Raw genomic sequence first — 112,428 nt, 5'->3', positions numbered from 1 at the left:
AAGTGCCCTGTGCTCCTCTTCGTTTCATGGCCTGCTACAAGGGCAGTGAGTGGGTTTGTATCTGTGAGCTCTCTGCCAGCTTCATTACGGGGCACTGTGACTTGAGCTAGGAAGGCTGTAACAGGCCCCAGACGCTGCGTGCACCTCTGTGGGATGCCATTCCAGTCCCTGGCACAGGGACAACTCCCAGCGCTGCAGTCACTCACTGCACTTTCATTAAGTTTTATATTTAACTTTCCCCCAGCACCTGGGACCAGGAGGACTGTGTTAGTGTCTCAGAGCTGGAACGCTACATTGAATTACCTTGTTGGTTTATCTGGTCATAATAGCAGGGAAGATCCCACTGCTATAGTTAAGAGTCTGTCAGCATTTCCATTATAAACCTCCTATTCTCAAGAGGTTTCAACTTAGCTGTAAAAATCTGTTTCTGTTGCACAAACTCAGTTTATAACATGGCATAGAACTGCGTTTTATCTTTTAATATTGAAAATACACACACAGTTCATACTGAAGTATGTATGTGAGTATCCGAAGAGGTGCTGGTCTCTAGCACAGGGAATGACCTGCTCAGCATTGTCTCTTCTTTTCAGCTTAGCTGACAAAACCTCACTCTGGCCGTTTCCACAGATAAGGAAGGGCAGCTTGACAATCTCTTCTATTACCGGCACATGAACTCATTGTATATATAATATACATTAATGTGAACATTTTACAAGTGCAGCACAGTCAGTGTAAAGGAAAGGGACGGGGTTTGGCACAAAGGCTGCGTGCCCTTCTTTTCCCTTTGCTCTAGATGCTGATTCAAGGACAATCCCTGCATGCTCTGAAAAAGCAAAGCCAAACCTCTGACCAGCTGCCTGGCAGGGATGGCTTGGCAGATGTGTCATCATGGGCTTCTGTGCTGTGTGTGCTCTGTGGGGCCAGAAGTCAGAGGTGTGGCCCTGCAGGTCCCTGTGAAGCACAGTTCTGAGCTTTTTCTTTTCTCCAAACACAGGCTGGCACAGAAGAAGGCCCTTCTCCCAGAGCCTCTGTCCTCCTGAAGGGGTATGACGACTGCAAGACACAGAGCTGCGCAATGAGCCTCTGTGCTGAGTGTCACAGTAACATCGTCCAGCTGTAGCTCACCTTTATTCCTGCTCATTTGGTGATGCTGCTGAATTTGATATGGTTTGCTCAGGTAGGGATTTACCTTCAGGTTCCACCACATTCGCTCAAGGTGGCTTCCAAGTGGAGTCAGGGTTTTCTTGCTTACAGCTTTCCTTTCTCTTCTTCAAATTTATGTCTTCTTCTAGCAGTTCTGTTTGGATTCCCTCCCTTTACACACTTCTACCCCTTTGACAAGGCTCATTTTTCAGGACAGAGGTTATATTTCTCATCAAAATGCTGGCAAAGATAAGGGCCACATAGGCCCATGGACCAGCTGATGGAAATTCATCTAAATCCCACGCTGGCGGTTCCCCACCAATAGCCAAGGCTATGCAGGCATGGCTGCGAGCCCATGATTCAGCAACTTCCACTGATTAATCAAGTCACTTCATTTTTTATGCATGCGAGTTTGCCCAAGGCAGCTGTGTTCAGTCGCTTTCTCGTCAGAACGTTAGCAGTGCTGCGGATGTCACAGGGTTTGTGATATTGATATAAATACATATAGATATGCGTAGGTTTCTGATTAGGTTGAGATTTTGAATACTCTTTAGTGGCGTTTGTTCAGTTGATAGAATCCCTTCTGCACATTTACATGCACGGTGTACCTCTGATGCTGCATTTCTTAATTACCGATACTCTTTATCTGAGCAAAACATGTAACGGGCCCCTTAGCATAAATTATACTTGTGTGTGCTGAGAGCTCTTCCCAGGTGTGAGGGGATAAACACGTTACAAAGCACACACAGCTCGGAATGAGGTTAGGGAATCTTCTCACTTCCTGAAAGATTCTGCTGCGTCCCTTAGGAGCGTCAGTGCGGAGCAGAGGGAAGCTGTGCCCTGTGTTTCCTGCATCACCTCGTGGGTTGCTGGCGATGTGGTGTAGATTTCTAGATGGTTTTGGTAGCATCGTATGCGTGTGCCTTGAGGCAGCTCTTGTACTGAGCAGCGAGGCAGGTTTTACTGGCAGCCTCGACCCACTGAAATCATCACCCTTCTTGGCTATTGAATAATGGCTCAGCTCAGTTCCATACCCCAAACTCTGCCCCTTGCCTCAGTACAGGACAGGTAGGAGCTCAGGACAAGAGATTCGATACTGTGTGGCTCTGCCAGGTGTAAAATTAAGGGCACACCTTAAATTAGTGTGTTAAAAAATGAGGAGGGAATATTGGAATTTGAACACCAGGAGTCAAAGGGATACAGCAGATATTTGTATTCGTTGGATTTTTTTTTAATGGCAGCAGCATTTGTTGATGTTTATTTTTCTTCTCCTCAGTAGAACTGTGTTTGTTAATAATTCTAATAATAAAACATCCACAACAATGGGGAGATATGCCAAATTTGCAAAAATTGTGGCTAAATTGGAGAGAGAAAAAAAAAAAAAAAAGGATTTTGATCATATTTTTTCTGCTTTGTTTTTCTTTTCTTTTCTTTTGAGCTCTCCCTACACCCCCAGCACCAGGTGCCAAATGGCAGCACCTCCACAGTGACTGCAGCCACCGGGAGTTCAAACGCACCCACTGGCTTTGCATTGTCAGCTGCAACAACTATTGCAAATGAACAGACATCACAAGGCAAACAGAAACCCAACCCTGCTAGAACCTACTCACAGATGGACAAATTTGTTATTGTTTTCATGATCTTTGGCAATGTGTTTGCAGGTTTCTACAGCCTTGTTTAAATTCAGGCAAGGACCTTTTTGCACCAACTTTGCAGGATTTCATTTGTGAGTTGTACATTTAATTCTCCACAGCAGATGGTGATGTGTGGGTGTGCTGCTGTATATTTGCAACAGATCCCGTATCCTACAAAATTAATTAAGTGTCTCATGTGCTGATTTAAAATCAGAATTGCATTGTTTGTAAAAAGCAAATTCTTGCATATCGTTTTGCTGGGACCTGTGCAACTCAAGCACAGAGTAAGGAAGAGATGGCTCAGTGCTGCTCTGTAGCACATGGCAGCACTGCTAGTCCTGCGTGCAGCCTGAGAGCTTGAGATCTCCGTATTTATGTTACTGAAATAAATGTCCTTACTTGATAGTCTTGTGGGGTCTGAAAGGGCACCGTGCTCTGTGCAGCTGCTGCTGGGAGGAATCCTTGGTGGCCCCTGGTGTGACACCGATGGCTTCTGGGGTGGAATCCTGCACCCAGCACACGGTGTGGGTTAGGTCTGAGGGACAGAGAAGGAAGCGGCCTTGTGCTGTGTGCACCTGGGAGCAGGAGCTGGGGTAAGGCAGGTGATCCCACTGCTGTGATGTACAGAGGGCACTTTGCTGGGGAGCGGCTCACGTAACAGACTTGGGATTTCGATCTTTTGCTACTTCAGTGGGAAATAATTTGTAGCCTCTTAATGTTTAAAATAATTGAAATTTAATACAAAATAGTATAAGCCCTTTAAAATGGGCTGGCTCTGTTTACAAATGTGATACAAGCTCGTAGATGGCAAAATGTCAAGCTCTGTTTGAAATGCAACTGCTTACGTGTGTGTTTGCATCCTCTTCCCAGTCATTTCTGCTGAAAGGCTATTTCAGAAAATTGCTAATATGATGATAGATGAACCTGTCTGACATCAGCTGTGGTTGGCTTAAGTTAATTGGACTTTGTGTCTGTACCTCTGGTTGCCTTCCTTCCTACAGCCCTTCCCGGCACATTTACAGGGAACAAGCTTTCTGCAATGCGGGGTTCGTGCACAGGAGCTCCTGCAGCTCGGTGACACCGCGGTGGGGTCAGTGTCTGTGTTCCCTGCACACTGTTTCAGCCACATCTGGTCACACCAGCACTCGTGATTCTCACGTGGGATCACAGCGATTGCTCAGCATCGGGCTGGGGCTGCAGGGTTTGCGCACCCTGTGAGGTGTGTGCGGGTTTTGCTTTTTGGTTCCTTCCAGCAGCTCTTGTTTTGCCCACTTCAGAACCTACTGAAGCTCGGCTGCATTGTCTCCATCACTTCTGGGTTTCAGAAGTCAGTTATTTTTAGACTAGAAATACTGGATTAGCCTGAGACGGCAAAGCTTTTGTAATGTTCTGGATCTGATCTTTCATTCCACTCCCAATGAACAATGAATTACCGCTGTGCAGTGAGCCTGGGCTTTGAGCTCCTCAGGGCAGGGAACGAACCTGCCCAGCCCTCGCTCGCTGACCCGGCTGTACCTCACCTCATCGCGGACACTGACGGGGATGTGCAAGGTGACGGCTCTGCCTGCTCCAGGTGAGGGCAAAAGGGGCCACCTCTCACCGCCACAGCTGAGCCAAGTGCTCAGTAACACCTGGATGATGCAGGGTGCATCCAGCCCACACCTAGTGCCAATAGAAGCCATTAACAGTACAGGGAACGAGTCTGCTTGCAACCAACCTGCTGCCATAGTACTGGAAGCCAGGATCCCATGGCAGACAACCAGCAGCTCAGCTCCCTCCCACCACCAGCCCCTGCCCACCCTCACCCCATTCAGCCCAAGCACAGCACTGAGGCAGCACACTCCAACCCCCCAGGTGATTTTCCATTTACGCGGCATGTTGCCTAATTGCACAGTGATTACCCTTCCATGAAAGGAATATAAAACTTGATTACTTTGAGTGAGGGTTAGGGATAAGAGCCTGTGTTTCAGTAGGAATTTCTGGATCTGCTTATGCAGGATGTATGCAGGCAAAGGCACCACCTGCACCCCCTTCTATCCAGCACACAAGTGTGCTGCTCTCCTAAAGCAGGTCAGGTCTCTACACTCCACAGCCAGAACACCAACAGAGGCTTTCTGCTTCTGTTAAACAGGCATGAGAGCCTTTGTACAGCTCATGTTTGTTAGTGCAGTATGTAACAGGGACACAGGTTCCTTACTTCAACAAGATGCTGTAGAACAGGAGCTGAGCCTAAAGCCAACTTAAGGACATTAGGCCCTTTCATACTCAACAGCAAAACCCCCAGAGCACAGACAGGCTCCTGCCTTAACCAGCCCACCCCGCACTGCCTGCTCACTGCTGGTCTGGCCACGTGAGCTACACAGCAGAAATGAGGAAAAAATAAATCAGGTGAAGGGAACAGATGGTGTGGCGTACCTGGTGGCATTCTATTACAAGCACTACTGCCTGGGCAGGTTCTGGTGTGTGCTTTCTTAAACTAAGTTCAGATAAAAAGAAGCAGAATGGTGCATGTTGAAACCCTGAAGTGTGTGTCTGCATAGATCTAGAGGTGGGTAAGATCAATGGAAGGCATGCTTCAGGGCCAAGTCTTTAAACAGAGCCATTGCTTCCTGTATTTTACACCACAGAAGGGGCAGATTGATTTAAGGATGAATAAAGCAAGCTGTAAATTTAAGAACCAACCCATGCTGGGGCCTGAAATTAATTATTATAATCAACAGGGTAACTTAATCTCACAAAAACACGAGTTTATTAATAGGTGAAGGAGCTGAAAAATTGCACAGTCCATCCAGCCCACTGATATTGTTCCTAATCTGTTACGAGATTCAATGCTGCAGTTTTACAAGGTACACGTTCTCCATTAGTGAATGTTACAGAACATAAACATGAAGTGAATATTTGCATTAATGGGATTCAAACAAGTCAACTGAAATATCAACTGTTATAACATGGTGAAAAGAATTAAATTGGGAATGTGGTCACACACCGTCGTACAGCAGGTATGTACACTGTTCCGTATCGCGTGACATTCACAGCATGGTCATCAGAAAAGTCAAACTAAATGACTTAGAAAATACTAACGCTGAAACTCTCATCACTTTTGTTTAAAGTTGATACTGACCGAGTTAATATTTTCCTTGTGTAAAAACATCGTATATGGTAGAAACCCTTCAGCATCTCCCACAATCAAATAAAGGTACTGAATCACAGTTACAATTTGGTCTTTGGTGTCAAACATCGGAAATGGCAGACTCCTTCTTGCCTTCAGAAGGAGCAAAAAAACAATTAATGAATATTCTTAGTCTGGCTCAACCAAGACATTTGTCTGTGAGGACCTCGCTTCTGAGATCCGCCTAACATCTCCCTCATTGCAGGCGTGGCTGGGATCACTACGACAATCTGAACACGGTTAAAAATGTGGAAAGTCCATAGCCATTCTACACACTTTCATTTATTGTCTGGACAATTAAAGTACAAATAATTCAAACACAACAAGGTTATGAAAAAAACATTTACAATACTTTCCCTCAGAAATGATCTAAACTAGCAAGGTTAACATGAAGTCATTCATTATAACTAAAGTATACAACTGCCTGGTCCTAAGAAAGATTTTTTTTTTAAATTATTATTATTCAGATAGTAAAACACATCGTAGAGAAAAGATTCTGACATGCCTTCCCCACTAATGCTTAGCAAATGCATCAAAACTTTCCCAGCAAACTGCGCTCATTCATAGCAGATGATGTATAAAGGTTTCCCTGAACATTGAATGAGTGTTCCTTTAAACTAAAATCTAACATTGTTAAAGTAAAAAACTGATAGAATTATGATGCAGCCTTTGCTTTAGTTATTTGTCTACTACAAAAGTTTGCCTCTTCAGTGTGAAAAAACAATACTTAGTCTACATGCAGTTAGTGGGTATAGCATGGAAAAAATGCACAAAATAAGCACAAGTTATAAATAACCATAACGTTTTATTACCATTAAGACTAAACTTGTATTGAAAAGATTTTATATAACAAGACAAGAAAAGCAATAGCAAATTTAACTATCAACTAGATTATGCATAGCGAGTAACTGTTTCTAGTACTCAGGGAAGAGCATGACCCTTTTTTGTTTTAAATATATAACCGTACAAAGCACAAACATACTAAAATGATCAGTGCACTGGACATGGGAGAGCACCCCCTCAGTCATTTTGTTCCCTTAGCTCTGTTTTCCCCAATCTGAATTACATTAAAATAAAGACCCAGTTGTTTTCTTTTCTACTGTGCAGTAAGAAAAAATATTCACAACAAACATGACAATATATCAAACAATATTTCTACACAAGTTACCTTGATACCTCTGTCACTTAAGTATCATAAGAAAACATTTTAAGACATATACAAACAAAACTAGCAAAGTGTTACAACTTATAATAAATTAACCAAAAGAAAAAATAACTTTATATATATATATATTTATATTATATATACACATACACACACAACAAAATGACACAATAATATGCTTCTTCCCATAGTTTAAGTAAACAAATAAGTAGACTAGCCAAACTAGCTATATTTGATTTTGGCCATATGCATCACATCGGCAATTAAATAAATAAGTGTTTCAAGCAACATAAACAGTGTTCCAAATGTGCCAACACAGCCCAATTATATTAGCATGGGCCATAAAGTGAATTGGAAAATTCTTAACAAATTTAAAGCAAATGTATTCTTTCTAAACACATTACATTTAACTATGATACTAAGATATGTAAATAATTTCGTAGCACCTACTGCTCAAACCAAGGAAGTTTTTGATCAAAATTAAGTTTTTTTTTCTTTTTTTTTTTCTTTTTTTTTTTTTTAAACTTTTGTTCTGCTGATATCCCATACTGATGACTTAAAGAAAAACCATCTTGCAACTCATCTCCTTGCTTTTGGGTTTTGACTGTGGGTAACTGCGTGCCTGGGAAGAACACTCTCCCGTACTGTATTTAATATTTTTATTACATGCTATGAAAAGATACGAAGATCATCTGTTTGTAGCCCATCCTTCAAAAAACAATCTACTAATCCAGTTTAAAACACACATCTTGATCTCTAAAAAGTTACCAGTGCAGTATGAACATGACAAAGTTGTCAATTTCCCCTAAATTAGCCAGTCAAAATATTTTTTTCTCAAATCCAGATTCTCTTGTAAAAATTCTTTATATTTTATAAAAATAGATTTTTCTTGAAACCCATTTTCAGCAAAGAGACCACCTCTTTGGCAACATTGTTAATGTTATTTAAATTGTTATGTCATCAGGTATCCCCCTCTACCCCCTTCCCTAACAGAAGACTGTTTAGTTCACATGATATAAAAGAAAAAAGAAAAAATAAAAAAGTTGCAAAATTATGTTCCTTTTTTTGCAATTTTTAATCATTCCTCTTTAATTTGCCTGGGGGGTTTACCAATCTGATTAGATTTCAATGCTTTCAAAAGAAGAAAAGAAACAGAAAAAAAAATCTTTTTATTTTTTCTCGCTTTTAATCCCATTCGTTTGTAAAAATTGTTTTTATTTTTGTTTTCTTTTTTTTTTTTCTTTTTTTTTTTTTCAAATGAGTGAATGGTCATCTTAAAAAGACCCACCTTCAAGGAAGGTAGTAAAACTAGCTGGCCGGGTAAAAATCCCTGCACATTGTTATCTATGTATATTATATTCAACAACGACAGCTATGAAAGAACATTCAATGCATCAAAGGTTTTTTTTTTTTTCTCTAAGCATTATAAAATCCTTTCCTGTTCCTCACAGGATATCCAATGTTTTAATACTTAGGCAACACTGGCTTATAAAGTCCATGGTTGAATATAAGCCTCAAAGAGTTTTTTTTTTGTTTTGTTTTGTTCGTATATATATTTATATATATATATTTTAGTAAGTAAGGATATGAAATTCAGGATTTGTGGGTTTTATTGGTTTTAAAGGAAACTTGCAATACTCTGTCTCCTAAACGGTATCCATTAAGGCTGGCAATCGCCATGGCAGCTTCGTCGTAGTTGGTCATGGTGACAAAGCCAAATCCCTTGCACTTGTTGGTGTTGAAATCGCGGATCACCTTGACGTTATTGACTGCTCCGAAGGGACCAAACATCTGCCACAGCACACTCTCATCTGAGTCGGGAGACAAGTTGTAGACGAAGATGCACCATCCAGTTCCAGTGTGACCAGGGATATTCATTCCGACAAGGCTCGTCATACCATCAATTGTGATCGGGGAGAACCTACCAAGTAAAAAGAGGGGTCTATTCTAAATATATCTCTTGGAACAAGCTACATGGAACCGAGACTTCAAAGTAAACAACCAAGTGTTAACTTAGGTTCTCAATCCTACCCCTGGAAAATTACCGTGTAGCAACCTGGGCCTCCTAACTCCTATGCACGCAGGAGGGACCTCTACTAGACAAAGGACTGAACCTGCACCTAAAGGATTTTCCCTTCAAGGATAAAGCTCGCTGAAACATGATAAACATCTAGAAAGAAGTGCTAAGGACAAACTACAAGTCAAACACGGCCTTCACATTCTGCTTAAAAAGGTCTCCACATGTTTGCCTCATATTTCCAACATCATGTTGTTTCAGAATGATGGAAAACTCGTGATTTACTTTTAAGAAGCTTGCTGCGCAAAAACCAGAGCTTTCTGAAGTTTAACTGACAAATTAACATGAAATGGCATTGTCAGGATTCAGCTGTACCAGTAACCTCATGTGGCTGAACGGACTAACTAGCTCTGGAAGTGGCAGGCTGTAATTCTCCCCTCACAGCCCTTTGACATAAACTGGAAAAAATAATCCAGTTAAAAAAGGCCTAAAGTCAGTCAGCCAAATATACAAAGATTTACACAGCAACCATGAAGTAGAACAGTGCATCAATGTAATTAGTGGGCATATGTCAACTAATACCTTCGAACTCTGAGACTCCATGTCTGTAGAAAGATCTTAGACTCTTCAGATAATCAATGGAAGGAGAGAGAGAAGCTCCTGGAGATCTAATACAGAACTCTTAAGCTCCCTGTTGTGTTTATCTAAACACGTGAACTAGAAAAGCTGAAGCCAGGTGGTTTGTTCATGGACAAAGAACCAGCACAGATGAGCACAGGCTGGGCAGGATCTAAGGAGGACATGTGAACAGCCTTCTGCTTGAAGCCAGACTAAGTGGAGTGACACTGAGCCCCACCCACAGAAGCTTTTGAAATCTCCAAGGGTTGCCCTTCTGCAACTGACCTCTAAGAACAGCCTGATTTCATCTTCTTTTTATTGCCCTTGTAGGTATCTAAAGACAGCAATCTGAATTCTGGGGCTGAATTCTGTATTTACCTTTCCTGAATTTCACCAGGTTCCTCCAGCTTGGCAAAGTCACCCCAACAGCAGCCAGCAGCATAAGGACCGCCCCTACTCCTGCACCACACCAGTGCCACCCAGTTACAGGGAGGTGTGCTGCAGCCTGTGACTCAGGTTATTAATGAGGATGTTAAGCAGTATCAGCCTTCAGGATCAACATAATTTTCCTTTCATCAGTTCGAAAAAAAAATATGACATGATTTCTGAAGCTACACTTTGGGATATGTTTTAAAATAACAACTGCACAGATAAAAAGTCTTACTAAAAACCCAGTTTCACACCAATTCAGTGATGAGTTTTAGTATCAGAATTGAGTAATAATTATTCCTCAGGACTTTGAGTGATGACTGAGGGAATGGAGGGGGACACTCACAGCATCACTAAGTGCTTGCTCACACTCCAAGACTTCTCCTCTTATAATTCCAATGTTTCCACACCTGTTTTGCTATCTGTGCATATTATGCAGCATATACCTCATAACTATGAAACAAACCACATCCTTGATGGCTGCTTCTTTTGACTCCTGATGGCACTTTATACATATATTTGAGGAAAGTAGATGCTCGGAATACACATTTGGAGCTGAGGGACATCACTGGGGTATTGCTACACTATAAAAGAGCAGTTTGCAAATGCTCACAAGCCTTGGATCCTCAGACATACACAGACGTTTGTAAAAACAGCTTATTAAGAATAACTGACAGTCTTCCTACTGAACTCCACTTTTGCAAGTGAACATCCTTAGTTTCTCTCCCACATACTGGATCTAGCAGCAATATCACAACAACTCGTTCAGCAAGGCTCTGCTAACTTGCTTCTGGAGCTCAGGAAATGGGGATGGCAGAACAAAGCAAGCTTACCATCACAAATACAATGTGACCTGGGAGCTGAGCTGTGAGTTACACAGGTGACCTGAAGTCACTGTCAATAAAACCTATGGTCAACCCAGCACAGCTCATCTGCTGTCTGTATTCCCCTAAATACAGGATGCAGGAGAACAAACTGAGCCCCCAAATCCAGGATGATGATGCAGTTTAGAGTCAGTTCCAGAAATCAATACAGTATTTTTCTAGTGGCCCTATACCTATAATTACAGTTTGCTAGTAAAACTTTTCAACATCTGAAGGGAGAAAAAAGCCAGTTCAGAACGCCTAAAGAACAACTATTTAAAACAAACAAGCCATTGCTATTTGAAGCGTATGCAGACGTATGACCAACAAGCAGGAAGCTCATTTTTGTTCTCTCTAAAGGTAATGTGAAATAGGAACTGTGAAGTCTCGCTAGTCAGAACCAATCACTGCAATTCTGGGCAAGTAAAAAAACCCAAAGAGAACTCCCTGAACACCACCATCTACTGAGAGTTATTCACATCTGATAGATACTCAAGGCTTCTGCAGTTTCCGGCAACTCATCAAGAGACAAAGGAGAGGGAAGGACAAGGGAGAAGCAGAGCATGGCACATTATGGTGGTCTGAGACCACCACCAAGTACACAGTAATGAAAACAACACACTGACCAACACGAGGAGCATGTAGGGAAAGCATGCAGCCTGTTTTGAGCACTGCTTCTCTTCCACAAGCAGTCTTGCAATCTCTCTGTACAGTAGAGATCTCTGGCAGCAGTCAGCAGTATGCTCCTATCCTCTGCTAGCTACAGATATACTTACCGTACCATTTATGGCATGAGCTTTGTAAAAAGAAAAGAGATCAAGCCATTCTCATGTGTGGTGAGCAGACCATTCAGAAGATTTAGTAGTATTTTCTCATCTGTGGCAATAGCTGGCTGTCTTACATCAGGAGTAAGACTACACCTTTATTTTGCCATAAAGTTTAGGAGAAACACTGACAATATGTCAACTTATTTTAGCTGTCAGACATTGAACACACTGATGAAACAGCATAAATGTTTGCACATCAGCTGGACTTTCACACACAAGAGCACATACACACAAACACATCACTACATGAAACGGAAAAGAAATCAAGCATCACTAAAATTTCAAAGCATTAAACCTGTAACAAAAGAAACACAGGGCAGATTAAGGTGCACACAGCTACAGCCTGAAGTCAGACTTGGGAAGCCTGATGTAGGACGATGAAGGTTGTAACTGAGATTTGGACCACAGCAGCCTAATTCTGTTATCAAATCAGATTATTTACAAACTCAAGCTAATAACTCTGATTCTGAACCAAGCGGACAGGACAGCTTGAGTTTTTGGGTGCTGGTAGCTGTTGCACCTGAACCATTTGAGAAGCCCGCCTGTAAATAAAAAAAAAAGGTTGAAAAACCCACAGAATTTGTGTGGCCTCGAAAAGGAACAAAACCAACTGAAGTCCAAACTTAAAAAGAATTTGACATGCTGGTGGAAGAAAAGAAGGAATTAAAAAAAAAATAAAGTTAGTGAATTAAAAAAAATAAATTGTAGCACCAATCTGTGCCAACACGGACATCTGGCAATCTGTGGAATTCTAATTACCTCTTTACGCCATAGGCCATATTAAGCAAATTGTCCAGCCTGAAAAGAGAAGGAGGGTCTTTGGGTTAATGTCTCACAGATGGCAAGATCGCTCAATGGAACTATTATTAATAGTGTTCCATTTTCAAAGAAGAAACGTTCAACAAGTTTCCCACACATCTAAAGAGCCTAACAACTCGTGGCCTGCTTTGTTAAGTTTGAGATGGTGCTTAAAATGTCCACCACTGCATCTGAAACAGTTTGAATTCACCTCCAGCCTTAACAAAATCCTTACTTCTCCTGGTTTGATTTGTTTTTAACAAGATTCACTTTTGGTTTGTCAATTTTTAAACAGTATTATGAAATCTTTGCTAATAATTCAACTGCTCACCTTCCAAGATAACTCGGAAAACATGACAGTACAAAATGAATGGAACTGAAGAAAATCTTGACTTTAGCTACTTTAACATAGTCTCTCCACAAGGATACACTTGGTAACAATTTCACACTGTGCATCAGCCTGAATGACCACCAGGTTTTGCAGAACACATACAATCGTCTGCTTTCTGTAAACCCTTTACTGATGGAACACTAAGCTGTGATTTCAAGGGACACAGCTGCATTGTAAGATATACGTTTACGTGTGCTTGCTTTTGAATTAGTCAAATTAATTTATGATCTTTGTTCACTAGCACTAGGCCACCGAAAAAACAGAATAACTTTTGAGTACTTTGGTAAAGCTACTCAGTTATGGAAACATTCCCTTTTTTTTCTCCCCCCCAAAACAGACTTCCATTTGAATGGTGAGGTGCTTGAAGGTTATTACAAGAATAACGAGCACATCACGTACTGCAAACACTAGCTTATGTATCAGATGGAATCAATATCTTCAGGTTATATTCAATAAAGGATCTCCAAAGATATCTGTAGAAACACATCAAGCACTAATACAAGGTCTCTTCACAGTGAGAGCAGATATCTTAGGCTAAATTTAATGATACTGCTGCCGACTGGAACAGACTCAGCTTTTTTCCTGCTACCAATCCATTGTCATTAACATCAAAGTCTGGGCTGCATCAAAACTGTAATAATACAGCACAAAATAAAAGCATTACCCCCAAAATTGCTAAGAACAGGGTAGTCGCTGCTCACTTGATTATCTGTGTAACTTTGTTCTGTCCTCCCTTTTTCTATGAGACTTCATGAGATCTGATAGTACAGTACTTCAGCTGTTTTAGTAAATACAACATGACTACTGCTGTCAGCAGATTTTCCTCCTCATTCTCCAGGAAAGAATATTTAATTTTACAAAGAAAATCAGGTCAGCCCACGCAACTAAAGCACATTTCTCCTGCACAGCACCTGCCCCACATCGCCGTCGCTGGTAGAACTTCAGTTCTTTTCCAGGTAATTACCTGAATCTCTGAGCCTGGTGGTGAAGCGGTCCAGGGTAGCGTCTGTTGGGAGATTGATACAGCTGTGAAAGGAGTGCCTGGCTTGTTTTCTGGCTGGGGTTATTGGCAAACTTCACAGTAATTGGTTCCGTAGCACCGCTAGGCTTCTGGCCATTTAGTCCCTTTATGGCTTCTTCCGCCTCTATTCTCTTATCAAAACGGATAAATCCCACACCTCGAGAAACCCCTGGGAAGCAGAAACATGCAAACAAATGAATATATGCAGGAACGGCCTCATCTACGCCACAATGAAACAGAATGTTCATTTTGATTTACCACACTGCGTGCAAATGAAGGTAAGTCTTACAATAAAGAAAAATAACATTCCCCAGTTGTGTTCTTTGTAACCAGACCCTACAATATCTAATATAATTATTTCAAGGAAACAACATTGTGTTTTCCAGCCCCTCATTAAAGCAAATAACCAAGTACAACACTAAGCAATAACAACTATAGAGTACTGGGTTTGTATTTTAAACCAGAAAAAAATAAATCAATCACATCTTAAACCCAACCACTATCAAGCATTTGCAATTTTGCCATCCGGAAAAACATGCACGCATCAAGGAAACTTTGTTTTTGTTTAACCTGTGACTTGATCAACCAGAATCCGTGAGGTGATGATGCGCCCATATTGTGAGAATAACTGCTCTAATTCTTTCTGAGTCATTGATTTGGGAAGTCCACTAACATACAAGTTTGCATCTCTGATTGATGCTGAACTTGGACGGGCATATGACACCTAGGGATTTAAGAGAAAGAAATACCTGTTAGTAAGCAAAGCTGCTCTTGGCAATTTAAAGAAAGATTTTCTTTTCCACAAGAATAAACTCTAAATGCAGTAGGCTGAACAGCCCCGGAGCTGAGGTGCTACCTGCCAAAAAAACCAAACCAGGAAAGGTTACGAGAACAGCAGTGGCTGGAGACTGTGACAACAACACAAGGGCTCTTTAAGCACAGGCACAAAATCGCTATTGTTCAGAGGTAGATTAATGTGTGACCTCCTACGCACTGCTCTGTAAATTTACCCCCATGAGTTGTGGGTGTAAAGGATGATGCGCTGCATCCAACGTGCAATAACCTTAGAACACGCACAGCATCCTCAAGTTGTAGGGTGCTTCTCTTCAAGTGTTTGAAACAGATCAGGTTATTGTCAGAGTGATCTTTTGTGCTCTCTGTATTCTCACCCTGTGCTGGCAAAACCTGCTCCCAATGAACAGCAAAGCACTGCTGAAATTCAACTAAATGAACATCTGCTCAGGGAACTGCACGCTGACACTCATTGTCATATCTGCAGTTTATCACAAGAAGTTCCCTAGCGTTGTGAGCCCAAACCAGACCATAAAATATTATGGCCAAATAAACAAGAAAATCAAGACGAGGCACTGCATGTATGCCATCAAAAAATTATTAAATCAAATCCTTCAACTGCTCTTCTGCCTACAGAAACACATCCAGAGCTAAAAGAAAAATCTGATCTACAAATTGTAATCAGACCTATAAACTGCAGCACGTGCATGAAAAGCTCTCTGCGCTATTAAGACATACGCATTTAGCATAACAAATTGAACAAGAACACTTCCCGGATAAGGCCTAACTGCGAGCATTCAGCACAGAGCAGGAGGAATTACTTTGCAGCACATCGGAAACAGAGTCAGATCTAAAGCTGAATATTTTGTGCTTCATCTTGATTTAAATATAAACAGATCAGTATATTCCTGTATCACATCTTAAATTGCCTTCTGGAAGAAATGAGGGGTCCTGTCACAAACGTAACACTCTCAGTGATTGTCTTTCCCTTCTTCCCCAGCCTCAGCCCCAACACAAATGATGTCAAATGGATGTCTTTGTGTGTTTTATGTGTCAAAGAGTTGTCTTTATGCGCTCCACACCTAAAAATAGATGTTGACTCAACACAGAAAATGATGTGAATGACTAATATTTGCTTCCACTATCTTCTGCACATAATAGCAGACAAACTCAAGGGCTTTCGTTTTAATATTTTTGGCAACTTCTTTATAACTCGCACATTTATACATAACCTTTTCAAACTAACATTTTGAGAGAAGGCTAAAAGGAGGAGATAGAAAAATTTTAGGAAAGAGATGGAAGAAAGGTTAAATAAAACCTTTACATTGACTGAGACAAGCTCAGGGGAAGCACAGAGGCATAACAAGCTGGAAAACACTAGACACAGTGCTTGAGATCAGTTTTGCTGTGTGGTTTGGTGGCTTCACACTCATCCCTCAGGCAAGTATTGCTGCACGGCCACAGTGTGATCTGGCATGGGCTCTGGAAGACAGGCAGGCCCAGCCTTAAAGCCTGCCACAACTGAGAGACCTGCAGCCAGGTGTGAGGGATGGGACCAGGGTCAGCATTTGAGTTTCAGAGCATGGCCACGTAGCAGGCTGGAGGACCAGCTCCACACTGGGTACAGAGCATGGGGCTGAGCCCATCTCCTGAGGGCGGACATGCTCCAGCTGCCCACAGCCAGGCCCACCCACACCACATCAGGCCAAGCAGAGCCTCTACGCACCTCACCTTAAGATCCAGACACCTACAGCTTAACCTGCTTCAAGAACAACCTAAAAAACACTTAAGAGCCTCTCTGGAGCAGGGCTGGGGACCTTTCCTATTCCTCAAAACCAAGTGCTGCAAAATTAATAAAGTCTCTAGGAAAACAGCCAGGGGTTTCCTTTGGGTTTTCTCACTCTGGCACATTCATTAACCAAATGCCACATTACAGGGAAGATGAAAAGTAGTGGGATATGCAAAAACACCACTTCCCAGAGCACCGAGTGCTTGACATTTTATATATAAATACATACACGCACCACTACGTAGGGGGAAAAAAAAAGGCTCAGCTCTTTTCTTGTGGGCTATGCAGAAATGCAGAGCTAAGACACTCAGAAATTCATCTTCTCTCAGTACATGCAAGATGCATCATCACTCAGATCTCATTTTCCCCTGCAATCAAACACTCAGGTTGCAGGGGAGCCTGGGCCAAAGAAGGAAGCTGCCTAAAGTAACTCAGCTCTCTTTAATATCAAGGAGAAAAGGTTGCAAGCTGAATGGACACAAGGCAATCGTGTCAATTATTTATCTCCTTTTGAATCTTTTTCATCTTCCCTCTCAGGTCAGCCAATGACAAATCAATTGGTTACACCACACCAACCTGCTTTCAAGTTATTGCTCACTCAGTGCTGAGGACAGGAAGTCTTCCAATGCATTAACTACCTAAGGAAGAAAACATCCATCCCATCCCTCCATCTGACCAAAAGAAATGTGTACTATGGAAGTTAAAATGGGTGCTGAAATCAGCTCTCATCACTATATAAGCATTCAGGAAGAAGGCTGCATTAATTCTTCATATTTACATCACATCGCTCACAGCAGTGTTAATGCCCCCGTAATGAAACAGCTTGTTGAAAACAGAATATGGAAATCTCAGCCACAAGAAGAAACCAGCATAAGCCAAAGTACGCCAAACTGCTGCCTGAACTGGGCATTTCTCAGCACTCAAGTGTCTGCATGTTTGTATGGACACAACGCTGCATTTCACTACGTAAGATTATCCTGTGTTCCGTTGCAATGAAGATAAAATACCATCTGATTCATTTTATGGCTTATCAACCACCAATGGTAGTTTCTAAAGTACATAGAGAGTAACTGGTGGAAAACAATATCCTAGCTAGGATCTCTCATCTGTGAGCATCAGCCTGTAAGGGCTTCTCTCCAGGATGAGCTGCCTTCAAAAAATTCTAGGCTGCACTGCTCTCTAAACACACTACTGGGGAGATACAGGGTCCAGCCCTTCATGCCTTTCACAGTAATGAGCCATTCTCTTTGCTCATGAGCAAAGAAGAATCTCCAAGTTAAAGCAATTACCTTCCCTATCAATTCCATACTATTTCCCAATGCGGACAACTTTTTGAAAGATGTCTAATCTCCAGACTTCCCAGCATGTAAATTAAGTCTGGTCTTTCATAGTCAGACAGCCCACAAAGGCACCTAGAGGCACAAACACATCCCATTTGTCTCCCAAGGCACGGCTCTGGATGTTAATAGCCACCATTTCAAGAGCAATGCTTCTAACTGCTTTGCTGTTTTTTTTTTTTCTTCAAAGACTCCTTCAGCTCCAGTGCTAACCCTGGACTTGTCAAAGTTCTCATGTAAGGAACCAGAGTGACCTCCTGGCTGCCACCTGCTACAGAGAGCACAGGGCTGTGAAGTGACACCCTGGGCAGCCTTCAGAAACTCCTGTGTAACGTCTTCAGAAGTACTAAGCTTTGCTGTGACCTTAAAGGTGTTTCTGAAAGGCTTCGTTTTGTCTGCGTGACAAGCTCTCAGATGTAGGATCACTGGTGTGGTTTTGGGGGTGAGTCACTCGGTTCTCATGCAAGGTCCAACTATGCAAAATGGGTCAAACCTGTCCTGTGTCCACTGCCTCCAAAGCAATGGTGGGCACTGGAAGCACTTGAACAGAAGCAGTCAGAGCTTCACAGGGATTTTTGGAGAATGACAGTGCACTCCACCACACAGCAGTTCAGTGGTGTTTTGCAGGGACTCTTGATTGCTGGTAAGATGCAATGGTCTACCCCAACACTTCAGGGAAAGCATCCACAAATGACAACCTACGGGCACTCCGGCTGCATCAAGAGCTGAGCTGGGAAATAATTGCTCCAGCTCCAATAGAATGAAAAAAGAGCTCACTGGCAAAACTGAAGCAGTTAAAAAAGACATTTCAATTAAAAGCAGATGCACAAAACTACAGGTAAAGACTCTCTGGTGCCTGCTGAAAGCGGCAGAGCCAAATCTGAGCCTTCCAGTTCACCCCCTGAAAGGTCCTTTGAGTCACATCATTGCTACAGGCAAAGGGATTTGTTAACCAGCACTGAGGTCCAAGTAAGAAGGCAGACAGAAACCCTTAAAGAGCAAACACCTCAAACTCCATCACAGCTTTCCAGATCTGAAAAATCCCTCCACCCAAGGCTTTTTATCTGAGCGCCACAGTTGCAGCACACACCTCTTATGAGCATTCTAATGTGCAGAAACTCAGGATAAGCCATTACCTCAATGAGCAAAGGAGGAACAGAGCAGCCATGTCCCAAACCTGCATCTGCATGTCCTGTAACTTGAATTTCCAGAGAAGGAAGGTGTGCACCACACACTGTGGCTCTGTAGAGCAGCACATACAGACCTTCACAACACACAGCCAGCCTCACCATCCCTATTGCTCAGCTCCTGACATCCCCACAGCCCCGCTCAGACCCACCACCAACAGCTGTTCCTTCCACAGAGGGGACCAGAGGCAGCTGATCCCTGGTTATCCTACAGTAACAGGATGGGCTACAGCTTGGCAGACACCACAAGAGCTGCACAGGCAGGCAGACAGCCTGAATATTGTAGAAATACTGCCTTTAGAGAAATACCAGAGCAACCAAACACCCGAGTAGTAGCGCTGTTACTTCACAGCCAGAAAATATGGGAGTATTTTCTCCCACAGACCTATTTGCTGTATTTTCAACTACCACCACCCTGTCCTCTCCACCAGAACAGACTGGAGTAAAGCAGAAGTAAACATACAAACAGAAAAATAGCAGTAGTTCCATCCCTTGTTATTTCTTAACTGGAAATTAGAATAACCTGAGATACAGAAGAAGACTCTGACCAGAGAGGAATGATGCTATTTCTTTGCTACTAAGTCCACCAAAGCTTTAAGACAGAAGGAATTCAGGGCTCACAGAGCCCAGCACCTTCTCCCTCACACAGGGTTCTTTCCACTCCAGCACTTGGCACAGCATGTTACCTGCTCCTGTGGGAGAAGAACAAAACAAACCTATTTCTCAGACAACAGAGAAAAGGAAGGAGGAAGGGGACATAAGACCAAACGTCAGGTGGTCAGCTGCTACCTTTTTATTTCAGACCCGCTTTCAGAATTCTGTTCTGCCCTTGTTCCAGCATCCCCCAACGTGAACCAGGTCACCTGAATCACCGCTAAATAGTAGAACACCTCCTTCGTGTCCATTCAGATGCTGCCCGCTTCATTTCAGGGCAATGTAGGATTTCATCCCCATGCACCACACATTGTTTTCTCATATTTGATGCAACTGAATTGCGAAGCAATCTTCAACAGCAGCAGTGACCTTTCATATGCTTTTATGGATGGGCAAATTTGATTTCTAAAAATAGATTCAATTTCTGGAATATACATTTACTTCAACACATGCTGCATCTTCCCTCATTCTAGATTATTTCATAGAACTATGCCAACCTTTAGCTATAAAAATGAAGTAAAGCCCTTTTTCCCCCCATCACAAAATGAGGGTGCTATGAAACAGCATAAATAACACATGCCCTGCGATCAGCTAAGGAGGAACATAACGTGTATAACTTATTACCACCGAACTTCCTTCAATGCTTGCTTCCCCCTAACAGATCTCTGCAAACAGTCACCTCTCGACTTTGACTTGAAAGGGCATCACTGACTTAAATAAAATGCACATCAATATTTTAGCTGCCTCAGTGAAAAGGGATTATTTATTGTAACAATGAAATAACCAAACGCGTGCCTTTCGGTTATTTCAGTCTGCACATCTGAGAGCGGGCTGTGCTGGGCTGTTCTGCTGATGCTGCTGGAAGTCAGATCCTCCGGAGCCAGCATGGCCGCTCTGCAACACATCAGGAGGAAGAGAGAACATTCAGCTGCCATGAGATGTTACAGGAGTGAGAAGGACAGGATCTGGGGACACATGCAGAACTGGAAGCTACTGAAATTATTTTTTTTTTTCTTCTCGTCAACAGGAATTAAGGTTTATGGGGTCAAAAAATAAGTGCAAATGTGACCCCCTGGAGCCAGCTATCGCCCAGCCCAGGCACACAGACACAGGACTGCTGAAGCAAGGAGATGGGAACAGCCAGCAGAGCCAAGGTGACCTTGGGGTGCAGAAGCAATCCATGACTCTAAAAGGCCTTGCACAGCTTATTTAGGTGAACAGATAAAACAGCAGAAGAAATACTAGTGCGGGCTGCGGCTACCCAGCATCCGCAGACAGGCAGAGGCCGAGGGCTCAACCCATCCATCAGCACTGCACTACAGATCCATTCCGCAGAACAAAAGCTGAGCTGTGCTCGCAAAGACAACAGCAGAAATTCACGCTCACTGCTTCTCCCATTCAATGCTATTTTAGTGTTTAACTAACTTATTTTCAGCCTACAGGACTATATGCCACCAAGTCCCTCTCTTTATATATAATCTGAGAAACTTTTTAAATGCATTGGGGTGAGCCTTTAATAACTGTGCGTGCATCTTAGCTAGACTAAAGTAACGGGCTGTAGTAATCAGGCAGAAGAATTCCAGGAGACAGCATGCTCCATAACATGGCAGGGAACCCCTCTGTGCTGTGGGGCAGTGCTGCATGGGGAGCAGGGGAACACTGCAATGCTGAGTATGGCTCTGCTGCTCCAGGGACATGACTAGTGGCTGGGCACTGCCAGGACAGGGAAAACGTGGTTCACTGCTCAGTGAGCACCAACATGGGAAAGCCTCCTTCTCTACAGCAGCGCCAGAAAGGCAGCCCTCATCTGGGAAGACTTTCCTAAATGAGCATTGATACAGCTAAGAAACACAAAAAGCTGTGGGTAAGGTGAGGCAGCCACACACAATCCTGCAATTAACAACAGGGTTAGAGGCAGCTGGTTTGGTGTCCTTCTGTAAAGGTTGGCTACTTCAAGAGAAGACTCCTTCAGTTTTGTTGGTGGTGATAGCGTTAATATTTGAAGGCATGTTAAGTCTACACAGTTCCTCCCAGCTCCTATACACGTAGATTAGATTGATCTGTGATTAATAGATTCAATGGCTTTTAGGAGCCCAACAAAATGTCATGTGCTCCAAAGAAGTATTGCAGCTATTAATAAGCATGAAATAAACCCCAATCTAACAAACTATTGGTATTCATAAAATTCGAAAGGAATAAAAAAGTAAAAGGAAAAAACATTTGGCAAAGAAGTTCTGGCATTGTAGGTTTCTGTGCAGCACAAATTTCATTATTAAAGATAAACTATTAAGCCTTTCCTTTTCAATTCTGCAATTTAATTATGTGCAAGCACGAGAAATGTAAAATCATTTGAGGAGTTTTTGGAGGTTATTTTTAAGCTTACATGGTTCTGTAACTGTGGAGTATCAAATAAACAGTATGGCTCACAAAAATAAGAAGCGTACCACACAAAATGAGCACTTAGGACAAGAAATGCAGCACCTCTGATCAAGCTGAAGAGTGGCCAAAAAGTAGATCTGTTTTTAAAGATCTAAAACAAGCGAGGCATTAATCAGTACTGAGTTTGTATTGGAGTATTTACAACGCAGTAAGTGTCCTCCAAATATTTGACTCTTCCTGACAATACAGAAGTAATCTGGAGAGCGACTTCTTACTGCTCAGCTTCTAACTGTAAGCAGAAGAAAGTGCTGAGCCCAAGCACGCATTTCCACCTGCAGTGGTAGATAAGACCAGAGATTCTGCTGCTCTGCCAAATATTTTCCTGTGAATTTTTCCTCTCAATTTAACTGCACAAAAATTGGACTGAGAGCACTCAGATATAAACCTGCATCCATATCTATGAGATGGACCTGTCTGGTCTAAGGAAGGCCTGGATGGAGTAAGGTCCATACAACTGCTCTGCTCCAAGCTCTCAGAACCTCCACTCCTGACCACAGCAGAGAAAGCTTGCTCAAAATGATGCCAATAAACTAAAAATATATATAATTTTGCCTTAAAGTACAACACTAAAGCCCAGCCTTTACAGAGAAAAAGAGTGCTGACCATATGTTACCTTCTAAGATAAGCTGGTTCATGTTCCATGGACGTTTTCAAAACCAAATTATTCTATTTTTATATTCTATAACATTTTTAGCTTTCAGCACAAGCGAAGCACAGAAGAACATTAAGAAAATGCTACAAGTCCAAGTTCAGCATTCTCAAATCCTCTACCTCAGTTTTAATTGCATTTGCTGCTTTGTCCCCTCCAGTTTTTTGATTCATGCCCTAAGCTGTACTGTTTATTGGGATGCAGAAATCTTCCGGTAAGCCTTCCTGAAACAGCTTCATCAACCAGGCAGCAAACAACACGACTGTAGAAATTTGCTTTTCTTGGGAGACCACTAAAAGAGGTCATTGAATAACTAATGGTCTATTACAACAATGAGACGAGAGACTTCAGTGGGATCTCTAATCCCTCCAGCTTTTAAAAGAGTAAATCAGACTAAGGATAGGGAAATGGAGATTTTTTTGGAGAATGAAATATCCTAACTTGACAAATGTACCTTCAATACCTGCTAATGACACAAGCGCCACTGAAGACTAATTCCACGTGAAGCTACTTCCCATTAAGACAAAGGAAAATGTGCAAGTTAATTACAAATACGTGGTCCTGTATTTTACATCTGTTTACGGTAACAGCATCACTGAGGCTGTTCTATTCTACATTTAAATCTCATTGCAACTTTTTAAAGGAGAAGAAATAACAGGAGGCTCCTTAACAACAGCAGCAAGCTTACAGAAGAGATTTCATCTCCTGCACATCTTTTCCCCCCACCAACTCCAAGAAGGAGCTTCTTAGCTGAGCACCCCTTGCAATGACAGATTAAAAGTAGTATTGAAAATGCCACAAACTGTTAAAACAACTTTATCTTCTTCCTCAATTGAAGCAAAAGGCTTTCCATGTAGTCTTACCTTTATGGTTTTGGTCTGGAGTCTGAGTCCATTTAAAGTGTTAATGGCTTTCTCTGCATCCTTTGGATCAATGTAGTTAACAAATCCATATCCTAAACTCTGCCCTGTTGAAACAAGAAACAAGGAAAAAAGGACTCAGTGATTTTCTTTTTGTTGTTGTTTGGAAGCACACACGGCTTTCCATAACACAATCAACATTTCCTTACACTGCTCCTTTCACCACTGCTATCCGCTATGGTCTGTATGCCATTCTGCAGTATTTCATTACCAGCCAAAACTTTTATATTGGCTTCTGCCATTAAAGCTGTTGCTCAGAATATTGCACTTGCAAAACAGAAGGAAGCAAGCCCACCCTTCTCCGAGAGGTCACTGTAAAGATACAAGGCTTGACATCAGCAGAATTAAAAGTTCCCAATAAACCTAACTGGTTGACTTGCCAGAACAGTAAGGAGGCCACCACTTCAAAATTACAAGCACACAAATGCTACAGTTTACAAACAAATCTATAGGTGTCCGAAAATGCAAAAGTTAAGAAATAATGTTTTCGCATCAACCTTTAGGCAGCTGACTGGGAAGCAAACAGCTGCCCTTACATCTCGTTTCATTGCTCTGCGAGCAGCCTGGAAACGGGAGGAGAAAGGACAGCTCTTGGATAAAAGATTGCATTAAAGCTTCCCTCAGCACATATGAGATGACAGCAAAAGCAAAACAGTACAACTACTGCTGCGCACGGGATGGCAGGAGCCCATTTCAGCAGCCAAAATCATTCCTACATCTTCAGTTCCTGCAGTTTGACTAGCCAAACCTTTCTTGTGTTTGCAGCTGGAAGAGGAGACCCAGTTTGTAACTCCAGCACCAGCGAGGCAGTGGCAGCAGCACTAGGAGAGCCTCATTCACACAGCACAGGGACAGAGCCGTGCGTCTGCAGGGGGCCATGGAAGCCTGTACCAAAGACACCTCTTCCCAGTTCCTACGAATTATATTGCAGCATTGATCTGTGAACGCAGTATGAGAACACAGCTTCCCCCTCCTTCCTCTCACACCTCCTCCTGAAGTTATTTTGCACATTCGGAAAACGCAGTAATTGCTACGTGTTTTTCCTTAAGGCACACGTACTTAAGGCCCCACAGGCACAGATAATCTCACCGCAAAGATCACACGAGCCCGAACAAGAAGCGGTGCCTCCTGCACCTTGGCCATGTCTCTGCCCACATCCCTGGGATGTGAGCAAACCCAGCAAAAAGGGGAGTGTGAACACCCCCTTAAGGGGGGACAGCAGTGCCTGTGGACTTGGCTTGCCAGGAGGTTTCTATCCGCACAGCAATGAACCCGGCTCCCTCTCACTGGAAGAAAGCAGTGGCTGAGAAAGCAACCGCACACAGAGCGCCTTGATGTACCCTGCAGGCACGGACTCTGCCTCCTCGGCACAAGGCTTTGTTTCTTTGTCTTCTGGACTACAAAAAAAAAGCATCTGTGTTTTTCTCAGACAGTACCAAAAATACAGTGCTTGCTGCAACACAAATAGGGAGTGCTTCTGTCTTACGAAATCTGATCAAAGCACTAAAAGCTGCTAACCATGCTACAGAATACCTTAAAAATCCATGGAAACACTGCAGCTCATTCCTGAAGTGCCCACACGCAGGCGCATGGGTAAGAAATGGCTGTTTTAAACGACATTATATTCAGGGAGCAATTTCATCCAATCAATTCAACTTCAAAAGTATAAAAACATACCCAGTCCTCTTGGAGAGCTGAATTAATCCCAGCAGAAAATATTCCTACTAGAGTAACATGGCATTAACCAAGAGTGAACTGAGGGCTGCCTGAGCAGAAATACTAAGAAAATGCTCCTTCTGCTATGCCTTCCTCCTACTCCCTGCCCAAGGTTCTCCACATAGCCCTGGCTCCTGTGCATCTAAATGCACCTTAATGCATTTTGCTCAGAACAGTCCTAGGGAGAATGGAGACCTTCTCTAGAAAGCTACCCTTGTTTTGATAGAAGATAAAGGAAAACACAGGGATCAGGGTCTGGGTGCCAAGTCTACCTGCCTACTCTTCCATCTCTCACACACTGATCCTCAGACACACAGCCAAGGAGGCTGCACAAGGTGCTGGGATTTGTGTCAGTCCAAACACAGGCTTGGGTGTCCCACCACTGCTATGCCCATGGCACAGGGGTTGGCCAGCTTCTATGCTACATGCAAGGACTGGAAACAAACAGGCATTTTGTCCAAGGCAAAGGATAAGGTGCACTAACATGAACAAAGCTGTTAGTGTGTATGTCTGTAGAATATGGTTTAAACTCAGCAATCACACTATCAAAACTCTGCTTATAGTAGTAGGTACACAGATAATATTTAATCTTTTTGCCTCTGAACATCAATGAAATGTGTAACTAATGATGGTAACTAATCAACAATGATGGTTGAAAGTTTGTTATCCATGAGCTATCATTGCTATTTCATATGAAGTGTCCTAACTGCTTTAGTGGCCGTTCTGAAGAAGTCAGGACATACCTACTCAGCATTCTGAACACTAAATTCCTGGTAATTAAAGAAAACCCAACAACTGAAGATAAAAAGGCCAAACCTTACACCCTTTGCAGTCTGAAATCTCAGTGCCGTTGTGTCAATTAGCAAATCCCCATTGCTGCGTGAGGCCACATGCTTCACTTTGCACCAAAGAAGCAGAAGGGAAAAATACCTTTCCATGAAGAGCGTGCCTCTTCAAAAAGATCTTTTGCTTGGACTACTTTGTGTTTTCAGCCATTCAGTATAGAGCACATCTCCCCCGAATGCCACTGTTTAATGAAGAAAGACACACCTCTCCCAGAAAGTAAGAAATCGGAAAGAAAAATAAGCCCAGAACCAAAATCATTTTGTGCAGAGCTTTACGACTGCTGGCAGACATCATAAAGTTTTACTGTGCTAAACATTTACAGCTAAGAAGCAACAAAGAAAGATATACCCAGCTAAAAATATTATTTTCAAATTACTCTCAGGAGCAACACACCTTATGTCAGACAGAACAGACTCCAGAAATGAATAACTAAAATCTGTTATTGGGAGAGAAAGAAAAGGATTTTATTTCTTCCTCGTATTCTGGAATAACAAAGTAAGGACTTGCGCTTTTATCCCTCTCCATCACATATTCCTACTGCATGCACTCAAAAAGGGCAACATTTCTTAGGACGCAATCTGGCACCATAAAGCAAGCAGCTGGACCTCTCAGTGGGATACCACACAGACACTGAAGTTCATTCCCATGCCACACTTCCCAGGAACAGCACCGTAAATAGTAAATATTTTCTGTGATTTGGAATCTAATAGGTCACTGCATGCTGTGATTCAGTACGGTATGCAAGAGATATTTCTAGATGATCCTAAAACACCACCTTTTCCGTAGTGTTATTGCCATTTACTCTTTCATTACTAGTGAAACTTGTAGAAAATAAGTAGCAGACCTCCTGCAATGAGGTAACGAACAGGTCCAGTTAGTGCTAGAAGTGATCCAGATTTCACTACCTTAGAATAAACAGTCAAAAAAACCCAAACACAAAGCCAAGTCCAAGCCTGCAGTGTGAATACTGCCTATTTCAGAAGGCTTCACTCCAGAGCTGGAAAGAAATCAGATGAGCAATGTGGAAAAATAAACACTTCCTGTTCAGAACATTCAACCAAATGCCCTTAAACCTGCAACTACTAAAAAAGCCATACCAAGGCTTTCAAGGCCTACACTTGCCTTCCTCTACCACACAGTCTGCTTGAGCCAGTGCCACATTTGAACCTGAAGAGATCAAAGGGAAACAGATGGCAACGGCAACTACAACAGAAATACCAGCTGAAATTGAGGTAAAAGAGCCCAGAGAAACCCCTGGCTAGGAAAGCTCAGAATAACCATCATAAAAATAAAGAAACCACAGTGTGAAAAGAGAGACCTTCAAACTGGTACTGAGCCACCAGCAAATCCTAATAGCAAAATGGCAGACAGTAAATGTATTACCTATGCCTAAAGGATCAGTATAGAGTGCAGCCAGCAACTCAGATGGACACTGAGCAGCTGCTCCTAGCATTGCTCATGTTTAAATGAGACCACTGGGCCACCTGTACAAAACAGCCCTCAAAAATAAGCAGCAAATGACTTATTTCCAGTAATTCCTAAAGCACCAAGCAAATTCCAGGTGTGTGAAGGAAAGAATTCCACACTGAAATTGAGAGAGGTTGGACTGGACAACCCAAGTAATCACAGGTCCATCAGCCTAGTGCTGAGCAAGGCAAAGTTACAGAACATTTGATATTGGACTCTAATAATGAAGGATTAGTGAGGGGTAATATAATCAGTGTCAATCAAATTAGCCCTACAGAAAACACATTCTGTCAAACTAAACTGACATCCTTCTTGATGAGATTACAAGTTGGACTTAGAAATTTTAAGGATGTCAATTTAGTAGCATCCATAGACTCGGTCTTCTATAAAGCACTTGATTTGTTACTGTGTATTAATTGACTAAAAATTAACATGGTACATATTAAATCATTTAAAAAAAATATCAGCTGACATCTCAAACTAGAAGTTGTAAATAGGAAACCAACATTAAGATGTTTTCCTGCCCAACTCCTCTCTGTAAACAAATCTTGGCTCTGAACTGTTAACATTTTTATTGACAAGTGGAAACAAATTCCTGGTTTCAGAAGGTTGCAAACAGCAGAAGGATAAGATGAGAGGAAGTGAACCAAGTGAACAAAGCTCAGGTAAAAAGTAACTGAAGCTCCTCAAAGTGTTCCAAGTAGCTGCATACCTTCGGACAGCACACACCCAACACTGGAGCCCTGCAAACCACAACCCTCAGTGAATTTTCCTAGCACAAATTTGCAAGAGAAGTGAACGGCTGAAATATGGAGACAATCAACTACATGCTGCAATGCCAACAGGGTTACAATGATTCTTTGTGGTATAAAAGCCCCACACTTGAATTGGGAAAAAAAAAAGTCACTGTAATCCAATTTAGTTGTGTGTTTAACTGCTGTTCACTGGACCTGGGCATGGTACTTCATGTTTCACGATGAATACGTGTCTTGGAGATGGTAGAGAAGAGCCATGAGAATGACCAGGATTGAAATGCTCCATCAATTAAAAAGGTAATAGGGACCGATCTGTGCCTGACCAAAAGAGATCAAGGTGAACCTTCACAGCACACATCAGTATCTGAAGCACAGATACTTCAGAAACCCCTCCCCCCCAAACAACATCTGCTCTGGATTACAGAGATATTAAAAACCTACGGTCCCCACTACAAAGAATTTCTCACAAAAGCAGAGAATAGGACAGCAACAATGCTAACTTCCTTAAGCTGTAGATTTTTTGTCTCTTGCCCAAATGTAAAACCTAATTAAAGCTGCCCGCCTGACAGCCATAACACACGCAGCACCGAGTGCCGATGCCTCTCTGTGACATGATATCTTCCTCCAGAACTAGGCCAAGTCTGACAGCTCATCTCGCATTAGCCAGGCAGAAGCCGTCAGACTGTAACAGCCTTCAGTCACTCTGGGTTTAGGACCAAAGGATAAAACAATGCTCACCGCTAATTCTCCAAGGCTCCTGGCTCCAATTTTCGTCCACTTAAACCTCAGCCAACATTTAGGGAAGAAAGTGTTGCCAGGCTGAATGTGCCTATTGAAACAGCTGAACTCAGCAACCGCTGTCCACGTGTGACTGTAATGCAAGCACATTTGCACTTCTGGACCTAACCAACAATCCCCATTCATTAAATATGTTCCCAAAAATACTATCAACAGCAGCAAGAGAACATGCTCGTCTCTTTTGCTTGCTTGATATAAGAATTGCTGTTTTCTCCATCTTCTAAATGACAGCCTCAGAAGAGATCTGAAGCTCAAGGTTCTGCTCCTGGTAGCCTTCTTTCAGAGCACAACCTTGTAAGGCTCCAATCCATCTCAGGAGTGTTTTAAACTCATTCCTGGAAGGACAAAGAATGCCTGCAACTCATACAAAAAGCTGTATGAAGTAGAGGCTTTTGGAGAAGGTTACATAAATGCCACTGAGATGATGCATTCAAAATGTACAAAGAAGGTCAAGTGAACTGCCTATATTTTTTATTTTTGTATAAGGTTTCTGTAACGTTCATCAACAAAATGCTGCTTCCCTAGAAAAGGGAGATGAAATATGTACAGAAAATTCAGACTAAAGGAAAATAAGACCCAAGCATAGGACTGAAGCTTTTCTATAACAGCACCATTAGTTTTACTCATTCCATGCTGCTTCAAGAAGCAAAACCTGCTGTCACCCCAGCAATGCACTCTGCAGCCACAGAAGCCAAATGGGAGGGAAGCAGCTCCAGCACACAGTCCTCTCCCCAGCCCCAACAATTAAACCAAGGCTGTCACGACTTGCTATAACACCACTATAAAGGTAGCTAGCATGCTCTGTGCTTAGCACAGCTCTCACAGCATCTATCTAGCCTACAGTTGTTTACTAATACAGATGCTTTGTTTTTGTACAGACTAGGATACATTCAAGAAATGTTGCCCATTAGGAATGAGAATGTATCTTCCTCCCATCACAGCAAGACTTCTACTTTTGCAAAAATTATGGGAAAAATATGGAGCCTTAAAAAAAAAAAAGAGGAATAGCTTTTATTTATTACTCCCCCACTTCTGCAGGAAGACTACACAAGCTTTGTTTGGGGACTCTATCAAATCAATGCACAAGAGGTACCCTTATTAGCCCTTTTTAAAAGATGCTCCTCAAGAACAAGTTGGCTGTGTTTAAACATAGCCCAGTCTAGAACCTCAGATGGTACAGTACACCTACAGCTCAGGAGCACTGCTAGTTCTTAGTTAAAACCATTACTGGCAAGATCCAAATAGCAGTAGAAGACGCATCTGCTAAGGTCCCACCAGAGAAGAAAAGCAGGATTTAGCCTCACATAGGGAAACCCTTGTAGCAGATGCCCCAAAAAACTATGTCTGGAGCCTTTGGAGTGAATAAACAAAATTAAACCCAAGTCTCAGCAAAAAAAATCCCTCTGCTCCATAGGCAGAAGGCTTGGTCTAGCTAAGACACCTGCACAAGTGTACATGCTGACACGAACCCTGCTCAGGAAGAAGATCCCTCAGCACATTCTTCCCTTAAGGCACCAAAGCCCTGATCCCCAAACAGCAAATGCTGAGCTCTTCCTGTAGGTGGGAGGAAACACCAGGATTGCGGCAGTGGTAGGAATGTCAGAGAGATCTGGATGAGAGCTTGTTTGCACAGGAGACAATGCTTTTCTGGGGGCAATGGCTTACACAATGGACCTCTGTGCACTGAGGACTCAATCCCCTCCAACCCGAGTGGAAGGGGCTTCTCCATCCCAGGCCTGCTCCAAAGCGCTGGATAACTGAGAATCCCCAAAAGGAAGCCCCTGCCAACAGCGTGCTGCATCCCACGTAAAACACTCCCTCAGGGAGAGGATAAAAGGGAAAACGAATCAGACGTACAGACACCACTCACTCGATTTTAATATCTGAATGGAAAGTGCCAGATACCATGACAACAAGCCTCTAAGAATAAAAGGGGAAAAGAAGGAAAAAATAACATTGCCCAAAATGCAAAGCCGAAGCTATAAATGTAGCTAAAACAATCAAACCATTACTGCTAGTGAGTTATCTGTGATCCCTGATCTCGCTGTTGCCATGTGGAAAGCCACTGGGCCCAGAATACAGTTACCTCAAAAACAAGAGACCCAAAAACCAAAAGCCTGCAGCAGAAAACAAGGTCATTCAGCCAAAACCCTGCCTGAAATGAAAACCCTATTTCACCAGCCAAGGCCAGAGGAGATTAAAAAGAGGATCAGTTCTGTCCTTCTTTGCAATTTTGACAAATCCCTTAATGAAAGACAATGTTATTTAATGTCTTGGTCTTTGGAGATGCTGAAGCAGTAACAGTTCTTACAGAGTGAAATACCAACAGACATCAGCTGCTTTCCCTCAAAACTGAACGCTGAAATGCTTCTCATTCTGAGGTAGCTCTACATATCCATCCACGGAACAACCCAAAATCAAGGGCACTAAGCAGAGCCCACCACCATCACAGGCACCACCAGATCCTCCCCAGAACCAGGCACGCTCAGGAATTTCAGGAAGATGTTCAAAACCATGCAATCACTCCCTTTGAAACTCAACCACAACAGTAATATAAAACATGCTTACTTTTGCATACAGCACTTTAGAGTCTTTTAAAGGCTTCTAGCATTTCAGATGTTCTGCATCTCATGCAAAAGATGACTTTGCTCTTACCTGCGTGCTATACAGAGCCCTAACAAAGTCAGCTGTGTAATTACTGTACTTGAGGACATGGACTAATCTGCATGCAAAGCTTAAGTGTCAGTTTGAGACAGATGCTGCTGACTTGGCTGGAGCCTTCTGTGGTTCCCATTACCATAGCACGGAGAGTGCTTTATCTCTGCAATGCACCTTTCCATGCAAACATACTTTCTCAAAGTACTTTGATTCTTATTTTGGAAGAAGAAAAACTGAAAGGCATTGCCATTTCCAGGGTGAACTTGGATGGCATAACATTATCAGAAAGAAAACTAAAGCTGTATTCCCCCTCCCCCTACCAAGACAGTAACCTTATTATTGGTCCACAGCGCTTTTGTGTGCTGTGCTGGGCAGGAGATGCCTTGTAAACAACGCACACATTCCACATGCTCCACACAGTCACTGCTCTTGTCATACACAGGACAACCAGAGTTCCATTGCTGAACAAATATTTGGACTTTTCCCCTACCCTTGTGGCATCTCCTGCTTTGCTTTTCCAATCCTTTCTCCTTCCCTAAAGGAAGCACACAGCCCCTGAATTAGCAGCTGTTCTGGGAAGAGCAAGGCTGCACTCCTCCCCGCTTTGTCCCTGAACAGAACAGGGACTGTACTACAGAAATCCACTGTTCAGGAAACAGGCATGAATGGAAAAGAAGCAGTCATGACTTATCTTAAGCAGCACATTCAATGCTGAAGAAGGGACAAATTGAACACAAGAAAACAGAATACAGAAACACAACAGGCTAAATTATAACAATATTCAATAAGAGGCAGCAGAAACAAACTACAGAGAAGTGAAAAACAAACCAATGCAGAAAGTGGGAAGCAGCCGTGTGGAAAGAAATTTGCAATAGCAATTAAAGGAGTCACTGAATTAGACAGAAACGTGTCATGTGTGGCAGGAAGCCTTCCACAGCCAAAATAGGCTGCTGTCACATCATGCAGAGGGAATACAACACTGCTGGAAGAGCAGTGTTTAAAAAATAAGCAGCTACCTTCAATTGTAACAACGAACGTATGCACTGGAGATGCAAGGAGGAGAGCAACAAACTGAAGACAAATGTCAATGATCAGCATGGTTTTAAATCAAGCATGACTTAGGGCCTGAGATGACTTAAGATACAAGATTAGAAATGTACAATGTTAAAAGGTTAGAACATGCCACCCCCTGGCTCAATGGAATCTAAAAGGAGAACCAAAAGCCTAAGATACTTGAAATGTGTAAAGGCTGACTGAAGGGGAAATATATTCTAAGTGTGCTGCTCAGTGTTACACAAAGGATGAAATTACAAAGGGTAAATTATATGGCCCAAACCCAAAAGAATAGGTATCCCAACAGTGAGACCAAGCTGGTCATCAACAAGGCACATCATGACAGCAGGTGCACCATCCACTCCTGCTTCCTATTCCAGAAACTGCCATCTCCAAATTGAAGATAAGAGCAGAAAGCAACTTGAACATAACACTTAACAAGGGAACAGAAATGGAAGGCAGACTAATTTGATATAGGTCAGGCTTCAAGCAAAGCCACAGTGACTTCTGAATATTGCGAACCCATCACAGTTTGCACAGCTCTGGTGCAAATACACCACAAACCTGGAGCTTTTTGTGAGATGGCAGACATCCACAAACTATGTCTGTGAAACACGCTGTTGTAGAAGGCAAGAGTGGAAGGATGAGGAGAAAAGAGCCACAGCAGAGCCCAGCCGCTCACCGGGCTTCAGCTTCCCCGGTGGTGCAGAACATCATCAGCACAGAGCAAAGCAAATTGCCTTAATGAAATACAGCAGAGCTGAGTTTATAGGAAAGATGTTTTTGTTACAAGACTAAGAGAATACTCTCCTGCAGAGGAATGAGGAAAGAAAAGGCACAGCTGAAGTATGAAAATCTAGTGAATCTCCAAGCCTGGAAGCACTTCGAGTGGAAACTGCAGCAGTAGCACTTGAAAGGAAATGGTAGAGGCACATAAAACCAGAGAAAAGGGAGTATGCCTTGCAAATTATGTAGGATGTACAATGCAGCAGCTGTATGAAACCTGGTTGGCTTCAAATTCACAAAGCCTCAGTAGTTTTGTCATTAAGCAATTTAATTTAGTAGCATTTAGGGTTTTGTACCTAAACAGGCCGTCCAACAACAAAAATCCAAAAGCCACCACAAGACTAAGAAATCTCACAGCAATTCTGAACAATGACTCAGAACCGCTGTTCTATCTCAAGCTGCCTGCTAATTAAACTCTTTGAGCTCCACTAACCAGTCTTTCCAATGCACAGAGGACAGTCATTTATTACAGGCCAGAACACAGAATTTAATATTAGCAACAAAACCTGTGTCTGCAGCATTTTTATCAGTGAAAACAAAAGCTGCAACCTGCCAGCACCAAAGGTTAATCTCCAGTATTAGATTTACGCAGATTACTTTACACAGCATCTGGGAAGATGCTGAGAAAAGTAAAGTCACTTAATCATATACTGAACTGTGCTACCTATAAAATTCTGCTACCTATAAGTATTTAGACTGTATCGAGCCTAGCTAAATTTGCTTCAGCTTTAATGCAGAACTTTCAAGAGCCACACAACAAGGAGTTTTCTAAAAAGGGTATTTCTAAAGTCTGTAATATTTCTCAGATACTTACAGAACTAATGAAAGCTGTTTAAAATCAGTAAGCATTACAATTGCTGTGTGCATTACTAACCAGCCCTATCACTCAAATTTATTGATAATCACACCGAAAAGGAAACCAGTTCTCAGTAAATCCCTCCCCAGCTAAAGCACATGTTTCCACATGCCATTTTCAAGGCTATCAGAACTAATATACTCTTCACTTGATTTTCCTCCAAATTGAAAAAACAAGCCTTTTTAAGGGTGACACAGTCTACCAGTATGTTCTCCAATGCAACATATATGGCTCTAGAAACACCAAGTGCAGAAGTCATAATCACAACCAGTTCTGGCTGGGTGATCACTAGAGAACATGGTACAGACTTTATGATAGCTGAGTTCAGTAAGGAGATATTACTTTTCAACATATGAAATATGGAGGTGGGTAAGCAGTAGAAGGGACAGGAGGGAAGGAGCAGGCAATTTACAAGTATTTTTTCCTTCCTTTTGTTTCCAGTTGGCAAAGTACCTCACCTGGTACAAGATGGTACCACAGCCCTACAGAAGAAAATCGAAGGAACAAAGCAGCTATTCTGATGCAGCACAAAGTAGGTAGGCAAATAACCTACCAGCCAGTCTGGCTCCCAAGCTGTTGTTCATGTGGTCTGGGGTTATTTTGTTTAAGAATGAAGCTTCCAGAACAAGAAAAAAGAGAATGAAATGGGGGGGAGATGCATGGGTAAATAAAAATGACACAGATACAGTATGTAGGAGAACAGAGGAGTCTAAAAAAGGAATCACTGGAAAATACTTTTTCCTTGTTACATGTCCTATCTTACCATGCCCTACCTACCAGGGAAACTGAAAACACCCCCTCCATCTAACCAACAGCATCTTAAGGAAGATGGCCTCATTTTTGGGTCCTAGGATGCTATAAGCAAGAAGCCTGTGGATGGTAAAAATCAGGTGCTTTAAAAGCACGTGTGAGAACAGACTACCTGTATAGGGCAGCAAGGACATTATACCTTCTACCACACAAACAGCATCCCCTCTAGTGCAGCAACAATTAATCATACTGAAGATGCTGCCATTTATTTGCTTGCAGGTGAATACGGTGCAGTTTTTCATCCATCTGCTGTTTCAACACCCCTTAAAAACCATCTAATTGAAAAATATTCCAGGCTCTTGTGAATAAAAATAATGAGTTCAGTTTTTTCCTCAAGCAGATATATTCCACTGATTAAACAGATGCTGTGAAAGCCATAAGAACAGCAGTACTGGGTCAGAGCAACGCTCTGCCTAGTCCAATATCCTGTCTTCAGCAGCACCTGCAAGTCAGTAACTTGCATTGATATTCCTCAGGGAAACAAGCAGCAACACCTGCAAAGTCAGTGACAGATCCTGCTCAAGGAGAACACATCCAACAAACCAAAGCAGCGAGTCAGCCAAAATGGAGCTGGTGAGCAGCGTCAGAGAAATAGACCTGGACTTAAAATCGTGGAATAACTTCAGTTGGAAGGGACCTTTATAGGTCACCTAGTCCAACTCCCCTGGAACAAGCAGGGATGCCCACAGATAGGACATGGTTGCTCAGAGACCTGCCTAGAATTCACTGACATTAAGTTTCTTCAACATTTTTAGAGTTAAAAAAAAAAAAATCTCACAGGGAAGAGAGGGACTCTAAGATGAGCTTCACAGATGGGAAATGTGGTATACAAGTAAAACCTGAAACAAAGCTCAGAGCCTAAACAGAGTTACAGACTGAGATACAGACTGACCCAAGCAAGAATTATGCTCTACAATCCATAGTATACTAAGTCAAAGGTTGCAACTCTTATCAATGACTGCTCCAGGAAATGATATGAATCAGCCTAACAAAGCTCAAAAATACATGCCCATCCACTGGCAGAGGCTGAGCATCAGAGCAACTTCCAATAGCTAATGGATTACTGACTATAAGCATGTAACTGCTAGTGAGCTGCATACAAAGGTTAGACATACAATTTCAGCTAGCAAGTAAAACTATTATTTACAAGGGAATACAGAATAGATAAGCAGCATTAATGATAAGCAGGTGTAGAAAGCAGTGGTAAATTTTCCTCCCATCTACTCTTGCATACAATTACTATTTGACTACAAAATGACCCTTTTAAGTCCAGTATCTTAAGTTTAAAACACCACAGTTTGAACCTCTGAAATTTTCTGAAAGCAAACCAGATGGAAAGGATTTAAAGCCCAGCAAAGCCTTCATTTAACAGCTACCCCTGCAGAAATGCTGCCCTCTGCAGAGGGTCACTCACTTGAGAAGCAGATGGGAAACAGGTTGGCTTGATCATATAAATGGGTCCTCACTCAAGTTAGATGCATCAGAATGACTCCAAAAGCAGCAATCTGAGAGATGGGATTTAGAGTGGATGGGGGTCTGAAGAGGCAGTTCATTTCACAATGGGGATAGCAGAAATAGAGAGAAAAAAAGATGGGAGTTCTCAAGGTATATACTCCCATGGGCAGCAAATCCCAATCTGGATTTAAAGGGTCTCAAGGAGGCTACTTCCAGAAGCTGAACTGAAGGAAATCTTGCAGTACTCTTCTGGCTGTGGGTAGAAGCATCTGCATTCTAGAAGGGAAGTGATGATGGATTGGATCTGTGACAGAGAAGGGGCAAGAACTTCCTAGCTCATGGAGTCTGAGAAAGATAGTGCAGGCAGGTCAAATCATCGTGGTCACAATTTGTAAGAAACCAGGCAGGCAATGGACAAGTGCTTGGAAAAAAAAATGTCAACCTTGGAGCCCTGGAAGGTGAGGTATCTCCTGTTGCACTGCCTACTGCTGCCATAACAGACCCCAGCTCAACTGGAAGACAGTGCAGCATTAACAAACACTGCTGCCCATCTCCAGTGCTTCCCTGGGGTTTATTCCTTTTTTCTCCCTCTTATCCTTGTCTTCCTTGTGCTAAAAAGAAAGAAACAAATGTTAAAGACTGGAAAGCTGGATGAGTGCTGAAGCACAGACCTAAGGCTTGTAGATTAAAAGGCACCGCAGTTTAAAAAAAGGAAAGCAGGACACTGAAGCCAAGGACAGTTCATCACCTAACAGAGGATTTCACCAACCAACCCATTTCACCTGGCTGTTTCATGATAAATAGCAAACCTTTGTACATAGGAAGAGGAAAGGAAGCTAAGTGTGTTAGTGCTCTAGAGGAACCAGTACTTGTAACTCATTAGACTAGATGAGAAGGTGTTATTTACTCAAAACAAAGAGCAGAAGAATAAACTAAACTTGCATTGAAGGCATTTGACACTACAGAACAGTCTCGGTAATAGGGGTTTTTCTAAGCTCAAAAGTCAAACCTTCTTGCTCTACCTATTTGCCTCCCCAAATAATCCAGAAATGGAAATTCTATCATTCACCTGTGCACACACCAGACAACTGCAGAAGTGATAAAAAAAAAGCAGATACAAATTTGATCATTTCCCTGTGTTTAGAAGAGACATCAACTCCAACCAAATACATTTTAGAAAGTCGACCAAGATGCTCATTACTAGTTCTGTGTTCCTGCCTACACAGCACCAATGAATTTAGTTCACATACTTAATGAAAATATTCATTTAGCTGATCAATATTTGGGAATCATCTTGAATCTGCAGCCCTTACAACAGGCTAAAACTCAATTTCAGTGTTACTTATCTCCTCTTGAGCAGAGAACATACTTCAGAAAATAAGAAGCTACAAAAATAAAATAACTAGGTCACCAAATTAAGATCAATTTATCAAGTCTTTAAGAACATTCAGAACCACACAGTTAGAAACTAATTCTGGATTTTAGGTTTAAAGGATTCTGACACTTTTGCTTTTTATGTCTTCCAGTATTTTACCTTCCACATGCAACTGAAGTTACCAAAAAACCCAGTTATAGCCAAAAATCAAAGTATGCTCTGTATTCCATCTGATTTGTAGAAAGAATGTTCCTTTTTCAGCTTCAGAACATACTGCAAGAGTTCTACTTTCTTGAGGACCCAAATTTCAGCTACACTACTCTGACCACTCTTTCCACGCTGCATTTTGACCATGGACTCACCTCTCACATAAGTCTCCTCTGCATCTACTAGAACACAGTCAAGCCAATTTCTGAGTCACTTCCTAAACAACTGAAGGTAATTCAGTGAATCCGGCATTATTTTCCAGTTAAAAGAACTCCAGGAGAGTACAAGCTCTGCCGCATATTCATCTATTCTCCCCACTTCATTCCATAAATATTAAGCCCTTTACTTTTGAAGAAGTGAAATGGAGTGAAGTTAAATACTACTGTTTACAAGTCCTTCCCATCCAGCCCACTTGGGGTGGGGTGCATGCTATGAAACATTGCCTCTAAATGCAAGTAAATTCCAGAATGATATTAACTTCATAAACAGTGACCACAAGACAATGTTCTTCTACTCCGAAGGACTACAAATTCTCATCTATCAGTGGAACAAAGCAGCCACCGTCAAACTAATCTGACAAGATCTGTACCAAATAAATAATCAGATCAGTGACTAGTTACTGCTGCTTCACAGAGAATTACCACAATATCCTTACAAGTCAACAAGGGAATAAACTACCTTTACAAGGTATTTTTTCCCCTAAACCCTATTATTAGGTAGGCTTTATGCCATGTGGCATGGGTTTACGTACTTCCTAAATATTTTTATAAATCTTATCTAACTAATCCCTACATTCTGTAATCCTGTCTATTTTATGTATTTTGAATAAGCAAAAACTGCTGGAACCAGTAATATCTCAAAACGGAATGAACTTCCCAGGCACAATCAGCAAACAGGACATCTCATGTAGAAGCAGCTTATGCCCAGATCAGGTTGTTTCACAGCGAGCTATTCTTATCTGCATATGGGCCATACAGCTATTTTCTTCTTCCCAGCAGGAAACGTTTTTGGTATGCCCTTTTACAAAACTGCTAGAGCAAACAGATATAAAGCACTGGCTGTCTTTGTACATGAAGTTCCTACAGCTCCTAAACATAAGCAATTCAACAATTTATTTTAAAACAAAGCAGGTATTTTGCCCCTTGTTAACAAGCAACCAGCACAATTTTAATATCTCTACAACTTCTAAGCTGGGTCTTTCAAATTCAGACTACATCATCTAATCATCATCTACTGCCATGAACTGTATCACAGAAAGGTCTCTTTGCTACAGAAAAATACAACTAGTAATCTTGCTTCTGCTTTGCATCTTTCATCACGACCTTGGTTTTGTTTCCAGAGCTTTCCGAGTTTCCTCTTGATCTGAAGATGGGCACTGTGACTTCCCCCTCTTACCTACTCAGGGAGCAAGATCTCCCACTGCAATAAAGCTTAGCTCCAAGCAATGGACCAATACCAGAAGAGGCTGGCTTACTACATTTAAGTACTGTTTTCTTGCTATTGCATACTTTGTAAGACTCAAAAGCTTCCCTCCTGGAGAGCCTTACTGTTAGGCAACATGATTATGACTGCCTTTCTTTCCCCTTGCCTCCTAGGGTCACCACCACCATGTGCAGAGCCAATTAATGGCTTCTCCTGAGGATACAGACCTTCTCCAAGCAAAGCTCTCACAGAAAGTCACTGATCCTGGATGAGAGAATTAAAACTGCTTAAAAAAAGAAAAGCTCAATTTAAGTCCCAAATTTCACAAAGTGCCAGATAGGAGAACTCAGCTCAAAGCATCCCAAACAGAACCATCGGTTCAGCACCATTCACCATCTAGTCCCCGTTAAATAAAATGCGTGCCTTTCATTTTACTTGTTTGTGAGCCATTTCTTATACAAGGAGCATGAAAGAAAAAAAATTAATCTAGTGCAGACAAATGAAAGATACCAGCTTCACCCTTCATGGGGTTCTGGAGCAGAACAGGTTCACACTGACGTGCTGGGAGTACTGCCAGAGTATCCACCACTGCAGGCTGAATTTACTGGTGTGCATACAAGCAAGCTGACACTGTGAACACTTCTCATATGGATGACCGTGCCTATACTCATAATGCTGTATCATTTCTGATGCTGCCATTGTGTAGCTTTTGGTTGTTGGATGGTCAACTCACTACTAGATAACAGTAGTAGTTCTCTCCCAACACATTCTAATAAATAGATGATACCAATTTGAGTTAACTGTTTCTCTACTCTGCCTTTGAATCATCAATATTTATATGATTATTTCTGAACTGCATTCTTAACCCTGGTCTGTATCAGTCCTATCATAATTACTTGAAATAAAAGACACAAAACTGCATAATCAAGAGGAAATTCAAAAGGAACAAATTAAAGCAGGGATAGGAGCAATGACGCTCCTTGATTACATATGCAAAGAACATCAAACTGCACCACATAGCAGGAATATGCAAACTCTACGCATCACTTATGACATCCTGTATCAATAACTATTCTGCTTTACAGTGTGCCTGAGTCATTGTAAGGTATGAAAAAATTGAGATCCAAAGATTTTAGATCCTGTTCATTTGAAGATCAGGTGATACGAATTACTGTGTAGAATGCAGAGAAAAAAAATCTAACTCAGAAGAGCTCAGATCAGGTAAAAAAAATCAATTAGAATTCTTAACAAGCATCTTCCTTCTCCCACCCACAAACTAAGACAAGAAGGATGTGGCTGGCCAGCAGTGCCCACAGTGCTTCTGACAGACACTGCACTGAATCTTTTGCTTCCAAGCATGGGACAGAAGGTCAGGACATTCTGAGAAAATAAATGCTGATGAACTCAAGCCATTCCCTCCCCCAGCTTAAGTCAGAGATTCACTGCTAGCTTTGCTTTCTTGGAACAAAAGAAGAAATGAAGCACATCTGCAAAAATACGCTGTTTAGCATCCCTTGTAAACACAGAGCCTCGCACCCATCCCCAAAACCACAGTGCTTCTCCATAAAGTCATCTCCTCTCATCCAAAGCTGTACTAAAATGTTTGTGCCATTTGTGTTTTGTTTTCTTTTTAAACTCAAATTCCTTCTCCTTATTTTTGGAAAGCAGCTGATTAAACCTGAACAACTGGGTTGTTGGACGAAATATGCTGTAGCTATGAAATGGTACAGCAGGGACCAGTTTCACTGTTAATTTAAAACGCTAGAATTAATTAGGTAGTGTAAATGAAGAATTTAATAAGCACACTTTACAACCACAAGTTCTGCTTTTATTAAACACCCCAGCCAAACGAAGGCAACTATCTTCAGTCAGTTTTTCTTCCTCTCACTCCCTTAAAATCTCTGCAGTGAAAAAGACATTTTCCTATTGCAGCCCCTCCCCCATAATTAAAATTTATGCCTGACTTCCATCTCCTCTTTCAAGTCATTAGCATCCTTTAAAAATGCTACTGTATATCCTGCCTGTTCTGTGAAGCTACCAAACAAAACCCAAGTTTACAATTTTGGTTTTGAATACCAAATTAAAGGCTGTCTTAGAAGCTGTCATTCCTATTCAACTCTGCACGGTGTACTACCGAATTAGCATATATTTTTTAGTAAGGCAACATGGTTGTTTAAACATGTGTCTTTCCAAAACGAGGGGTAACATCACGAATAATTTCCTTAAAAAACCCTAGCGCTGTTCTAAGAGACCTGCAGAAAGACTCGGAGCAGATGATTATTGCTGACATATACTCTTTAATCCACTTAAAATAAAACAGCTCAGACCATAAATTCTCTCGAAGGGATACTTTAACAGGCTTTGTTTAGCCTGAAAAAAAGCACTGAGTCTAAACATTATTTCACAGTATTTGTGCACCTGCTTTAACAGGATAAGGAGCACAAAATTTAATTGGTTCACGCAAAAAAAATTCAATCTAGCCTCAGAAATATGTTCGAGATGTTTTAATACAGTTTCTCCAGACTAGCTACTTCACATGAATTGGTCTGTGACCTTTTCCGTGCCTCTAAACAACTGTTAAAGAATTTGTTTACCAGCATACATTTAGCTGAGATTTATTAAGATAAAATTGAGCAAACAATGAAAGATTCAGAAGCAGACAAACACAAACTAATTGTTTCAGACCTCCACTAGTTCAGCACAAGACAAGAATCTAATATTTCTACTACAATACAGCTTCGCTGTCAGATAAATCTACAGTGAGTTTTAATACAGAAAAGCAGCAGAAACCCCCTGAGAAGTCAATCACTCCTGTAACAGCCCACTGCTTTAGTAACCCTGAATTAACACGAGGGTTAAAAACGCGGCCTGAAATGCAGTGATGCTGTATCATCACAGGTCTTAAAACTTGATCAGACTGAACTGTTTTCAAAGATTCACATCACAGGCTTTGGAGGACAGTCCTGGTGGGCTTTTTTCCTACCCAAATTTGGTTCAGTTAATTTCTACCTGCATCACCTTCTAAAACATGGAGGCTTTTACATCACACAGGGATTGAGTCCTGAAAGCACACATATATTTTTAAATAAAAAGGAATATTTGCTATGAAGTTACTGACTTTAGCTATTAATAAGCTTTTTAAAGAAAAAAGCATAGGCAAAAAACTACCCAAGAATATGTCAGCGAGATCACGTCGCCAATTTCTCACATCTTCAAATACAAAGACAAAAGCCTGGAGATGAAACAGAACAAGCAGATGAAGTAACAGCTCTCCTTACAAAGGCTGCCAATTCTCCACAAAAACAACACACAGAATATCTAGAATTCTGAGATCCTATTTCAAGGAAATCCCCATCAATGATGAATACAGGAGGCAAAAAAAGTTACTAAAATATAAGACCTGCCACAAAGCAAGATCCAAGCGAGGCACACTTGTAGACAAGAATCAGTTATTCACTTGGGTCTCAAGAAACTTGCAGTTCTCTTTCCCAGACCATTTTCAGACTGAAAAGAAATATCTGGGACCAGACTTGTCTGGTAGTAGGTATCAAGTGTGTCATATGGGGGGGTACTGGGACAGACAGGCATGTAAAAGCAGATAACTTGAGCTCTTGGCATGGAAATATTTGGAAAGGAGAGTATGAGCAAATTGTTTTTCTTTTAAGTTGAAACAGAAGAAGAATAAATAAAAAGTCAAGTTGATTTTTCAATCTGTTTTTTCCATACCCTAAAGCTGTGTCCCGATCAGAAGAAATATTGAAATAGATACATCATAGTCAACGTGCAAACAGAAAGCTCTGCCGGACTACACTTCTGAGGACTTGAGCTGCCCTGGGGCTACTGCCATTTATTATGTGCCTTGCGTTAAATAAGAACATTGCTGTATGTCAGGAAGTAAATAAAAAAAGAAACATTGCATGTTTAGAAGCACTAAGCAGATAATCCTAATGCTGCCAATAAAACAGCTGCCAGGCTGCTACAGATGTAGGTATGAAGACTTGTCTCTTCAATTCTTCATTTTGACAGTGCCTCCTTCCAGATGATGCACACTCAAGCTGCCAAGAGCACATCCTTGGGAAGGGACTGCTCCCATGCTAGAACCCTTTCCTTCCCGAATCTGCTGCACTTTGTGCTAAACATAACACTGGTGACAGGCTTAACAGCAGTGAAATTTCAGCTGTTCACCACCTACAGTGTGAGTACACACAACCCATAAAACTAACCCATAAAGCAAACCACATGAAGTCACTGCTCACCCTGCTGTCATTCCGTCCATCATTGAATTTCTGGCTATGGCAGCAAGGATGCAGAGTAAGCAAGGTGCATCAGCACCTACCTACACCTCCTTTAACAAAAGTGGAGACAATTCTGTCTCCTATGAGGTCAGATCTGTAATTGGAAGCTTTTTTCATTCTGAAGGCACCAATCAACAGGTGCTACCTCATGCAGGAAGAGGTCACTGTAAGTGTGGTTCCCTGGAAATACCAAAGTTCATAAACCAATAATCACAAATGTTCAAATGAGATCTGGAGCAGCAGCTCCTAACTACACACTACCGCTGCTCCAGGAAGCCAAAGATGCTATGAACGCACAGAACCACAATGACTCTGAAATGTTAATATGCAGAAGTTCGATGAAGGTACTATGAAGTCCACAGGAAAAGTCAGAATTATGAACAGTTGGTTGGCTCGAGCAATTCAGATATATTTGTACAACCAAGTCAATGTTAATTAGGAAAAATAAAAGAATGACGAGGAAAGCCATGTCATCTTCTGAGCTCTGCTGCAAGAAGCTGCCTAGGAAGCATTACATGCATGCACACTGATAGTCTGTTCAACCCCTCAGAGCTGTATGTGGGCTGAAGGAAACAACACTTTGCCTGCAGATCTACAGCCAGTATGCATGACTGAAAACTGAAGGTCTACCATCAGAAGCAGCTTGCCATGATACCTGCAGTATTTCTTGTGCAAAGCACTTGCAACATGAGCACAGAGGTCTTGTTGACCTTAAGTGTAAACTGACCCCGATGTACAGGAAGGCAAGCAGTGCTCAAGAGCTTACCTGTGATTTTGTCTCTCACGAGCTTGCAGGATTCTATTTCACCAATGCTCCCAAAGAGACTCCTGAATTCCTCCTGGGTCATGTTCTGGGGTAAATAGTTGACTATGAGGTTGGTTTTGCTGTCATCTGTGGCAGCCCCCGTCTGCATGGGGGAAGGGCAGTTTCTACTGTTGCTGGAGGGTCCATTGGTTGTATTGGAAGTAGGGCCATTCGACACCTGAGGCTCCATGGTGCTAATTATCTAAATTTAAAAAAAAAAAAGAAAAAAGAAAAAACCTTAAGTTTCATAGATAGAGCTGCTGTTTTTTTTACAGATACTCACTAGCGAACGAGTAGGTAGCATTCATGGCCAATTTAGATACTTCAACAAAAGAAACCGGCTTGATTCCTCTGTTATTGTTGCAAAGTAGGTCATGCTAGTCTTTGGCTGTGAGCATATACTAAGATGCAGTTTAAAAAATCCTTTTTTGTTAATGCAAAGCTGATTTCTGCTTTCATCACGCAGCCATTTTCACAAATGTATATTTAAACCACATAAATTTAATTATAATTTAAGGTAATAATCATAATTAAAATTATAGTTCCATTAAATCAGATGAAATAAGTGTACAGCACTATATGAAAAGGTAAAATATTTTACCTATTTAATAACTGTATCACAAAGTGCAATGACAACAACATTAACCAAGCACAGCCAACCTGCAAAGTGTCGTTATTCGGGCTGCCTTTAGTTAATAAAAGCACTGTGTCCCAAGGCACAACACTCACTGGTTCCAGGGATGACCTATATTCTCCAGTTATATTTTCACTAACGAACTGACACCTCTTTAAATAATAAAGCCCTGGATTTGCAATCTACAGAGATACAAAGGTCTTCAGATAAGTTACTGGAAAGGTTTAATCAGATAAAGCTTATTCAGCGCAGAATGGAATTTTAACGAGCGGCTCTAATTGAAATACAAAACTCCATTTTTTCACCAAATGGACTCAGGACTTCTCCAAAACGCCACATATGAAACTATTTTGCTCACACAGACAGGTGACAGCATCCCTGCTGTCAAGAGTGTGCCCAACTATGTGGTCACAGCTGCCTACATGCCCATTGCCCTGCAGGCTACACACCGGAGAACAGTCAGCAGCAGAGCTGTGCAGATGTGGATGAAGGTGAACCTGGGTGCTCCAGGACCCTGCAGGGACCTGCTGTGCCCAGGGATGGGACAGGACAGTGAGCAGGACCCATGGGAAGGTGCGCAGCATGAAGGGCACGGAGGAGAGCTACCAGCACCGAGTCTCGTGCTCATCTCATTCTGTAATTATTATAATTAGTCATGACTTAATTAGCTTTCTTTTTTGAAGCCAGGGAGGTATGTACTGTGACAAATTAGGCTTGTAGTTGGGTTGGGAGGGGGGCACCAGAACAGAGTTGTATGATCTAAAATAAACTGCACCAGGGTGGTTAAGCCTCTAGACAGCTTAAGCACTGGTCAGTTTTTTGTTTTTAAACTGATACATTTTAGTCTTTCTTTAAAGCTACATTTATTAAACAAGCCTTCTTTTTAATCAATGGAAACAAGTTTTAAATTACTATTGTTTTTGATTACTGGGCCCCAGAATACATTATGCCGTTTTACAGTTTCCAAGTAAAAGGAAACCTTGCTACATTATACTTATAAACAAGGCCTTCAGCCACAACGCAGAACAGCTTCAGAACATCAATTCCACACAAGCAGTAACCCAGCAAGTAACCAGTAACCCAGTAAGTAACCCAGTAAGCCTCAGAGCCCCACTGCCCAGTGTGCCCAGACTCCAACACCTCCACGAGGCAGCACCCACCCATACATTCAGCACAGCAGACATTCCACTAACCCAGGATTAGCCATACTCTCTTCCCCAATCCCATTTCCGACATGTATTTACTCGCACACACTAAGTGCTTCAGACACCACTAAATCTGTTTAGCTCAGAGGTCCAGCTGGAAGATAATCTTTTGATCTCTACATCCCTAGCCTTACAGCGGGTGCTCATTCCAATCCTAAGCTTTGCTAATAACCTGCTGCCTGTGCAGGCTCGTCTCACCCTAAGGATAATACTCTAAGCCCAGCAAACTCATTATCAATATATACATATATACACACACCTTATCAGTCTCATTAAAGTAAAATCCTGGGGTTCTTCCACTGCTCCCCCCAGGAGATGAGGAGAACACGGGCCATTGCAGGCAGAACAAGGCCTGGTCCTGCCCCATCAAGCAAAACCTGACAGTCAGCCAGGTTCAGTCAGAAGATGGCAGTGACACAGACACCGCTAACAGCAGCTCAAAGTCATCTGACTGTATCCTTTATAACACAAAGGCCACCAGAGAAACTGCAGTTTTAGGGACCAGTCCTGGCCCTCTGAAGCCAGGAGGAGAACTGCTTGTGGCTCTGGCTGTATCAGAAGCAGGCCTTCAGCACAGCATGCTGACAGAGCTACATCACCTATTATTAGCAGCAGCAACAAAAGCTATGTATAGTTCCCCACGATAAACAGAAACCTCAGTCTCTTAAAAAAAAATATCTATTCAACAAAATTTGAAGCTAGCTGTGTCCTACTTCTGCATTTCGCGAACTCCTTTTAGCTGCATTTTAAACATGCTTACCTTCTACTCCATACAGTAAATACAGTTTAAGGTATTTAACAAATACAGAGCATCAGGAGTAACCTAAGCTGCTCAGTAAAGGCTGTTCTTGAACAAATACTCTCATATAGTGCATCTCCAAATATCTCAGCATAAGCCACTATCACCCCAGGCATCAGGGTTTCCTCCTGGTCGCTCTTGGCTCCAATCAGATCTCCTGGTTTGTCAGTAGAAGGGAAGCATCTATTTTAATTGTGGCCCTTCAAATCACTACAAAACTGTAAATCACTACAGACTGACCTGTAGATAAAATTTAGATAACTGTCAGGTGCTTTATTTACCGCAGAATTTCAAGTCCATACAGAGCCAGCTCTGCATAGAAGGGTCTAAGAGCCAGAGGAAGCATCTGAAGTTCTCATGGGCATAAAGGAACATCACTTATTTTACACATACGTACTGATTCCCATCATTAGAGCCTAGAAAATCAACACTAACAAGAAATGTAAATCCCAGTCCCCCTTCTCAACACTGTCCTCAACCCTATAAATCGATGAGAACATTGATAGCAGCTTATTTAACATTAAGAAGTTGTCAGCATGTTATTTTTCCGAATAAATGTAGTTTTTCCTCATGTAAAATTTCAGTATGCCACTCACTGTTTGTATAACATGAGGATACACTTTGAATTCAATGCTTATATTGCAATATGAACACTTTTCAAGTAGATGCTACAGTTTCCCCAGCAAATAGTTCATTCTGATTATGCTGTAACTACAGCTGATAACATTAATTAATGTTAGTACTTTTTATAAAATCTGAAGCGCTATGAGAGGAGGTTATGAATTTATCTTTAGCTCATAAAGATAAAATAAATGCAGAAATCCATCAGTGACTACATACAAGTAGAGATTTTTTTGGAATATGGAATAAACTGCAAGCCCTTAAAGATCAGCATGAAACCTCCTTACACGCTACCTAAAACTAACACCTCCATCGTTCCGCAGCCCTTCCCTAACCTACTTCAGCTGGAATCTCACTGATACAACCACCCTGTGTGCAAACGTATCCATGCTACTGGTACATAACCACAGCTTTTTGCTCCCCTCTCATTCATTTTCTTTTTTGCCCCGCACTCAGTACTGCAACATTTTCTATATGCAGATAAACAACGACTGAAGAAAAAGTAAACCGCAGTTACTATTTTTTATACATTAACAATTTAAGCACCAGTACTTTGAATGTTCCATGTCTGTAACATTAAAAACCAAAATTCTACAACTGCAATTATGGTTTGTTTGTTGTTGTTTTAAGTTAAAAAGGACAACTCATACATCAAATTCTAGGTATGTTTCAGAAGGCTGATTTTAAGCATTGCTTCTTGGTGTGGCAATGCATCAGCCAGGCATCAGGTATTTCAGTTTGACAGATTTCACAAAGGAAAGCTTTGCTGCTCAGGAATTCAGCACCAGCCTTGCCTGTGTTCTGCAATACACTGCTTACCAAAAGGCTTCGTATAATCCCTCCTACAAAATATCAGCAACACATGCACACCACAACAACCCCTACAATCCAAGCTATGTGTCAGAAATACTTCTGTCATATCTCCATATACATTTTCTCCAATTAATTCAATTAATTTAGTGCTGCTGAATTATTAGCGCTGACAATAATGCAAAGAATACCTGTATGTATAAACAAAGCGATTACAAAGCTTAAACAAACCACAATGACTGACATTTATCTTCAGTTGCTATTCCAGTAAGTGTGTAACATCCATCTACCATTACAAAGCACAGTTAATGAATCATTTAGAAAACTACCCACAGACTGAATTAAGACAGGCTTATCTTCCTATTGCATGCATAAACAATAGCCAATGGCTCCATAAATGTAAATATACATGTTTTATATTTACAAGATTTGCTCTCAGTAGACTGAAAGAGGTCTGTCTGTTGGACTGAAAGACTGTCACAGACATGCACTGTGACGAGTGTGTGCTCAGCAAATAATTTAACACTCATTCTTGTTATCCAAGTTACATAAGCTCTGCTGCCCGTTTTCCACAATAAAGAGAAATTAATTTTAGATGTGGAATAAAAAATAGGGTAGCAATTAACAAGCTTAAAAATAAGCATATGCACAGGCACCGGAGTGTTTTAAACACACCACAATCTCTTCCTTAAGAACTGTAAAGGATTCATGTGGACAGCTCCATTTTGAGGACTTGGAAGTCAAAAACATTATCTATGAATAATAAACTGTTCACAGCACCTAAATGCCAAGAAAAATGATGGTCAATTACATCTCATGAAGAATTCATGAGGTCTAATTTTATTTTATTTCTAACTGTTCATTAATGAACAAACTCGGAACATTCTCTCATAAAAAAGAACTTAAATAATGCAAAGCTCTTCATCTAAAAAAGCTCTTTAATTAGCATTGCAAGTTGTTTGCTTTTATATGGGAAAACAAATGGTGCCATGGCAGAGGTCCCACAGCCATCTCCCGAATAAGATGACAAAAGGAAAAACAAACAGAACCTCTCAAACAAAACAGAGTCACAATGCTTTCCTTTCTATAGAAAGAAACAGGTTTTTTAAACTCCCAGCATCTCTCTTCCTCTAAAAGCAAGTAAGTCAGTGTGGCACACCAGCCTTGGTCCCATAAGAACTTCCCCACAGGTTGAAAGCCCAATTTGCAAGAGCTGCCTGTGCAGCCCAGCCACAGGCCCTTCCATTGCCCCTGCATATCAACAGAACCTCCACGCCAAAGCCAGAAGGGCCCCTCACAGGCACTGAGTGAAACAAAGAGCTTTTAAGACCTGGCCCCTCCACCCTTAACCAGCATTGTACACCCCTAACCCCATTCCATGCTGCTCCTCCTACTTGCTTCAGTGGCATTAAGCACAGCCCTACACTTGGGCTGAATTTTGCTGGATCATAAAAATCAGGACAAATCTTGTCTCCCAGCAGCACAGGCAACAGGCACACACCTCTCCTCACGGGCACATTGTGTGCGCTTCCGTCAGCACTGACCTTTAGAAAGGCACCAAGTCTGCACTAGAGCTGCACAGAGCTTCTTCTCTATAGCACAACTGTCAGATTTCACTGTCAATTATGTTTTTATTAAAGTTTATGTACCACACAACTAGATTTTGCTATTATTTACTTAATAAACACATCACGAACATGAAATAAAGGAGGAAAACTAAGCTTTTGAGCAAATCTGCCTGGAGGTAAATCCAATATCCCAGAAGTTATTTCCTAAACCCTCCATATTTTGACTTCCATGCTCTTCCAGGTGCTCTTTCCCTCCCTTCTTCTAGAAGAAGGAATACTTGAGCCATACCTGTTTTTAAGACATCAAAGTCTCAGTTAAAGATGAGCAGTTAATGAACGGTCACTACTGACTGTGGCAAAGCTACAATCTTCTTACTGATCTGTTTCAGTGCAAAGTCAAGTCAAAATGATGTCCAAACACTTTCACCAAGCTCACAATTACCAGGTGCCACAACAATTGCACAGAGAAAACAGACAACCCCAGTGGAGAAAACAAATGCATTCACTTCAGGAGACTACTTCTGCTCAAACAAGAAAGTTGTTTTCATAGCTCAACTTGCCTTGATCTAATTCACCATAGGCCTTTGTGTGATGATGCCAAAACAAAACAGCCTGCCCCCAATTTGCAGCACAGTGAATGTAAAGTTTATTGGCAGCATGACTTATCTGAAGGACAGAAGTGATCCCAGCATCAAGTAACGCTGGATACTGTCAGGGTAGGGACTGTTGCTGCTCCAACACAATTAAAAAACATTTTTATTTCAAATTTTGCAGAAAGGGCAAAGAAAAATAAACCAAAGGGAAGAATCCAAGCAAAATGCTGTAGACACATAAGTTATGACTGCTCTAGAGGGGTAACTCCATATCCTCAAACGCAGCCTAGTCATAGCCTTACTTTTCCTTAAAAAGGCAAACCAGCATTATGACATAACCAACCTCAAAGCGACAAATCCAATAACCACAAAACAGGCAATAACAAATGCAAATACGTGAGATCACAAAGTTGATGCGGTTTCTTATTCTCACTGCAGGTATTCTGAGGTTGAGAAACAGGACTGCAAGGCACTACAGTTCGGGTCCTGTAGCTCAGAACTCCTCGAACCAACTGGAAACACACCAAACTGGAGAGCAAGCATGAGCAATCAACCCCACACACAGGGACTTCTGGGAAGCACAATAAAGCACATCCTTCACTTTCTGGAAATACCTATGGAGAAGTTATGAGTCTTGGAAATCTCAGCACAGCTTGGTTCTATTAATCAGCACTCTCCAAGCACCAAGCAAAGGCCTACACCCATAAGCCAAACAGCCCTGGAGTACCCAAGAAAGTAGACATCACTCTAAATCCCTTTGGCATGAAACATTCTATCAGCACTAGGGACAGGGAGAACTAAGGTAAGAGGCAGCATCAGGGATGTTACCTACTACCCCTGCATGAGGCTGACTCTCTAAAGAAAACAGACTTCTAGGAAACCAACCAAGTATACTTCAGAGCTGTTTCACTAGAATTTGTTCATAATCATTTCTGACACTGAACTTCATTTACATATGAAGATAGAAGAGAATCCAGCCTTGATTTCACAGTATTCAATCACAGCTCTGGAATGTAGCATCAGAGGAAGCAATCAGAAAATGCCAGGAGAGAAAAATGGATGCGTCTTGGGTCAGCCTGGTAAGTTCCCAACTCAGATTGGAATACCTTAAAAGAGGCCATGGCAAGCAGCAGGCCTACCTGTGGGCCAGAGCTGGGCCACCAGTGCTCCTGCCCACTGTGCCTCTGAAGCAGCCTCTACCAAAAGGCTCAGACACTTCTGAAACCCCAAGCATAGGAAGCACAGTCAGACACTGCCTTTCAAAAGAACAGTTTCAATCACCCTGCTGCCTCCGCCAAACTCACATTGGACAGCTCCGTTCCGAAAACCTCACAAGGGTTTACTTTATTTATTTAATCAATCTGTACTGCTCCTTATTCCCTCCTGGCTTTTTCAGAAATCAGGATCTACTACTTGTTCTTTCAAGATGCATATGAAGGCTGCAAGAGTCTGAAAAACAAACAATTTCAGCAGAAAGATGACATCTTGCTCTGATTGATGCTCCAAGCCAAAATCTGATGAAAGCATCTTTTTCGCAACGGATAGCATTTTATTAGACTGATGCCACAAAGGCAGGCAAGAAGTCTCCCACTAACTGCCTCATCACTCTTGAAAAGGAGACGGAGACCAGGAAAACTGTATTTAAAGATCTGCCTCTGCAGGGTGATAAAACCAAAAAACAGTGAGTGCAAGACAGACCCTGGCAAGGTTCTCAAAAGCCTGGATACGACACAGTACTAATAATACAAGAGAATGCTTGGATCAAGCAGCTGAAGCAGCTCATAAACGTAAAGGAAACATAACCTAAAAATACAAATATCAAACATTTAGTTTTTGGATTAAGAATATCTTTCCATGGTTTTAGTAACTTTCTGAACTCTACTCTTAGCTCAGTTTTGTTTCCTAATCACTGCCTGCTTTACTGACTACATTACTTCATTATATATTACTACTTTATGTTAGAGTTCCATTACTGATGTGAGAATACCTGAGTCCCACCGTGTAGTTATACAGATCTCCACAGGTATATACACTAAGGCAATAAGCAGACAGCTGCAAGTCTTCATCTGCTGTAGACCTGCCACAATTCCTCCCTTCTCTTTAAGGAATACCTAGAATTATTTGAAACCCACGAATTTAGGTAGTGAGAGCTACACTACAAGCCATACTGTAAAACTGCTACAGGATTGAGACAGACAAAACCTGAAGTCCACTTACCAGCAGTTAAAGCAAAGGCAGATCAGAGCAGCCACTACCTGAAGCCCCAGGACATCCAACCCCCCACCTCTGTTATTACTACCTTAGTTCTAGAAGCAAAAACTATGACTTTCAAAAGCCTTTTAAGTGATTTAAGGTTCATTAGTGTCCACTGCAGTAAGATTTCAGCTCCTAAGCCATTTGTTCTTTCTTTAGAAAATGCTGCCTGTGTGTTTTTCAGGCAAACAAAGATTATGTAGGAATTCATAGCTTAAACACTCACTACAACCAACCTATTTCAGGCTCTGTCCTCAAATGGACCTTAATGAAGACACACTGGCAACTGCAACTTGGAAGCACTAATCAACCTGCATACATCTTGACTGCTGGCAGTAACATCTCTACTGATACTACTGCCCACAAGGTTGAGACACGTACCCTATGACTGGATGTGGGGAACAGTGGAATTTCCATTTCCCTCATTGCACATGTTAGCTTACTGCTAACCACTACTTACAGAGTAACAGCACTTCTCCCTGTCTGGTCTTGAACTGAATTAGACTAGTAACAAACAAAAATCTACAGCTTTTCTGTAATTAACCTCTAATTCCACTGCCCTGTAACACACCATTATTACTTACAAGAATAATACTTTGACACACACAAAGGAAAAGGATTCTTGCTTCTGCAAGGTGCTATGGTAGAAAAAGTTAAAGTGAATTACCCAGGAGTGATATGCATAAGATAGCAATGGGCACAAAGAGAACATTTAGGCTGAGGATTTGAAAAACTCCTGGTGGTAAGTGATAAGAATTGACCTTCCAGGATACTGACAGAGCTGCCTACTCTGATGCTAACACAAGTAAAGCATCTACAAAACAGCTGAAACAAAGTAAAACACTGTATGGGACAAGTATCCCAATAATATATAAAGATCTCATGCAGGAAAAAAATCTACACTGAGATCAAAGACCATTATTCACAGATTAATAGCATGATATTCAGTCTACAAAGGACAAAATACCAAGATGTGTGTCTGTAACAGGTCTGGCTGAAAGATCCTACCAGCTTATCCCTAGCAAACTCTAATGGCGTCTATAGTAAGAAAGGGAAACAAACCCCAGGCCAAACCAAACATCTTCCTTATGATAATTACTAGGATGCTTCCTGAAGTTCCTAAATAAACTCATTAACTAAATTCTTATTCAAATAAAAGAACATACCCCGAACATTCAAATATCTTTTGAAACTCCTCCTAAGATAAAGGAATGAGACTGTGGATGAAGTAGCCCTGGTTAAAATACAACTAACGCTCCTGCCAGGTGCAGATGCATAAAGACAACAGGTCCCAGCCCACCTGCAGAGCCCCACCTCGAACCCCATACAGTGTTTTGCTTAGATGTCAATAGGCAGCCATTAAGAAAGGAGAAGCATTAGCAGTTATTAGGCAGAACTGTCCTAAAAACACAAACACAGACAAACAGCTTACACACGTACTTAAGAAAAGAAACAATGCTAATACCTTTTCTGTTGAATAGTCTTGCCGTACAATGCTCAGCAGTCTAGACTCAAAGTTTCTTTAGAGCTGGATCCAGTGCATCAGTGTTTCACCTCAAACAAGAACTCTTAGCATTGTCTCGAGGTGACCCTGGGTCATTACTAAAGCTAAAAAAGTCCTCTAAGCATCTCTGGTTGCTGGGGCATTCAGCCTAGTCACTCTGGGGTGGGAACATCTTCCTGCAGCAGCCACCAGGACCACATGCAGCTGTAAAGCTCCTTGATAGCCAAAGATCATCACACAAATGCTTGGGTTTTTTTTTGTAAGTAGCAAGGACTAATCATGGAAATTAAACTCAGTTTCTATCCCAGCGAGCATCTACATTTATGAACACTTCTTTCAGTAGCTGAGTAATGACAAGCAGAGACAATAAAAAAAGAGTCTAAAAATACACTACTCTTTTTCCTGGATTAGTGTGTCTACAGTTAAATATAAACTGTGCTCTATAAATTATCAAACACAATGTCAAATTCTGAAGTGTACTCCGGAATCTCTCACAGAGCACACGAAACAGAAAATGATAATTTTGTCCCAGCCCACTTAGCCTAGAGAACAATATACCACCGTGCTGGATCACCGAGGCCCTTCCATCCCTGGTCACATGGAAAATGGCCACAATCACCACAGCAGTTGCATACTCCATTTTTTATTTTTGCATATTTCTGCATCAAGCAAAGAGATTAATTCCCTGAACAGCTGCTCTTACAGGAAGGAAATCAAACTGCAATATTGCCACAGAATAGCTGGCACATGCATATTAGGAAGAATTTCCAGCGTTCACGCTTTCTGCTAAAAATCAACTTCCCCCTACTCATCTACTGCCAGTAACTTCATTTGGAACAAAGATATGCAGCGAACACTATTAGAACTATTTTTATTTAAGGAATACTTGTTTACATGCATTATTACTTCTACAGCGTTGTGACGGTGCCTTCTGCTCTGCAGAAACAAAAAGGACAAGTGCGCCCACAAGCCTCAGCCTCCTTTAGAAGCACAGGGTAGAAGGAGGCTGCTGGCCACAATCGGAATAGCAAGGTCTACCAGCAGAAGGTGAATTCAAGGACAGCAATCAGAGCTGCACTTCTTGTTGAGTACGCCCAAATCTCTGATTCCAAATGAAGAACATATTAACACCTCACCACAAAGTACTGGCTTAAACATGGGTTAATATGTACTATCTAGCATTGGACAAGGGGAGGCCACATACCAGCTCCACAGAGCTGAGGAAGGGCCTGACCTCCTCCCCATGTACCAGCATCTGACCCACACTCCAAAAGGCTTCTAATATTTTGCCCAATTCACCATAAACTCTCACAACCAAACTACCATAAACAGGTCAAATCCCACACATCATAACGAGCCTTTAGAATTGAACCGATCTACACTGAACAAAAGCCCCCTAAGCCAAGTCCTCCAATAACGCTTACCCTAATGATAACAGCTCTCAAGTCACAAAAACCAATTTTCCCCTCTAACAGCAGTAGAACGAAGCAGACTTACGGCAACTGTACTCATCTGCCCCACAAGAGATAACGTGACAGTCAGCTCCTGGAATTCCACATTCTCAGTGGGCCACTGCACACAACATTACGGGATGAGTCAGATCCATCTTAAATTATAAATTGTGAGTATTGTTGTCTTCGCCAGTTTTCAAGTACGCGATAATGAAAAATTCATAAGGGGAGGAAAGAAAAAAAGGACAAGCTTCCTTCATCCCTCATGTACCTACAAAAGCTTTTAAGCAGCACTCAACCAGGGAGTGAATACAGGGAAGCCATCAGCTCCTCCAACCAGGTTCGCACGCAATCATAAGCAATGCACAGGCCCAAGAGCAACGCGGTGACCTTGATCTTTTCTTCAGCTACGTGTGGAGAGTCAGATGGGACCACATCCTCACCAACCATCTATGGGGAAGCAATAACTAAAAGGGAGACAGCTCAATGGCCACCTGACAGCTCTGCAAACACCCCAGTCTGAAGCAACTCCAAAGAGCTTCTCTACTGCAAGGGCTCCAGACGTACCAGTGCCCTCTGCCAGCACTAGAAGTCACCAACACGGACAGAAATGCATTAACGCAGGGAACATTCCTGAACCATCAAATTAGAGAGCAATTTTCATTTGCATCTGTTCTGAAACAGATTATCGCACTGCACCTCCATGGCTTCTGGAAGCTCCAAAGTCAAATACTCTACAGCCCCAATCCTGAAAAACACTGGTGCACGATCTCACACTGGGGGAAACACACCAGCTGTAAGATATGAGATACTTCATAGCAATAAAATTGAATTCAGTATTAAAAAAAATAATAAATGAATATAGGGAAAATTACTTGAGATTTCAAGGATGCATAAATCCCCATCACAACAGCATCGCTGACGCAACTGCATGAGCCCTAGCAACAAAAGCTTACTACAGAATCTTATATACATCACAACTCTAAGTACCAAAGCCAGGCTTGTCTTTCATCATGTAACTAACCCATTTCCAGAAAGGACACAAGATCTAGTTTTTAGTTTGTTTTTAAATACTTTCTAACTTGAAATACGCCTTTATTTCTTGACTTTTACAGATTTTCTTCCTTGACGAGAGAATCATCAAATACGATGCAATCAAAGGTAGAACAATAAGTAGAACACTAAGTAAAAGATGCTCAGCCCCCTCCTCTACATTACAGGGCCCTAAAGAGGCAATAATTCATTAGGCGACCCAGTATGATTAGGGAAAACATCATCATTGCCAAATATAAGGGTATCACTGGTGTTATTGAGCCCACTCTTCATTTACGCAAGCAGTGTAACTGCTACAAATAAACAATATTAGGTAGTAGAAAAAATTAAACGCATTCTTACTGTATCTCATCTGAAAGCACCTGATTTCTAACAAACGTTCCACCACATTGCGTACTGTCAGAATACTCGAATAAATAAACAAACAATAAGTCTCATCTTCACTGCCCCAAGCTATCACCCCAAACTGGTTATAATTAAAGGCATGAACAAAATAAGTAACAAACCTGCAAAGTCAAGGCTCTGAGAAATTAATGGGCACCACAGCACTGCACCAGCTCAGATCTATCATTCATCACCTCCCCAGCTAGAACAGCGCAGCTTCACGTATTTGTGCCTCCTTCTTCTCTTTTTCAGTTAATTTTAGACAATTACTGCCTCTGACACACTGAAACCTTCTCTCTCCTTCCTTCTTATTGTCTATCTTGTGACCTACAAAAGCCCCCATACCTGAAATATTCTGGTATTTTAGAAAGATGGATCATTTGAAGAAGGAAAAAAGAGCAAGCAAGGAAATTCATTTCAACACCCACTTCTCCAACATCTTCATTTGACAGTATCTCAAACATTTCAACGCGCTCAAATGTTACGTCCTAATCAATGTTAAACACCGATTGTCCTACAACTAAACCTATTTTACTTATTAAACTGTGAACATTACCTTCCTCTTTCCTTTTTTAAAGACTTCCTCAAAAACATGTCCTGCTTGCGGAGCTACTTGGAAGTCCTACGCTTTTAATAACCAGATGTCTGTGCATACAACTCAGAGAGCATTATCTTACAGAGACACCCTTTCCATTTCCATCCCAATCCCAGCAATTCCTTTAGCATCTGTTCAAACTGCAAAGACACACATGCATGAACACACGTAAAACACATGCACGCTCATCTCTTCTTCCATCCTGCCCAGAACGAAGAGAAAGGAGGAGAGAATTGCAATGGGGGAAGGGTGCCTTTCCAGATATAAGCATATCTTGCAAAATCTGGCCTATCATTAACATGGGCACCATGGTTTTGATCATCGCCTCACTTGCAAAGAAAACTTTGTGCCCACTTCTCCCCCAAAAAGCCAATGACATTGAAAAAAATACTGCATTGCAGTATTTGCCAGTGCATCCAAGTGTATCCAGTCAGCTGTCCCACCGACAAACAAATGGACGTTTTAATGTGTCCAGGCATGTAAATTAGTTGTCTAGCAGACACAGATTGCCAAAACAGACGAGTAGATTTATCAAGTTATCTGTATCTCTCCCACTATACCATCCTCTGCCACTGCCCATTTCTTGCCTGGAGAGCCTGCTGACATACTGTGAAAGTGCAAGTTCCTAAAGACACCAAATTCCCCCACCAGGATGTGGGATGGAATCAGACTTCATTTCTCCCGAAAAACCTCGGGGAGCAGAGAGGCTGTAGGTTATGCACCACCAATACAACAATTGCATGCAGAAGATAACCCGCTTTTAATTAATACCCTCACAGCATTTCAAGTAGGAAGGTTGGTGAAAAAGTCACCGTAACCTAAAAGATGTTTCCAAAAATTAATATACGTGAGATTAACGCAACCAGATTTTCTTTCAATGGAGTCAAAATATTTATCAGGAGCAAATAAAGATGAGGAAGGCTATTCCAAACCCATTCAAGTGGGATTTTTAAGTACACCCCTTCTAATTCATCGTAACCATCCTTTGTCACAACAGCTCGGGCTCACTTTGAGAGCTCAAAAAAGGAAAAATTAATAAAGAAGAAAGCAGAGGAGGCAAGTAAGCCAGACAACAGCAGAGACATCCCTGTGCCTAACATGGGAACTTGATTAGTGAAGTACACGGAGATGGGATTTTAAACTGATGGGCAGGATTCACACAGCATCAAAACCTACTTCTGAATTTCATCCTTTCTTGGTGTTCACCAAGACAGCTGTGGTTTGCTTTAAAAAATACGTCTAAACACAGCTGCAATTTCTCCACCTTTTTATTTAAACAGGAAGGGGTTTATGTTTTCACCTAATTCCAAGCAATCTAACTATTAATTTCCCTAACCTCACGGCTATTTTCCTATATGAAGATGTACAGCGTGATCCCTTACATGCAGAAAGAACGCCACTATGTGCAGGCTGTACTCATTAATATCATCTTAAAACAAAGAAAAGAGGAAGACTGAGGCAGAACACGTGCGCCATAAGACAAGGGCTACATTTTTAAATCTTTGTAGAAATAACCAAACTGAACAAAAAAAAAAAAAGAAATGAACATGTAAGTGCTAGCTGATGACTCTTAAACAATGCAGCTGTGTATAATAAAGGCACCCTTATTTATTGGCTTGACTAAGTTAACAGATTCAGAACACAGCATCTCTGTTTCAGATGGAAGAAACATCATTTCACTCGCACATACAATGTTAATGCTGGTCAGAACACATCTCTGCTCACAGACAGGCTGTAAAATACACAATTTTACACATGCACACACACACCCTCAAGATTTCTTCCCCTTTACAATGTAAAGCAGCGCAGCTTTCAGAGGGCCATTCAGCCACTTCTTTACAGAAAGGACTGCAGCAGAAGCAGTACTAAAAACAAAGCAAATCAGAAGGGGGATTTAAATTCTTTTTATTCCTACAGAAACCGAGCGCCGATGTCCCTGCTCTGATTTGCATTTGAAGCAATTGTTCACGAGAGAAAGGAAGAAAGTAGAAAATCATCTGAAAAAACGAAGGCAGAAAGAAAGGCGTGTTCTTTATCCGCGCTCCGCTCCTCTTGTGCCTCCTGATGTGTGATAGATGAGCACGTTCTGGGCAACCACATTTCTCTATCTTTTACACTACCGTCTATCGCTCGGCAGCCCGTTTAACGCTCCAGCACCGACAGCCTCGCTTAAAGACGCACTTCGCTACTGCACATTGTTTGCCACCACAATGAGAGCCCATCACCACCAGCACAATATTCAGTTCACAAAGTAAAGTTGCCACGCGCTGCCTGCCATTGGAAGCGGCACCGCTAGAGCAGATGGAGAATAGACGGTGGCTAAAGGTGGGGCTGGAGACGGAGAGGAAAATAATCCCATTATTTGCGTAAATCCTGCTCAGCGCATAAACTGTAGGATCTGGTGAACTCCCCTGAACTGATTATCCTGCCATAGAACCATCTGATTTTGTAAAAATACCAATATCACTTAACACAAAATCACCGCTTAGGGTAAATTCATTCTACCTACTGTTCTCATAGGGACATTTGCTGGAAAATTCTAAGAAATGATTTGCAGAAGCTATCAGCTGTGGGAGTTCACTATTATACCTCTGTCAACTTCATTCAATATAATTTACATTTTTTTTTTTATACTGCCTCGCAGGATTCCTTGCCATTTTCTGCACGTACAATTTCACAGCAGGGAGGGGGAGAAAAAAAAAAAGGGGGGGGGGGGGGGGGGGAAGATAACCCTCTTTTGCAAAGGAAAAAGAACAGATGCTTAAAAACAGATTTCTAGAAATCACTGTAAGCCTGAGCCAGAAATGTAATTAACACCTATTTATAAAGAACAATTAAAGTTGTGACTGCCACAAAGAATAGCGCAGATAATCGAGGTAGCCCCTGCTTTTTTCTTTTTTTTTTTTTTTAGATTTTTTTTTTCCCCTTACACTGTTTGCAGTATTCCCACATGATTGCCACCTGCTCCCCCACTCAGCTTCCCCTCTGCTCGTTTCCCCGGCAACCTTTCATTGGCTTTTCCTCCCAGCTATCGCTTTCAGTTCGGCTGCTCAGTCTAATCTTATTTGTTTTACACCCATCAAAACAAGCAGGCAGACAAAGGCAATCCTGTAAGAAAGGGAAAAGACCGACGCTTTGTTTCCCCGGCCGCTCTCCGTGGCGGCGGCGAGGGGACCGGGCGGGGGGTTCATTGTGCGCGGCCCCCCGCCCCCGGGATGCGATCGTGCCATTTTGCACAAGGCGAGCACAAAAGGGGGAGAGCGCGGCTCGGGTCCCTCGGCTGCCAGTGCGGGCTAAAAATAGAATTACTATCCGCGCACAGAAATATGGCTTTTCCCTTCTCCTCGGTATGGAGGAAGAAGAAGGAGAAAAAAAAAAAATAATATATATATATATATATATATATATATATAAAGATGCACAAAGCGCACAGCCCGCAGCCCCGCACTACCTGACACCCCACGCTCGGCCCCACGCGGGGCCACCCGCACCCCCCGCGTTGCTCCCGGCCCGACGCGGCGCTGCCCATCGCGGTGGCGGCTCCCGAACAAAGAGCCCCGCGCGGTGCGGTGCGGCGGGGCGAGGCGCCGAGCTCACTTACCATCTTCAGGCCATTCCACTCCATCTGGGATCGCCAAGATGGACCCTCAGAGCCCCTCACCGAGTCGGAAGCAAAGAGAGCGTTATGTAAAAGCTGACATTCCTTCTTACAGCGCGGCTGCCCAGCGATGCAACAAAATCGACATAGACTAGGCGCTGCAACACACACAGCCTCCTCCTCTTTTTATGAGGTCATGACAGGAAACTCTTTGAAATACAATATGCAGCATTTACCGAAGCTCATATAAATCACTCGCTTTTAAAATTACCATACCTATTGCGCAGTCCACCAAAAGAAAATTACCAATCTCGAGGCTTTTTTTTTTTGTCCTCCCCTCTCCTCCCCCCCCCCTCCTTTTTCCCCCCACCCCCCCTCGAGGATTTCGCATCTCCGAACGCCGCCGTGCACGCACCCCCCGCTCGCACAAAGCCACGCACCGCCCGGCATCAGCGCTGCTCTCCGCTCCGAGCGCACCGCCGCCACCTCGCAACCAGAGTACATCCTTTATTAAAGGACGCGCAGACATTAAATATGAAAGGGAGGGAGGGAGAGAGAGAGAGAGAGGGAAGAGAGAGGGAGAGATCATGGACAAGCACAGCAAGCCACCCCCGTGTGAGACAGGCGGAGAGCGATGCACGTTTGGGGAAATCTATGTCAGCCTCTACGTCTACCTCTACAGACACCCGCTGCGACCGAGCTTAAATCTACCAATACCTACCATAACCATTCTTAATGGCAAATATTGGGTCTTGAAAGGCTTCAACTCTTCTACAGACTGGCTAAGGTTTTCGGGGACCTGACTTTTATTGGTATTTGTTAAGATCCACCAAGCACAGTGTGGGCAGCGGGCGCTGTGGGCGCGGGGCGGGCGGTGTAGCCGCGCTGCCCGCTCGCTGCTGGCGCTGCCGCTGCTGGCGCTGCTGCCGCCGGCCCCGCGCCGCGCCCATTTATGGCCCCATCTGTCAGCGGCGAACGCGCGCTCATTGGCCGCCGCCGCGCGGGGAGGCGTCGCGACATCAGGTGCTATTGAAATGAGCCGCCGCCAGATTGACGGTGTTAATGAGCCGCTGACCTCCGCCCGCAGCGGCACCGGGCGGGGTTCCGAACCGCGCCGCTCGTTAAGGCCCAGCGCGGCCCCTCACCGCCTCGACTCGGCCCTCCCAGCACCGCCGCCCGGAGGGGAGCCGGGCTCGAGGCCTGCTGCCCCCTGCGCCCCAACGGCCGCACCGCAACGCCCCTCCATGGGGCTGGGGGCGGCCCGGCGCTCGGCCGGCATTGTGCTGAGCGGAGCGTGCCCGAGTTCACCGTGAGCGCAAACACACGCGGCCTCCGCTGACAGAACAGCCGCCCCACGCAGCGCATCTACCGCCCCGAGAGCGGCGGGTTAGTGACAGCTGTCACACAGCAGCGCATTCCTATCCCATATTCTGAGATTCCCATTCCACATTCTGAGATCCCTATCCCATATTCTGAGATTCCCATCCCATATTCCAAGATCCCTATCCCATATTCCTGAGATCCCCATTCCACATCCTGAGATCCCTAGTCCATATTCTGAGATTCCTTGCTCGCAGGTTGGCCGAGCCAGCACGGCATCCTTTCATCACAGCTGACCTGGAGTTGGCTTTCACCCCCACTAAAGCGCAAAGCTCCACACGCACGCAGGGATCGCCTCATTCCACCATTCCTGGCAGTAAAGATGGTCCCTCATAGTTCAGTACTAACGGAGCGCTCCTAAACCTGGGGTGAAAGCGGAGCAGTGGGTGAGCACCACACTAAGAGCACACAGAGCTGCTTCTGAGCAGGAAAGGCAGCTCTGAACGAACCACTACACACACCTCTGAAAACACCCAGCTGGACAGACACTGCTCTACAAGTTACGCTTTATTTCTCAATCTCAATGTGCCCCCTCGGAGCTGCTCAGCTCAGAGCCGACATGCCGTACACCTCACATTGTACACAGTCGTACACACGCTCACCGAACACATGAATACAATGTATTAAATACAGTCAGATACAAAGCCCAGCTCCAAACCGACCCAGCACAGAGAAAAGCGCATGTACGAGACATCACACAGCCTGGCTGTGGAATGAGTACTGAATTCAATTAAAATAGGAACAATGTAAGGATGCTGCGGAGGGTTTCTCTCCCCATACATCTTTTTGAGCACATTTCTAGCTTGGTAAAAACTAGCAGAGATTAAAGTCACACAGAAGATCCGTTTCCCAACTCAAATATAGAGGTGACCCACTCAAACACACCGGCATCACAGTGCTACAGAGCCGCTTTATTACCATACATTCACGTGCAAATATACACCGAATACTGAAGTTAAATTTGTAATGCAAATTTTTTTTACTTATGGTCTCTTCTGGGTTAATAACAATTAGAGAAGAAAACCCAGAAATTATTTTTTCATGTCTTTTCCAAGTTGAGCTCACTTGGTTGCTATAAACTGGTTTCTGCATATCACACGATTCAGCCATTTTTCTGAAGCAATAATTGAACACTGCTCCGCTAACAAAATAAATCAGCTCTTTCGTTTCTCTATAAATCCAGGTGCTCCGCACACCGACCGCGTTCCCCACAAACACCCCCACACACACACAGGCTTTCTGAGGAGCACTAAAACAAACGCTCAACCGTCCTCAGAGGCCTCCCCTCCGTAAAGACAAAGGCAGAATCCTATTGTTGGAAAAGAAAAGTCAACCTTATTCTCTCGTCTTTCCAATAGTACCATTTATCTCTCAGGGTAAGCGCCTGGCCACGGCATCACAGTTGTGGCACATTCGTAAAGCATCAAATTCTCAATACAGCCCCTCCAGAATCCACCAGCAAGCATATTTTTAATGCAGTCTTCCATCCCCACAAAATAGAAACTTGTCTTAAACAGCTTATCCAATATCAAAATGAAATCACAGGGTTGTTTCCCAGCCCCCCCACCCCCCCTCCTCCCTCTCCTTACCATAAATGAGCAGTTTCTTGACTCATTAATGACAGTTTCCCTTAAAAGAAGTGATCTCATATCACTGAGCCCCTCTCCACCACGCATACATCCCAAAGGTTGCGGGTATCTTAGCATCAGTAGCCGCTAGCAAGCTCTCTCATACAGAGCCCAGATGGACTATACCAGAAGCCAATTCAGCGTTAATAACTACCTACTCTGTGCAGTTTAGAAGCCTTACGTGGCATAATGTCCTAGGCAACAGCAGCCGATTGAAACCGCAAATAAAAGACAACCCAATTCTCCAAAAGCATCGAAAGGAAAGGAAAAAAAAAACCATAATAAATCAAAGAACGATTTTTTTAATCTCTTACTTTCAGAAGATTAATCTGAAGCCTTCATAAACATAGGAAAAAAAGGAGAAAAAACAGATGCTGCCCAGAAAAAGTGACAAAATATTACCTCATTATTTAACAAAGCAGCATTAAGCGTCCTGCTGATTTCAAACATCTTGCCACAGATTTTGGTTAAGAGAAACAGAAAGAATCCTTTGCAAGCCCTCTGTCTGCAAAGGGTTCTTCAATTTTCTTGCGCACAACAGAATAGTCAATATGTTATTTCCCTAGAGTTCGCACATTAAAACATCTAGTCAGTGAGCTGAATTTTCCCCCTTATCACACAGTAGACTCCTGTTATATGTACTGCTCTCTTTGCAAGATTAGCCTGCCCCAAACATGGCTGTTGTTTAAACTATTCTTTAAAGTAACAGTTCACTCCATAACCACCAGGTGGGCAGTGTACACAAATTCAAGTAACCATCTTAAACATTTCTTCTTGCAATCGCTTTAGGTTGTGATACAGCAGAACCCACACCCCTACACTTATCAAGCAGGAGGAGGAAAAAAGCATGTATATGATTCAAATACATACGTATGGTTTGCACTGTTCTGTGCACTTCCCTCTCAGGGAGGGCAAATAATTTAAAAAACCCAAAACTTTCACCATTATTTTTTTAAAGGGAACTTAAAATTTACACAGGAGCATTTCATTCAGCAAATAAAAGGACTAAATGGTTACACCCAGTCAGTTCAGAGAACAAAATGTAATTAGAACGGAAAACGCACCCATTGACATGGTCTGTACTGCGGAACAAAATTAGCATCAAGCTCAGCGTGACAGTGCGTAAGGAAAACACAACATCCAGCACGTAAATAATTCACATGTGGGTAGAGTCTGTTAGGAAATACTAACCATACCTCCAAGCAAAATCACAGACAACTTGATAAGATAATGCCATGACGTAGTTTGGCTTAAATTCATTTATGAAATCACTGTTGCACGCATCAAAGCACATGACTGAAAAATGCATGGGAAGAATACACTTTAACAGTGCACGAATCTCCTCATTTATCAAACTCCCCATTCCCATGTCTGCGAGCTTCCACCAACCCCTTCTTCCATAAGGCCAAATACCTCAAGGAATACTTCCATTACTACAGAAAACAAATGTACTCTGTGCTCTACAGCAACACCCAGAGGCCTGAATGAGATCGGGATCCTTCACACTCGGTGCTATGCAAACTACTAAAAGTTGATTCTTAACAAAGGATTTGAAAACATACTAAGGGAGCACAAAACAGATGTGTGAGAAGGAACAACAAATACCAAGTGCCTCTGCAGGCCAGGCCAGACAGCTGTGAGAACTTCCAGCCACTACCTGCACAAAGGCAGAACCCAAAAGGTTATTTTCTGTGATTAAACAAAAAAAAAAGCATGATACGGACCAAGGCTTCTTTGGATTTTTCACCTACAAAGTATTGCTATTTCTTTCATACACAGCAATCCTTGCTGAGTAAGTACACACAGAGTAGCGGTTTTCTTTGTTGGCCTTTAACTAATATTAAAGTGATGCAGTAATGACTTAACCTTCTTGAATATGTATTGAGTTTCAAGTCATCCCTTTTATATGAGGAGAAAGGTTATTTGCATCGATTTCTGTTTGCATGAAATAAGCTTATTTTCTCATTCACCATATGCCTTGAACACTAATTAAAAGTGTCACTTTCTTCTAATGTAAAAGCATAACCATTCAGTAAATAAGTATCCTTGGCTTTCTGGACTTTGTGATAATCTATTTAAGGACTTTTTATTTCCAGGTAACTTCAGTGCTTGGATTACTGTATACTCCTCTGATTTCAAATGAAGTGTTTTATAAATATACGTTTCCCTCCCCCTCACCCCCAACAAAAAGAACGAAAAAAAAGAGCCAGAAGTGCATCTTGAAGGCCCCACACTCCTCTTATCCTGAGGCAAATCCATCCAATCAATATGAAACCATTCACATGCCACCATCTGCCAAGCTGTAGAGCAATGTGGCTGGAACAGACCTCTTATAAAGCAGCAGTAGTCTCATTTTCAGTCTATTAGGAAAGCACCAGAGCTCTCATGTGCAAGGACACAAAACTCCAGCTCAGGCTCTTTCACACCAGTTCCTCTGTGCACTACTGCATAACTCCTATAATTTTGCTGCTCGAGTTTTCATGCTAATCATCAAAGCATGAGGGAGGAGAAAATGATCAGTAACAGTCCTATTTCACTGCAGTACAAAATAAAGAATCCAGTTTAATTCTACCCTAATATGATTACAGCAAACCATTTAAGTGCTGCTGCCTGCGAACTACAGCCTGACATTTTCCATCGCCTCATTTTCCACTCTTCCAGAGGACTGAACACTTACACTTCGAACTACATTCACTCCTTCTGAAGACATTTCTATCAAAAAATAACTTTGATCAGAATTAAATATTATTTTGTTGCTCGACAGATGGGAAGGTGCAGGTGGATAAAGAACAAAGGAGACGCACGTTTGAGATTAAGAGATGGATTTGAACTCTAAAGTGATTTAACAGAAAACAACAGGCTAGGAAAGGACATTACACAAAGCAAGCACTAGGGTTTGCCCTATGCAGTAATTCAAGAACCTCCACAGAAAGTCTCCTCTTCAAGCTATCACATCAACACTATCTTTAACAACACTGAGCTCACACAGCCTTTTCATCAGCAGATCTCACAGTAAATTAAAAACTCATCCACCGCTTACAGCACCGGCAAACTCACTGCATGAGTCTAACTTAAATAAAGCATTACAAGACCAAGGGAACCTATCAGGGCACAGCCGCCTATTAATGTACACAAAGTAGTTCATCTCTTAAAGCCATCCACAAAATGCCAAGAAAATGTGAGAAGCTGCTCGGGAAATTCAGGGATGCTGGAAGTCATGAATCCAAACATAAAAAGTCAGGGTCAAACAGCCCATGGCACCTCACTGCAAATCAGACTTCAGCAAAAACCACCAAAATAACCCATCCAACAGATCACTCCAAACAGGTACAGGAGTTGGGATACAACACAGAGGTTTCTCCCCTTGCTGCAACTTGAGCTGCTTATTATCTGGTGTGTATATAAACAACTTCAGTTTTTAAACTGAGCAATATTTAAAAACCCAGCAAAATAAAACACCTCACCAGCTGCCCTGTGGAAATCAAGGCACTGCAATGCTTTTAGGTGCCTGAAGAATTAAATTCAACATCTCTCCCTATAAAAAAAACCAACACACAGTATTAAAACTAATAGAGATAATCCACAGCTGGAACACGGCACAGTTTTTGAGGAGATCGTAGCTGAAACAAAACTGCTGTGGTTTGGAATTTCTATTCTTCTTCTATTTGATGAGCATCTCGCAAGAATCCATCACTGCCTCCCGCTCTGTCTCTGTTGTGGACCCACCAACACACAAACAAGCTGATGCAACATGCTGCCTATGTGCTGAGGCTGCCCCTGATGTAGGGAGACTAAACATGCCATGGGAATACTGCCACCTTTCTAAGTGGTACCAAGATTGACAAATCCAAGAGGAGTTTGGGATCTAAATCCTCAAAAATGCCAGGAGTAAAAAGACAGGAGATGTAAAAAGCAGGTAAAAAAAAAATGCCCTCCAACATACAAGTCTAAATGCATAATTTGATATATAAACCTCCTGAAGAAATGAGAATTCAGCTGCTTCTGTACAAATACGCTATTTAATGTTGCTTGCCCACTTTTTTCCCCCCACACCTTATGAGATGTGTAATTTGGATGCTGCGTTGCTGCTCTAAGTATCATACACCAATTTTCCACAGACGGGTATATTTGCAAATCCCACTGTGGATACTTATGTGTGAAAGCTGGGAGACTGGAACAAAGCTCCCAAGGGCACGGCAGAGCACAGAGGTAACAAAATGAGTAGATGTAAATAGCTCTGATCACAAGCAAAGTCTCAGCAAAGCACTCAGATCTGGACATGCATGTAGGGCAGTGAATAAGGATGTGTCTAGGAATCTGGTGACAGCTCAGGAAAGTCACCCCACAGCAGCTGCATAGGGCTCCTGAGGGGACAGACATCATGCTAAGGGCCAGCAGGGCTGGGACACATAGGAGTGGTACCTATCCTACACTTCCCACAGCTGATATTGGCATCACAGCTCCACTCCGACTCAGCAGACAGACAACTGGGACAGCCACCACAGCATCCCTTGGTCACACTGCTCCTCTACCCTGGCCAAAACTCAATGCCTTTTAAAGAACCCAGAGGTAGTCACTAAATTAAGAGACCGAATATATTCTAGGAAGACACGTTAAGAGATAAAGCCAATTCTTTTCTCCCTTCCTAGTTGCTTTACTTCTGCTTCAGAAATAAACAATTCAACACCTTCTCCCTGACTTTGTTTCTTTCCTTGTAAATTTACAGATTTTCAAACTCTGATTCAACTGCAGACTGTGAAATGTGCAGCCTGCTTTGCCATCACTGTGAGCAGGATTCAACCCTACCCACAAAGAGAAGGCAAACATTTCTACCTGCTGTCAGTTTTGCATAATAAAACTTTGTGAAGTTTCAACCAAGCACAAATGAAGAAGTTTTCAAAGATTTATGACTGCATTTTTAAAATGTATTTACTTGTAAATAATGAAAGGGCTCAGACACTGAAGAAGCCCAGACTTGCCAGGGAGATTTACAAGAGTTCAGCCATTTTTAATGCCTCTATGCATAAGCACAAAAACCCTCACAGAAGTTGAAGCAGGTCCCCTTCAACAAGCACTGCCTAATTTTAGAGAGGCTGATGGATTTGGTTTAGACTCTTCTGTAATAAAGCATTCCACACACCTTGCACTGAGGCCAAATAATATCAATAAGAACAAAGCTGAAAACCTGAAAGCGGGATTTAGTCAGGTGACGTTTCCAAGCTTTGAGACAGTGATCAGAAGAAGATCTGGGGAAGATGTGAGGTGGTTGATAGGGGAACAGAAGAGAGGTGCAGCAGGAATCAAAGGAGACCAGCAAGCAGAGTGCAGGAGGGTTACATCTCCTCCAACCTGCAATTACACAGGAAGGATACAGAACCAGGAATGAAACAAAAGACAGAAACAACACAAAAACTTATTAGTTGTTCCAATTCCTTATTAGAACAGCTGCCTCTTGGAGTGTTTTAGTGATAGCAGGAGGAACATAAACCAGTCTTAAAAGTTTCACATTTAAAAACTCTCAGTTTCAACTGGGTCTGCCCTACCACACACCTAACAGTAACAGCCATACTGCCCAAACCCAAGGTGTTTAAAAGGCAATAAAAACAAGTGTGAAGGTGGAAGAAAAACAAAGCAGGCCCAGTATTTCAGGATGGACCAGCAATGATTCTGAACTGCCTACACTGAGACACAAACAGGAAGGGGTTAGAGAAAGGCAACTACAAGAACAGCAGAGAAAACCACAGGGGGCTCTTTCCCCCCCAGGATTTATGCTGCTCATGTCTTGGGATCAGGATGACACTCATTGGTCTGAAAGTCTTCAGTTTTTCCTGCCCTACTCTCACAAACCTTCAAATGCTTTTATTACTCTCATTACATTACTTCATGCACTGCCAGACATATCCTTGCAAATACTTCTCAGCTTCCTCTGCATTAAGGCAGATGAAGAACAGTGAAAATTTTAAACACTATTTTAAAAGGAAAGCCTATTCAAAGTGCATTTAAAGTAATAAAACCTTGTCTAAAGGTTTAACTTGCTAATAAGTGGACCTGACTTACAATTCCTAAGCAATACACAGACAGTGCTTGGATTTCCAGGGAAGCCCCAAAAAAGGGTTCCAACCCATCCAATTTATAACTGAAAGAACAGATACAAACTGCATCAAAACAGCCGCTCTGAAAAGCTACCCAGCTACAGGCCACCTCTCTGCAATTTAAGAGTATTTCACTCCACTGCTTGAATGCATTTATTTGCTTCCAAGCAGTTTTCCTGATGTTTTATAAAGATTCCCCAATGCAACAACAAACAGTCTTACTTTTAATAGTATCACCGGATGCATTGTAACCTGCATCTAGGGACACCCTGCTCTGCTCTGATAAAACTTAATTGTTCTTCTAACGTTGAAGAATGGAAGAAGTTTAAACTTGCCCAATGAAGTTCTTATTTTTACCCTTCTCCACAGCCCCAGTGCCCACAGTAGCATGTATCAAGAAAGCAATCTCTTAGAAAATATTTCAAGAGAGCTTGAGTAACCCACACACACGTAGTGAGCAAAGAACACATTTCCTGTGCTAAACCGTGACAAATGAGACTTACTCCTGCCTTTGTCACCTTCCATCTACCACTGGCTATGGCACAAAGGCCTCAACACTACCAGCACAGAATGCTGTGCGACTACTCACACCCAGATTGCTTGAGGTACAAATCTTTTCCCACTGACATCAGTTCACAGCTCCAGTTTTCACTATCAGGACGCTCCACATACACTGCCATAATGCTACAGGCAATGGGAACACCCCTGATTGGGATCACACACTGCTGACAGATGCAAAACTTCCTGAAGCAACAAACTCTGGAATCCCATCACTCGCTTTTCCCTGTGGAAAGCAGGGGCAACTTTCTCATTGTATCCTAAGATCATAACAGTAATTTCTTAAAACAATCTGTCAGAACTAGACACTATTACATGCTTCCTAAGCTCTTAAGTAATGAAGGAAAAACATCTGACAGATATATCACATCAACGACACAAACCAAAATAAAAAGATACTAAAAATGTTGAAGACAACATGTAAAAGTAAACACTAATAACCTGCTCCAAGTGCTTCCACAAGACTGACAGAAACAGTTTTAAGAATACAGCAAGCATAATGAAGGTTCTACTTCACTCCAATCCCAGAAAACCTTCAGTTTCTACACAAGGGATTGCTTGTAAGGTTCAAATGAAGACAGACAGGCCAGATGCTCTGCAGTGCCTAACTGGGCCATCATCACTTCCTTATCCTGCCCACAAACTCGACCACTCTGTGAACAGGTGACCACTGAGCGCCACATCTGACAGGTTAACAGCAAGGAGGAAGCAGCATGTCACTCAATGGCAGCCCGATACCACAAGAGGATCCCCAAAGCATCATTCAATGCTAAATAAGCAACACAACCTGGCAAAACTTCAGCCATGTTTTTAGATGAGCAATCAGTAGAGAGCACCATTAGAAGCAAGCAAGGAAGCTTTAGATCAGGCTGCAGCTCCTGGGCCTTCCCTGCCTCACTCCATGAGGAATCCTCTTTGTCTTCATGAGGGGACAGGAAAAGCTGTGACCTCTGGGAATACCAGGTGTATCTCCTGAAAGGTATTCCTGGTGTCATTTTGAACACCTAAAGGATAAGATGAGAGAGATGCATGCACAGAGCCATGAAGTATATGCCTGTGTTACACCAAAGCATCCCATTATTACAGATTTCTTTAAACTCCTGTTTCATAAAGGGTAGTTAGTTCTGGGTGCTAATAACCCTGATTCAGAACTCTATTCAGCAATGTACTCATTAGCTAGACCATCTGTGTAAAGGGAACAACCTACGCTGTCACAGCACACAGAGCCTGGGGCTGACCTTAATATCTTCCCCCACATACCAGCAGAGGACAAGAGAGAAGCCTGGCATCAGTTTCTTCCTTTCCAATACTGGAGGAAGATGTCTGGGCTAGCAAGCAAGCATCACACCCCTCAGGTCACACTGCCAGCTGTGGCAAATGCACTGTAGCAACTACTTTCTCTACAGTTCTGATGGTAAGCTGGAAAATTTGGCTGCCCTGTTAGTGTTAAGACATCACAGGACTCTGGCTTAATAATAAGAGAGACTTTAAAAGCTGCGTGAAATAGGGCTGCTGACATTATTCACAACCACTGTGAGTTAGCTGATGGACTGGAAAGCAGCCAGTGTGACATGGAACTGCACGAGTCTACAGCAATTGTTGCTTCTCATCTTCTTGCTCATCCTTCAGTATCACACACCTACCCACAAGGACAAGCTACCATGACCTGCACAGCAGACTCTTCCTACTGCATGCAAGTCTCTCTCAGGACTCAAACCAAACCTCTTGGGTGACCATCTCTGCAGGAACAGTCTTAGACACACACTGAGGGACAACAAAACAGTGAGGACAACCCAGCAGCAAGTGAGACTGTGAGCTCAGATTCTGGAGCTCCTGCCCTTCTGCCATTGATTCCAGACAGGCCACAGGGTTAGAAAGACAAACATAGAACACACGACCAATAAACAGGCAGGATTAGAGTACAGACTTATCTTAGAAAACTAGGATTAGGAGAAAAAAACACCAACAAAAACTATTTGAAAAGGCATCCACTTGAATGAGGAATGACTATAAATTACTGGCAAGTAACAGGCCTGGAAACAGGAGTCTCAAGTACATGACCAAATTCACATAAAAACTTCTGTAAAAGCTTGCTAACCTCCAATCTAGAAACAGCAACAACCTCTACCAAAGCCACTTGTACTCAATACTACACTGCAGCATAACCCGATGTGGGACAACAAAGCCCTACACACCCAAAGCAGCCAGAAGCAAGTGCTGAACAGACAACCAGGAGACTGGGAGCACCCAGGTACAGGTCAACTTGCAATATTCCCCAGCAAACTGAAGCAAATCAGCTGGGGGTATTATTGTTTCCCCAAAATGCATGTATAAGGCAAGTAAATCTGTAATCTACAGCTGGACATAAAAGTGCATGCTTTAGTATCCTGCAGCTGGTCAAAGAACATGCCCAGGAGAATGAGGTTGAGGTCTTGGTGAGTAATACACACAAAAGATGGGGCAGCCTTCCTCACCCCAAGGGTGCCAGACCTTCTCTTTGGGACCTGGGAAGCCTCTCCAATAGCAGCGTCCCCACTAAATTATGAGAGTTTTGATATACCCTGGAGGACCAGGGATCTGCATAAGCAGTGAGCAACAGCTCAGCCAAAGGTAACCTCACATGGGCTGCTGCAACTAGCAACGATGGCAAAGTGTGTGAACTGCTGTGTGAAAACACCTAGTACAAATTCTCAATTATACCTTCTTAAGCACAAATTAAAACAGAAAGGATGCACAGTGAACAGGCTTGCAGGGAAGAGTAAAATTTGCTATTTCCATGTTACCCACAAGAAAGCATCAGCAGCCACATTTGTGGCATAGCAGGCCAGCACATCTAGCTGAAAACTAGAAACAAAGGCAAACTCAAATAACGGCAAGATGCAAGGATTCTAGCTATACATTGCAAGGAAATACAGAGGACAAGGGTTCAAATAAAGTCAACCGTGTTGGAAATAGTGCATGAAATCCCAGAAGTGACAAAACTACCAGTCAGTGATGAAGATGAAAGGAACCAAGTGGAAGAAATCAATCAAGAAGAAAGATTTTCCTCCTTTTTTAAAAGGCGAGCAAGGGGCCAGATAACATAGGTGGACACACACAAATAAACCCCCACAACATTAGCTGTGAGTACAACAAATGATAGATTCGATAATCAACTTAGATACAGGGACAGATCTGCTTCAAACTAAGGAATGGCAGCAAGCATTGAGGGGTGCAAACAATTTTTCTTGCGTTGGAAAAGAAAATTGTTCTAATGCAAATGGATGAGCTGATTAACAAAGCTTGCAGAGTCTGTTGTGAAAGACGGGTGAATGGAGAGAACCCGAGGGAGACACTAAGAGCACGTAAACCAAATCAGGGAGCAGCTGACTGCATTTAGAAGGAAGCAGCTATAGGGCACTTAGAAACACGAAAACAAGAATATGACCTAGGCACAGTAAACATGCTGAAGTGGACAGGAATAGACGGCATCTGTTCATTGTATTCTTGAGCTGGAGATGTATCAGTGTAGTTTCACAAACACCGTTTGTTGTTATTACTTCTGACAATCAGAACGAGGTGGGGGATTATCAGAGCTACTATTTTTCACTCAATTCTTACAAAACTTTCATAGAAGCTACGTTTGCCTTTTCCAGCACTAAAACCAACTGTTGAAAAGGGGGAGAAAAACCCTTAATTTATGGAAATCCCAAACTCACCCCCCCCACGCATTAACCTCACATCATTACAAGAACAAAGGCTGCATATTTTCCTCTATTGTGAGAATATAGAAGCATTTTTTTCTCCTCAAAAAAACAGTTTACTACGTCATTGAAATCGCAGAAGCATCCGCACACTTTGGGGACTTCTAACGTTGCATCAATTATCTGAATAAATAATGAAAGGACATTGCGAATAAAATGTTTCATCAGGCCCCCGTTCACAAGTCAATTGCTTTTTGACTCTAGCAATATACTGTAATATTTATGCGTTATTCCATTTTGCAGGAGGTTCGGAGTTTTCTGTGCTCCTATGTTATAGTTACTACAGTTTGGGGACATGAACTGCTGGAATACAAAAGGCTACATGAAGGATAACACACACTTAGATACTCCACTGTAAAATCTCTCTCCACACCAAAACCAAACAAAGGAAGCATCAAAACTCCAACTGCAAGCAGAGGGACACAGCAAGTCCCACCAGCAGGTCAGGCCAGTGACCAGCACTTAATGCTTTAAAATTGGGTCCCTGACAAGCAGCGCTCGGTCAGGGCAGAGCACGAATGCCTGTTTGTTGAGCTGTCGTTTCCAAAGAGTCTCTGGCTGGCACCTGGAAACAGCACAAGCATAAGGCTGATTATCATTTCTGTAACCCCAGAGGAAAACGATCAGGCAAGATGTTTGAGTAAGAGCAACGCTGTTCGAAGGCAGCATTCATAAACAGAACAAAGACTAAACAAAAAGCTAAACAAGTACATCATAATTAACAACAACCACCAAACTTTTAATTAAGATATGCAAGAAAAATCAAGGAGAGCTAATTAAAAAACACAAGCGTATATACTCGCTTAGAAAAATCTGAATTGGTACCGCAAACCAAACAGGCTAATTGTGAGTGATCACAATTATTTTGTCACTGTTACACAGTTTAAGCAGGATTTTTCAGCCTGCTGTTTAATCCTGATCTTGTCCGTACTTCCCTGATCTCTGATGTAAGATTCTCCCAGCCAAATTCTCCCAAAACTGAGCAAAGCTGAAGAATACACACACAGAAACCCACCTTTGCACAGCAGGCCTATTTTGTAATTAGTCTGAGGCACTTTCCTGTGTAGGACAGTATTATTCCCACAAGGCCAGAATTCTAATTACGGTGCACTCCCCCTATTCACTCTGAACAAACCCAGAGCTCATAGAAACAGGCCCCGATGCACAGCCACATTAGGGCCATGCACTCCACCTGCTCTCGTATCCAGGCTGCCAGACCAATGTAAAAATACGATGCAATTTCACATGTTTATCTGGTAGGTACGAACTTTCCTTAAGGCTAAAATAAATAAGTTAAAGATAATAATCTAACTGACGTTATTAAGGTTTCACTTCTTTTCTCATATAGTAGCCTTCCATAGAAATACATCCACTTGGATTACTACCCCAACTCTTCACAACAGCACCAGGCCCATCTGAACACCACCAGGTAGTTAACACTGGTAGAAATGAGCCAAGAACGCTAACGGAGTTAAGAACTTACTTGCTACATATCTACTTCTACAAAGTTAAAGTTTAATAAAGCAAATAGTGACAATAACCCCAAGTACACCTAAGGAAAGGAGTAATAGGCAAAAAAGGAATTATGCCACAATGCCAAAGTGATTTACAACTAACATTTACACAACGAAAGTGATTTACAACTAATGGCCTCCACACCAACCCAGAGCAGCATAGAAAGGAACCCATCACCCTACCAAGACCTGGACAACTGAGGAAAAACCATCTTTTAAAGTCATTTCTGTGCTAAAATGCTACTTTTTGAAACGCTTGCAAGACACCTTACATATACAAGTCCCACACAGGGCTCTGCTCGGGCCCATTTTGTTGCATGCCCCGTGCACATGGCTGCAGATGCCAGCTGTGCTTCCAGCCGAGGCTGCACCCCCTGCCACCTCCTACACACACACCTGTGAGCCTCCATTTTCTCATCCCAGCCCAATGCCGACCTGTTGCCTCTCCTCACCCCACTAAGGAAGGTAAAGGCTGAGCACCGCACTCCTCCCAACACCCTTTTAAGGCGTTTGAAGCGAATAAACCAACAGGAACAGCTTTAAAAGCTTACTTTGAGGTTGCTAACCGCTCTGCCGGTCTCTTGCGGCCACACTCAGCCAGGTGCTGCTCACAGCAGCCTCACGGTACGACGGCACGCGGTAATTGGGGGCCATTACAAACGCATTGCTGCACCGAACCTGAAATGCTCCTCAAGTTCACTCTTTCCCACTTTTCACACGCAATATCAAGCAGCGCAGCCGAGCACGAAGCGACCTTAAAGCAGCTCTCCCAATCCCCCCCCTACCCCCAACCTCGACTCCGCAAAGTTGAGAAAACTCCTCAAATCCATTTTCCGGCCGTTCCTTACCATCCCCCCCCGCACTGTGCACCCCCATCCATTGCACCCCCATCCATTACACCCCCCATCCATCGCACCCCCCCATCCCGCAGCTCACCGCGCGGTGCACGCGCATCTTGCGTTGCAGGAGCCGCACAGTCCGTGTCCCGAGCGATGCGCGACGGCGTGAAGCGACGGCACGTGGACGGCTGCGGGGTCTCCCGCGCTGCAAAGCAAAGCGGGGCGGGACGCGGCGCTACGCAGCGGCGTGAAGCGGCGCCGCCATCTTGTCGGCGGCAGCGCCCGGCGGGTTGGGGCTGTGGGGAGCGGGGATGGGCCTTTTATCTCGGCAGGAGCCGCGGGGAGTCGGCTCCGTGCTCGGCTGGCAGCGGCAGCCGGGGGAGCTGTGAGGGCAGCTGGGGTGGGGAGGGGAGCACGCGTGGCTCGGTGAGCCCGGAGGTGGGTGGCTGAGGGGAAAGAACCGAGCCGGGGTAACGTACCCAGCGGGTCCGCGGGTTCTGCTCCCTGCCGGGGCCGCGATGCATCCAGGTACCTCACGGAGTGGAGCTGGAAATAAATAGAAAGCGGCCGGTGGGACGCGGTGCGTGCAGACCCCCTGCCCGGGGGGTGCTTCCTTCCGCCACTGACCTCCTCCGATAAAGATGTACAGAGAAGAAATTTGTGCGGGTTAAAAAACCTCTTTTTTTTTTTTTTTTTTTTTTTTTTTTTTCTTCAATCAATGCTCAAGGAACGGATAAGACGATGTGACACAAATGTATGATCGTGTGCCACAAATAGAACATTGTGGGAAGCTTTCCCTTAAACATAAGCTTTGTCCTATATTTTTTTTTTTTTTCTCTCTCAAACAGTTTATTTCCTTGCTGTGTAGGTCATTCTTAACATTAGGCTAAATTTAGCCAAAGATGCACCAACAGCAGAGACAGAGCGCCTGGGGAAGCTGAGCAGGGCTGCAGGCTGACTGCCTGGCCTGGGCAAGGGGCTGCCTGCTAAATGCTTGCTTTATTAGTGACTTCTTTTCCTCTGGAGCTCGATGAGGGGTAATAAAGCTGCAGCTATTTAAATAAAATACCTCTAGAAAACAGAAAGTTTACAGCGTGGTTTGTTTGTGCTGCAAGACTGAGTGCAACCTGCATTGGTTTCAAGGGTATTTCTGCCACGCAGTGAGGGTGGACTGCAGCCCTGACATCTCCGGGCTTTTGAAGATCTTTACCTGGGACTTCAAGACAGAGGCCTAATCTCTGCTTCCATTAAGGATGGCAGGATTTGTACTTGTTTATGGACTTTGGTTTTCAGTTCTTTGTGTATAAATTTAGCTGTGGGCGGGGTATCCACGGCCAGATTTTTCCCTATATGCTATACATAACAGAATGACAGAAAGACATACACGGCTCTGTGTTAGATTGACAATGAATTGCATTTGCTAGCAAATACTGGATCGGATCCATCTGTTTCAGAAATTAGCATAGCAGCAATTTGTTTGTTTGGATTCATCTGTCTATTAGTTTGGTCAAAATCCTCATTTTTGAGACAAACCAGCACATACAGAAAGGACCTGCGATATTGTCTGTGCAGGCAGCCCGTGAAACAAATCATGCTAAAAAATGAGGTTATGAAATGCAATTATCAGGAAAGTAGACAGAGCTAAATTAAGATTTCTTTCTTTTTCTGGGAACAAGTTTGTTTCATATTATATATATATATAAAGTCCAGTTTCAAACAACGCATTAAAAGATACCAAAGAATGAGACCACAGCTTTTCCAACACCATTTCATTCCAGAGTCCTGTATACCTAAAGTAAATGACATCTCTTAGAAAGGTATGGGTGTTGTTGCTTGTTTTTTATTTGTTTTATTTTTAATTTACGCTATATCCAATCTGCACTTTTCCATATTGCAGTTGTTTCCAATGATTTATTAGATTCCTTAAAAATATATATTTAAAAGCTATACTTAATATTGGTTACAAAGCAAATATATCTCCAAGTAAAGGTCTGCATCGCGCAGTTAATGATCCTCATGTGATATTTGCTTCTTGATACGAGTCTGGATTCATATGACATTCCTAACCATCGTTTAAAACTGTAACACTAAATAGTGCCAGGAAGGTCTTCTGTAATCTTCAGAGTACAGGCTGAAACTGCTATGCTAAAAAAGACAAATCTAAGTAGGTCTGTTCAAATATGAAGAAACGTTGATTGTTATCGGTATGTTTCTTACAAAGGAATAGTGCTAATATATATATATTTAGCTCTGTAATATGCAGAGTAGATTTAGTTGGTTTTCACGTCACTTCATTTCTTAGTTACATATCAAAACCACCAACAAAAACACCTTCTAAAATAAGAACTTACGTTTCTCCTTCAGAAAAATGAGTCCTATGTTGTAGGCAACGAAAATGCTCTGTAGTCTCAACTCAAAGGATGTGAGGGCTCATTCTACACAGGAATTAGGGAAGCACCTGTGTTGCTTTGTCTACGCACATCTGTCTCTACCTGAGCATCTAATTCATATTACTCCTCCCACAGTCCGCCCCATTTCTTTGTCTAACCTGAGCACCCAACAATAGGCTCCAGAAAAGCTTAGGAACCTGGGCTGAATGGAGGGGGCGTGATTTGCTAATGAGAAGTGGCTTACCTGGATCACGGTTCGATTGTATTACTTTACGATGAATAGGAGATACTACTGTCGGTGGCAAAATCTAATAGCTCCACAGGGCTATATGAGCATGATGTTGAAATCTCCTGTTCGGAGTATAGCACTCTAAATCAGTATCTTGTTAATGCTTACCAATTTTTAGAGTAAATACCAAATGTTGTCAGAAGTATTTATGTGTTTTATGCAATAGAGGGAGAGCACGATTTTCAAGGTAAACGTAGAAACCCATTACAAAGCTTATCTTTGCAACTGACTATAAAAGCTTCGGGACCACAGCTCCAGGACAGCATCATTTTGTTTATAATGGGGAGGCTAAGAGGATGTGCTGTTGTCACAAGCAAGATGGCTGGAAATTCTTCCAGCTAAGGAAGGATTCCAGACTTTTATACCAATTTCAGATGTTAGAGGGAAACTTTAAAATTAATCTTCCTGTCCAGCTCTAACCATAATGCATTTAGCCCATCATAGCACTGTAAGATTTGGTTAATATGCCTTCCTGATTTATGAAAGTATGCAGAGATATGGCTCACTATAAATACTGAACATGACATCCAGTCATCATAAGCTGCTGTATTGGGAGGGGATGAAAATGACAGTGGATCCCACTGAAGATTAGCCTTAAGGCTCTTGCTGGTTGTACTTTGGTTTGGAATAGTAGGAGTTGGGAGGAAGAAATAAATAAGACATTTTTTTTTTGAAAGCAGGTGACTTTATCAGAGCACTGATTTAAACCATGAAGACTCGTCTCTAATCAGTCCTTTGGCTGATCAGAAGAATTGTGTTCAAAAGTGAGGTTGGTTAAGAACTCTCCACACTGCCCTCCAAGTGGCATTTATCAGTAAATTCCTGCTTTTCTTTTGACTGTTCTTGCACCTCCTCTGAAGTTCTTCACATAATTTAGGCAGTGAGTCCAACTGATTTATCACAGCCATTCAAACGTGTTTTTACACCACTCATTGAATATTTCAGTACAGGTCTAATCTCATTTGGATTTATTACGATTTATCTTGGATTAAGCATTTATCTGCTAAGGATTTTGACCTATACTACGAGGTACTGATGAAGCATAGGATTTCAGGAACTTCTAAGCACATTAGAATGAATCAGCAACGTTCTTTTTTAACACAGACTTCACACATTATCTTTTTCTTCAATCAACTTTGCAACGTTCATACAGATACGTTGAATAAGCATCTAATTTTCACTTAATGCAGCCAGTAACCTGGAAGACTCTTAGCATGCAGTAGGAGGAAAGATGCATTTAATTAGGAGCGGCTTAAAAGATCACGCCTCAGAGCCATGTGACTTCACATTCACTCTGCCTTCGACAACCAATGTAACATAATTGTTTCTTTATATACCCATTTAAATGTCTTTCCTTCTTTTTGAACTGTATTCTGGCAAGTCTTCTACCCTCTCTTTCAACTTTTCCTGGTTTGCACAGCCTGAAGTGGAAAAAAAAAAAACTAAACAAAAAACCCCAACCAAACGAGGGCAAAGAACAAAGATGAATTATCTATTTTTTCACCTTTCTGGACTCTTAATGTTATCTTTTTCTTATTTGGATAGGTTCAAACTGCTTCCTCTACTGATTTACATGGTAATCCACCACTGGAAGTTGAGCATGGTATTCTCATGTGATTAAAAGAAGTTGGCCTTTGGCTTTAGTTTATGGCAAAGCCATCAACGTATACCCAAAAAGAACTTCTAGACTTTTCCATGCTTACTAATTTTGTATATTTATCATATTTCAGAACTCGCTTTTGATGCCACTTTAATTGCACAGAAGTTAGAGAATTGGAGTGGCCACTTTAATTTTGTATGTAAGCTTTTCTCATAGCTTGTCTTTTTAATTCATGACAACACAGCACAAAGAGTGCTTAAATACCTTAAGGCAGTCTTTGGTAATACTAGAAATCAGACATTGGATATGAAACTGCACAATTTAACATGTTTACACACTCTTATTAAAGGAATTAGGATGAAAATGTATGTTTCGTTTCCAGTATGCATTTCTACAGTTTGCTAAATACTGACACATTTAGAATGTGCAGTCATGTAACAAATGACTATATTGTAGTAGTATTAGTCATGTTGAGGACTCTCCTTGCTTACCAGGGAGTTTACAGTATGTGTGTAACTAGAGAGATGAAACCTACGATTTTAACAGGACTCTAGTTCCTGTACATCTGAATTAATTAAATGGAATAATGGAATCTGATTGCGTTTTTCATGTGAACGTTTCATGACTCATTTCTTTACAGTGTCGGGGTACAGCACATTTTGTACACCTTGCCATTCCATCATGGAAGGTAGATGCACTTGGTCAAGCATGGCAAACCTTGGTCAATCCATGTTGACTACTGTTCATAATCACTTTCTCTTCCTTCTCCAGAAATTATCCATTAAAATGAGGATGTGTGCGGTTATTTTCCCAGAGCAAAGCAAGTGCTGACAAGCTGATAGGTCTGCACATTGTCCTGCACATTGTCCTTCTTGCCATAGCAGTGTGGGATTTGGGCTGGGTTTGTGTGTGAAATCAAACTTCCACTTCACAGTTACGAGATTTGACATAGTCCATAATAATATGCCCCATATAAACCAGGATTGAAAAGTCTATAAACAGTTATTGATCTCCACATGGTAGTGAGGAAATTTTCCAAGATCAGTGACAGCTTGGAATCACTGGCATTTTAAAATTATAGATCACTGCTTCACTTTTTTGGCATTAACAATCTTGCATTATGGCAATGAACATGTTAGATGTGCATAGGAAAAATAACCAAAATGCTTTTCACATTTTAGTATTTTTTGTTTGAGCAATGTTAAAGATAGAAATTTCCTGATACAATTCAAAATAATGGTTTTGTTTATTAAAGATATGTATGCATTAAAATGAAGTTAGGGTAAGAAAAATGCTTGTTTATGTGAAAAGAATATCTGCTTTCGCTACACAAGCATCTCCTGAGGCTTCTTTGATTCATACCTGATGATGTTAATGACTAAACCAGGTTTTTACTCCTGGTAACACTGCAGAATGCGTACAGTTATAGAAGAGTAAAAATAATTTTCCATCTGCCCCAAGTTCTTGGCAGTACAACTCACAGGCATCTCTTCTTTCTCCTGAAATTATTTACGATGAGGAGGATTGGTTTCGAGTCATTGTCCTTATAGACATTGACAAAACCTCTTTGGTCAGCCACTGAACTTCCCTATAGTTCAGTGTGCACTTACCTCCAAAAGGGCACATTTTACATGACAGGAAAGAGCATGATTATAATGTGCTAACATGTTATGTGTTAGCTGTTAGTACATGCTAAAATCACCTCTTTGCTATTGAGGACAAAATGTTTGGAAATCCTGAGCTTGTCGCATGCTGCCTGAGGTAGGAGGGACCTAATGCTGCTCCCACAAGGATCCCTCCAGCTGATGGAGGATCCATTCTGATGCATTCTGAAGGACACTACATACTCCTTGGATGGAAAGGTGATGACTTTTATGTACTGGCTGGGAGAAATGAGAAAGAAATGGGAGTGCTAGTATCATAATTTACTGTATTAGATTCCTCCACCACAAGAACACGCTTTAGATAAGTTTTAAGAATTTTACTAATAAGATTATTTGGCTAATAATGTTTTAAGGCAAAAAGAATGCAATAGAAAATGTTTAATCTGAATCTGTAAGGAGGAAGCAAGCACTGCAAATGATAGGCTGCTTTGAACTAAGAACTTTGAATACAGACTTAAATTGTCTAAGATGCAACAGGACTTGCTTTATTTCTATGACAGCATCAGTTCATCCACGGTCTCTCATGGCATAATATATGCAGAGGTATCTTTATTATGCTATCTCAGTTTCTTTTAGGGAATGATTTGTGATCATTTATCTAGCATTAGGAGTACAGAGACATTCAAATTTCTCTTAAAATATGTGGTATTGCAAACAACGGATATAAAATGAGATTCACACACATAGCTTTGCTCGTGGCCAAGAACTGTGTTGCAATATGCCGGAAATCCAAACATCCTCCTACTCCCAGAGCCTTGCTGACAGATCTGCAACAACTTCTTTCTCTTGAAAAAGCTACATACAGAATCAGAATAAGAAGTAGAGAAGCAGGCTTATTCTGAGAAACGGATCTAATCCATAAAATGAAGGCTAAAGATTCCTTATCAATATGGAAATTGCATTTATTTTTGAACATTCTACACCATCAGGTAACTAATGGATTATCTAACACCCCCCCCACCCCCTCAAAGAAAACCATGAAGAGTAAACCTTGTCATCCCTGAAACAGCAACAACAGCAACCCTTAGGATTAGTGTCATTGTTTTCTTATATAGGCATTTAGACTGACAAATCGTTTGGTTTCTGCGTAAATACAGGGGTGTGCATTAATGGAGCTTGATACAGAAATAGAACCTTAGTTCAGCAGATCCTCCTTTGTAGAAAAACCAATTAAAAAGCAAACACAAGGGAATAGAAAAACAAGTAACTTTTATAGGAGCGTATTTTTTAAACGGAGCATACTTTGCAAGAAGTGCTCTATTAGATGCTACATATTTTAATTAGCTGTTTAGAAAATCAAGTTGACAGTGTCCTTTAATTAGTAGACATTGACTTATTCCACATGTATTATGGCACAGTGAATCTTATTAAGATAAATGTTTCTCTCTGAAGATACAGGGAAAAAAAAATCCACTATCATTTGTTTGCCTACCAGATTGCTCGCCATCAATACGTCTGCTATTTAAAATGATGAATTTTAGTCACATATTTAATTAGCTAATAGCTGATCTCACTGTAGGGTCTTGATCCTCCTTACATGTATTCTTTCATCCTCAAAAAGTCTCTGGTTATATCTTGTTTTTGAAGTTTTCTTTTGAAATGGTCCTTGCTACTTTCAAACTTAAAATGCAGCAAATTAAATTAAGAAAAGTAAAAATTATTGTGAAAACATTTAAGATTCTGAATACAGTTGTGTATCTACTGTTCATTATAACGCATTGCTAGGGGCTGTGGATTTAAAACAACACTTAAAAACGTTAGTTTTTCCACTTGGATTGCTTCAGATGCTTGGTCTGAGAGAAAATTATGTGTGCTTTTAAAGGCTATTCGCTCATTTAAGGTATGTGTGCATTTGCACACTGCTGCTCTGAATGCAGCCTTCTCGCAGAATTTGATGGCAACAGTTGGACAGCAGAGTGAATGTATTTGATTCTATACTGAGCCAAGGTAACTGCTAAGGGGAAAAGATGCCTTAATAGTGTCCACGGACATCATTGGTTTGGAAGAGGACTCTTTGGGAGATACTTTGTTATTGGTTGCTCATGGCACATAACAAATGGTACATCTCAGTCCCCAATAATAGAGTAACATTCAAGGAAAGGGCTCTCTGAAGAGGGAGCCTATGTCTGGCCTCCAAACATGTGTTTTTCCCTGCAGTGTGCAGTGATGTGTCATGCCACCAGTACCAAAGTGACAAGCAAGAAGAAAGCTTTGCTACAGGGATTGCATTTGAATGGGCTGTGGCGACAGGCGTGGTGCTACCAAGGAGAGCCAGCACCAGAAATGGTGTTACAGTTTGGGGCTTCCCTGTGAATAACCTGGAGGCAGACTGGGGTTTTAGATAATTGTTGGCTGCCATCACTTACTAATGTTCTGAAGAAGCTCTGTGAGATGGATTTGTCAATGAACTTGTAACTGCATGGACTTGTCTGCACCTGCCATTCAACTGGCTTCAGCTGAGCTACCTACATACACAAATATCTGTCTTACTTGTCAATGAATTTTCTTCAAAGGAAACTTTGAACTGCCATACGGTTATTGATACGAGTCCCTCATAAACCAGACGGTCCTGTTAGGCAGATGACTCAAGATCAGGGAGTTTGCTCTGTGAGAACAAAGGGTATGAAATAGCACCTAATGGGTGGACTAATGTGTATGAATTGGGTGTGATATTTATTAGGCTGTTTTTGCTGCTCTCAGCTTCCGCACAAACACTGAACAGTAATCAAGCTTCAATCTCTATAGAAAACTGACTATATTACTTAAAGAAAAGTATTATTTGACCTCTGGAGCATGCTGTTACTAAGACAAGGCCATAATTGACTTTTTGGATAGACGATTATTTGTTCTTGCTCTTGTCCTATAACAGCACGGATTATAAACTTTACATCCTAGTCATGCAGGCAAAACTCTGTTACCTTACCCCACCATTTAATTAGTTTTTACAATTGGGCATTGTTTATATCTCAATAAACGTTGCCTGAGTAAAGACTTCCCCTCACCCAATTATACCAGACGTTTTTTTAATGTGAAGGTCCTAATTGAATAGCATCTATTCTCGTGTTTGTTTTAAATCCTGCCTATTGTGTAAATCTCTGTAGGAGCTCAATGCTGTGCTGGGACATTTTACCAATATTTTTGTCACTTTCTGGTTCACTGAATGGAGCAGCTCTAAGCATTCTTGCTTACTGTAAATCTCAGGTTTACCTTCACAAACATCAGGACTGTACGTACTCACCCAGGCCTGAGACTTGGGAAAGCAGGTCAGTTAATTGCCCTAGAGTGGGCTTTTCAAATGATGGAATAACTGGCAAACATAATTGTTCTTGCTGTTCACTGCATGGTGCGAAAACAAGCGTAAGGCAAGCAAAGACCTTGATGGCTGAGTCTCACTGATCTAAAGCCCACACATCAACCTAACTACCAAAGGCTATCTACATGCACCCTTTGAATTCATTCCTTTGATACACTTAAAATATATATATATTTAAATAAGCTCATGAGTGCTCACTTCTGTCATAGGCTGATTTTACCTCTCTCATCTTTCCAGAGGTACAGTGCCTACATTAAAAGAGTTTTACTCCTGTGGATGCTAAAAATGATTAAAAGGTACAAGAGAACTGAAGAGTATATAGAATCATAAGGTGCAATGCTTAAAGAATGTCTGCGGATAGAAGTATAGGGAACAGTCTGAAAAAAATAATATGCACAGATTCATGAAAAATAATATTTATTAAATATTTTTCAATAAATATATTAAAACATCACACAATCATATATTTCAGATTGAAGCAGCCACCAGGACTGTCAGAATTGTGTTAACTCCCTGGAAACATCAACAGGGTATCAGGGTATAATACATTACGCCTTAGGTTTGAAAGTTCCTCAGCTGTCCTCCTCCACACATTCAGATACCAAGAGATCTGACTCAGCCCTTCACCTTTCCCAGATAAAATACACTTTTCTTGTGTAGTGTGTAAACCTTTCCAATGGGAACTTAAAAATGAAGGTTCTTAATTCCCCCTAAATAATTTTTAAAAATGGATCTTGTAATAATAAGGGTTTGCTCCTGTCCTTGGGTAACATTTCTTTTTCCATTCTGCACCTGGTTGTCCTTTCCCTTGGAGGTCTTTCCTTTCCTCACCAATTGCAAGGCATAAGCTCATACTGGCAACCAACTTCTTTCCAACAAATTATAACATCACGGAATCCTCAGGAGTGAAATGAGATGGTGCTTTGATTGCTTGGGCACAAATTGATCCAACTTTTGTGATCATGATGTCTCGGGTCTCATATCATTTATCTCAGCTTAACTTTTTGATTATTTCTGAAGTCATGCACAAAATGAGGGGAGATACATCCTGACCTTTCCAGACTTGCTGCATTTTAATTTTTCTTATGCTTAGAAATAATACAGAAGAACCCAAGAGGTAATATTATTTTTGTATAGAATGTCTTAAGATATACTAGGCATGTTCAGAATACATTAAAGATACTGTCCTGATCCAAGAAATTTACAATCTGCTTTTATGTATCACATAACTAATGAGAGCAATAAATGCTAGAGGAATGGAAAGAGTGGAATGAGTTTACATTAATAAGGTTAGAACATTTCTCCAATACGTCTGCATGTTTTAAAATTCACTTCAATTTTGCTACCTCAGTATAGACTTTGATGTTTCATTTTGGTTCTCTTTATCAGATTATATTTTCTGTCTGAACCTACCAGACCATAACATCCTGGCTAAAAACTCAAGCCAGACTTTTTGTTTCAAATTTTGTTATATATTTTATTTGAATTGTGCCTCCTCTGCTCTGCCTTCACAGCCAATGTTGATGGCCTGTTTCTAGAAGAAACCTTACGACCTTTCCTCTGACAGAAGTCAAACAAAGCTGAAGTACCTGCATTAGGTGCACTCAAGTGCATGCACTACTTCTTCTACGGTGGAAAAACAAAAAGTTCTGTATGATTTCTATATAACTGCACTTAGATTTTTATATCTCTGTTTTGGAAAACATTATCATACCATACACCATATGTGAGGTGCTTGAAATGCACGCACAACCTGTGCATTAATATTCTTACTTTCCATTCTCATCCAGCCTTAATAGTCATTTAAAAACAATTAGTGAAAAACCAGTACTGTCCCTTTTTGGCTTCCTTTTTTTTGCTATGTATTAAAACATTTTTTTTTTTTTTTAATTTGTCATTTTTTTAAACACTCTGAAATTATCAGGATTATAAAATTCAGTTTGTATTGATTTTTCTGGAAGATGTTTGAGATTTCAACAGGTACGTATTGACCACAGCCACCTCCAGTTGAATCAGAAGCACTGGATGCACAATGCAAATCAATCCATCTTTGACATATTTCAGTTATCTTCATGTTAAGAAAAAAAGAATAAGTGATTAAAAAGAATTTTTCCTTTCTTTGCTCTTGTGGCATTATGTTGTCTCATGTTCTTTAGTAGCCATATAGTATTATGGGCTGTGGTCAAAGAAAATCTAACATTATAAATACAAGAAAGAATACGGAAATAGCATACTCCTCAAGTCCCCATAGACTAAAAATAAACAGAAAGAAAGCACAAATCCATATTTAGAAAAATAATTTCTTCCTCGATATTTAGAACGGGGATGTCAGTCACATTAATTTTTATGTAAATTTGTCTAAGGATGAGTCATAACTGAATAATTGCCTAATCTTCCTGATTTTGGCCACTATTTCCATTTGGACTTCTATTACCGCAGCTTATTTTTATTTGTTGATATAATGTTTCTTAAGCGTCCACTCCGGGAACCCAGATCTAACACAGCAAAAAGACAGGGCCTCCTTCAAGTCGCTTTCAGTCCATATGAGTTGATGCCAGAGACAGACAGAGATCAGAATAAGACAACACTAGTCACAATGACAGACAGTAATCTTGGCACACAGCTGACTATTTATTATCATTTCTTCAGTAGACATCACAGCACAGGAGATTTTTAGGGAGGGATTTGAAGGAGAAAAATTAGGTGAGTGGGAGTGAGAAGCAGCAGTGAGGGAAAGCAAGAAGGTGCTGGTTTGAAAATGTAACAAGTAGAGTTATTACTGAATGAAATGTGTGGGGGGAAGACGTTGATTTCTCTATAGGATATTAAAAGATGATAGGGTGGGAATAAGCTGTGAAGAGCCATAAAAGTGAAGCAGCTTTTGCTTGCTAAGATATTGAAAGAGGGATAAAATAAAGAATATGGCTGAAATAATAAATATGAAGATAACCAAGGAGATAGCATTTTGCAGCGGTATTCTGTTACTCCCTGTTGTTTCACGACATCCAAAATTAGATAATTAGCTTTGGAAGAGAAGGGACCAAAGACATCTTTATACTAAAGAGCACCCTAACATCCTTTCACATGCTCAAAAAATGCATAAATAAAAACGAACAAGTGCTTCCTCTGATTGCTCCTTCCCTCATATTTCAGTCCTTATTCTTTAAGTATACACCATTCAGGTATCTTTCCCTTTCTGAAAAGAACTTTCTATATGAACTTTCCAGTTCTTCTCTCAAGTCAAATTAGCTTACTGTTTTTGGAAAGACTGCATATCATCTATATTTAACATCATTTCAGCTTGGTGAGGTGACTATAACATAGCATTAAACTCAGACTAAAAAAAACCTGAGCGTGGCATTTCTAGGTTTTTCAAGTATGTTAACTCAGAAAAGCTAATTTGACTGAAAAAAAAAGTGCTTTCTCCAGCTATCTGTTCTTTCAATACACATACAAATATCTGAGTTACTAGTTTGGCAGCTGGAGGCAAAAGGCATTTGGATTAGTATTTGTGGTCAGCATAGAAGTGAGTCTCTTTGAGAAGTGTGAATAAAGAGAAGGTCAGACCAAGAACTGATTTGGAAGGTTTCTCCACCGGCATTTAGTTCTTAGAAATTTACAGATGAAAAATGCTATCTGACTATTAATAGATAGGAATGAAATATGGATGAGGGGACACTAAAGCTGGAATAGCAAGTAGAACAAAGGGGATAGGGGACTTGGGGACATAAGAAACCAGACTAGAGCTGCAGACTTGGACAGAACTATGTAAGACCTAGATAAAAAAGGAAAGTTTAGATAAAAGAATGAAGAGCTGGATGTTATAAGGAAGTATTTTAAGAAGGTCTGGGACATGGCTACCAGGGAACCTAAATAAAAGAAGTTATACAGACAGGATAAAAGATGAGCAGAAACAGAAAAGTTGCCCGAGCTACTGATACTGATATGGTCAACTTTGCAGGGAGAAAGCCAGAATTGATAACAAGCTAGAAAAACCAAAAGGAAAAGCAATCAGGTTAGGTCTGTAGTTTATGTGACAGACAGGCAGGAGGTACAGTAATGTGTAGAGAGAGTTTCCAGGGAAGAATGTAACGTGAATTAAAAGCTTGAATACTAGTGCTAATAATATTTCCAAATGAATATGCAGAACATTTGATATAAGCAGTCATCAGTGAGGTCTGGATGGACAGAAGAGTTTACATGCAGCATAACCTGAAGTGAGGTCTCCCAGGATCATTTGCCAAGCAACAAACTAGGCCTGGGAAATTTTCTGGCCCAGGGAAATGGTGAGAATGGAGAACATGGGGTGGGGTACTCACTGGTTCATTGTCAGCAGCGAGACAAACCAGCCTTTGCAGTATCCTAGTTACCACCTGTAGTTTATGAAGGCTGAAGAAATATAGACATTATTTTTTCCAGAGCTTGAATCTAGATGTCCCTCGATGGCTTTTGACTGCTGGCACAAAGCAAGGAACAATATCCATGTTCCAACAGGACTTCTAACCCCATCACAAAGCCCCCTTGGTGCACTATTTTAGACAGATATTTCAGTCACTGGCACAGGAATGTGGCCGAGTTTGAAAACTTGTGACCGTGGATGTGGTATAGAAATATGTCGAGAATGAAGAGAAAAATAACCAGAGCAGTATGAACTGAAGAAAGAATCAACAAGGCTGCAGAAGCCAGGGAAAAACACAATGAAGAGGAGGTAACAGACCCTACAGAAAAATCCAGCTGTGTAGAACCATGTGAGTCTTGTTATGAGGTGTTGCACTGGAGGAGAAAATGCACATAGCAGATAGGAAGACAGAGAGTAAAGTAATATTGAAATAACACCACTTTAGGTGGAGAAAGATGCAGTTTCACTTGCCTTGATTTTCAGGCTTGGAGCATTTCACTAACAGGTCACTGGTCTCTGTGGCAACATTAATTTATTAGCTGTAAGCAAGCAAACACATAAATGTTTATGTAGTCATAAACAGTCTTGCCCATTTCCACTGCTCAGCATTGCACACACACTTCCCATTTCAGTTGGCCGCTCAGTTTGGTGTGTGCTCACCCCTCGTGTCTGTCTGTGTATGTAAATACAAGTGACTCAAGGATCTGTGCTTGCACTTGTGACACCGCCTGTCCCGTGCTTAACCTCGCAGAGGACATCACACAGAATCACAGAATTGTAGGACATGTGATGAAGGTTTTGTCTCAAGCTCGTGTTAGTGAGACACAGTCAGACCCAGCACCCCGTGTCTTGGGGGAAACACACACATAATTAACTTCTCTGCACCGCAGAACTCACTGCTGTATTTGCCACATGGTGGGTGTCACCCAGCGGGCCTGCAGCGCACGTAGGAGCCCTCCCGTCCCCAAGAAGCCTGAGTGTATTTGCCATATGGTCGCACTCACCTGCTAGGGCGAGAGACAGACGGGCAACACACACACTCATAATGAAGCCCCCCACTGGGCTGCCCTAAAAAATGAGGGGGAAAAAGCGGCTCCCTAATAACAGCTCCGTAATGTGTGGGCTTTGCGGTAGGGCGGGACGGTAGCGCACCTGCAACCCAGCGATGGCAGCTCAGCCATTGCCGCTCCAGGGCTGGCTTTTCGAGTGCGGGGGGCAGTGACAGCGCAGCATCCCTCCACCTCTTCTCCCCTCCCTTCCGTTCCCGTCTCTCCACGGCGGCTGCGCTCGGGCTGAGGGGGAGCGCGGGGCTCCCCCGGCGGTGACGTGCGTTGCCATGGCGAAGCTCAGGCAGCGTCTCGCTCCGTGGTGGGGGGGGGGGGGCTGAGGGGATGACAACAAATATGGCGGAGAGGAGCAGGACGGCAGAGACGGGTCAGTGCAGCCGCAGGCGCCTGGGCGGGGGGAGGGGGGAAGAGATCCCCGTCTCCAGGGGATGAAGGAGAGGGGCTTCAAGCAGGGAGGAAGCCTTACTTCCAGCAGCCTTAAAGCTGGAGTGCGGGTAACGCAGCTCATCTCGCCGGGGAAAGGGAGGGAAGCTCTGAGGTGCAGAGGGGGCCCGGAGCAGGGAGAGAGCCCACAGCACGGGGAGCTGAGAGGAGGGGAGAATCCCATTCCAGGGGCGACGTGGCCGTGGGGCAGGGAAAAAGGGCCGCGGGTTGGCTCAGGACCCGGCGGGAACAGCTCTGGCTGCGGGGCTTTGAGGGGCAGCCAGCGCCGCGAGAGGGGACGGAGCGGTGTGGTGAGGAGCAGAGCAAAGACTGTGCCCTCACACGAGAAACCTTCCCCTGCCTTACCTAGAGTGTAAAATAAATAATACGCGAAGGCTGAATGTTGGAACTGAAGCCGCTCCGCCGTGCTGCTGGCTCCGGGCTGACCTGCAGGTGCTGCCTGCCCTGTCTTTGGGTCTGTAAGGAGCGCTGCACTTATGGCATGTGAGCCGAGGGGTGAAGTGGGATTGTCTCATTATGCCCCTGCTGGCAATAGCTCTGGCTGTGTGTGTGAAGATAAGTTTGTGGATGGAACTCAAGTTCTGGGCTTCTTCAGGTGCGGTATGGATTGTCTAGGTAGAGGGGTCTCTCCTATTGTAACAGAACACAATGAAGGCCTTTACCACCTCACAAAAGCTCCCAAACTAACTTAGGAAAATCTATCAACATTGTGAGGATGAAACAAAGGTGATGACGGCTTTTCTGAGTGTTTAATACCCCCACAGCATCATACACGTGAATTTCCTAGATTCCTGGACCAAAAGCTCATTTTCATTGCCTGCTGTGCTGCTGTGCATGTGCTTTTATCCCCCAGAAGTGGCTCCATGTGTATGGAAGATGCACTATCCATAGAACTGACATTGGATTTTTGGACCACTCGAGGTGAAATAAAGTGAAAAATATGTGAAATACTCTTGTCCTCTGAAAAACAATACTACAAAGGCTGTGTCTGAATAGGTTGGCCTAAGGTTCTTGAACTCCCAGTCTGTTTCAAGCCTACTCTTTACGAAGCCCTGAAACAGCATTGAGAAGTTTCTTATACATTAAGCTTTCCATGGAGCAGGTGATTTGTTTCATCTGCTGTACAACACTGTACTAAACACAGCTGATCTGCTTTGACTGCGCCGTGTAATGGAACACATCTCCAGTGGCCGTTTGACTTTGTCAGCTCTTCAGCAAACTTCATCCACCTATGCCTATGTGCTTGCCAGGAATGTTCTATATAACATGGTAGAACTTGCTCACTATTTCTGGATTATTGCATAAAGTTACTTTTACATTGAGTTTCCTGCTATATTCTTTAAATCTGTATCTTTACAATATTTGGTTTCTGTTTTTAACTCTGTCATGCCCATTCCAACTGGGTAATCCATCATTTTCTTGTACATGCACCCGTTCCATGAGCTTGTGGTGAAATCAAGTTTTGTTGCATGTTCTTGATACATGTTCATCTCAGTTTTTCAGTGCCTCTCTGACTGTTTTGAAGCTCTAATTTGCAGCCCCCTCCCTGTCTGGATTACTGGCTGAGTAACTTCAATGCAAAAAGCTACAAAAATAGGAAAAAAGTCCTGACAATTTAATGGGACTTGAGGAAACTGAATGAAAGAAAGTAGTGGTCTTGGCCCATTTATTTAGAGAGGGCATAGAAAGTAGGCTCTGGAAGAAGCGTCTGTCTCCCACTGCACTTAGTTTAGGTTTTCAACACTGATGTCATATATTGTAGGTAGGGAATATTCTTGTTCATGTCACATCCTACTTCCTATGTCATCACGCTCTGTCAGATTTGGGCCATTCTTGAGGAGATGTGAGTCCAGCTCTGAGTCCTGCATTTCACACACGTTTAATTTTTTTCTGTGTGGTTGGACTGGATGATCTTTGAAGTCTTTTCCAACCTTGGTGATTCTATGATTCTATGATTCTATGATTCTTTGATTCTATTGTTTGCAGGGAGAACAAAGCTATGAAAGAACAACCTTGTTCAAACTACTTGAGTTGATTTAGCCACTGTGGCTCTGTTGCACTTGCTGTTACATTTTATTTTTTTTTTGGCAAATGTTTCTGTTCCTGAGTCAGAAGACACAAATAATAGCTCTCCTATCTTTTCTTCTTGAAGTATTGTTATTTCTTATTTTCAAACGAGAAAACAGCACTACAGGAACTCTGAAGGTAACTTACCTATGCTTTACGGCAACACAGATCACTCTGTGTTATGGAGTTCATTATATTCTTGTTTGCTTACATGCACCTGAGGTGTTTTCAACCTAAGTTTAGTTTTGAAAGTACGCTGTGTCAAGAGGTTCTGTATATCAATTATACTTTACGGAAAACATACCTTTTGGTCATGTAAGAGTTTGTATTTCAGTTTTATTAGTATTTCCTTATTTGTTTCTCACAGGAAATTAAAAGTTAATTGTTCATACACTGCTCATTGTAGTTATTGTTTCTTTATAAAATCTTTCAATATTTTAATTCCTTCCTTCCTTCCTTCCTTCCTTCCTTCCTTCCTTCCTTCCTTCCTTCCTTCCTTCCTTCCTTCCTTCCTTCCTTCCTTCCTTCCTTCATTCCTTGCCTTCCTTTCCTTCCTTCCTTCCTTCCTTCCCCTTCCTTCCTTCCTTCTTCCTTCCTTCCTTTCCTTCCTTCCTTCCTTCCTTCCTTCCCTTTCCTTCCTTCCTTCGCTATTCCTTCCTTCCTTCCTCCTTCCTTCCTTCCTCCTTCCTTCCTTCCGTCCTTCCTTCCTTCCTTCCTTCCTTCCTTCCTTCCTTCCTTCCTTCCTTCCTTCCTTCCTTCCTTCCTTCCTTCCTTCCTTCCTTCATATAGAACATTTTTGTTTCAAAGCTGCGTGTTTCAAATGAGACTGAGATTTCCTACAGAAGTTAGATTACTTTGAATTTGTCTACTGCAGTGCTCATGTTCTGCTACTGGGCACTCTGGACTAGGCAGACATTTGGTCTAATCCATTAAAATAGTTCCTGTGTTCTGATGTTTGGTTGTTTGGCCAGTTCCTCTGAACTTCTCAGTTCAGCTGCAATAAGCCGTAAGTTTGTCAGCTTCTGTGTTTAGGTTCACCATACCACAAGTTTGGGATGAAGTCTGCAGGAGAATGAAAAGGATTAAGGCTAGTGAGTTACTTCCAGGTGCTTCTTGGCTTGCCTTCTTAGTGCTTTGCTCAACAGCCCTTGATGTCTCACACCTTTAGGAATATGGGATGCAGCAAGATGGCCAATTCAGTTGAGTTTCTTCAAAAATCAGGTCGACATCATTCTTACTATTCAAATATGATCTTATTAATTGTTTAAGGCAGTTTCAAGAACAGGTCTGAATGAGTACAGACTTGCTTATTTTATAACCTGTAAAACAACTTCTATCAACATTTCCGTAATCATTTTATCTTTCTCATAAATTGGACATGAAGATCCAATGGAAGTATTTATCTGACTTTAATGTGGTATTTATCTGACTTTAATGTGGTAGTGCTGAGCTGCTGTTTTGAAGGAGAGCTTTTTATAATTCAATGAATAATTATTCTTTGAAAAATATTTGATCACCTATGGTATTAATGCATTCGAGCTCAAAGAACTTCCTGCTTTCTTTTAAGTGGCATTAGTTGTTAAATAAAGGGCTGAGTTAAATAAGACAATTAGATCTATAGTCACTTTTTTTGTTGTTCTTTCTTTAAATATAAGCCTTATGGGAAACTGAACACTCATTCTTTAGCTTTGTCACGAGGAAATGTAAAATAGGGTAAATTACCTAACTATTTTAACACTCATACTTGTAGTCTCAGTCTTTAAAATAACACCAAATGTCACTGGTATTTCTGCTCTCCTAGGCAAATTTGATTTCTTAAATTGAATTAGGCTTTCTTAAATTCTTTCTGAATGTTCACAGTGTTCACATGTGTATAAACAATAAAGCTTATTTCCTAATCTACACAAATATGTGGCTTTGCAGTTTACTAGTCTGTACACATGGCTGAATCCCAGTGTTGGGGAAAAGAAGTGCATCTGCCTCCTGTATCCTCCTATCAGCAGGAAAAGATTTCATATCAGTCTGTGATGGTATTGGGCCCAGTCTTGCAGATGTGGCCACATGGTAAAGAACTATTTACAGTTGTTTATAAAATGCTACACTATGTATTTGTAAACAAATTCAAAATGTGTTTTGTTTAACAAATACTTTTGCCAGAAGTTACTGACATAATAGGTACTTTATTTAAGGCATACCAAAGTCATGGAGATACTACAGAAAAGTTTATTAGTACATTTTCAGCACTCTAAGACCATTAACTACTTTGCTTTTTATTTATAGAGATGAATAATTGTTGCTACAGAAAAACAATAGAATAATCATTACAGTATATTACTGCTAGACTCATGCTCACCTTATTTCCTACTTTTAAAGTTATCTACTTGAAACAATCCCCACTGGAAGAATTTGCTGAAGAAGAGCTGCTAATATCTTTTTGGTGCTTGTAGCTTTGATCATGTTCTGTTGCATAATTTGCCATATAAGGAAACTTGAGAATTATTAATGAAGCCTTTATACAGCCAGAAGATATATCAGAAAAAGAAAGAGAAGCAGCAATGTGTTGGGTATTCCAGTTGCCACCTCTTAATGGTTTACCATTTCCTAGCCATATTTCAAACACTTTTTTCTTTGACAGATAATCAAAGCTTTTGAAAGTTACTTACCTCAAGCCTCCCAACGTTTTTCTTTCAGAGAAGTTCAAAGCGCCCTATTAATTATTAGCACTTGTGAGATGAGGTTTTTGAATTTATAAAGAGTCAAATGAGACATATAGTGAATTTAAATAGGTTTTATGCTGAGATTTGTAGAACAAGTTTCTGCAGGTTTCTTTAGTGTTGCTGTCGCTGTATTTGCACAAATCTCATGCCAAAAACAAACAAAAAACAACAACAACAAAAAAAATTCCCTCCAATATACAGAACAACCCAAACCACAACAACCTCAGAATGTATTTACATGGCCTACACAGCATTACTATTTCTTTAAAGTCCAGCTTAAGTTCGTGAAGAAGTTTTTACATTCAGCTTCCTGTGCTATATGTTTCTGTCTCGATCTTCATGTGGGGCAGCAAACAGGACTGGGAAACTGATCTGCAGTACAAGCAGGATTACCAAACAGGACACCTAATAATGATAGCTGTTATCTATCACAGAACTGGGCAACTTATCTAGCCTTTTCCTTCCTCCTGCTCCTCTCTCCTCCAGCAACACCTGCTTGGGGATAAGACCAACAGAGTGAAAGGGCCGTATCATCCTTAAATTTTCTTTTTATACCCCTATACCACTATAACAGAACACACCAAACCTTGGATCAATCAGGTGCTACAAGACATGGGGGAGAATTTGGTACAGATGTTTACTGCTAGCATCATTCAGGACCAGCAATGCTGCCACTGCTCAGCAGTGGCGCTGTAGGGCGCAAACAGGCTCCAGCAGATCCACATGGCTGTTTGCACCATGCTCCATCATTCTAGTTTCTGGAGGGTTAATTGTACTGCCCTTTTCCAGAACTGCGTGATTCTATAGAAACTAGCTCAGGTTTCTCAAATAATCCCCAAATGTAGTTGGCATGCAGAGCTTTGACACAGAATTGCTATGTTTAGTTTGCATTGTACCTGAGATAATAAGTCTTTCCAGCCTCAAGCTGTGTCTGCAATTAATCTACGATAGAGGTAAACCAAATTACAAGTAACAGAATTGGCTATAGGTACACATTTATGTGCCCCATATCCCAGTTTCCCTGTCACACTGTCTCAGTAACTCCTTATTTTCTTGTCAGCGCCACGGAGGGCAAGTTTGTCGGTTAAGAACTTTGGAGTGCCGAACTTTTTAACATTAGAGTTTGAAATACGTTTGGTGTTTCTTTTATTTTAATAGTAATTTTACAATTTGTGCGTCAAAATTGTTAGCACAACTCTTTGATGTGTGAAGATATTCACATGTGCATGTGTATAGCAATGTGCTTTCATGATTGATTCTAGTGTAGGCTAAATAGTACATTAAGGTTAGATATAACATTTATACAGTGTGGTACATATGGTTTCTAGTCTATCTGTCCCTATTCCTGCAGCATGGTTAACTGGCTGACTTCACAGATTTGTAGTGGCAAAAACCAATCATTAAAACGATCGTGTGGGTAGAAAATAGTTATCTTGAAATATTATTATTACATAAATAAGGTGTCTTTATTTCATTTACTTGCTAATTCACAGAGCTATTTACTAAGCAGTGGCTCTCTCAGTCGTGAATGAGAACTGGTAAGATTTTGCTTTTATGTATCGTTTCATAATCACCTTGAAAAATGTGTTGAATTTCAATCTCTTCAAAAGCAAGAGGAACATCAGTTCCTGTGAAACAGTAGAGCAGAACAGCAGGAATCCATTCCAAATAAAGCCCAACCGGATTCATTACAGGTCTGCTGATGTGTTTTCATTTGCAATAAGCAGTAAAGCTACTCTGCGATTGCAGTGAACTTTAGGATAGGATAACACCTATCAAGTGGCTATCATATTTTCATGCACATAATCTACACAGGAGATAACATACACTTGATGAATGAAATATTCCTTAAATAACTTATACAAATCCAAAGTTGGTTTGGTTATTTTAGGGGACCTGTCCAGATAAAATATGATTGTGAGATAAATATACCTTTTTACCTGTGGTCTGTAGTACTGGTGAATCACAGATGTTTTGTAACTGCACAGAATGACATTATCTCCGGCAGTTATTTTATTTCTAGGGAGTACGAATAGTTATTAATTTCATCATAGAGCTTTCTCTATATAAGCTTTAGAGTAGGTAGGATTTTGGTTTGTGTTCTGAATATTTGAAATAATTTGTATGCATTTCACATTCCTATAAATATTGTATCAATGTAGCATTTGCACAGTTCAAAAACTGCTGAATATGGTGTATTAGTAGTGTTCTCAGTAGCATTCCTGTAACTACATTGCTGATGCGAGGGACTTAATGGATCAAATTTGCTTTGCTGACACTTTTATGGTAGAAATCAGGAATTCTTAAACAACACTTAGACCTTTTGCTCCACAGTGGCTACACTTTGTGAGTAAAATGAAACACCATAATGTTCTAATGATTTAATTTGATGTGAAATTCTAGATTATGTTGTAGTGTTTATTACCTAAAGAGTAATATCAGCTATTTGTGTGGGCAGTGCTTGGGTGGAAAAAATCCTCAATGGCTTAAAAACTGTTGCTTTTTGGAGGTGACTATTTCAGAAAGTGGAGAGAGAAACAATATTCTCAACTAAGAATTTAAAGGAATTGTTTCAATGAGTAATTATAATTATGGCAGTAATTAATAGTTGATTAATTTCAACAACCTTGGGGAAAAAAGTTATTCCAAAAGTAGTACTAAAATCCCCAAATTATTTTTGATAGATTCTAATTAAGAAAAATTGAACTATGAAGTGAAGGAATCAAAATCTGTCTTGCTGTGTCCAAGATTACTGTTGACTGACAGAAGACTTCTGCTAAATGAAAAGTAAACAAGAAGCAAGGATAAAATCATATCTTTATATTGTACGCATTTGAGAGTCAAGGAATTGAACTTCAATCTAGAAAAAAAATATGCAAACATTATGTTGCATAATGCACAGGATAGAGTTTGTCACTGAACTTATAGATGGCCCAGTTTTCACTTGTCAATTTAGCTCTGTTGAAGCACTATACAGCTATCTCTTTCCCAATCATTTGTGAAATGCAGGGTGTGCTATGCGTGAGAGAAGGGTGATGCTATGCAAAGCTGCTGATGTGCTCCCCCATAAGATTTTTTACTTGGTGGAGCCGCTATGGAAGGCTGAACTAGCTGAATCAACATCTTTTTGGCTGGTGCTACTGAGGCTACTCAGAAATATCTTTTAGTAAGCATTCTGTAGGTAGTCATTCTGCATTTAATAACTTTATTGAAGAAAGGCTTTTGAAAATATCCAGCATAGATATATGTCTGACTAGTGTACCTGAAAACTTAAGCTAGTTAACCTGCTTTTATTCAGTGCTTCATACCTCAGGCGGATAGTGGAACCATGTATCTGCAGGTTGTCCCCTTCCTTTTCTTTCACTTCTTCCATCTTCCCCATGTTACTACATAAATATGTGCATAAAAAACTCTTGTCTTGTGTGTGTTTTTTCCCCCCCAGAATTATGCAACATGGGAAATGTTCACTGCATTTTAAGAAGCTCATCCTCCAACTTCTTTCTCCAGTTTTGTGGATAGTATAACAGGCTTTTGATCTTACCTGATATTCTCTACTGACTGTATTTCCAAACCCTGACATTGTATGCATATTTTGACTCAGTATTTTTTGCAGGTAGTGGGCAGTCTTTGTCTTTGGGAAACCAGCTCTTTATACATTTCAAAAATGCACAAGATCCTGAGAAAGAAACCTGTAGTACGACACAGGGCATCAGCTTTAGCTCTTTAGTTTCCCCCGTATCATTGAATCCTCATTTCCTCTTCCTTGGTAGGAAATGTCCCCTCCTTCCTCTAATCTTTTGCGGGTCTAGAACTTGAATTCCTATATAGTCTTCAACTGGCATTTCATCATTCCCATTATTCATATGTAGACCTAATTCTCTGAGTCACCTCTTATATTCCAGAAAGGATGAACTTTCTCAAACAACTGCCTTTTATCGGAAGCTGAGTTCTGTGCCTATTATTTACTCCTTTCTCTGCTAGTGGGATATGTTTGTGATGCATCACAATTTTCCTTACAATTTATATGTTTTATGCTTTTATTTGGTCTGGTTTTTTGTTTAATGAAGTATTGCTACTATAGCAACTGTAGCATCATGCGATACTTTGATATTATCAAATGCCAAATACTTGTTAAAGAATAGATCAGGGTATCAGATGAAATTCACTGTTTCTTTCAGTGTTTCTAAATAAACATATTTTTTTCAGTGAACATATTTAGCACTTAATTTTTTCAGCATTTTTTTCCTTAATGGTGATGAGTGTTCTAGTGGGGAGGTTAGAAATTGTAAGTACAGTAAAAAGAGTAATGGATATTATTTTTTTTCCTTGTTTTACTGCATTTGAAACACAACTTGTATCTTTTTTCTTCTTTTATTTAGGAAAACTCTTCATACCTTATTGGATATTCTTGGTTTCACTAAAGGGATACAAAAAATTCAGTTTCCATTTACATCTGACAGGAATATATATCCTTGGATACCGTCCATGTCTAGATAATAAATAAGTATTCTTGAGGTAAATAATGAAGTCACACTTTTAGGTTCAAGAGTGCAAACAAATATTACCTATAAAACAAACAAACAAATAAAAGCCATATTCTCTTCTCCTAGAAACTCATAAGGTATTACAAGTATTACAAGTATCTGGAAATGAGAGATCAATATTGAAGGCCAGATGTTATCTTTAGTTTTCTTCATCTGGTTTCAGAAAGGACGTATAAATGACCCTGGACTGATAATTGGATCTCTATCTGGATCCATTTTTTAATTTTATTTTATTTTATAGTGGGCTAGGTACTATGGATTTCTCATCATCTTTTCATGCTTAATCAGCCAGTAAGTTGACAGCTTTGTCATGGGTAAAGCACCTTTATGTACTTTTCTGTTTCTACTTCCTTTTGGGCCTCCTACTGACTGCTCAAAATGAGCCCTCGAGCAAAATGTTCTTTGCAGTGTTACCAAGCCCTTTGTACAGGCATCATATGAACATCTTCACTGATCATTGTACTTCGATGTATTTGTGTATAAGAACAAGACTTTTTCCACTCTCAGCTTGGATGCCATACCTCTGCTTAAGGATATCAGTTTGGACATACATATCAAAAGAAGCATGAGGTATTTAGGTGTACTTGGCCTTCTGACCCAAAAGAAAAAGTTAATGCTGCATTAGCCAAGGAATTGCATATAGAAGGCTAAGAGGGGTCTGTTGCTTGGTAGCCTCTGTGGAAGTAGCTTATTCAGTTGAAGTAAAAACATACAAAAATGAGAAACGAATAATGGCAATGCTTCCTTCTTATTTACACAATCTACCATACGCTTCTTCTAGTTGTTAACATGAGCTGGCAGTTTATTTTTCCTGAGTAGTTTCAGAACCTTTGCAAAACTTAGAATTTACCTGGTAATCTTTGCAAAGATTGTGTTTGTATGCGTTCATGGTTATGAATATCTTCTTAGTGTTGTGAGACAGTCTCTTGACAAGCAGTCTGTTGGTCAAACTGTGGGAGTAAAGTAGTTGAAGTGACAATTACTGTAAAGATGCTACATTTCAAATTGTGTTTCTAAATAACAATACAAGATGTTACTATTTTTTTTTTTTTAGAACTAGACCAAGCTGTGAGAGAACGTAGTATTATGACATTCTTCTTGTTCTGCTTGACCTGTAAAGCAGGCAGAGGTAACAATATGGGCATGCAGTACCTGAACACAAGACATCAAGTATGTTTGGTACCATGTAGGGTGTTTTTTCTAAAATCTTGGGATTTGTAGTCTTAATGTATTTTTTTCCTTTTCTCTTCTGATTACAGAGACAGTGAGTTATGTAAATTTCAGATTGACAATGCTATGCAGTGTGTTTAGATTCTGATGGTTATGCCCATTCCTTTCTTCAGGATGTGTGGTTGTGAAGACCAAAGCCAGTAGAACTGGAATTCCAAGTTCCTCACTGCTGCTGCCTGTAGAATTTTTAGGATAGCTGTAGAGCATTCAGAACTGGTAGCTGACATAAGTTCTACCCTATTTGGCATTACTTTAGCCATTAAGTTTCAGGAAGTCACTCAAAATAAAACAGTTTTCACAATGCATTTTTTAGACCTAATGATTTTGGTGTATGTATGGGAACTATTGCATCACAGTCTGAACTACCGATTGAGCACCTGGGGAAAGGACACAGTTTGCCCTGGGTGCAAAGGTGAAAGCAGTTCAGTTGTGTGACCACAAGGGATGGAGCCTGGCTGCACCTCTCTTAGACCTCATTTAAGGACTGACTGCCACTAGGGAAGGTTCTTTGGTTGGAGATTTCTTCTTTGGGGAGTCTTTCCTATGAGACTAGGCATTTGGTGGCAAGTGAGCACATTTCCTTTCCTTCTGAAACACCATCCTATTTGTGCTAGTCCCTTTGCTGTTACATTCTTGTATTGCCCTTCTACCACGTTAATCTTTCTGATTGTAACAGTGTGTCATTCAGGATTTAATTCCTCTTCTGAACAGAATTCAAAGTAGAATATTTAGGTTGTTTGAAACTGACTAGAAGAGCCAGCCTATGGTGGGTTCATAATCAAGGGTGAAGCAAGTTTACTTGCTTTGCTCATTTCCTGTGGAGAACGCTGGATTTCTTTTACTTATTTTTTGACTGTACGGAACAGATGAAATTAAAATAAAAATTGCCGTACTTGGAAATCAATTTGTTTGTTCATCCTGTTGTTAAGAGCGGTAACTTAACAGCAGTAGTAGTTCTCCTTTGTGATCAACAGCAAGAATCCTAATTTGGTCCTGACGACAGAATGAGCTGAGGGGTGTCTTGATGACATTCATAACGTTTAAAGAAATGCTTAGACAAAGATCAGTTGCATCTATTGGATCTTTTCATGTTGTCTTACCTTTCCACTCATTTATCCTTGTTAGGCAGTAAGCCTATTTATGAGTATGATGTGCATTTTCCAGGCAAAGTTTTGTGTCTGTTTTCATACAGCTGTGCTCTCCTCTACTTAATGTAGCATGGGGATAGCTGCTTGCTGCCATCTCCATGGGTTCTGAAGTTCATCACAGCTGGAAGTGGGTTCATTGTTTACCCAGTGCAGGGATAACTATTACTTACTTTCTTTAGAAGCTGCAGGGTATTTTTAGAAAATGTACCTAAATTTGCATGATGTTTACTATAGCAAATAATGATTTCAGCTTTGCCTAAATTAAAAAATTGTTTGCTTTACCCTCTGAGCTTGAGAGTAGTAAGAAGCTCTGGAAGTTTCCAGAGTCTTCCTGCTTGGAATCCCAGTTCCTTGTAACTGATTCTGTTTATTCTCACTATTTTGATGTGAAGCTTATCCACTATGACAATAGTGACGAATGCAGACACCCACAGACACTGTCCGGATTGTATTTTAAAAACTTGTAGAGCGACTTACAGAGATTTCATATACCTACAGATTTTATTCTTGATAGAAAATTGCCATTAAAGTTTAATACTGTGGTAAAAGTAAATCCCAGGGATTTGCTGGAGACTCCAGGTGTTTGAGATATGAAGAATTATTATAAATAGCCATGTGTCTTTCAACCTATAAGAAAAATAATTGACAAAATAAGACCTACAGTATGAGAAAATTTCTTTGCTAAGTTACTTTTGCCTTCGTTTGTCTTATCTAGCCTTTTTTTCCAAAGGACAAGTTGATCTTGAGAATAATGCGATATGTTCTTAAGTTAATTCTCTTTTTCCCCTTTCATTTTGTTTGAGATTGAAGTGCTATTGCCCTACTCCACAACGTTTGCTTATGCATCTTTGCCATCATCCAGGAGCAGCTACTTGGTGCTCCCCACTTGTGAAGGGGATGGGTCTTACAGCAGGCACCATGTTCTCACCATCTAAAGACTGTAATGTATTACAAACAACACTTACTGCACACAGACAAGTGCAAAACCATTTCTCATCTTGTAATAAAGCAGTGCAAACTCAGCTTAGGTGTTATCAGTTTAGGGAGACAGGTCAGTTCGGACATAATGTTGTGTAGTACTGTCTTAAAATGGCAGTAGTGTTATATTTCCTCATTTCATGTTCTTCTAAGTGGTATTTCCCAGCAATCTTTTAAGAATTATAAGAAGTTTATAATTTTTAATTGAGACTTGCAAGTGAGTGTTTACATAGAGGAGAAGTTCAGTCACCTTGCTGAGCTGGCTCCCTACCTCCCATCTATCACATTGGTCCTTGGCTACTCCAGCATTCTTGGGGGAGATCTGCAGGTTTTCCCTGAATGTTGCTTTGTGTTTTGGATTTGATGTGTTGGATTGCAAACAATGAATTTGATGAACCAATATGGATACACTTAATCAAAGTGGTACTGAACTGCAACTTAGGAGACAGTTTTTCTGTGGCTACTGTTATTAATTAGAGATTGCATGATTCATAGGGGTGAGTTGTGCACCACGATCATGGCCATACATATGTATGGATGCCCTGTTCAGGTCTAGTTCTGCCTCTGGTGCCACCAACCTTTAAGCAAAAGTATCAGCAATACTGCTAGACTCTGCAGATTAAAAAACATGGCTGGAAATATGGTAAAGCAAATGATTCTACACTTAAAGAAAAAAGTTACTGGTGAATTGATATCTATGGGTAAACATTCATTCTAAAGCTAATGACCTTGAGGTTGCAAATAATAATTTGGCTATAAAATAATAGTACACAGTTTTAATTTCTCAATTTTTGTATCACGAGAAAATAAGAAAAGATCTAAATTCTCTGTTCTGTTACAGGACTTCTCAAACACAGTAAGTTTCAGATTTCCTCCCTGGAAGTCTGCAAATTTATATGCCAAGTGTTGACATAGATATACATATTTTTTAATCTGGGTTTATGTACCTCTGAAAATATGGGTGTATAATGGAAGGGCTGCCAGACCCTTTAGCTGTGTTGTCACTAACACACTGATGTGATTTGTTACCTCAGCTAAGGTGTTTTGCCTCAAGAGGTGGAATACATTTATGTATGGAAAGGTCACTTTTAATTAATAAGCTGTTTTCATCATTCAGGGCAATATGAATTGCTTGTAACATTTGTGTGAAATAGCTTTCAATATAAAAATAAAACAAATTGAGCTTTATGTCACATTCATCATCACCTATAACCCATTTAAATGTCAAAAAATCAGTACAGACCAAAAGTCTATTTCTAGAAGCCTCAGTAGCCGTATTTATCACAGTGAAATAAGGTATTATCATCCCATTACTCCATCATACACCTTCTGCATGTGAAGACATAAAGTTTACTTCGAGTTTTCCCTAACACAGAGTATGGTTGTTCTATTGTTAAACATTTATGTAGTAATTAATGAAGAAAATGATGAACCAGTGTCGGAAGAATGAACAGCTAATTGTATTATTATATATCTCTTTCATTAAAATGTATAATGCAATATACAAATATTAAATTATTTTCTTCTACATCTCTCAAATGAAAAAAAATCACTGTTTTTGCATTCTTATTTGGAAACAAATTTTGCACACACTGTAATTTACTAGACAGTGTAATTTGACTGAGAGGACAAAGCTTTCAATATATACACTAATGGCATATTCTGACAAAAGTCGTGTGGTAGTGCACCAAATTTATGTCCTCATTTTATCTTGAAATAAAATATGTGTCTTTGAAATTTTTCTTTCCTCAAGTTCTTTTTTCTGTGCCTTCTTTGTTGAGAAAGCAAGGTTTGAATGTATCTCTCTTCTAGGACCCTTACATTTTCAAATGAGACTTAACTGTTTTCAGAGATTCTAGATTTACAATAAAGTGCATGAAAACAGGCAGCAGGAAAAAGATCCCATTAATGCCCATAGGAATATGCTGTGATTGGTGTTCAGTTCTAGGGAGTTGGTGCAAAGTCTTTGTATTATAGTTCCAGTCAAAGAAAGCAGATTCTGCTGAGGATTAAACTTCATTGCTTACGAGACTGTTCAACTGTGGAAATGCAAGAAATCAGGCTGTGTGGTTTGCTAGAGAAGCTTTAATGTACAATGTTGTTTTATCCAAATTCTTACTCATTTCTCTTTCATACTCATGGTTTGTTTCTGCTTTTGCTGCAACAGGTAGTGACATAGGAGGTGATGAAATCATAGCAGGGAACGTGAACAAGTACACTGTTCTCCCAGCTGGTTATTCTGGACAGCCTAAGAAAGGACATCTGGTATTTGATGCCTGTTTTGAAAGTGGTAAGCATTTTTCAGTGTTACTTTGTTGCTGAACTGTCAATATAGTAACACATACATCACTCATTTTCATAAAAAGTGTCTTTGTTTTAAAGATTGGTATTGAACTCTGTTTTACTCAGTGATTCGCTTCAGAATTTGACATAGAATTAGACTGCCCAAATGTAAGAAAGGATGTGAAGTTTATTACCTACAATATGTATTTCATTGGTTCTTTCTCTCTTACTAAATGTAGATACCTGAATGGGTTTTCTTCTAGTGTTCTATGTATTATTATACAGGTAGTATTTGTAGACAACTAATTAAAGATTCAGGATATTAGAATTATTTTTCTAATAACATTTATAAAGAGGTTAACCTGACAAAGTACCAAGCCTGTCCTTACATAGTTTAAAGAATCTTATATAAGCAAGTACATATTGTCTTCAAATACATTTCTTATTTGTGTTTCTTGTGGCTGAATTCTGTGTCTCTGAGGTTGTTGCGAGTTCTGCCTCTGATATCAATGGGAGCAGATTTAATTTTAAGGAAGCTATTTCAAATTGAAAGAGAAACTATTTTTACAAGAGTTATAGTTAGAATACTAATTGAAATAATCTTTTAAATGATGTATGTTTGAACGTGTGTGAGGGTATATAGATAATATATATGAACATATAGCTCAGTTTAAATCTTCATGTTACATATATGCTCGTCTCCAGATTTTTAGCTTACATCTATTGTTACTGGCTTACAGACCTGCAGAGTGCTGTTAAACACCATATGTACAAAAGGCATTTGGCAAGATAAACTATAGTTTCCAGCATGGTTTATGTGAGAGATGCTAGGAATGCCAAAACTGCTAGAGTGTCATGTAAAATGAGGTTTTTATGAAGAGTTCCATGCCTCAGGGTAGAATAGAGGCTGCCAGTTCCTGGATAAATATTAAACTGAGTTATTTAAATCCTTTGATTATTTTGTGTAAAAGGTGTAAATGACACAGTTACTAAACGCTACTAAATGATACTACTAAAGAGTATCGTTTCTAGTGTGTATCTCTGTAAGTTCAAACATTAACACATTTCTTAAAACATTTTGAATGCTATTTCATAACAGATATCAATTTATGAATTTTTAAATCTGAATGCAGTTCATGGAATTTGTCCATTAGCCAAGTTAAGAAATTTAGTTTATTGTATGAAGCTGCTGTGCAGTGAAAAGAAGGATCAATTGCAGCCATGACATTACATGTGAAGTAATGTGAAGAATGCCATGGTGGTTAAATTGCAATTCTTGAACAATAGAATTAATTGTAATTTGAGAATAAAGCTCTGATGTAGTTCAAAGGTAAGATTCTTAATATGACAGTTATAGCATGTGGTAGAGGCAGATGCTATATGAAATACTGTGTTTACACTGTAGCATGATGAGTCTCTGATGTTGCTTTGCATATTCAGACACCTCCAAAATAGAAATATGAATAAAATTAATAACTTCATTTATTTTTGCATGATGATGATATATTAGCAAGAATACTAATAATGCTCACTTAATTTGTAAATTCACTTTATTGTTATGTCAGCCAAATAATTGTTTACAGTAAGTTAATGGGTCAAAACAAATTAACTGATTATAGAGGATTTTATCAAATTGTTATTAAGGCAACAGTTTATCTATTCCCTACTATCAACCAAAGAGTAAAATATAGCACTTCATAGAATCATGGAATATTCTGACTTGGAAAGGACCGTCATGGATCATGGACACCAACTCCTGGCTCCACTCAGGACCACGCTGAGAGCACTGAACACCTGCAGGCTGGAGTTTTTCCTCTGGAAGTGGTTGTGGCCTGATGAAATTATGACAGGATGAAGCAAAACTGGCTGGACATTGATACCAAGGGATTAACTTGATATTTCCTTTCAAAATAAAGGCCATATTAAATGCAATTCCACAAGTGTTTTTCCTATCTTTACATTCTGTGTCACCTTGAAACATCTGGTTGATAGAACTGAAGGTTCCCTTCTAGTCTTTTCAATGACTCTTTGATGTTATATTGCAGAAATGGAAGTATGTTCCTTTTTAGAACAGAAAACATTAAACTTGTAGAAAACAGGAAAAATATTAATGCATGTAAAAGAAATCCTATTAATTATGCTTTCATTTTTTTTATAACGGCTGTCATTATTGTATTAAGTAGTGTTAGAAAGTGTGAATTTGAGGCAGGGGTGTTTCATGTAGTTTGAAAAGCAATGCCCATTTTGCTAATTTAGAAGAACCCTGTTTTTATAAAATCATAAAAAATTGAACTGAAATAGATGTGATTTCTTATTAGTCCACTCTTCTATTGAAAAGCAAAATGTACTACTCCTACTATTCCTGGCAGATATTTACCTTCCCTTCCTGTGGAGACTTTTAGTGTGGAACATTTCAATAAGAAAGCAGCAATCCACTCTGATCATGCTGCTTCCTCATTATAAGAAACTTTTCCTTTCCATGAAAGCTGTTCTCACCAAAAATGCATTAGTTTTTTCCAGTACGATAGGTACAAAAAGCAGATTATTCCTTTCTTTGACTTAGTGAAAAGCTGTTATCTTCCCTTAACCTTTCATTCCTCAGGTTAAATAACAGCTATTTTTTCAATGGTTCCTCACTGGCCATATTTTCCAAGTTTCTGATCGTTCTTTATTTCCTCTGGACTGCTTCCAGTTGTTCCTTGCCTTTCTTGACATGCAGTGATAATAGATGAACATGATACTCAGATATGCTGATGCCGATACCTTGTAGACTTTATTGCATGATATGCCTTGCAATCTATTTACTTCTATGTGACTCGGTCCAATCTTTTTCAGAATAGCATGGCACTTTTGACTTTTATTAAATTTGTGATCCTTTATACTCTCCAGATCCTTTTCAGATGAGCTTGCTAACCAGATTGTAGCTTGCACTTAACTTATTCTAGATGAATTTAATAGTAGTGAAAGAATATTTACTGTAAAATAAATAAATAATTGAAAAGGAAGAATAGAGGTTGAATCATTTATCTTATAAATAACAGATGGAGGAGTAAAGCAGAGAGAGAATATAATCAACTTGCAAATGTCTAAGGAATTTGAATGTGTGTTCCTTTAGTTCAAGCTAATGTTCTAACAACTAGAAGCTTCCTTGTTGTCTTTATTAATATTTAAGATTATGAGTCCAATAGAAACTTTTCACATTTACTTATCATTAGTGTGAAAGAGGAAAATTTAGATTTCTTGTATTCATATGTCACAATGTAATTTTTGGGTGCTGATTTTTCACAAGTAACTTGAGTTAGTTTTGGGATGGAATAGGCACACAATTATCTCTGCATAGAATTTATAAAAAGGTAATAAATGACATATTTGAAATGTATGAATTTGGGTCAGTTGTAGTTTCTTTTTTGCTATTATTCATTAAAACATTATCAAATTATCCTGCAATAATGCAGTGCTTTGTAAATGTTTCTCTTATCCTCTGCTCTGGAAAATCTGAGAATTTTGCAAAATAAAATGCTTCTAGGAAAGGATTGTGTTCACCCCTGCTATACGAAGAAGTCCTTCCTAATTGTGTTAGGCCTGGACTTTGATGCTCTTCAGGGAATCTGGCATTTTAACATCTTCAGGGCAAATCGGTATTTCAGGCCTTTTGTTTTGTGAGGATCTAAATGACTTTTAAATTCAGTTTATCTGGTTACCTGTACTATCTTGTGCTGGCTTGGAGCTTGTTATTTCTGATGGCACTGGTTTAGTCAGTAGCCTATTTGGTTTTATGGCTAGGGTTTGTTTTTATTTCCTCATTTTTGGAGATGATAAACCCTAATATCCCCAGTGTTTAAAAAGAAACTGCTTTCTTTTTTTCTTCTGGGAACTTATGTAACAGCTTTGCTTTCTTTTGCAGAAGGCAATAATTCTTGATTAATTTTACATGACTCACATGGAACCTTTCAAATCTGTTTTGCAAAGTGAACAAAGAAAACACGAAGCAAATGTCTTGGTCTTTAAAAAGTAACTGGTATTTTTATGGTGCAGATACCAGTTCAACCTTTTGTGATGAGTGCCAGTCTGATGTTCTGACTCTACAAAAGGGAGGACTTGTCAATGATCCTGAAGCATGGGAACTTCAAGGGTGTGATTATAACTTATGCAGGCTACAGAAATAATTTTTTTTATATCAGGACTCAGAAGGAAGGACCTATTTCTGATAGTGACATTATGACTTTCTTTTGAGCCCCAAAGCATGTCTGAACAGGCCAGAGTACAATGTTGTAATGTATTAGAAATAATTCGGTAGCTCTAAAATGACCACAAAACATGGAGAGAT

The 112,428-nt window shown here is 41.1% G+C and overlaps 2 protein-coding genes and 1 long non-coding RNA gene across 19 annotated transcripts in view; 2 read left to right on the top strand and 1 right to left on the bottom strand.

Annotated features, from left to right (window-relative positions):
- Window positions 1-5,503: 5,503 nt before the first annotated feature.
- Window positions 5,504-78,581, bottom strand: ELAVL4 (ELAV like RNA binding protein 4). 12 transcript variants are annotated; one of them, XM_032446208.1, is made up of 7 exons: window positions 78,448-78,581; window positions 45,108-45,348; window positions 23,786-23,889; window positions 14,646-14,799; window positions 14,019-14,244; window positions 12,625-12,663; window positions 5,504-9,053 (listed from the first exon to the last, which is right to left on the bottom strand). In XM_032446208.1, the coding sequence occupies exons 1-7, from the start codon at window positions 78,490-78,492 to the stop codon at window positions 8,705-8,707; spliced, it is 1,158 nt and encodes a 385-aa protein (XP_032302099.1). In that variant the 5' UTR covers window positions 78,493-78,581; the 3' UTR covers window positions 5,504-8,704. The 12 variants fall into 12 exon arrangements, with proteins under 12 accessions (XP_032302099.1, XP_032302101.1, XP_032302098.1 ...); XM_032446210.1 differs by lacking the exon at window positions 78,448-78,581 and adding an exon at window positions 78,066-78,170; XM_032446207.1 differs by lacking the exon at window positions 78,448-78,581 and adding an exon at window positions 65,625-65,836.
- LOC107317626 lies at window positions 37,007-40,480 on the top strand. The gene is made up of 2 exons (XR_001556945.2): window positions 37,007-37,500; window positions 40,220-40,480. It is a non-coding gene; the product is annotated as an uncharacterized LOC107317626 (long non-coding RNA).
- Window positions 78,582-92,966: 14,385 nt separating the features above from the next.
- The window catches only part of LOC107317605 (BEN domain-containing protein 5-like), an 801,512-nt gene continuing 782,050 nt past the window's right edge, over window positions 92,967-112,428 (top strand). For 4 of the 6 annotated variants that reach the window (XM_015870491.2, XM_015870493.2, XM_015870490.2 and 1 more), the window contains exons 1-2: window positions 92,969-93,057; window positions 107,986-108,108. In XM_015870491.2, coding sequence (XP_015725977.1) covers window positions 93,015-93,057; window positions 107,986-108,108 — 166 coding nt within the window. In that variant the 5' untranslated portion in view covers window positions 92,969-93,014. Of the gene's footprint in view, window positions 93,058-107,985; window positions 108,109-112,428 lie in introns of all 6 variants that reach the window. The other 2 variants (XM_015870495.2, XM_015870494.2) reach the window with 1 other exon arrangement.

This window comes from Coturnix japonica, chromosome 8 (assembly GCF_001577835.2).
Source record: "Coturnix japonica isolate 7356 chromosome 8, Coturnix japonica 2.1, whole genome shotgun sequence".
In the NCBI taxonomy this organism is placed as follows: domain Eukaryota; kingdom Metazoa; phylum Chordata; class Aves; order Galliformes; family Phasianidae; genus Coturnix; species Coturnix japonica.
This window is presented reverse-complemented; position numbering and strand designations above follow the sequence as displayed.

What these genes read in the sequence shown, in the direction of transcription:
- ELAVL4 (XM_032446205.1), bottom strand. Translation starts at nt 65,300, where the DNA reads ATGCTAAGATACCCGCAACCTTTGGGATGTATGCGTGGTGGAGAGGGG. An exon ending in CGTGAGAGACAAAATCACAG is followed by an intron (nt 23,890 to 45,107) that starts GTAAGCTCTTGA and finishes TTGTTTCAACAG; the next exon opens with GGCAGAGTTTAGGATATGGA. An exon ending in ATGGCCTATGGCGTAAAGAG is followed by an intron (nt 9,054 to 12,624) that starts GTAATTAGAATT and finishes TATTTAGAATAG; the next exon opens with ACCCCTCTTTTTACTTGGTA.